Here is a 144,179-nt window from a genome sequence, read left to right on the forward strand (position 1 = left end):
TATCACACAACCCCGATTCTCTCCACGGAATAATTTCATTGCATGTGAATGTAAGCCTACTTGTGACTAATAAATAAACTTTTACTTTTTAAGTTTTATTAGCTCAGTTTCTCACACTGTTAAGGGGAATTCAATTCCCATGGAAGCAGTTATCAGGGTTTATGGCCGTCAATTTAACTCATTTCCAGAGGTTTTATTGTGCAACAGGGAAGCAAATACCCAAGGTGGTCCGAATATAACTTGTAACTTGCTATTCATTATTGTCTCTCTGAATACACTAATGCTGCCATTTAGTTCCATGTCAACCGTGCTCTGTTATGCTAGCACCCAACTTATTATCCCAAATAATTAGTGTCTTTTTTCAATTCATTGCTACTTTGGGAGTTGACCGCAGGTTGCCTGTGTAACGAGAGATATGCTTACAAGCAATACACGTGCCAAGGGCAAAACCCTGTGTGTGGCCTGTTGTCTGGAAGTCGAGTGCTGAGTTTGTGCATCTGTAATCCATTAGGCAAAGTATGAGATGCAGGGTGGCTTGGGAGAAGTGTTTGTAGAGTGCTTGGTGGGGAACATTTGTGCTGTTCATACTGCTGTGGTTGCTGCATTATCCAAACTAGACAGTATAATAAATACGAACAGTAACACTCTGCGTACAACATATCCATTTAGGTCACTTGAATAACAATCAACTGTACAAACAATGAATCACTCAGAATTTCTATACAAATAGGAGTAGTAACAGCTGCTTTATATTACCTGAATTGACTGACTATGGTGTTTTTCGAACAATAACATTTTCTGAGCTTTTGCTTAGTGCAAAAATCCTAAAGCCTTTCTGGTATGTTTTTATTTTTGGAATTTTACTCACGCTGTGAGTCACCCCCATCTTAGCAGATATCTGAATTTGCTGTCAGTTAAAATGTATTTGAATTCCATGCAGCTTTTGATTTTAAAATGGTTAATCATTTTAGCTGCTCTGTATTCGAAACATAGAAACTTGAAGAAGGAGTAGACCATTCGGCCCTTCAAGCTGCTCCACCATTCATTGCGATCGTGGCTGATCATCAAATTCAATATCCTGATCCACCTTTCTCCCCCCCCGCCCATTCCTTGATCCCTTTAGCCACAAGAGATATACACAAGGTTTTGACCTCAACTACTTTCTGTGGTAGTGAATTCCACACATTCACCAGTTTCTGGGTGAAGACATTTCTCCTCACCTCAGTTCCAAAAGGTTTACCCTTATCCTGAAACTATGACCCCCCACCCCACCATTGGGAACATTGTCAATCTACCCTGCCTAATCCTGTTAGAACTTTATAAGTTTCTATGACATCCCCTCTCACTCTTCTAAACTCGAGTGGATATAATCCTAACTGACTTAATGTCTTCTCATTTGACAGATCTGCCATTCCAGGAATCAGCCTGATAAACCTTTGCTACACTCTTTCGATAGCAAGGACATCCTTCCTCAGATAAGGACTCCAAAACAGTTCACAACACTCCAGATGTGGCCTCACCAACTTCCTATACAACTGCAGTAAAACATCCTGATCCCTATACTTAAATCCTCAACATCTCTTTTTGGCCACAAGCTATCTAAAAACAAGGTGCAGACATGGGATTTTGTGGCATTTTACTTATTTCTCCCCTAACGTTTTCCATTCATTTTCACTGCACTCCTGGAAGAATTGACTCCTTGTTGGTTAAGAGTTCTGTACATGCCAGGCAATCATCAGTACTTTGGGTAAAGTAATAATTCCTAATGAGTGAGTGACTGAGCTAGAGTTTTCTTTTGACTACCTGAGGAACTGTGACCAAACCCCATCTTGTCATTTACTAAGATCCATACTTTGGCAGTGAGCATGGGAGGGAATGGACTGCATGGGGCCTCACAGTTCCAGGGACTTGGGTTCAACTCTACCCTTGGGTGATTGTCTGTGTGGAATTTGTACATTTTCCCCTCATCTACAAAGGCTTCCTTCAGGTGCTCTGGTTACCTCCACTGTCCAAAGATATGGAGGTTAGGTAGATTAACCGTGGTAGATGTGTGGGGTTACTGGGAAGGGGCGGGGGAGAGGGCCTGGGCATTATACTCTGCTAGAGAGTCGGTGCAGACTCGAGGGGCCAAATGGCCTCTTATGCATTGCGGAGATGCTATGATTCTATGTGATTCAGGACGGCAGCAGTTCAAGAAAGTGGTACACCAAAACCTTTTTAAAGATAATTTGAGTTGGGTGATAAATGTTGGCTATGCCAATGATACCGATTTCCTAAAGGTGAATCGAAGAAATAGAAACAGGCTAGCTAAATCCTGCATCTCCACCTGCCAACCCAACAAAGCCAATGCTGGTTGTAACATCCTCCACTGGGACTCTCAACGCAGACTGCCAATTAAACCCAGGATCTTTGTGTTAGCAAGGCCACTTATAGCCTTTACTATCTGAACCATCGAAGGGATGATTTCCTCTGGTTTCTACATGTTAGTAACATAGTAAACCGAGTAAGAATACTTCCACTGGTTACCATTTCTACTGAAATCCTAAAGATGTTCATTGATAATTTCAAGTGTAAGCATAAGAAAGCTTCCTACTTCGTTTAATTGGTCTGTAACACTCTCAGACTAGAGGGAATATTTCTAGGGGAAGGAGATTTAAGATACTGGACTATTTTGGAGGTTGTTATTCGTCAAGTTCATCAAAGGTTTGAAAATCATGACAAGTTTTGACCAGATGAGGAGAGATAGACACTCTTAGTGCCTTTCTCAGTCTTTATTGCCACTATTTACATTCTCTTTGTTCAACGACAGCCTCCGTCCCCACCCCCGCAACACCCTCATTGTATAAATCATATCCTATTTCCTTTGTCTTTAGCTCTGATGAAGGCTCATCCTGACTTGAAATGTCAGTTCTATTCTCTGATTCTGTCAGATGCTGTCAGACTTGTTGGGGGGAATTTTGCCATCTCGCCCGCAACCGGAATCAGAGAGGGTGGAGGGTGAGGGCAGACATGCAAAGATCCATGAAACTCGGATGGGACTTTCCAGTTTTGGGGTGAGCACGACCAGCATTTTCTGTTTGCAGTATTTTGCCTTTAGGAGTAGACCATCCCCTGGTTAAGGAATAGGTGACGTGGTCAATCTAATCTCATCGCTAAGATGGGGAGAAGAGAATTTATCAGAAATGGTTTGCACATTGACTTGGAACCTGGAATGTTTTGTCACATATGGAACAGCAAGGCAGGAATCAATGTATATTTTTTTCCAAAAACAAGTAAATATGCATTGAAAGCAAAGGACTATAAAAAAAGAATGAGGAAGGTAGGTTCATCTTGAATTGCTGTAGCAAACAGTCAGCATAGAATCAATGAGCCAAATGACTTCCTATTGTGTTATAGGAACTTAAGCATTAGATGTCATAAAAGTAGAAATAATACAGTCATACTGTTTCAAATTTTAGGGTTATAATCTCCTTCATAATGGATTAGTGGCAGGAAGTGACCCTATCATTTACCCACTCAAGATTTATGGACCTAGGGCAGGATGGTACCAGTAAGACAATGCTACTTGGTATACTATGCCTGAGAGAGGGGAATTCTGTTCCCCTGTAGCATTTAAACTGCAGCTAATTGGAGAATAGTGCAGTGAATGTGAAGGAAGAATCAATACTGGATGACAGCAAAGGTGACACGGTAGCACAGCAGTTAACACTGCTGCCTCATGGCACCAGGGACCCAGGTTTGATTCCCAGCTTGGGTCACTATCTGTGCGGAGTCTGCATGTTCTCCCTGTGTCTGCATGAGATTCCTCCAGGTGCTCCAGTTTCCTCCCAAAGATGTGCTAGTTAGGTTGATTAGCCATGCTAAATTTTCTCTGTATACCTGAACAGGTGCCAGAGTGTGACGACTAGGGGATTTTCACAGTGACTTCATTGCATTGTTAATGTAAGCCTACTTGTGACACTAATAAATAAATGTAAACAGAAGGAAAACTTCCAGATTTTAACTATTACTTTAGTCCTTCCAACAGAGGTACAGTACGGAATAGGAGGCTCAATAAAAACATCCTTTCCAGCCAGAGTTTCTCTCTGGCCTGTTGCTGCAAAGAAACAGGCATAACTGGTACCAAAAAGTTTCTATTGAAGGAGATGCACCAATCTTGTAAACCTGAAGTCTGACTGAGGAAGAAACTCATTGACAGATCCTGGGACGGCAGGACTGATATTGAGGAGAGATTGTATCAGGTAGGATTATATTCGCTGGAGCTCAAAAGAATGAGGGTGGATCTCATAGAGTCCTTCAAAATTCTAAAAGGACCAGACTGGATGGATGCAGGAAGGATGTCCCTGATAGTGAGGGTGTCTCAGAATCAGAGGTTGTTGTCTAAGGATTCAGGGTAAACCATTTAGGACTGAGAAGGCTAAATTTTTTCACCCAGAGAGTGATAAATCTGTGGAATTGGCTACCACAGAAATCAGCTGAGGCCAAAACCTTCTACATTTTCAAGAAGAAGTTAGATATAGATCTTGAGATGAAGGGGCTCAAAAAATATGGTGGGAAAGTGGGATCAGGGTATTGCATTTTATGATTAGCTGTGATCATAATGAATGGCAGAGCTGACTAGAGGGCTGAATGACCTACTTCCACTTTTATTTTCTTTGCAGCCGATCTCGAGCCCACTCTCACTGTCTCCGGGAATGGCAGTGGGCCAACTCCCCTTTACAGTGTGAAACATTGGCAAAAGCCACTGGCTCCTTCAGATCAGTCATCTCATCGAATCAAATCGCAATTTCTCAGCAGCTTCAGGGGAAGATTTCCAGGCCTGAAATTCATTTCCTTGAGCACACACAAAATTTGTTGTGTGAAGTCCTCAAAGAATCTTTAAACGGCACAATTAAACCAGAATTTACAGCATTTCAGGAAACCCAAAATGGCCTCCTCAATGCTATGCTCGTCTAAGGAATCCTGCTGCCCTGCTCATATTATCTTTTGTACGCTGGTGATTGTTTTCATACACCTTGCAGCCTGACATCACGAGAAGGGAAGTGTGTCACATGATTGAGTTTCAGTTTCACTTTTGCCATCACAGTCTTCAAAAGCTTTCTACCTTCGCATAAATGTTCTCATGTGCCTAGTCACAACAAGTGGACCGTCAAAGTCCATTTACCCAATCTCTTAGAACCACCTGTTAAACTAACACAACATCACAACCGGGTATTCAGTAGAGGTCAAATAGCATGACAGCAAGATTAACTACAGGTGCAACATGTTGAATAGTTTAGATCGTGCTACATGGCACAAGCCAACCCTTAGCATTTTAGTCAGACCACAATGAAGCTGCAGAGCATTAAATCCACAGTGTGTATACGCTGCAGAAAAGCTTTGAAGGCACAGGGTTGAGGTAAAGCTGGTAAGCATTTGGATCCCTTCTGATGAGATTGCAGAGCTCAATCTGTGAGTTCATTGAATGGGGCAAAATCATTGGGAGGACTACCACTGGGTTAGCTCAGTCAGAAAAGACTAGGGAAAGACCAGGGTGAGTGATGGATTGATAGTGAGTAAGGAAGAGTCAAAAAAAATAAAAGCAAAGAACTCACAAAAATTGAGGCAGCATAGGGGCACAGTGGTTAGCACTGCTGCTTCACAGCTCCAGAGACCTGGGTTAGATTTTAGCCTTGGGTGACCATCTACGTGGAGTTTGTCCATTCTCTCTGTGTCTGCATGAGTTTCCTCTGAGTTCTCTGGGTTCCTATACAGTCCAAAGGTGTGCAGATTAGGTGGATTGGCCATGGTAAATTGTCCCAAGATGTATAGGTTATATATGTGGGGTAAATACGTGGGGACATGGGGTTAGGGCCTGAGGGAGATGATCTGTTGGAGAGCCAGTGCAGACTCAATGGGCTGAATAGCCTTCTTCTGCATTGGAGGGATTCTACGGATTCGATGAAATTGGACGAGAGAAGGTTGTGATTATAATAGGTGGAGCAACACAGTGACACCCAAACTAGATGCTGTAGAACAAGGGAGGTCAAATGAATATTGTCAGAATGTCCAAAGATTTCCCTGTTGACTTGCTTCCCAAATTCGAAATGTTTAAAAAGCGCACAGAGCTCTGACTGCTTGATTCATGTGTGTCGGAAACAGATAAGCAAACCATAAGAATTCACCTAGTGATTGCAAAAGAAGATCTTCACAAGCTGAACATGTCAGGATTAAAAGCAGAAAAGCTAAAACACCGCAAAAGATGTGGACTACATCCCCAGGAAGACAAACAAGTCAAATTTGGGAAATGCCTTGGCACTGGTCCAAACTGTTCATGTATTCCTTAAAACGGAGCTCCAAGCTCAGTAGCAGCCATTTCACACATTTCATTGTTCTTTTCCTTCAGGGGCAGACTGTTCAGAATCAGGTTAAGCTTTCGTATTCATCGACTCGAGTGCATGCCATTTTGATAATACTCGACAGAACCTACGGACCATTTTAGCAGATATAAATGGGTACATACTGTGATTTTTCAAATGCAGAACCAGCAAACAAAATTGTTGAATCGGTGATTGGATCCCCTCCCACAAAGGATTTCCAAACAGATCAGCAAGTCAAGCCCCAAACATATAGCACTGAAGAGCTATTCAGGGATGCACCTACATACAAATTAATCCATGCAGTTTGATGAAGCTTACATGGTGGCACAGGGATTGGCACTGCTGTTTTACAGCTCCAAAGACCCAGGTTCAATTCAGGCCTGGATGACTGTATGGAGTTTGCACATTCTCCTTGTATCTCCATGGGTTTCCTCTGGGATGCTCCAGTTTCCTCCCACAATCCAGAGATGTGCAGGTTAGGCGCATTGATCATGATAAACTGCCCCTTAGTGTGTGGATGGATGGATTAGCGGGGTAAATGTGTGGTGTTAAAGAGATAGGGTGACAGCGAGGACCTGTTTTAGATGTTTTGTCAGAGACTCAGTGCATTCTCAATTGGCTGAATGGGCCTCTTCTGCACTTTAGGGATTCTATGTTTCTATGGTAAATCCAAATACAATCCACACTTACTAAGCACTCAAACCTAGCAGGATATTTGGAAGGTGTGGCCTTCGACACACCCCAAGAAAATGTCCAACTTTTCAGTAATTCTGCAAGAAAGACATGTAGGCTTGAGCAAAGGCTGATGCAGTTACAAAGAGCTGTGCACTGATCAAAACAGAACAAACATAAAGTGTACATTCAAACCATAAGAATAACCATCTAATATCTCATCAGGAGTACGTAGAAGAGGTAATGAGAAGATTATGATGTATCGCCTATCTCATGGAAAACAGATTGGCCGGAGTGTTAGTGCCCACTCATGCCTGCTGGATTTTCCAATCCCGCTGCAGTGAACGGAGATTTAGTTGAACGCCAAATTCTCCAACCTGGCACAGCAGAAGCATGGAGTGAGTGGGCGGTAAGATCGCATCCATTCTGTCACACCATGTGGATGGTGACAGTAACTTTAAAACTGTCTTACGAGAGAATCTAGAACCAGAGGGTATCATCTCAGAGTAAAGGGTTCATCCATTTAAGACGGAGATGAGGAGAAATTTCTCCAGAGAGTTGCAAATCTGTGGAGTTCTTTATATAGAGGATTGCAGAGGCTGGATCATTAAGTATGTTCAAAGCTGAGACAGACAGATTCTTAAGCAGTGAAAGAATCAAAGGTCATGGGACAATACAGGAAAGTGGAACTGAGGATTATTTCTTATGTTATATTCTTTCTTATATTTCTTATGTTCCTATGTTCTTATTATCATATCAGATCAGTCATGACCTCATTGAATGGCGGAGCCAAATGGTCTACTTCTGCTCCTACATCTTATGGTCTAACATATTTTCCTTATGAATTCTTTGATGGCATGGAGATCAACGTTTGTAGAAGATTGCTCCTAATTATTCTTGGTGAAAAATAAATGAGCAAATGAAGCACTTTGGGGTAATAGGTCTTCAGAGGCAGAAGTCTCTTCACCAAAAGGGGCTTTATTTATAATTCCAACAACAGCACACAGAGTGCGATCAGTCAGCAGTCTACCTTCAGGAGTGCCAGAGGAACTGACACTCCTGGTCAAATACAAGGGAAAGGCTCCTGATTGGCCGATTCAATTGACTTCTTAATCAGGGAATTCATTTTCCAATAGGCCAACCTCAATGGCCTGATTGAAGTCATTACAGGTATATAGCTATATGAGTTCTATGATCTCGGTCACTTTTGAGCTTAATGTCTTGCTTTAAAATGTTTAACTGTTCATTTTAAATTTTAAGAGGCATACCAACCTGGGTTCTGGGTTTGGGCTTTTCCTCATCCTTGTTAACCATGCAAGGATAGATATTTTTGTCTTAGCACTCAAATACTGCCTGAATGCGGGCAGAGAAAAGAAGGAAAATCCAATATGAACGTCCAAAGTATTCAGGCGCCTTGCTGCCTTTTGAAAAATTCGACTCACCCCTCAGAACTTAGTTTACTTAAAAAAAATTCCACCAGCTGATGATACAAACTGTCACTTTCACCAATCAGTTGCATCATAATGAGACACAGAGGAAAAAACAGGTAACACAGAAATGCGTCATCAGAGCTGGAACAGGAATAGCCCTTTCTGCCATGTCTCCAGGGCTTCTGGCAAGCAGTGGAAGATCAACCAGGAACTCTAGACTTTGATGTATAACGTGGCGGTTTATTGAACCTTTCTCCTCCTGACTGCTTCAGGAAGAAAGTTTAACCTTTGCTGTTGTGCTCTCTAACTGGGTTGAAGTATTTCACTAAGATCCCTCATGCCTGCAGCGGGAAGGTGGAGATTTCTACACCAGATGCCACATGAAGAATTGGAAAGGAGTTCCATATGAAAGCCGCAGATCCTGATTTGTCGGCAAGTGCCACTATTCCCTAATGGAATACCAGATTAGAGCTTTATTTAAAACATCAAAACAGTGATGCACATGCTCACTGCAGCACAGAGTGAATATAATATTGAAGTACACAAGTTCCGCTTCAGGGCAAGAGGAATCTTAATTAAATAATTTCCTAATTAACAGCACAGTCAATTAACATTTCTCGATTCAATGCATTAGAAGCAGTCTGACATGCAACCTTTATATTTCTAATGTTAAGACAAGTACTAACGATACTCACAGGCCTTCTCTACTTCACCAGCAACCAGGTATTAATAGATTATCGGTGCCATAAGGAGAACAATAACTTTGCAATGATTCAGGAATGCTGAATAGATTCCTTCTCGAGCCTCCAGCATTCACCATCTCAGGTTGATACTAAGGCTTTGTGAATTCATTATTCAGCTCTGTGGGAACGGATTTGGTGAGGTTTCCCAGCTCCTTTCCTGTGTTTGATCTGCAACCTCACTCAGCAATCACGATGCAGATCCTGCACATGTTATATATCATGTGCATTTTTCACACAGACATGCACAGGGACAGCTTGTATCATTGTTAGAATGTAAAGATGGGTAGAATGGCCAACGTGGATTGCAGTTGGGTCATGAGTGCAGCTGGGCTCCTGTACCTGTGCCCTCTTTCCATTGGTATCTTTTTGAATTGGCACCAACACGTGTCTGAGATGGCAATAAAGTACACTGTTAACAATGGGAAATTGAGATCAGGGTGGGAATCAAATCCAACTCGAAATACCAGCGCTGGAATTCTCCTAAAGAAATCCAAGTGTCAAATTTGCATGAAAACTGGAGTAGATCACATTTTTTTTAGTGGGAGTTTCAAAAACAATCTCCCATACTCTGTATACTGCAGAGTGCACTAGTGTGAATCATGCTGAGATTGAGTGGCCGGGTCCTATTCCCATTGAAGAGACTGCCAGCATAGCGCTGAGTGGGCCACTGTGCATTCACCGATCTGTCGATGCCGAGATCAGCACATGCACAGTGGCCCTGCACTGCCGGCCTCCCAATTGCTGGCCAGCCCAATCACTGGCCAGCTCCCTGGTCCCTGCAACACTGTCCCTCTGAACCCCTCCCCTCCCACTGGCCCCCCATGAATACCCAGGGCCACCCTCAACTCCTTACGCCACAGTCCTGACCCCCACACCGCCCACCCCCGCAGTCCCATCCATTCCCTTAACCCCCCAACACCCTCCACAACCGATCCTGACTGCAGAATGGCAGCGGGACCTCACCCACCCCCTCTGATTGCCCCCGGAGGCCCCACCCAATCAAGCCCCACCTCTTATTAGGCCCCATCACCTTGGCACTGCCTGATGTTCAGTGGGCAGTTCCAAGGTGCCCCCAGGCATTGATACTTTGTCAGTTGGGGAGTGCCACAGGGCACAGGCTGGCACTGCCAAGGAGCAAATGCCCAGGGGGAACCTCTTCAATGCCCAACGCTCTGGGGGGACCCAATTGCCTCCCCCCCAACCCCCCCCCTTCACTCCAGCAGGTTCAGGCTGCCAGCTCCCCGAAAGTGGGGAGCTAGCGTAATCCCCGCTGGAGTGAAATACTCCTGGCAGGGGGAATACTTCGGTCCTGGGGCAACTAATTCTATTTAAATTGTACTTAAATGGTGATTTGCATTATTCATGCAGCTACTCTACCGATTTCTAGTGTGGATACAATGCTGCCGGAAATCCGGTGCGTTAGAGAGGCTATCAAGGTGGGACACGCAATGCAAATCCTGTGCATTGGGTGCCATTTCACTCAGTGGGATGGGAGAATTGTCCCCCAGATTTTCAATGTAAGTTAGAAAGATATAAGTTTATATGTATAATAATGTGGAGATCGATCTGCTCTCCTCAGTTTGAAAATTGGCAGCACTGGCAGCAGGCTGGCACAATAGTTGGCACTGCTGCCTCACAGTGCCAGGGACTCAGGTTCAATTGTGGCCTCGGGTACCTGTCTGTATGGAGTTGCACATTCTCCCCGTGTCTGCATGGGTTTCCTCTGAGTGCTCCGGTTTCCTCCCACAGTCCAAGATGTGCGGGTTAAGTTGATTGGCCAAACTATATTACCCCTTAGTGTCATGGGGCAAGGTAAATACATGGGATTCTGGGGATAGGGCCTGGATGGGATTGCTATTGATGCAGCCTTGATGGGCTGAGTGGCCTCCTTCTGCACTGTAGGGATTATATAATTCCATAATTTTTAAAAAAATTATTCATGGGACATGGGCATTGCTGGCTGGCCAGCATTTATTGTCCATCCCTAGTTGTCCAACGGCAGTTGAGAGTCAACTGCGTTGCTGTGACTCTATAATCAACCGTAGGCCAGACAAGGTAAGGACAGCAGATTTCCTTCCCTAAAGGACATTAGTGACCCAGATGGCTTTATGGAACATAGAACCTTACAGTGCAGAAACAGGCCCTTCGGCCCATCGAGTCTGCATCGACCACAATCCCACCCAGGCCCTATCTCCATACATTTACCTGCTAATCCCTCTAACCTACACATCCCAGGACACTAAGGGGCAATTTTTAGCATGGCCAATCAACCTAACCCACACACCTTTGGACTGTGAGAGGAAACCGGTGCACCCAGAGGAAACCCACACAGACACAAGGAGAATGTGCAAACTCCACACAGACAGTGACCCGAGCCGGGAATCGAACCCAGGTCCCTGGAGCTGTGAAGCAGCAGTGCTCACCACGGTACTACCGTGCCGCCCATAATTTTCTAACAATTGACAATGGTTTCATCAGTAGATTCTTAATTCCAGATATCATTTATTGAATTCAAATTCTACATATTGCTGTGGTGGGATTTGAACACAGGTCCGCAGAACAGTAGCTACATTTCTGGATTAATAGTCTAGAGATAATACCATTAGGCCATTCCCTCCTTTTATTAATAGCTTTAATGAAATATGTTACTTGTTTCTATATAAATTTAAATATATATATCACATAGTTTTCACTATTATTCAGAGTTGAATAAGTCACAATAGTCCTGATTCTGGGCACTTCTGGCTTTGTATGGCGAAATAATAATAATTACTTCCTTTTCATTATGCATTAATAATATCGTTGAGCAAAATTGTCTTCATTGTGCTTCAGCAGTCGTGTTATAATTGGCAGCAGTGATAAAAGTCGCTTAGGTGGGGGTTGTGACAATATAAAATACCAAGTTATCACTAAACGCCCATACCAGCGGAACAAATGCAATGGAAAAAACACATGCTGGACTCCTGGCACTGTAGTTATTAACATTGACATTTATCCCTGTAAGGAGTAAGAATGATGAGGAGATGCTGGTGTTGGATTGGGGTAAACACAGTAAGAAGTCTCACAACACCAAGTTAAAGCACAACAGGTTTATTTGGTAGCACAAGCCACAAGCTTTCAGAGTGCTGTCGTTCATCAGGTGAGTGGGAGTTGTATTCACAAACAGGGCATATATAGACACAAACTCAATTTACAAATTGTAAATTGAGTTTGCGTCTTTATATGCCCTGTTTGTGAATAGAACGCCCACTCACCTGATGAAGGAGTAGTGCTCTGAAAGCTTGCGGCTTGTGCTACCAAACAAACCTGTTGGACTTTAACCTGCTGGAATAAGAACTCAGGATATGTGCCATTCAGATCAACTTGAGCGAATTGCCAAAAATACCTCTCGCCACCTTAGGCTAATTGGTGTTTACAGGTATGACATTTAAAATGTATTTTAACAATATTCTCTGCAGTTTTTTTTTCAGACAGATCTCACAGCACCAGGAGTCCAGTTTCAATTCAGCCTTAGTCACTGTCTGTGTGGAGTTTGCGCTTTCTCTCCCTGTCTTCGTGGGTTTTCTCTGGGTGCTCTGATTTTCTCCCACGGTCTAAAGATGTGCGGGTTACGTTGATTGGTCATGTTCAATTGTCCTTTAGTATCAGGGGTATTGGTCGGTAAATGTGGGCGGTATGGGAATAGAGCCTGGGTGGGATGGTGGTCGGTACACACTCAATGGGCTGAATGGCCTCTTTCTGTACTGTAGGGAATGTATAATTCCTTGATGTTATAGTTGTGTTTTTGTAATTTGGTAAAAATTGTTGCTGATTTTTTAACTGTGTATTTTTGGTTTTGATGCTGTGCTGTTTGGGTCGGTATCTTTTATTGTTGCTGAAGCAGGATAATTGAAGCACTGTTTATTTTTAATTGGACTAATGCAGCGTCCTAGAGTTTTATGACCCTCATTTGAAGTGTTGGGTGGAGCCTGACTGACAGGTCAGGTGGTACCTTGGGCCATTTTATATTCCAGTTTGTTAAAATCGATTTTGGCTGCAGACTGGAAGCAATCTTTCTTGCCTTTCTCGCTGGAGTGAAAATTCTGCTGTCAGTGGTTTGCTAACTAGAAACTAGAGGCAAGCAGTGGCTCTTTCTATACCTTGCGATCTGCTGGAAGCTGGGGAGGCAAAGTTTCAATTCTCCATCCAAAGGATTGATTCACAGAAATGTTGTGAAGCTGCAAAATTCAGCATCACGTGAGCATACATGCCTTTTGTGCTGAGCTTACTACAGGTGTATGTTTGTAGGGATGTTTGGTTGGAACAGTATATCTAGCTGTTAAGCTTTGTACAATTAGGTGTGGCACGGTGGCATAGGGTGACATGGTGGCACAGTGGTTACTAGTGCTGCTTCACAATTTCAGCCTCAGTCCATGTCTGTATGGGTTTCCTCTGGGTGCTCTGGTTTCCTCCCTCAGTCTAAAGATATGTGGGTTAGATTGATTGGTCATACTAACTTGACTCTAGTGCCAGTGGAATTAGCAGGGTAAATGTATGGGGTACAGGAATAGAGCCTGGGTGGGATTGAGGTTGATACTGACTCAATAGGCTGAAAGGTCTCCTTCTGTATTGTATGGATTGTATGATTCCATGATATTATAATTGTGTTTTTGTAATTTGGTAGAAGTTGATGCTGATTTTTCTTGTTACAGTTCAACTAGATTCTTAAATAAACTTTGTTTGATAAAAGCTCTCCAGTGGGTTATTTGAATCATACCTGGATTGAATAATTGTATGCTCACTCTTGCCTAATTCAAAACTTATGGCCTGGACTGACTTCATGAAATGCCTTTGAGTTTCTGACCTGGACCATTTTGAGTGGCATAGTGACACAGTGGTTAGCACTGCTGCCTCACAGTGCCAGAAAACATAAGAACATAAGAAATAGGAGAAGAAGTAGACCATCTAGCCCTTCGAGCCTGCCCCGCCGTTCAATAAGATCATGGCTGACCTGAAGTGGATCAGTTCCATTTTCCCGCTTTTTCCCCATAACCCTTAATTCCCTTGTCTGTCAAAAACCTATCTACCCGTGACTTAAATATATTTAGCGAGGTAGCCTCCACCACTTCGACGGGCAGAGAATTCCAGAGATTCACCACCCTTTGAGTGAAGAAGTTCCTCCGATCTAAACTGCACCCCCCCTTATCTTGAGGCTGTGCCCTCTAGTCCTGCTGTCCTTTCTAAGTGGGAAGAATCTGTCTACCTCTACCCTATTCATCCCTTTCATTATCTTATACGTCTCTATAAGATTCCCCCCTCATCCTTCTAAACTCCTGGGAACTGGGTTCAATTCTGGCCTCAGTTTGTGTGCAGTTTGCATGTTCTCCCTGTGTCTACATGGGTTTCCTCTGGGTGTTCTGGTTTCCTCCCACAGTCCTGAGAAGTGGGGGTTAGATTGATTGGTCATGCTACATTGATGATTAGTGTTGGGGTATTAGCAGGGTAAATTCATGGAGTTACGAGGATAGGGCCTGGGTGGGATTATTGTTGCTGCAGGCTAGATGGGCTGAATGACCTCTTCTGCACTGCAGAGATGTTATGAATTGATGATAAAACAGGTGGGTCCTTCATTCCTGCCTTTTGATTATCAGAATTCCAAACATTTTATATGATTTAGGCAAGGGAAATGTGTTCATCTTGGGAGTTCAGCTGCAAGGATTTTTGGGGTAGATGGTCACATCTGACACCAGAATGGGCAATCATAGTCCCTTCAACAAGAATATTAGATATGTCATTCACTGCTTCTCAAGAACGGCAACTCTCCAGCCGTATCATGAACATTAAGGTCATCTGTGAAGAGCAAATGGAATAGAAATGCGTGGTCTGGAAAAAGAAAAGGTTCCAGCAATGTGAAGTTCTTCGAATCAAAATGTGACAAATGCTAATTTTGCAGCTTCATCACTTTTCTGTTAGACAATCCGCAATGACTGGACGGGGCACAGAGCTGTCACTGGGCGGCAGAGCAAAGGCATGTACAAGGTATTTCGGAAGTGCAGAGGTGGACATCAGTGTGTTTTAAATCAATCCTTAATGAATGGAAACGGTTTACACTCAATTAGTCTCCAGTCGGATCAGAACACGGAAACACCTTTCTGCATATAGAAACTAATATCTATGATGCCTTCATTGTACACTGTTACGGAAACGTGCTGGGGAAATGACTCCCCGATTAAATGAATCTGTAAACTGCCGATATGCAGCACTGTCTAGGAATCCAGCTGTGACTAATGAATTAACTGAATGAAACTATGTTTGGTTTATAGCTTTTTTTTGACTGCTTGCTTTCCTTTGGAGTCAGAATTTACACCATTTTTGCAAAGATTTCCCAGAGGTTTAATTGCATTATGTTGTTCACAAAAAACCTTTACTGAATAGAAAAAGCTGCTCATAGTTTACAGTTCAAAATTGTGTCTTGTGCTTAACTTTAATGTGTTTTTGAAAGTCGGTGTGAATTATATATAAAGTGAAAACATGCTACTTAATTACAAAGTTTTTGAGCCATTCTGGCCATTAATCTTCCTTTTCATGTTAATAGTTTAGACCAGGTATACCAAGGTTTTATTTTATAAGAATCCTTATAATACAGAAGGGAACCATTCAGCCCATCGAGTCTGCACTAACCATAATCCCACCCAGGCCCCATCCCTGTAAACTCACATGTTTACCCTTCTAATCCCCTGACACTAAGGGGCAATTCAGCATGGCCAATCCATCCAGCCTGCACATCTGTGCATATAGGAAGAAACCAAAGCACCTGAAGGAAACTCACGCAGACACGGGAAAACGTACAAACTCCATACAGTCTCCCAAGGCCGGAATTGGACTCAGGTCCCTGGTGATGTGAGGCAATAATGCTAACCGCTCTGCCACTATGCTGCCACCATGCTTCTAATGTTTGCCTTATGAAGCATCATCAGCACTACTGATTAAATAGAAATAACTGCTGCCCCAGAGAGCTGCCATCTTGGAATTGTTCTAAGCAGAAATTGAGTAAAACATTTATTGTAGAGATTTCTCATCAGTGTGTCAATAATTGCTTTAGTTAGTGAGGCAGACTTGTAGCTGTGGCTGTTTAGTTCAGTCGAGAAACCATTCCGAAAGCAGAATTATCAGCAAAAATAATTACTGCATTATTACAAGTGGTATCAGGTGTAGTGTATACGGTAAAGTTTATTTATTAGTGTCACAAGTAGGCTTACATTAACACTGCAATGAAGTTACTGTGAAAATCCCTGAGTTGCCACACTCTGGCGCTAGTTCAGGTACATTGAGGGAGAATTTAGCACGGCTAAAGTAATGAACCGGCACATTTTTCGGACTGTGGGAGGAAACTGGAACACCCGGAGGAACATGCAAACTCCATGCAGTGGCCCAAGCTGGGAATCGAACCTGGGTCCCTGGTTCTGTGAGGCAGCAGTGCTAACCACTGGGTCACCGTGATGGGCTAAACAATTCAGGTCAGAGATCCGACAAATTCAGAAAAGGGCAAAGGCCACGTTGTCAATGGCTGTGAAGGAATGCCCTTCTGGAGTGGAGCTCGAGATATTTGCAACATCTCACAATTTGCCTCCACAGCTGTATATCCAGCAGACTCAAAATAAATTTAACTATAATTCCTCTCTGACCAGAGACAACATGTAACCATACAAGTGTTTCTGGCTCCCTTGTGGGGACAGTGTGCTATTGACGGCGCACACCGCTTTGTTGGCACCACACATCAACACTACCCTAGTCCAAAACCAATGTGATCCACTTATTCAACATGTAGTGTGGTCATTGGCAGTGCATCATGCAGATCATTGGTGATGATCTGATTAACTCCTGCTACGTCTGGTTCTTCACCACCTTGACCTGCAAGACAGAGGGAAGTGTGTCAGTGAGTGGCGTACAATCACACTGATCCTCCTCCTCTCAGCCATAATGACCTAATTAATTGGATTATTTCCCTCAGTCGCAGGATCATGTTGTGTGTATATAACTTTGTGAGAGCATGGACGCAATTGTACACATCTTTTTTTTTTCATTTGTTCACGGGATGTGGGCATCGCTGGCTGGGCCAGCATTTATTGCCCATCCCTGAAGGCATATGAGACTCAACCACATTGCAGTGGGTTTGGAGTCACATGTAGGCCAGGACAGGTAAGGACAGTAGATTTCTTTCCCTGAAGGGCATTAGTAAACCAGTTATGTTTTTATAACAATCAGCAATGGTTATCAATATACCTTTAATCTTTATGAATTCAAATTTCATAATCTGCCACAATGGGATTCGAACACAGTACCCCAGGGTCTCTGGATTACCATCCATTGTCAATACCACTACGCCACCCTCTGCCCTCTTTATATATGTGCAGGGTAACCTAACTGTTGGCACTTACTTTTCTGAATCAAACTGTGAAACTGTTTTTTCCTCACATAAAACTGTTTTTTTTTCTCTTTGAGTATAATGCAAAATATTGTAATTACCTTCCAAATAATCAGGTTCTTAACAAATACTGACTAAAATTGTGACAGTTCTCACTGATGTTCTTGTAACCTTTATGTTCCTTCCTTTGCAAAATCCAGATACTTCAAAGAAAATCTTCACATCACTAATCCGTATTTCCTGATTTGAGCTGTTATTTTATATTTTGACATTTGGCAATAATCCGAATGGTGAGGTGCTCTTTGACCTTTGTTTCTGATTTTCTTTTAAAGTGACAAATTTTGTTTATTATGATATTCTTTATTCTGTTTATTAGATAATTTGGGGTGGTACAGTGGTTAGCGCTGCTGTCTCACAGCACCATGGACCTGGGTTTGAATCTTGACTCAGGACACTATGCAGGCTCTCCCCGTGTCTGCGTGGGTTTCCTCTGGGTGCTTCAGTTTCCTCCCACAATCTGAAAGACATGCTGGTTAGGTCATGCTAATTTCTCCCTCAGTGTACCCGAACAGACGCCAGAATGTGGCAACTCAGATTTTCACAGTAACTTCATTGCAGTGTGAATGTAAGCCTACATGTGACACTAATAAATAAACTTTAAGAGACAGAGCAGGACAATGCCTGACTGTATAAAAGCATCAATCTTTGACTAGCTATTCAAAGGAAATTGAAATACCAGATGTTTTTATGCTCTTTGAATAATGCCACAACAAAACACAATTCATAGAATCCCTACAGTGCAGAAAGAGGCCATTTAATTCATCAAACCTGAAGTGGCATCAATCTTATCCAATCTCAATCTTCATAATCTCACGTATTTATCCTGCGAATCTTGACACTAAGGGGCAATTCAGCACAGCCAATCAATCTAACACGCACAGCTTTGAACTGTGCAATGAAACTGGAGCAGCTAGAGAAAACCCATGCAGACATGGGGAGAATGTGCAAACTCCACACAGACAGTGACCCAAGGCCGGAATTGAACCCAGATTCCTGGCGCTGTGAGGCAGCAGTGCTAACCGCTGCGCTACCGTGCCTCCTCTGACTTTACATTAGAATCTTTGCCGTAGTGTTTATTTAATATAACTACTGTAATCAATGATGTATTTACTGAAGTATAACATCTTACAGAATGACTATCTTGAAATAACTCCTCAGAGGTCAATGTCCCTTCATCAGATTCTCTTGGAGTGCTTCTGGTGCACAGTCAAAATCCAGAGTGTCAGTGGACCTGACAGTCACGTAGTTATGTACAGGTAAGGCTTCCTGATTGGGCAGACAATTATGACCTCAGGGAGCTCATACTCCAAGAAGCCAACCTCCTGGTTAAAATTAGAGTCTCTGCACATCTTCAAGCTATGGAACTAAATTCAGAGTAAGGTTGGGTCTTGTTTGTCTCTCTTATGGAACCTTGAATCGGATTTTGAATTAAGTTTTTGGAGCAAGCAAGTAATGGATTTGGGGTTTGCCTGGCCCAATCTGAGCATTAGCTTTGTAACTTTAAAGATGGAGTTTAAAAAATTAAAGAAAAACAAGTGATATGAGTGTAATTCATATCTTTAATTTGCTGGATGTGGTTTTGCTTTTATCTTTGGAATCAATTTTGTCAATCTGCAACAGCACTCTAAACAACAGTGAAAACTCCTTCAAGGATAATTGCTGCATTTAGTTAAAAGCATTAACATTTCAGTTCAAATTTATTCTGATTACTCTTTAAACCTAGAAATATTGATAATGATGTTAGTACTTATTATTGTTTGTATGAGATTGCTCAAACTGCTGTTTTAAAGGTAGTGTTAACTCCTTTATTATAAATGAGTTAACAACACCTTTCATCAATGTAGCAGGAAGAATATTTTTATTAGTTCATGGGAAATTGGCATTGCCAGAAATGCTGGAATACTTGCTCATCCATTGGGAAGGAGGAGGTGAACTATTGCGGCTGTGTATTGAAGGTAATCCTACAGTGGAATTAGGGGAGCTGCAGTGACAACGATGATATATTCCCAAGGCAGGATGGTGTGTGACTTGGAGAGGCATTAGCAGGTGAAGCTGTAACCATGTTCCTGCTACCCTTGTCCTTCCAGGCCAGAGAGATTAATGGTTCAGGAGGCATTATCAAAGGAATCTTTAACAGAGCAATGGAAAATAATGGCTTGAATGGAGACCATTTAGCTCATCATGCCTATTATCCAACCCACTCCCACATTTTAATATAATTTAAAACTACTTAATGGTATCCCCTACATTTAAGTCTAAATTCATGAATATATACCCCAAAAACTAAGCGACCCAATACTGAGACTGCAGAATTCTACTGGAAAAATGCTCTCTGACACAAGTTTCCTGTGATGATAATGTTCTATTGCTATGGATATATTATATCTCTTGTGTTTTATGTTTATAAGGACTATTTAAAAAAACAACAAAATGCTACAGATAGTCAGCATGACTGGTAGGAATACAGCTCAGATGCTGGGAAAGCAGGATAATTACTCATGCGAGCCGTGCACTGTTTACTAAGGTAGAGCTAATGGCCATTAAACTGTGTTATTAAATAAAGTTTGATTTACTATAATTCGTTTGTAGAATTGCTCCGAGAATGAAACATCCTATTCTTACATTTATGCCAAAATAGAAAACTTGTGGGGCCTAATCTGGCGTCCTCATATAATTTGGTCTGTTGCATAACAATGATATCAGTTGAATATTTTTGACTGCTTTGAAGACAAGTAAATGTTCACAATTAATGAGGTTTGAGTGCTATGTTATTTCATTTCAGGTCAGTAATATCACTTGATCAGTATTAAATGTGAAATGATGACTGCTTCAGAATGCAGATCACCCTACACAAGTGCAAACCAACACTGTTGTACGCAGTATTGTGTTAAAACTCTTTGCTAAAGGACATACCTATTGATTTATTTAGCATATATTTCAAAATAAAGTGTAAGGTATCTATCTGCTACTGGTCAAAGGTTAAGTTGCAGTAATAATTGAAACAAAATTAACATTACCATGAAAATATCATTGTTTTCCAGAACATAATATTATAGAGTGAGGATTTAAGTTCTCTAAAGCATCAATCCAGCCCCTTTTAGTAAAGTAAAAGTAAAGTAAAAGCTGATGAAATTACTGTGAAAACCACGTGGTCACCACACTCCAACGCCTATTCGGGTACACTGAGGGAAAACATAGGACGGCCAATCCACCTAACCTGCATACCTTTGGACTGCAGGAGGAAACTGGAGCACCAAGAAGAAACCCACACAGACACAGGGAGAATGTGCAAACTCCACACAGACAGCAACCCAAGCTGGGATTCGAGCCCAAGTCCTTGGCGCTGTGAGGCAGCAGTGCTAACCACTGTGCCACTGCTGAAAGTTGTAAGATTTTTATTAAATGATGAACACCAATGTCTTTAAATTAAAATCAATGAAATTGTTTCTAAGCCATTGCAGACACACACACATTTCGACTTTACTGCCAGGGAAGGCTGCAGCCAAGCTTAGCGATATATATTTACTGCTTGTTTATTATAGCTCAGCTGTGCTCAGACTTATAACAAGAAAGGTCGTGGAAAGAAAACTGTATAAAAGCATTCTTAATGTTTTATACTTCTGCTCTGCGAAGGAAACAGACAAGGTTTTTGCGTAGCTTAGCATATTTTAATTTATGGCATATTTTCTGCTGAAATTTGATTCTTTCCTCCTTCAAATAATACCAACCATAGCTGTAAAATCTCCTGTCTCAGTAAGCAATAAATTACACATAAAGGAACTGTCTTCCCCTGCGATACCTTTATTGTTTTTGTTCACCTGCTCTCTCTCTCTCTCTCTTTCTCATTTAGTTAATTACCAAAACCCTCACAATTTCCTTCCTCTTGTTGAGGGACCCTGTACTTGTTCATTTCAGTCACCAAAACTGACATCTTGGGTGGGATTCTCTGGCCCTTCGTGCCAGCGGGATTCTCCAGTTTCACTGCAGTGAAGGATGATTTGGCTGAGCGCCACATTCTCCATCCTTGCCGGAAGGGGCAGTGGTGTGTGAACGGCTGGGGAATTCCAGCCCTTATCTTATCTCCACACGCTGGCATCATTCATTCAGGGACAAGCTGGAAGTTGACCTTAACTCCACAGAACCACTGAGGGACTAATCTGCCACGTGCTGCACTGGTAATTTGTAAGATAGTTACTAAGCAGAAAATGAATTGTTAAAGTATAACTGTATTATTAGAAACTAATATCTGACTTTATAATTGGTGAAAGGGGAGTTAATTTAAACAGCATTAATTTCTCCTCTCACCACCTACCAATAAAAGCAACCCTAATCCATGACAGTATATTACTGGCTATCCAATGTGCTTTAATTTTGCTAACCAACCTTCTGTGGGGGATGTTATCAAAAGCCTTCTGCAAATCCATGTATACTACATCCACTGACTTCCTTTTATCAACTCTGTTAGCAACATCCTCAAAAATCCACAAAGAGAAAGGTATTTTGATTTGCTTCCTTTTTATAAGTGGTGACATATTTCTTAAGCTTTCTGTTCTATGTGATCTAGTTTTGTATTAGTAAGCTCACAGCAAAGCTGAGATAGGATGAACTCAAAGGGTTAGTTTATTTGTACACATTCGAAAGGCAAAGAGGGTTTGCAATGTCCCCCTCACCTTCAGATAATAACGAGAGGGATTGAGACTAAAAATCTATAAAGTGTAAAGGCTATGGGCAAAAATGATATTGTTTTACATGGTCTTGAGTCCAGGATCAAAGGTCAATCAGGTATTCCTTCATTGAAGTTGGATGCTGTGCAGTTCACTTTCCTGCTCGTGTTGACTTCACATGATGAGAGAAGCATGCAGAGATGAATCAGTCTTGTAGTCCATGGTACAGAATTTCCAACAGAAGTAGTGTAGATGGGGCCAGGTGTCCAACCCAGGTCAGAATGTGTGGTGGTCTGCTAGTCCCATGTTAAACAGCAGACTGAGCTCTTTGGTTCCACAAATCTGAAGTCCATGTCACATGACTTCCACCTTTCCTACATCTTTGACAAAGGATGTGTATCCGAGTCCAGGAATTTAGGTCTGCTACGAAGGGTTAAAAGGAATGTTTGCGAGGCCATTGTCTTTAGTAGCAGTTCTGTCTCTTCTGGCAAGCCTGGTTATCAAATACAACAGGCCTTTGATGTATCTACCTTTGAAGTTGGACTGTACAATCCCCACACGATTGTTAGTAGATCCTCAGAGATAACGAGGTGTGAGATTTCTGATACTGAAAAGTGCTTTCTCTAATTCTGGGGTCACAGGCAGACACGGTTAGTCATTTTAAGGATCTTCATTCTGTTCTTTTTTAAAAAATAGCAATAGCTATGAACACATCTATAAATATTCTATAGAAATATACAATCTGGGGTCTTATCCCCTCAAATTTATTAAAACTTGCCTTGGTCATAAAGTAAAGTGGGAATATTTAAAAGTAGGATTCAGTATTGAAAAGATGCCAAGTTAATGGGATAATGGGAAAATTATGATTTAGAAAGAACTTAATCAAAGCAAAACGATGATACCTTCAGAGTGTTTGTGTATTGTTCGGGTTTATGGAAACATGATACTGGAATATCTAGGCTGCCCAAGGAGCCTTGAGATAAAAGATGGTTAAACATAGGTGAATGTGACAAACCATTATGTAATGGTGTGATGCTCACATGAAAGATACTTGATTGGTCGAGGGAAGTATTCTGAAGCATGGGACTGAAGGTTATTGGGAAGGGAGATGGGTTCATTGGATAAGGGCAGGGGAGGAGATGTTGGGAGGTATGAACTTCCCGTCCCAGGGCAGGTGTGACCAGAAAATCCCATGCTTTTTTTTCCTGTATGGCAGGGGGAATAGAAATCTAGAAACAAGGTAATAGGTCGGGAAAGAGAGGGACCAAATGACCAGAATTGTAAGAGAAACCATTTAAAGTTTATTTATTAGTGCCACAGATAGGCTTACATTAACACTGCAATGAAGTTATTGTGAAAATCCCCTAGATGCCACACCCCATCATCTGTTCGGGTACACTGAGGTAGAATTTAGCATGGCCAATGCACCTAACCAGCACATCTTTCAGACTGTGAGAGGAAACAGGAGCACCCGGAGCAAACCCACGCAGAGACGGGGAGAATATACAGACTCCACACAGTCAGTGACCCAAGCGGGGAATCGAACCCAGGTCCCTGGCACAGTGAGGCAGCAGTGCTAAGCACAGTGCCACCATGTCGCCCACTGTACCACTGTGCCCCTCCAACCACTCCCTCTCATTCATTTCTCAGCACGGGTAGCATAATCCATGTTAAACTGCAAATTACTGCCTGGGTTTATTGCACTTGTTTGCCTGAACACTTAATAAACTTTGTCTCAACAAAGTCGATTCACGGCTAAGCTTTTCTTCTAAGCCTGCTTCAGAGGGAAGCAAAACACTTTCTTTCTGACATAATCGATAACTAAATGGCAGGTTGTCAATGCACTCCTTTGATACATCAGCAGGGATAGGTATTGCTTAAGCTGCCTAGATAGGGACACAACTCCCCAGCAGGTGATGAGCCTTCAATCTGGCTGCGGTTTATTTAAAATGAGCTCTTACAGGTCTCTGAGAAAGCCTTGTGTTTGGATTTTCTGTCTCCTAGCCCCTCCCCCCACCCCACTCCCTTCCAACCTAGTTGTTACAATCGGTGTCAATATCTAGAGTAATTACTGCTCTCAAAAAGTGGGTAAGTAAAAAAAAAGTCAAGCCTCTGCACCTTATTAATCTTGCACCAGACAAAATTAACTAGCATGTAAGAGACCCTTTGACACCACCGACGCAAAAAGTCATCTCATGCAGTAATTAGCATCTCTTAAAAGATTAGGTGCACAAAAGAAACTGCACAAAATGGAATGATAATAAAACTCTTCCTTTTAACTGTTACATTTACAAAATTAAAGACATTTGTAGTTCTTAGTAAAATAACGATAGTTCTTTCCCCTGGATCACTGCAGGCTTGCACTTGGAACAACTTAAATCAGTGTACTTCAAAATAAACCTTTGTGCATAGTTTTTAGGATCCAGGCATCCTCATTATTTTTAACTTTTCTTGCAGTGTCTCGTGTTTCCGTGTCCTATTACCAAGAGGCCTGTTCTACCTATTGGTTGGCCGCCATGTTTAAACAAAGACAAGCCATCACACTTCAAGAAATAATTAATTGGCTACAGAGCATTTTGATGTCTTGAGAATATTGAAAATTGCAACACAAATGCGATTTTTTTTTGTCATTCTTTCGATGTATTTTTAGTTTTATGTACTATTAAAACCAGTCTGCAAACTAGGCTGCTGTGTATATATAGGGTGGAATTTTCCAGAACCCACCCCGCCCCCCGCCATGGGAATCGTAGTGGGCAAGGGCATTCCATGCAAAATTCCGTTGCAGGAATTTACAGCCTTGGGGCAAGAGAGGCCAGAAAATTCCTCCCATAGCTTCATCCTGTTTAACAGTTGAATCCTGTGCTACATCCAATGGAGGAACTTAGCACATGAGTGTGACTTGGGGCCGCTGGCCAGGAGACGTAAGTGGAGGCCGTTAGCAGGCTCTCCGCTGGGCGCCATGGTCTCCGCGCGTCACCAGCTGCTGAATTCTGGCATTGCCAGGACCACGTGGAACTGATTAAAATATTTAAATAAAAATGTAATAATTGTACGGCACTGTGGCACAGTGATTAGCTCTGCTACCAGGAACCCAGGTTCATTTCTGGCCTTGGGTGATTGTCTGTGCGGAGATTGCACATTTTCCTCGTGTCTGTGTGGGTTTCCTCCAGATCCTCCAGTTTCCTCCCACAGTCCAATGACGTGTGCATTAGTTTGATTGGCTATGACAAGTTGCCGCTTAGGGCCGGGGAGATTAGAACTATAAATACGTGGGTTTATGGGGAAGGGAGCTGGGTGGGATTGTTCTCAGTGCAGGCTCAAAGAATAAAGAACAGAGAAAATTACAGTACAGGAAGAGGCCCTTCAGCTCTCTAAGCCTGCACTGACCATGTTGCCCGACTTAACTAAAACCCCTGCCCTTCTGGGGACCGTACCCCTCTATTCCCATCCAATGCATGTATTTGTCAAGATGCCCCTTAAAAGTCCCTATCGTATCTGCTTCCACTACCTCCCCAGGCAGCGAGTTCCGGGCACCCACCACCCTCTGTATAAAAAAACTTGCTTCGTACACCTCCTTTAAATGTTGCCCCTCCACCTTAAACTTATGCCCCCCTAGTAATTGACTCTTCCACCCTGGGAAAAGGTGACTTCTGACTATCCACTCTGTCCATGCCCCTCATAACCTTGTAGACATCTGTCAGGTCGCCCTCCCCCCAGTCTCCTTCATTCCAGTGTAAACAAACTAAGTTTCTCCAAACTCGCCACGTAAGTAATGCCCTTCATACTCGGCAACATGGTCCTTTGGTCCTCACCGCAATCTCCAAATCCACCAACCTTTGTGTTGCCCGCAAACGTACTAATCAAACCAGTCACATTTTCCTCCAAATCATTTATATATATAACAAACAGGTGGCTCGATGGGCCAATGGCCTCCTTCTGCACTGTAGATTTTATGTTTAAAAAAAAGCATTTCCCGATCATCAGCAAACCCAGGACTGAAGTCTCCAAGCCTGCTAGTGTCTCCCATCCCACCACCACCACCCCCCACCCCACCTCCTGCCAGGAGTGGTTCACTCCAGCAAGGTTACAACAGCTCCCCATTTGCAGGGAGCTGGTGGCCCAACCATACTGGAGAGAAGGGAAGCCATGGGGTTGGGGGAAAAAGGGGTGCGCCCTGGGCATGGCCAGCTCGGTAGTGCCAGCCTGGCCCCGGCACTGCTCAAAGGGCAAAATGGCAATGCCCAGAGGGCACTTTGACACTGCCCATCAGCCATTGGGCAGTGCCAAGGGGGTGGAGCCAGAGAGGGGTGGGGTCTATTGAGGCCAGATCCTATGAGGGTTGATCGGTGTGAGTGGGGTTCCTGCTGCTACTCTGCATGTGGGATCAGTGGCAGAGGCAGCGAAGGCGTCAATCAGGGCTGGCCATCATGATGCGGGGGGGCAATGGGCGTTGGCCTGTCGGTGCAGGGGGCGGTTCGGGACTACGGTGCGGGGGGTGGGGGGCACTGTCGGGGCTGCTGGTCGGGGGGAAATCAAGGGGGAATAGGTGGTGTTTCAGAACTTGCTCGGAGACATTCGGGAAGCTGGCGATCAGAGGGTAGGGGTTCACAGGGGCATGTTGCGAGGTCGCTGTGCTGGTCAGTGATTTAGTTGGCCAGCGATTGGGAGGCCAGCAGTGCGGGGCTACTGCGCATTCGCCAATCTCTGCTATGACAGATTGGCGCCTGCGCGGTGGCCAGCTCAGGGCAATGGTGCCGGCCTCTCCAGCAGGGATAGGTCCAATCCATTGATTTGCATCATGATTCATGCTGAGGCATTCTGCAGTGCACAGAGTGTGGGAAATTCATTTTAAAAATCCTGCTGAAAAAAAAACTGTGGGGTTTACTCCAGTTTTTATGCAAATTGGGCACTTCAAAATATTTTGGGAGAATCCTGGTCAAAGATTTGCCGTCAGGTTCAGCTGGAAGTGGATAATCCATTTCGTCCTCATCCTGAAGTCCCCAGTACATAGATAACTGTGTTCAACCAGTTTCATTCAGCCTATCAGCTATCAAGGAATGGCTGAAGGCACCAGGTATTGGGAAAGTCTGTGGGTCCTGACAACGTTCCAGCAATAGGACTGAAAATATTTGCTCTAGAATTTGCTGCACTCCTAGCCAAGCTGTCCCAGTACAGCTGCAACACAGGGGATCTGGAAAACTCCTGTTAACCGAAACCCTTGCTCCAAATAATTGATCGATACAAAAAATTTTAATCAAATCACATTTTTATGAGGAAAATGTAAACAAAAATTAAATACTTACGACTAATACAAAACTGATTCTCTTACACTGTTTCACAATTAAGTGGTTCTAGTCACCTTTAAATCTATGATAATAAATTTACAAACTTAGATGTTAACTACTTATACTTAGCTGATAAACCTGTAACGGTGTCTTTATCCACTCATGCCGGACAGGCATGGGGAGGATCAGAGTTCATCAAGCTGAAAGCTTTTGGTTCCTTTCATCTTCTCCGGTTCTTCTCTTCTTTTCTGATTCTGTTCTTCGAAGGTCCAGTATTTATTCTGGCTGGAATACATGCAGTTCTACAAATACATAGTGAACATAGGTAAATCATCCAAATTGGCTTATTGCAGGCTGCCTGACCTTAAGAAAGTGTCCTAAGTTATCATTGCACTTAAACTCAGCCTTCTGGCTCCACTTGATTGATTACATAGAACATAGAACCCTACAGTGCAGAAACAGGCCCTTCAGCCCATCGAGCCTGCACCGACCACAATCCCATCTAGGCCCTATCCCCATATCCCTACACATTTACCTGCCAATCCCTCTAACCTACACATCCCAGGACACTAAGCGGCAATTTTAGCATCGCCAATCAACCTAACCCGCACATCTCTGGACTGACTGATTAGGCTGACTTTATTTTCAAGGATGTGTTTTATAGCTTCTCCCTTGGAAACAACCATTGTCCAGTATCCTGCTGACCTTATCACTCATCGTAAAACCAAAATCATTTGTTGCAAGTAAATAGAGCAGTCCACATACCCAGCCTGGAGTTAAAACCTTCTGTACTGAAGTTAGCCATATTTCCCATCAGGCCATAGTAGTGGAGTAAGCTCATAGTAGTGGCTTAGTCTGTTAATGTAAGGGTGCTGGGGGGAGTTACAGAGCAAAGAGATCTAGGGGTACAGGTTCACAGCTGCTTGCAATTGGAGTCACAGGCGGACAGAGTAGTGACGAAGGCATTCAGCATTTCTTTGCTTGTCCATTTTGAATTAAGCAATAGCTCACTGGCTAGGTTGCCCAGATTTGTCCTGTCCATTAAAAGCAGGAAAAATCCAACCCTGGCAGTCACCAACCCATCAGTTCAATCAGAAGCAGGGCAATGGAAAGTTATTGACAAGAAGTGGCATTTACTCAGCAATTGCCTGTTCCCTGATGCTCTCTTTAAGTTCCAGCAGGGCTGTCTGCTTCCAGGTCTTCCAGTCTTGGTCCAAACGTGGGCAGAAGAGCTGATTTTCAGAGGTAAGGTGAGAGTGACTGCCCTTCACACCAAAACAGCATTTGACAAAAGTGTGACATCAAGGAACCCTGGCAAAACTGGAGTCTTAGGGAACCAGGGAGAGTGCGGGTGGGGTAGGGAAAACTCTCAACTGACCAAAGTTATAAATGATCTTCCTCCAACAGAAGATGAGAAAACGGGGTATTTGTTGCTGATTGTGTAGTGCTCAACACCATTCATGGTTTCTCAATTGCTGAATCAGCCCCTGTCTACATGTAGCAAGAGCTGGACAACATTCAGGCTTGGTGTAATAAGTGGCAAGTAACATTGATGCCACGCAGGTTTGGGTCAATGTCTATCTTCTACAGATGAGAATCTAACCATCTGCCTTTAGTCAACCTCATTATGTTAATACCTCCGCCATCAAGTACCCCCTGTGGCTACCACTGACCTGAAATTTAATTAAACCAGCCAGATGAATACTGTGGCTACAAAACCAAATCAGATGCTGGGAATTCTGAGGCAAAGAAACTCACGTTCTGACTTACCAAACCTGTCCACCATCCATGAGACACAAAACTAGGAATGTAATAGCACACACTTCCCTTGCCTGAATGAGTGCTACTCCAACAACACTTACAGGACAAAACACTCCACTTAATTGGCACCCCATCCATCACCTTAAACAGTCACACACTCCACCATCAATATACCCTGGCACCAACGTTTGCCATCAACAAAGATGTGCAGGTAAGACCTTGTTTAATTGCTCCTTTTGTCCCAGGTTGCGTGGGTTGTGTGGATTAGGCGATATGGGGATCAGGCAGGCAGTGGAAAGATGCTGAGTCAGAGCAGGCTCAAGGGGCTGTGTAGTCTCCTCCTGCACTGTTGGTGTCCCATGATTCTATTCTGACTCACCAAGACTCCTTTCTAAACCTGTGACCTTTACAGTGCAGAAGGAAAAGGGAGCTTACCAGTAGGAAAACTATCACCACCATCATCAGACACCGCCATGATTTGGAATAATGTTGCCATTCCTTCACTGTCAGTGTGGGTCAAAATCAAGGAACTCCCTCCCCAAACAGCATTGTGAGTGCACCTACAACACATGGATTGCAGTTGTTCATCAAAGTGGTTCACCCCCACGTTCTCAGGGGCGAAAACGAATGGACAACAAATGCTGGACTTGCCAGTGATGCCCACGTTCTATGACTGAATAAAGAAACAATTCCTAGAATTAAAGAGCATTTCATGAAAAACCTGAGCAGATGGAGGTCGCAGTTACATTGTTCCCACTCTTTTCAGTGCAGTCCCTGCCTTAGTGATCATGAATTTCTATCAGAATGGAGAAAAATATCATGGAGATCAAAATTATTCCTGCAGTGCAAAACCAGAAAAAATACTTTTTTTCCCTGTAATTAACAGCTCCTAATGAGATTGTGGAACTGTGTAGGTTTGAAACATGTAATTTTTGAGAATGTAATTATGGTTTAAAAGAAGCATTCGATAAGAGAGAAATTTCAACCCTGAATATAAAACATCATTCCCATTGCTTGAGATAAACTCGCTGGAGAATTCTGTGGGCATCGGCACAGCTGGTAACAAATGGAGTGCTCAGCTTGTCTAAGACTCCTCACTAATACATTTTGAAAGAAGATCTCAAGCAGACATTAGGCTCTTATTTACCAAAGACTTAAAGCCTGTTTCAGCCAGAAGCCAGGAACCAAGCTTCATTAGGATGGTTGGCAGTATACTTCAACACATCAGTTCCTTAATATATGTGCACTTGCCTCTAGCCCAGTTGGATACTTATGTGATAATCTTATGTCTGTAAAATGGTGCTCTTAAAGGACCCTGAGTGTAATAATGCAGAAAGAATTTTTACTCAGAGTGCTCTTTCTATACTGGGTGGCACGCTGACACATTGGTTAGCACTGCTGCCTCACAGCGCCAGGGACCCAAGTTCAATTCCAGCCTCAGGTGACCATCTGTGTGGAGTCTGCATGTTCTCTCCATGTCTGTATGGGTTTCTTCTGGGTGCTCCGGTTTCCTCCCACACTCCAAAGATGTGAAGGGAAGTTGGATTGGCCATGCTAAATTGTCCCTTAGTGTCAGGGGGACTAACAAGGTAAATAAGTGGGGATAGGTCTTGAGTGGGGTTGTTGTTGATACAGGCTCAATGAGCCAAATGGCATCCTTCTGCATTGTAAGGGTTCTACAGATGTGAGGGTCCAAAGTACGATTTCTGAGAGGGCTTTCTTTTTTCAAGTTGTTATTTTTTTTCTCAGAGCTGTGAAATCAATGCGCAGAGTGGATCAGGCAAACCCTTAATCCGTCTCCTTGCTTGCTCCAAAGACCAATTCAAATCCAATCCAATCCAATTCATGGTCCCCACAAAAGGGACATACAAGATCCAACCTTAGAAGAATGTGCATTGCACCTCATCACATACTTTACACTTGATCTTAGCCAAAAGGTGAGAAGTGATGGGAGGAGGCTTTCTTGCTGGGGTAATACCCCTGTTGGTTTGAATAGAGTCACTCTGAAGTTCAATCATGGATAAGCCATCAGCATCCGATATTTCTTAGAGATATGAAAATTGACTTCCACAGAAACAAAAGGTCCAATGTGATTTTTTTCACCAATGCTCAGTCCAATGTGGTTTCCTTGAATGAACTCTTTACTTTTCCCCCAGTGTCTACATCCATACTAATATCTGGGGTTGGTTTTGTACAGTTTGATTACATTATCTAGACAAGGGTTAGAGATTAGGGAAGCATGGTGGCACAGTGGCTAGCACTGCTGTCTCACGGTGCCAGGAACCCGGGTTCGACACTGGCCTCGGGTCACTGCCTGTGTGGAGTCTGCACATTCTCTGTGTCTATGTGGATTTCCTCTGGGTGCTCCAGTTTTCCCCCACGACCCAAAAAGATGTGCTGGTTAGGTGGATTGGCCATGCTAAATTGCCCCTTAGTGTCAGGGGGATTAGCAGAGTAAATACGTGGGGTTACAGGGATAGGTCCAGCTGGGATTGTGGTCAGTGCAGACCAGCTGGGCCGAATGGCCTCCTTCTGCACTGTAGGGGTTCTAAGAACGGTTGAGCATTTTTAATCTGAGGACAACTTTCAACCACTCAGCAGCATATTGCCTGAACCAACAATCAGATGAGCTCTGATTCCAACTTCCATTCTGGAAACTACCATTCTCCAAAATGTACATTTGCAGAGTAAAGTGTGCATTAAAAACATTCTCCCCCACGCAATCATTTAGCAAAACATAAAGTAATAGCAAAAATGTCTAGGGAGATAGTGACAATTGTGAAAATTAATTAGTAGTGGGTGTCACTTTGTAGCCCAGAAGGAGTTTAACTACAGAACAAAATACCCTTGAAAAACATTATTAAAAACCCAGATGATTTCTTCCAGGTTTTGAAAACAGACCTTCAAGATACCGATAGTGTCTCCTGAGAACAGTACTTATGGTAAAAAATCAAGCAAAATGTATGATTTGAGAGAAATTGCACTTTTTTATAAAATTGTTGATTGATGGTGTAATTTTGTCTGTGTGATCTTGTAATAAACAATCGCAAGGGACACTAAACTGCCTTCCGACTCGCTATGATCTGTTTACCTTTTAGCTACATGCAAAAGTAAACAGGTCTTGGCGAGTCAGCCATCAGTCTAATGTCTCTCTCGATTGTTAAGTTCTCATTTTACAAGACCATACAGTCAAAATTGCCCCTAATTGAATTTTTAAAATTGTCAATATTATCCTGCAAATGTATTCAAAACTGTTATTAGATACAGATGCTGTAATTCATGCGAAGTGTCAAGCAGCTTATGATTCCTTTTGCAAACATTGGCAATAAAAATTGTTTAAGCATCAGAATTCTCTGTTAACAGCAATAGAAAATGCTGGAAAATCTCAGCAGGTCCGACAGCATCTGTGGGGAGAGAATAGAGCCAATGTTTCGAGTCTAGATGACTCTTTGCAAGAGTAAGAAGAAGTAAAGTTTATTTATTACTCACAAGAAAGGCTTACATTAACACTGCAGTGAAGTTACTGTGAAATTCCCTGAGTTGCCGGTTCGAGTCAATGGCTTTCAGATTGTGGGAGGAATCTGGAGGAAACCCATGCAGACATGGGGAGAACATGCAAACGTGCAAATGGTCATCTAGACTCGAAATGGTGGCTCTATTCTCTCCCCACCAATGCTGTCAGGCTTGTTCAGATTTTCTAGCATGTTCTGTTTTTGTTTCAGTTTCCAGCATCCGCAGTATTTTGCTTTTATCATCGAATTCTGCATTTTTTGTACTGGGGGGCGTGGCGGTCAGGACAAAGCGTGACACAGTGGATTCTTACACAGGAGCATTTTGGTATAATTTCTCCATATGCTACTCTGCAAACACTGTCCTGCAATCGAGCAATAGACACTAACCCAGGTGTCCGAATCATCAGAAATCTGCAGCAACAGCTGCACCGTACAATTAACCAGTGACCCGCAGGTCCAAATCTGCTTGGATCAGATCCGTGCTGGGAGAAACAAACACACAATTTGCCCCCGGAGCTTGTTTTCGGAAAGATGCAGCTTGCCATCTCCTGACAGTGCAGATTTCATCATACAGCTGTTGGAAGGTCTGACCAGGGTGCAAAAGGAATGTCTCAAACAGGCCTCCAACAACATGAGTTGCTAAGCAAGAAGTGAAAGAGAGATCAGGGGTATTGTACAGGGGGGGAAAATAGAACATATATTCTTGTAAGCTGGACTGAAATGGCAACGAAAGCATTTAACACCATCTGTGTTATTTTTCCTGCAGTTTGCAGGAATCTGTTATTTTCAGACAGGGAAAAGGCTCTTGGTTTGCTGTGGAATATGCAAAGAAATGATTTTACTTTGATTGTTTCTAATCCACCCAATTAATTATAATTGGTGTTTATCTGTGCCCTGTTGCATGTAATCAGATGTACCTGTCACCTCATGAATAACACTCAAAATATCTTTCTACCACCAAGCCCAAAGACTCAGAGTTTATTTATGAACTGATATTAATAATGGCTGGCAGGTGTTAGACCAGGGCTGTTACCTTAACTGAACTGATCGAAGGTGGAATTTCTGTGATCAGAACACCGGAGCAGAAGTACGCCATCAGCCTTTTAACCCCATTTGCCATTCTGTGAAATTGTGGCTGATCTGTATCATAACTCCATTTGCCTAAGTTCACTGCATATCCTTTGATAGCCCTATCCCACAAAAATCTATTGATCTCAGTCCTGAAAGCTTCAATTGGCCCCGAACAACCACGGTGTCTTGGGAGAGAGAACCAGCTTTGTGTGAATCAATGCCTCTTGACTTCAAGAGTTTAACTCAGATTTTAAGATTGTGCCCTTTGTTCTGCAGTCCCCAACCAGACATAATAATGTCAACCACACTGAACTGCCTCGATTGGATCATCCCTCAATCTTATAAATTCAAGCGATACAATTATCTTCTGCAACTTGCCCTCACAATATATCTTTCCTCAGGCAATCTGTCTTAAACTGATTACAAATTCTCCAAGTGGGATCTGACCTAGGCTCTGTACGATTGAAGAATCCCTTCCTCGATTGCTATTTCAGGTCCGAAAGACATGCTGGTTATGTGTATTGACCATGCTAAATTCTCTCTTGTGTACCCAAACAGGAGCCAGAATGTGACAACTAGGGAATTTTCACAGTAATTTCATTGCAGTATTAATGTCAGCCTACTTGTGACACTAATAAACTTTACACTTAAAATAAATCCCCTTGTGGTGAAGGTTAACAATTCATTTGTCTCCATGATTGCTCTTTGTATTTGCGGACTAGGTTTTTTCTATTTACTTGCAGCACAGTGGCAGAGTGGTTTGCACTGCTGCCTCACAGTGCCAGGAACCCAGGTTTGATTCCTGGTTTGGGTCACTGTCTATGTGGAGTTTGCACTTTCTCCCCATGGCTGCGTGGGTTTTGTCCAGGTGTTCCAGTTTCCTCCCGCAGTCCAAAGATGTGCAGATTAGGTGAATTGGCCATGCTAAATTGCCCCTTAGTGTCAGGAGGACTAGCTAGGGTAATGCATTTGGTTATGTGGATAGGGCCTGGATAGCATTGTGGTTGATGCAGACTCGATGGGCCAAATGGCCTCCTTCTGCAATGTAGGACTCTCTGGGTGGCATGGTGGCACAGTGACTGGCACTGCTGACTCACAGCATCAGGGTCCAGGATTCGTATTCCAGCTTGGGTCACTGTCTGTGTGGTGTTTGCACATTCTTCCTGTGTCTGCATGCGTTTCGTCCAGGAGCTCGGGTTTCCTCCCTCAGTCCACATTTACGCAGGTTAGGTGGATTGGCCATGCTAATTTGCCCTTAGTGTCAGGGGGGCTAGCTAGGATAAATGGATGGGGTTATGGGGATAGGGCCTTGGTGGGATTGCAGTTAGTGCAGACTTGATGGCTGAATGGCCTCCTTCTACACTGTATGGATACTATGATTTTATTCTTTCACAGGGTATGGGCATTGCTGGCTAGGCCAACATTTATTGCCCATTGCTAATTGCCCTTCTGATGCTGGTTATGAGCTGCCTTTTTGAACAGCTGCAACTCACGTGGTGCAGATACACCCAAAGTGTTCCAAGTCAGGATGGTGCTGTACTTGAAGGGGAACTTGCAAATCATCCCCATGTATCACTGTCCCTTGTCCTCTTGGTGGTAGAGATAATGGGTTTGTGATGAATCGTGCATAAGGAGATTTAAATGCCATTGCTCCTCTATAACTCCTCAGCTCTCCATCATTGAGATACTTCTATGTAAGTGAAGTGAAGGACATATAACAAATCACATCCATTGGAGATAGGATAGCTTCATGTGGTCCATGTCTGCTGGTGGCTGAACAGATAAGTGTGTGAGAGACAGGTCTGCCACAAGTGCTGCCTGTGAAATGGCCATTAAACCTTACTGTGTGCTGCTGTTTTCAGGAGTTAGTGTTTCACAGTTGTGAAAATTAATTGTTTTGGGTGTTCATTTCATTCTTTTAAGTATCCTTAAAGCAGAACATCAGCTGTCCTCCTGGTTGTCTGGCTCCAGTTACCTTGACATACGGAAAACCCTAACATATGTGACCATCTTCCATCCTGTGAACTGGAACTGGAGAACTTGTCTGCTTGATGTGCACTCACATGCTTGGTAGCTTTGCCATTGGGTAAGCTGCCATATTTATGATTTTTATCCTTCCATGAGGTGCCCAGAATGTGCTGCAAACAGCATAGATGGGAATTGTTGACCTTTCTTCCTTGAGAGCTATAATTTGTCCATGTTTTGTAGCCAAACAGAAAGGTGCTAAATATACAGGCCTCACAAACCACCATCTTCATTTTAAGAGTCAGCGTGATGCAATCCCATGCATGTTTTGTGAATTGGATAGAGATGTTAGCTGCTTCCCCTATACATGCATCAAGATGCACTGTTGGTCTACAATAACAGATTTCATTAACCTTTCCAACAAAAGGATATTTAGTGAGATCAAATGCAGAGATGCAGCACCTTATCCAATGACCATAGTTTTCTTGATGCTTACCATCAGGGAAAATAAATTACAAGCATGGGAGAGAGAAGTCATTGGCATTAATAGAATCCCTACAGTGCAAAAGGAGGCCATTCAGGCCCTTAGGTCTGGACCGACCACAATCCCACCCAGGCCCTATTCCCATAACCCCGCATATTTCCCCCAGCTAATCTCCCTGACACAAAGGGTCAATTTAGCTAACCCGCACATCTTTATGATGTGGGAGGAAACTGGAGCACCCGGAGGAAACCCACTCAGACACGGGGAGAACGTGTAAACTCCACATTGACAGTGACCAGAGGGCGGAATTGAACCCAAGTCCTTGGCGCTGTGAGGTAGCAATGCTAACCACTGTGCCACCATGACACCCTGAGGGTTTCTTCCTGGCCATTCTCTAGCCATTGAAAATGCTTTGAGGTTGGCTCGTTGCTGCAAACTCGCAGGGAGATGACAATAAGGGTCCAGATCAGAAACTCCAGAGTATATTATGCAATTAGACCAGAACCTAACTCTTTCTTTTGATTTTGGCGTTAGGGTGAGCATAAATTGTTTCGCTTCAAGTATGATTCGTTTGACCCACGAGGAAGATTTTAGCGAAATAAAATCTATTTAAGAACACAGTTATAATATAACAAAAAGAATTAGCTTCACTTCTACCAATTGAAATCCTTAAACATGACAAAGTATAATTCTTAACAGCTAGGTACCTCTATAATTATAATTATAGGCAGCATTCCACAGACATAAATTCCTTCTTCAGAATCAATTACCACCAAAACAAATATACTTAATGTGGATACTAGATTTCCAACCTTTTAACGCTTCTGGACTGAGATCCAGACTGACACTTGTCTTCTGATTCTCACACAGCAGAATCTCGGTGAAAGATTCACTCCCAAAAAGCAGAATCACAGAGAAAGACGCCTATTTCCTTGCAGATTCCAGTCTCCAACTTCAAAGAGGGGGAAAAGAGAGCAACAACCTACTAACAAATCCAAGCAGCGTCTGACTTGGTTTTTCTGTATAAGCCGAGCTCCAATCAGTCATACGGCGTTACCTGTCAATCAACCTAATCAAGTCCTACTCTGTAAAACCCCAGGGAAAAACACTGAAATCAACTGCTCAGCATTAATCCAGATCAAATGAAACATTCTAGCAATTGTGAGCAGTGATGCTGCTGCAATATCAATGCAGGGCTGCAGGATATAGACCCAGCTGTACCGGTAATAAAAAAAAACTGCTCGAACAGATCTGCACAAGAAACATGACAAATAGATCCCTTAAAGGCACAATATCGTGACATGTCATACAGCTCACCTTGAATCCAGACTCTGATCCTGTTAAAAATCTAGCTCCTAGTTTCTTAATCCTTCCTGAAGTAATAGAGTAACATATAAATTTACGGGGATAATTCTTGAATACAGAGAGATTTGAAAAATGATCACTCACACATTGACAATTTTATCCCTTATTTCCTTTTATATCCTCAGCTGCAAACCATCAGTTTTACCTTAGGTCCCATTATTTTCTCTATTACCTTGTTGCTCTCTACTTCTATTAAATCAGCTAGGTTACTCTCTTTTTAAAATTTCTTTGCACTGCTGGTATTTTATCTTGTTCCTGCTTTGTGAAAATACATCAAAAATAATAAATCCGTCATTTCCTTCTGGTCCATTATAGTCTTGTTTGTATCTGCATGTAATGAGGATAAAGGACACTCTTTCTTTTAACATAATGATTAAAAAAACATTGATACGAGTTGCAAGTTTTCCTTTTATATTACCTTTTTGCAACTCATTATTTTTCTTTGTATCTCTTTTTTGAGTATTATTGGCTTTCTCAGCCCATTGAATTTCCAACTTTCCAAAAATGAAGTCTGTTAAATCGGGAATCATAGTGGGAGGAGCGATAGACTTACACGGAAGTGGACATGTTGGAATCCGTACAGCGGAAGCGTTTGTCTCTCCTGTAGGTGTTGTGGTTTTCAGAGCCTGGCACTTAGCTCCGAAACCCAATGAAAAGCCCCAGAGTTGCTAGTCTGCCAAGGGACGTGCAGCACCAAACACTCATTCCAAATTACAGGAATTGGACCATATTTCAACAAGGGCAGATAACCCACTCTATCGCCCCTGGAGAATCTGGTACAGAACATGGCCTTCCAATCCAGGAGACTCCAAGGCATTTGAAAGGTCAAGCAAGGTATGGCTGCAACTTTTACATTGCTCTGAAAGAAGCAGAACAGAATGTTTCAAATGATAATCAACCTGGCCTGAGGCTAATTATCTTTCACACTTGCATTCCTTCAGCCCTTTGCTGAGTTCACAATGGAACTCTTGCCAGTTCCAAGCAGCCTGAAGACAGTTATATTGGGTGGAATTCCCAGTGTCATTCAGAAACGAAAGACTGCAAAATGGAGAAGGAAGTGATTGGATTTTGGATTGGATTGGAAGTGATTGGATTTTGTGCATTTTGATGAGGCTTACCTGCTTGGAAGCTAAAAATCTCACCATCCGTTTTTGCTGGGAACTTTGATGTTAAGTGCAAGATAGCTTGTGATAAAAGCAAAACACAACAGGTTCTGGAAACCTGAAATAAAATCAGATAATGGTGGAACTTCTCAGCATGCTGTATCTGGTGAGAGCAAACTCTAACGTTTCAGATCGGTAATCTGATAGGGTGGGACCTCTTCGTAGAATCATAGGCCGGGATATTATCATCGCCTGTTTTTGAGCACGACATGGTTGTACAGTGGGGTGTAAAACGATTTGTGCAATTGGCGCCGGTTTTCACGATCAGCGCCATGAATGGGGAACAGTTGACTAGGCCTTGCCGGTGGAACTGGGGGCCATTGAGGCCTCTTGGGAAAACCAAGGGCAAAGGGCGGTGCCCCTTGAGCAGTGTCAGGCTGGCAGTGCCACACTGGCACCTTGTCAATGCCAGTCTGACACCTGGGCAATGACCATGGGGCAGTGTCAGTGGGTGGGGCTAATGGGAAGGGGCCAGTGGGGGCAGGGCTAATGGGAGAGGGGCCAGTGGGGGGAAGGGCAAGTTGTGGATAGGACTAATGGGGGGAGGTGGTCTGCTGCCACTCTGCAGTGAGTGGAGGGAGAGGGCAACAGGGCTGTGATTGGTCTGGGCAGTGGGGAGTCAGCAAGGGCTACATCTAAGGCCGTGGGCCCCTGCGATTGAATGCTTCAGGCTGCCTGCAGTAGCAGGGGCCTGACAGCTCTCTATTTGTCTGTCAGACCCCTGTTACGCTAATGCACATGTGCAGCATCAGAGTTCTGCACATGTGCACTACTTCCCTCAGCAGGCTTTCGGGCATGTTAAACGCCACCCACAAGTTTATGCAGTGAACAACAAGCTCGCTCAGAATTTTGTAACCAGAGTACGTATGGAGGACAGGACCTAAAAACATACCCAAAAGATGGTTCTGGAACTTCTCCAGTTCCATTGCCACCAGGCACTGAGACTAAAATGGAAAAATACTGCCCATAGAGTCATATAGCACAGAAAAGGCCCTTTGATCCTGTAACTGAAAGGGGTGATAATCACATCAGTTTAAAATCACACAAGCTGCTATGAAAAACAAAGGTCTTCTTATAACAGCCTTCACAGGCACCAAGGCCATTTATCTGGGCAAAGCTCATTAAATCAAATATCTGTATTTAGAAAAAGGGAGTAATGTACAGACACTGGAATGAGCTGGAGTATGATAAAAACAATCAGGCTGACTAGATATTATGACAAAGCAAGCATAAGGTTATTGTGATTGGTTCTTGCTAATTACTTGCAACCAAATTTGTAAACTATCATTGCTTATTTATGTCAAAATAAGGCACTCTACTTAGCTACAGAACATGAGCTATAGTTTTCCAGCATCCATGCTACAATCTGCAATTAAAACAACTGTTTAAGAGAATTCTGTGACTTGGTCTGGTTACTTGAAGAGTAAAATTGTGATCAATTAAGAGGTTGACATCAAAGCCCACAACAGGCCCATTGATTCTGCACCAATGATAACTACCGCTAAAGGTGCACTAATCCCATTTTCCTGCTCTTAGCCCATATCTTTGAAAGTTATGATATTTCAAGTGCCTATCCAAATATATTTTAAAGGCTGTAAGATTTATGGCCTCCACTACCTTCTCACCACCCTCTGAGTGAAGGTGTTCTTTTCTCAAATCCCCCCTGAATCTTCCGCCCCATACCCTAAAACTATGCTCACCTTATGATTGACTCCTCAACCAAGAGAAACACATCACTGATTCCTACTCCTTACTCTTCAATGCTGCTCCAGATAACTTTGGGAACTAAAGCAGTCGCGTGCGATTTCCCTGAAAATGCACACAGCTGAGAAAAAGAAAACCGGCAACAGGCAGACGCTCAAGAAAAGAAATCAAGCTTTTTTTAATGTTTCTTACAGAATTTAAAACAAAAATAATAACAGTATTGTTCACTGAAACAACTATGCCACTATTGAAGTCTGGAGGGTGATTTTGGTTAAAAAGAAAACTTCTGCAATTTAAATAGGTTTATTTGAGCAGAACAGTTTATTTATATTAACCTTCTATAAAAGCCAAAACCCTAAACAAAAGCACACTCAGCCATCTTTCATCGGAGGTCTCTCGCTGTTAGCAATTAATATTTTGCTGTGTTTATCATTACCCAAGTTCATGTTCTTTCAACCTCATCTCCTTTTTCAACCATTTAGACCAAATTCCTATCCTCTATTGGAGGATAAAATGGAGCAGGAATAAAAATGGGAAAGCTAAAACGAAAATACAACCACTGACTGGAATATTTCTGACTGGAAAATACAACCACTGACTGCGAACCTGGTGTTATCTGGCACCGTAGAATGAAATTTAATAAAATAGAATATATTTACACAAAAATATATATTAAAACAACTTTGGTTTTGCAGTCTGCACAACAATATTCAAATAAGGTTCTTGCACAAATTACATTGCGATTTTTTCATACTGAGGGAACATAAAAAGTAGGTGAGGAGAAATTTCTTCAACCAGAGGGCGGTGAATGTGTGGAATTCTTGACCACAGAAAGTAGTAGAGGCCAAAAGAAGAAATTAGATATAGCTCTCGGAGCTAAAGGGATCAAGGGATGTGGGAGGGAAGGGGGGAATTAGGATATTGAATTCAATGATGAACCATGATCAAAATGAATGGCGGAGCAGGTTCGAAGGGTGGAATGGCCTACTCCTGCTTCCAGTTTCTATGGTGCCAAAGTTTCTTGGCTTGCATTTGTCAGGAAAAATGCAAAAATGCCAAATTTAACATGATCAGAATTTATGCTGCAAAAGAAAAGGCTGTTGCAATCATTTGAGGGTTCCTGCAGGATCCAGGCCATAGCAATACCCATGAAAAATGGAGAAGTATTTTAACACCAAAGCAAATTGTAGCAGATGCTGGAATCAGAAACAAATATGGAAAATATTGCAACATCTGAGCAGGTCTGACAGCCTCCGTGAGAACAAAGTTGACAGATGGAGATAATCCAGACTCAAAACATTGGCTCTATTCTCTCTCCACGGAGGCTGTCAGACCTGCTGAGATTTTCCAGCATTTTCTTTCTTCATTTAAGAACTTTAGCACTTTATTTTCTGGTCCATCCCCATACGCAGGCCAAGCCTAGGTTACCACACAAGAGTCTGAGAATATCAGCACTGAATGTTCCAGCAGTGCTGGGAATTTGAACTATAAAGGATGTGCTTGTGGTGGTGCAGGTATCCTATTGCAGCAGAAAGAACATTCTCCATCACTGTCTCCATCCCTTTGGCAGAATCAAGTTGCCAAAAGTGGAATTATCATGAAGAAGAATTCGCAATGCATTTTGCCAGAATCTGACACCACACAAATCTATAATATTGACCCTCCCTGAAGTTTCAGCATGGTAAGCCTATGTCTATGTTAGGCCTCTGATTTCAGACTCCCATCTTGATGACCGTTTCTGGTTGTTTAGTCCTTGTTTTGAGACTAGCTTTTCTGAAACATTTGGTCAGTTTTTGTGATTTTCCTCAGCTGTCATTATGGAATCATAGAATCCCTACGGTGCAGAAGAGGCCATTCATCCCATCAAATCTGCATTGACTCTCTGGCAGAGTATTTTACCTAGGCCCTCTTCCCTGCCCTGTCCCATAACCCCACACGTTACTCATGGTTAATCCATCTAATCTGCACATTTTGAGAGACTAAGGGGCAATTTAGTATGGCTAATCCACGTAGCCTGCACATCTTTGGAGTGTGGGAGAAAATTGGAGCACCAGTTGAGCTCTGCATGAGGAAACCCATGCAGAGAATGTGCAAACTCCACACAGTCGCCCAAAGCCGGAATTGAACAAGGTCCCTGGAGCTTTGAGGCATCAGTGTTAACCACTGTGCCACTGTGCCTCCCAATGTCCAGGAAATTCACCTCAGGCACATAGTCTCTTTGCCATCATCTAGCTAGGAGGAAGGGTCAGCTCCTGGATCCATATTGATTGGTGGAAGAAGCTAAACTTACACAACACCTTTTCCTCTTCTAATGTTCTGGCACCCAGTGACAATTCTGGACACATGCTCCTGATTATTGTCAACTCCGTCTTAATCTAATCATCTGTCCGTCATTCAAGAGAACGGAATCAACCTCTATTGACCAACCCAAAGCCAAAGTGAAAATCTATGGAAATAATTTTAAACATTGACTATATGCCTTTGGGCTCTGAGACATTACCATCCAAACTGCCCCACGAAGCATGAAATGATTTGTTGCATTACTTCACACAATACTGTAACAATGGGTAGCAAATATTATACTCTGATTTTAAACACGGGATTCCCTGCCTCAGTACACATCATCAATGTTTCTCCTCCAAATCAATAGGAGAAAGCTTAGAATCTGAAGAGTTGGGAAGATAGCACCTTGGCTGAGGACATGCCTATATCTACCTGGGGGTATCTCAGGAAAACAGCTTCCAGGAGTCGAGCAGTGAGTGTTGTGTCATATGATTGAAAATGGATAGGGATCTTATGATAAGGTGCTTCCACCTATGTCAGTAACCAATCCTTCACTTTTCTATGGTGGTGCTCTTTTGCCAAACACTTCCTGTTTCCATTCCTGCTATTGGAGTGTTTTCTTCAGTGGAATATTCACTGTCAGATTACATTGTTGTATCGGTAGCCTTATCTAAAAACCTCTTTGTGTCAGAAAGCAGCACAGTGATTGTTAACATTGCTAAGTGAGATGAACTGTGCCTTCGAGAACTGTACATGTGATGTTCCTTGTGTGAGATCTGTTTTAGCAGTTGTTTTATTACCGGTGCAATTTTGCCTGAATCCAGCAGCCCTGTGTTGTTACTGCAGCAGCTTAATTACTGGAATTTTTTTTTAACTCTGGACTGATGCTATTCTGTTGTTCTCAGTGTTCCACTGAGGTTTTGCAGAGTACAGCCTGATTAGGATAATTGATAGGGAGCCAATCATTTGACTGGGTGGAGCTAGGCTTACAAGAATTCAAATTTAGTTTAGGCACTTAATTGAGCTGAGAGAGAGCAGTGCCTCCTTCCCCTCAACATCCACCCCCACTGCCCCTTTCTCTCTCTGACATTCTGTTGTTAAGAGTGGATTTTTCTTTGGGATTTGCTATTTGGAAGCTGCAAAGAGAGTTATTCCTCTCTGTCTCTGAAGTCTGGAGACTGGGAGTTATCAGAGATTAGGTTTACTTCTCTGAAGTTCTGCTGTTTGAGGATATATCCTTCTCTGGAAACTGCGATCTGGAGCTCTTTTAAGGAACCAAACAAGTAAACAAACTCAAATTAACTTAAAGACAAATTAAAAGGAGGAGGACACCCCCCCCCCCCCCAAAAGGAAGGCGGGATGGCCTGAACAAAACCAAAGTCGAAAGGAAACTTAAAACATTAAATCAAAATGTGATTGTCGGGGTCTATAATGCACCCCAGAAACTGCTGTCTAGCTCTCTGTCCAGATTTGTTAAAAGACTGGAAATCTGCATCACGTGAGCATTTTTTTTGTGCTAACTAATTCTGAAGAAGACCATATATCTATGGAGAGAGATTGCTAGCTGTTAAGAATTATACATTGTCATGTTTAAGTATTTTAATTGGTAAAAATTATACTAATTCTTTTTGTTATATTCTAACTGTGATCTTAAATAAAGATTGTTTTGATAAAACCTTCATAGTGGGTCACTTGAATTATACTTGGAATGAAAGACCCTGATGACAAAATCAAAAATATCAAAAAGAGTTCGGGTCGAGGCTAACTTCATAATATACCTTGGAGTTTCTGATCTGGCCCTAAATACAAAGGGCCAAACTGATGACGATTGAGAATTTCAACACCAAAACAGAAAGGTGACAGCACACACACACAGAAAACGCTTCCCATGGTCTAGAAAATGTGAAGGTGTAACACTAGGGGAGGTGATGGCCTAATGATACTATCGCTAGACTATGTTCTGGGGACCCAGGTTCAAATCCTGCCACAGCAGATGGTGGAATTTGAATACAATAAATAATATCTGGAATTATTAATCTACTGATTGTTAAAATGTAACTGGTGACAGCTTTGTATTGGATGTAATTATGACCAATGGTAACAATCTGTAAGGATCAGCTGACCCAGTAAACCATGGAACTAATTACAGAGTGATGTGGTAGTCAGCTGACTTGCTATAATTAAGAACCTGTTGGGAATTGTGGGGAGATTGGATTGGCCCAGGGCAAGGCCCTAGTTGTGGAGTAATGAAATTTCTTTATTAAACTCTTTCTTTGATTTACAAGTTAGAGTAAGTTTTGTTACATTTTTTATTGTCTGCATTTGAAGAGTTCCTTCCAAAGAAACACTGATGAGCATGAAACCATTGCTGATTGTTGGAAAAACCTATTTGATTCATTAATGTCCTTTAAGGAAGGAAATCTGCTGTCCTTACCAAGTCTGGCCTACATGTGACTCCAGGGACACAACAAAGTGGTTGACTTTCAACTGCTCTCTGAACAAGGGCAACTATGGACGGGCTATAAATGCTGGCCAGCCTGCGATGTTCATGTCCTATGAATGAATTAAAAAAACACTCCAGGTATTTAAATTATATAATTTGCTACACTGTTGCTGCAATGAACATGGACAAAAGAAAGAGAATGTTAAATGATGGCCACCTCTGTTGGCAGTTGGATAAGAAGAAAAGTTTAAAGAATGTGAATCATAAGTGAGTGTAAAATTAGAACTTGGACAGATCCAGGCACTATTTTACAACTGTATAAGACATTAATAGGTCACATTTGGAATACAGTGTACAATTCTGGTTACCCTGTTATAGGCAGGATGTTATTAAACTGGAAAGGGTGCAAAGAAAAATTCACAAGGATGTTACTGTAACTATTTTAAGGTTTGAATGATGAGGAAAGGCTGGAGAGGCTAGGACTCTTTCCCCTGGAGCACAGGAGGATGTGGGATGACCTGATAGAGGTTTATAAAACCATGAGGGAGGGGCATAGATAAGGTGAATAGCCAAGGTCTTTTACCCAGGGTAGAGGAGTCCAAAACTAGAGAGCATAGTTTTAAGGTGAGGTGGGAAAGATATTAAGGGAACATCAGGGGCAACTTGGTACATATATGGAATCAGCTGCCAGAGGAGGGTACAATTATAACATTTAAAAGACACTTGGACAGGTACGTGGATAGGAAATGTTTAGGGCCAAACACAGGCAAATGGGACTAGTTCAGTTTTGGAAACATGGTCGGCATGGTTGAGTAGGATCCAATGGCCTGTTTCCGTGCTGCATATCTCTATGACTCTGTATATTATCAGTTCACTTGAAGTTACACTGTGTAAGTATTAACATACAAATCATTAATGCATTGGTGTGGGATTGATGTACGACTTCAGTAGAAGCATTAATCCATTTAATAGACTTCATGTAAGGGGAGAGAATTGCCGTCCATCTGCATTATACATGTTGCATTTAGTTTTGCTGTTTAGCAAAGTCTAGCACAGCTGTGAATGTCTCTTCTCCAAAAGACTTTGATATTTGGTGAAAATCTATATGTATATCCATGAAGAACAGAATGATTACTCACAGGCTGTTCATTAATGAGAAGATTAGATGCTGGGATGTAAACAAACACAGCACACGATGATTTATGAAACAGTAGCGAAGAAGAAGAATAGCAGCATCCTCAATATGTGCTACCTCATGCTCGATTTCTATACTTTGTTATCCTATTTGAGGACAGGCTGATCCTGCAGGCTATTGATCACAACGTATAAAGAATTACTATGGATGGTTGAGAATGCATTAGCTGTGCTATAATTTATTCCAAAGTTTTCAGATGATACCAGGCACAAAATCAAAGCATGAAGCATCTATGCATGTCACGTAATCAGGGCAATAAGTCTGGATAAAGGCTGCAGTTCTTGCCTGTTTACCAGAAATGAGAATTCTGGACGCAGGAGTCGAACACTTACAAATGTAATAAGCATTACATGAACATAGTCACATCCAACACCTGGGAACACACCCTGCAGTGGATGATCACGTGTTATAATTACTGAGTTCAATTTTCAAGTTCTCTCCTTTCTGTTTCATCTTCCATCTTTACATTACAATCCTTGCTTGTTTCATATCTTTGAATTGTATTACTTAATATACATTCCAGGACTTGATTGACCCCTGCGCCAGCTTGTACTGGTCAATGTAGAGAAGTTCCATTGGACCTAGAGGAACTGCAGGTGTTTAGATTAAATAAAATATAGGCCGTCGCTGTGTATATTTAAGTTAGTGCCCAAGCATGCATGAATTGGTAAGAAATGGCAAACCTAAAACTGTTTTCTAACCTTGAGATCAAGCCCATTGTAAGCTCTGCAAATATTGCCATTGTCAACAAATTTTTACTTGTTCTTACCCTTAGCGCTTAATACATCGTGGATCTCAATCATTTAAATGCACTGTGGTTATCGTGATTTTCTTTTTTGTATTTGTCAATAAAACTGTCTGGAATTAGTAATCTATTGATGACCATTGTCAATTGTTGTAAAAACCCATCTAGTTCACTAATGAAGGAAATCTGCCATCCTTACCTGGTCTGGCCCACATGTGACTCCAAAGCCACAGCAACGTGGTTGACCCACTATTGTCCTCTGGAATGGACAACAGTTAGGGATGGGCTATAAATGCTGGCCCAGCCAGTGACGTCCAAGTCCCACAAATGAGTAAAATAATGCAGGGCTTTAGAGATCGAGAGTTTCTGTTTACAGCCCCAGTGACAGAATTATTAACTTTTGGTTTAAGTACAGCCAGCTGCACGGAAAAACAGCCCGGTGTGAACCAGTAACGTAGTATTTTCTGCAGCAGTCAGTTTTATGGTCTCAATCTCTCTCTTTAGTAAGATTAGCAAATTAGTGCTAATCATTGCTAGTTTTTTTTATCGAAGATCGGTAGACGTTAGTTAATCTAATTTTGCATAAACTTCTGACCACCAGTAGAGAAAGGAAACTTGAAGTCTGTCCAGGATGAAGAATCAATGTGCTTAACCATTGAGGAGAATTTTATTGATGCGTCTGAGGCAGGAATAAGATTGACGGGGAGGGGTTCATGGAGGGGTAGGGATGGTGAAGTCCATGGCAAACTGTGGAGCTGTAGCAGATTGAATCCACAAGCATATCCCACTGTCAGGCTATTTTACGGATTGTAATAGTAGGTTCGGACAGGCCTCCCTCCACAGGAGATGGGAAGCTGATTGGAATACTGCAAAGGTCACATTAAGAGCCATTTTACCAGACCCTTGGCATCTTGCTGACAGCTAGCTGGTCAACTCCCCACCAGTTGGCGAAGGTGCCAGCTGAATGGAGTTGGGCAGCACTCAGGTGGTGGAGCGAGGGGAAGTGATGGGATAAGGCAGGGTGTGTTAGTGATGGTAGCAGGGGTGGGATTACTTTTAAATCAACTCGAGGGTTGTGGGTGGGGAAAACTGCAGCAGGCGACGGTGCAGAGGGACCTCGGGGTCCTTGTGCATGAGTCGCAAAAACCCAGCTTGCAGGTGCAGCAGGTGGTCAGGAAGGCAAATGGGATGCTGGCCTTCATAGCGAGGGGGATTGAATATAAAAGTAGGGAGGTCTTGCTGCAGCTGTATAGGGCATTGGTGAGGCCGCAGCTGGAGTACTGTGTGCAGTTTTGGGCGCCGCACCTGCGCAAGGATATTTTGGCCCTGGAGGGAGTGCAGAGGAGGTTTACTAGGCTGATACCGGAGTTGAGGGGATTGAGCTATGAGGAGAGGCTGAATAAACTAGGCTTGTACTCGTTAGAGTTTAGAAGAATGAGGGGAGATCTCATTGAGACGTATAAGATGATGAATGGGATGGATAGGATAGAGGTGGAGAGACTCTTCCCGCTCAAAAAAGACAGTAGGACTAGGGGGCACAGCCTCAAGATAAAGGGGAGGCGGTTTAGAACGGAGTTGAGGAGGAACTTCTTCACTCAAAGGGTGGTGAATCTCTGGAATTCTCTGCCCGTTGAAGTGGTGGAGGCTGCCTCGCTAAATATTTTTAAGAAGCGGGTTGATGGGTTCTTGATAAGAGAGGGGATTAAGGGTTATGGGGAGAGGGCGGGAAAGTGGAACTGAGCCACAACAGATCAGCCATGATCTTATTGAATGGCGGGGCAGGCTCGAAGGGCTAGATGGCCTACTCCTGCTCCTATTTCTTATGTTCTTATGTTCTTATGTTCTTAAGATGGCCCTGCAGCTCCAGTGAATTCCTCAGCGAGGTTTCTCCTCCATCAAAAAGATTTTTATATTTTTTAAATATTTCTTTGGACTGCCTGGTGTAGGCTGCCGAGTCCCTACTCTTCTTTGGCTGTCATTTGATTTTTATTTGATTTATTATTGTCACATGTATTGGGATACAGTGAAAAGTATTGTTTCTTGTGCACTATACAGACAAAGCATACCGTTCACAGAGTACATAGGGGAGAAGGAAAGAAGAGGATGCAGATTATAGTGTTACAACCATAGCTAGGGTGTAGAGATAGATCAGCTTAATATAAGGCAGATTCATTCAAAGACCTGATGGCAGCTGTTTTTGAGTTGGCTAGTGCGTGATCTCAGACTTCTGTGTCTTTTTCCTGATGGGAGAAGGTGGAAGAGAGAATGTCCGGGGTACATGGGTTCCTTGATTATGCTGGCTGCTTTTCCGAAGCAGCTGGAAGTGTAGACAGAGTCAATGGATGGGAGACCGGTTTGCATGACGGATTGGGCTACATTCACAACCCTTTGTAGTTTCTTGCAGTCTGGATCAGAGCAGGATGTGGAGATGCTGGCGTTGGACTGGGGTAAACACAGTAAGAAGTCTCACAACACCAGGTTAAAGTCCAACAGGTTTATTTGGTAGCAGAAGCCACTAGCTTTCGGAGAACTGTCCCTTCATCAGGGCTTAGCTACCAAATAAACCTGTTGGACTTTAACCTGGTGTTGTGAGACTTCTTACTCACAGCAGAGCCATACCAATCTGTGATACATCCAGAAAGGATGCTTTCTATCTGTAAAAATTGGTAAGATTCATAGTGCACATGCCGAATTTCCTTTGCCTCCTGAAGAAAAAAGAGGTGTTGGTGAGCATTCTTAACTATGGCATCAGCATGGAGGGACTGATTGTTGGTAATCTGGACACCTAGAAACTTGAAGCCTTCAACCATTTCCACTTCATCAGCTTTGATGAGGATAGGGACATGTCCTCCACTATGCTTCCTGAGACTGATATTGAAGGAGAGATTATTGCCATCACACCAGTTCATCAGATTCTCTATCTCTTTCCTGTACTCTTTCCCAACATTGTTTGAGATGAAGTGTTCACCATTCCGATGTAGGCTGCAGAGTCCCTGCCCTTCCCCGGCAGTGTTGACCATCCCTGGCACTGCCGATCAGCTGATACTCTGACTAGCGGTGTGGCAAGCATTGGAAGCGGTTCCTTGATGAGCTGCTACCCGGAAAATTAAAGGAGAAATCCCGCCTTGTAACCGTGTTTTCTCCAGCCAATATCTGACTTTTGATGGATTTGGCAAAATGCAGCCCGTTGCGTCATTCAGTCTCCGAGTGAGACACTTACACCACCACATCCAGAAGCAACCTGGAGGTGCTCTGGTGTATAACAAAAAGCTAGTTCTGCGAATTCCATTTGCGGTTACTTCATTGTTTTTTCCCATGTCAGCCAATGTGAATAGACAAAGGGTGAAATCCTCATCTATTGAAGTGTTGCACACTTGTCTGAGGTCGTTGATTTATTTGGAAAAAAATCTCTTTATAATTAATATTTGATAGGTTTCGACGCTGTACCTGTATGCCATCGTTTCACTGACAGTGAGCAAAAATAAATGACTGAAAGCAATTTTTTTTTTGATAAAGGCCCTAATTGTTGAGGCCAACTTGGTTTGTATAATATGAGCAGTCGATATGCTCTAGAGAATCAGTTCACAGTTGAAAGCATTTGAATGCTGTTGCTTTGCTATCATCTTCCATTCATTCAAAGCCACTTAATTTAAATGACTGAATGTTTTCAAATTGAAATTATGCTAAAAAGCATTCAGTGCTGTTTTATTCCAACTGTTAATTCAAATTGCTGTATAATTTTATACTTTTTAACTCAAAAATGACTGAATTAATAGATGTTGTCGGTACTTGACTTTCTACAGCAAAATGACCAGCTTTATTCATCACTAGATTCCAGGTAGGTGCTGCTAATTATGTTGCAGATTAGTAATAAAGGCCCAACACACCACCAGATTTTATATTACCTACATGGAGGCAAGGCACCATATTTAATATGTAAATTATTTGAAACAATTACAGGCAGAGTGACACAAACAGATGGATGGTACAGCTTAGTATTCAATCTTCAGTTTCCATAAAAGAACAGACAGGAATAACAGAGATGTAAGTACATCTGGAAGATGTTAACTGGTCCTATCTTGCAGATAACATCTCTATATTTATCATAACTGGCTCAGCCAGGACTCCCTGGAACAAAGTTCTGCCTCAGCTGCCATCTGAGACCTAACACCATCACCCGAACCTTACCACTGTTCACTCCAATGGAATTTCTCCCATCCCGCCACAGTGAATAGAGGTTTGGCTGGATAAATCTCTGACCTTGCTGCAGTGGGATCGTGGCATGAATGACCTTATAGATTTTTTCCAGTCTGAATTTTTCACCCGTTGGACTCATGCTCTTGGCAGGCCTTTGAGTGGGTACAAAACAACCTTCCAGCAGCAATTGGTTTGGAAGGTAATTTCACACTCTATATTGGCAGTGCATAACTATAAATATATGTGGACAAAGTATAATCCAGACAATGAGCTAACTCCATGTCTATTTCTACACAGGTCCCTGCATACTCTTAGACTGGCCCAACTCCTTTTGTGATCTTTTACACCACACTGTGGGCGATAATGTTCTCCAGCCCCACATTAACTCTTGTTGTGCCAAACACCTTTATATTACACCCCCCTCCCCTTAAGTCTTTACCCAACATATTTACAGTATAATCTTTCTTTGTGTGCTACCCCTTCTCCCATCCTCAAGTCTCTGACTTTATAAATTCAGAAATTCTTGAGGTTTTGATATTTCTTTTAGATCTCACTCAGTCACATGCAGAGCAGATGCTTCAGGAAAGCATTATCGATTTGCAGTTTGAATTATAATATTTTGTTTTCTGGCAATTGATTGTCCCATCTGATTCCCTTCTTTGCTTGTTGGAGTTGAGCTTTTCTTCTATTAACCGTGCGTCTGCTTTGTTTGGACAGGATAGGCTTGTTCTGTTCTTTCTGGAAGGAATGTTCACTCCCTTCATTCATGGAGAGAGGACTCAGGTTTCCTTTTCCTGCAGGACCTGCCATGACCTTAATGGAAGTTGATGTTTCAAAAGTGGTTTCCACTTGCTTCGTAGCTGAAATATTTGTTTACTCGTTTAACAACTATTCTGGCGTGTTTGGTTATCTTTGTTTCAGAGTTATCTGCAGAGTCCTTATGAAAGCTGAATAACTTTGATTTGATTTATTATTGTCACATGTATAACTATACAGTGAAAGTATTGTTTTTTGCATGTGATACAGACAAAGCTATACAGACCATTCATAAGGAAGGAAACGAGAGAGTGCAGAATGTTGTGTTACAATCGTAGCTAGAGTGCCGAGAAAGATCAACTTAATGCAAGGTAGGCCCATTCAAAAGTCTGATTTCAGTAGGGAAGAAGCTGTTCTTGAGACAGTAGGTCTGTGATCTCAGACTTTTGTATCTTTTTCCCGATGGAAGAAAGTGGAAGGGAGAATGTCCAGGGTGTGTGGAGTCTTTAATTATGCTGGTTGCTTTGCCCAGGCAGTGAGAAATGTAGACAGAATCAATAGATGGGAGACTGATTTCTTCATGTGGGCATTAAGTTTCTTCCTAAATCTTTCTTCCGTGGCCACCGACTGCTCCTTAGATTTATTCGATTCACACATTAGATCCTAAATTTGTTTCTTAGAGTCTTGCTTTCCTGATTTGAAAGTCTGCATGTTGTCTTTCAAATCTCAGTTTGTGTTCTTTGGAATTGTTCTAAGTTCAAGAATTTCATCACTTTTGTTGTTAATTCTGTATTCAGCCAACTGCTCTGATTCCTCAGCACTTCATTCCCCTGCTGCAGTCATTTTTCTTGATAACAAATAAAGTCTTCTGATCCTTGAGGTTCATCAAGATCTAATTGAGGATCTATCTATGTTGAATTTGCTTCTGCAAGTTTACCAAGTCCTTCAAGTTTCAAGTCCTCTTTCAAGTGTTCTGATTCCTGGAAGTGACACCTCAGTGTTTCCAACAAGTCTTCAATAAACTCATCCTTCGTACATGAAAGTTGGTTCTCTATATCAATGGCTTTCAACTGATACATATCGCAGGGCGTGCAAGTGCGCTGCAACCATGGCTGTGGGGCAAACACTGAGTCCTGACTTTATTTTTTTCTCTCTCTTCCAGTTCCAAAAGGCTCCACTCCAATGGCACAACAGCTGCCATATCTGTTGACATGAACTAATTGACACAACGTGCAATGTTTAATCAGGGGGAAAAGGACAGAACTTAAGAATGTTGTATTACTCCACAAACTCCAGAGCTTCAGACTGTATGACATATGTTGGTAATTTGAGAATGGGGAGCTGCCAAAGGAGAACTGGAACCAGCTTTCAGCTACTGTGATCTTTTGAGGAATGTGTAGCAGCAAAGAATCCACTGGTCTTTCCTTTGTGGTGTTTGAAGAGTGCAGAGATGCAGAGCATTCTGTGCTTGGGATGGATGTCAAGATTGAAAAAGGGGGAGGTGCGGATGATATTTTCGATATCAGTGGCATTCAATTTTTTTAATTACCCTTTTCTGTTGAGGGGTAATTTCTTTTTTTATTTTTAAAGAAAGGGCAGCATGGTGGCACAATGGTTAGCACTGCTACCTCATGGTGTCAGGGACCTGGGTTCGACTCCCTACTTGGGTCACTGTCTGTGCAGAGTCTGCACGTTCCTCCCGTGTCCGTGTGGGTTTCTTTCCACGTTTTGAAAGACATGTTGATTAGGTGCATTGGTCATGCCCAGCAGTGCACCTGAACAGGCGCTGCAGTGTTAATGTAAGCCTACTTGTGAAAATAAATAAACTTCATTTATGTTAAAAATAGTGTGGAAATAAGCAGCAGCCAAGGATAATGAGAGGCTGGTGATTTGGGTACGACTCTTGGTCTTGAAAAATTTTGGAATGATTGTGGAGATTCTTTTTGCCTCCAAATTGTCTGCCTTTTTCTGGCATTGCGAATGACACACATTTCACATCTTTTAAAACATTTACTTCTAACTTCCCTGAGTGCTTCAAGAGTTCCAACCCCAAATATGAAAACAGGAGCTATATATCTCATGGATGTTTATGGAAGAAATTTGTCACCTTAAAGGTGCCAGAATCAGGGGATAAAAAAGTCTTTAAGGGGACTGAGAGCACTCAAGGGGCCCAATTTAATATCATCTTTTAAAGAACAAAGAAAATTACAGCATAGAAACAGGCCCTTCGGCCCTCCAAGCCTGCGCCAACTATGCTGCCCGACTGAACTAAAACCTCCTACCCTTCCAGGGACCATATCCCTCTATTCCTATCATATTTATGTATTTGTCCAGACTCTGCTTAAAATTCACTATCATATCTGCTTCCACTACCTCCCTCAGCAGCGAGTTCCAGGCACCCATCACCCTCTGAGTAAAAAGCTTGCCTCGTATATCTCCTTTAAACCTTGCCCCTCGCACTCTAAACCAATGCCCCCTTTTGTGCCAGTTCATTTTTGTTGTGGTGTGCCCAACCTTTTGTTTGCACGTACAAAATATCAAGTGGTAGCTTGTTGCAGACATAGTAAGAAGTCTCACAACCGCAGGTGAAAGTCCAATAGGTTTATTTGTATCATGAGTTTTCAGAGTCCTGCTCCTTCATCAGATGAGTGACAGCGTTGCAGACAAATTCTGCACAATGACATTCACAGAACACATCCAGAACCTGAATATCTTCATAACACATCCCCGAACCCCTCAGCCGCATTTTTCGAGCCTCCACTTTGTAAATCTTTCAGGAGAGCTTGATAGAATTATCAAATCAACAGCCTCCCCACCCCCCTGTCATCTCCCAACATCATTAATAATAACCTGCCGTTCAGCTTTCTTGCTCTGAATAACATGTGGCAATCTGACATTTTAACAATGGAAGAAAAAGTAAATGTGATTTATTTTTTGTTCCAGAAATAAAATACTGCAGATGCTGCACATCAGAGGGGAAAAAAAACCCAAGAAAATTCTAGAAGTACTGAGCAGGCCAGACAGCATCCGTGACATTTCAGATTAATGGCATTTTATCGGAACACAATGAGAAGCCACTGAACTGATATCCTGTTTCTACCCTTGCTGACATTTCCAGCATACTCCATTGTTACTTTTGCTCCAGTTTTTCAATTAAAACTAATGATTGATTAAGTTGGTTTGGGGGCGTGGGGATTGGGTTGTTTGATCACACTGTTCCTCCTTGAATTGAGACAGACAGGATACAAGCTTCACACTGCCTGCTCATATCAATGATTGTAACATGTAGCCTCGGGGAAACATGTTGCTGAGGGTAGTACACTCAGCAGAGGGGCGAAGTTTGTGTGTGGCTAGCACCCAGGAAGGTCTCATTCCCGTTCGAAATCCGGATCAAGGGAACGCCATTACACCAGATCCCATAGGCGCAACTGTGATCACTGATCCTGGTCCCTTTTCCCTTCATATTCTAAGAAGATTAGTTGGTCCTTCACTCCAATGGTCCAAGTCCATATATCCAATTCAAAGAAGTCCTTCAAAATCAAGGTCTTGATCCATTTCCCATTAAACGGGTAAGATATTTCACTCAGAAAGTTCTGGGAAGAGCCCAAGTCCTTGAGAAGAAGATCGAAATGGAAAGACTATGCGAATAGCGTAGCAACTGGGCCACATCATCTGACCACCTCTTAACCAACTTAGATATTTTAGTGCCTTTGTGCAAGCATCCATTCCATAGAAAAGTGTTACTACTGTTCACTTATTACAATTAAATGTTATTAATTTAATGTTGTGAAACAAACTGTACAGCTTGTTCGTGGAGCTTTTTGAGGAGGACACAAATGATTGACGAGGGAAGGGCTGTGGATGTTGCCTACATGGACTTTAGTAAAGCATTTGACAAGGTCCCTCATAGCAGGCTGGTGCAAAAGATTAAATCACACTAAATCTGAGGTAAACAGGCTAGATGGATACAGAACTAGTTTGGCCATAGAAGACAGAGGATAGCAGTGGAAGGGTGTTTTTCTGAATGGAAGTCTGTAACAAATGGTATTCCGCAGGGATCAGTGCCGGGACCTCTGCTATATATATATATATGTAAATGACTTAGAAGAAAACATAGCTGATCTGATTAGCAAGTTTGCAGATGACGCTAAGATTGGTGGAGTTGTGGATAGTGATGAAGATTGTCAGAGAACATAAGAACATAAGGGTTCCACATCTCAGTGGAGATGTGCGGGTAATGCATCTTACACAGAGGGTGGTGGTGGCCTGGAATGCACTGCCAAGTGAGGTGGTTGAGGCATATAAGTTAGCGGCATTTAAGACTTATCTGGATAGACACATGAACAGATGTGGAATAGAGTGACACAAGCAATTGGCCTAGATAGGATAACGTGATCAGCACAGGTTGGAGGGCCGAAGGGCCTGTTCCTGTGCTGTATTATTCTTTGATCTCTGTTAACTGACAGGGTTCAGTAAAAATGCTTGTGTTTCTTTGTATTAAACTTTAGATGTTTATTAAAGCGCAGAGATTTTGCTTCAGTGAACGTGTTGCAGACTGTGCCAGGTAATGTCATGAAGATTATACTGTTGTGAATTTCTAAAGTTTCCAAACCGGTTAACAATTTTATCTCTACAATTTTCCCTCCCAATTCCCAATAATGGAAAAAAAAGACTGTCTTAAGCCACAAAAAAGCGTAAACAGGGTCAGAAAAATTGCACACGCTGAAACAAGTTTCATGGAGTACTGCAAACTATGAATAGATTAGTATTCATGGAGACAGTGGGGCAAAAAAAACAGGTGTGCTGTGGAATTGTTTGTCTCATTGAAGTGTGTCACGTTACTGAAGAGGTTGGGAAACACTGCTCTACATTGATTGCTATGAAGTCTCACAACACCAGGTTAAAGTCCAACAGGTTTATTTGGAATCGCAAGCTTTCAGAGTGCCACTCCTTCATCAGGTGTGTGGACACTCACTGGTGAGTCCACCTACCTGGTGTAGGAACAATGTTCCAAAAGCTTGTGATTCCAAATAAACCTGTTGGACTTTAACCTGGTGTGAGGCTTCTCACCGTGCCCACCCCAGCACAATGCTGACATCTCCACATCATGGCTATGTGGATATGTTTTTCCTCAGCAGAGCCTAATTCCTTTGTGCTATCCTTCAACCTCAAGCTCCTTCAAGTCATTGCACTTGCACTGATTGTATCTGAGATTCTTCATGTTCCTTTGTGAGAACCTTTACTCACTTGTCATTCCATGTTGTTTCCTGGTATGGACAAAATTAGTTATGAGGAGAGATTGAACAAATTGGGATTGTTCTCCCTGGAAAGACGGAGGCTGAGGGGCAACTTAATAGAAATTTATAAAATTACGAGGGGTATAGATAAGGTGAACAATTGGAAAGTGTTTTTTCTAGGGCAGAAATGACAATTACAAGGGAGCACAAGTTCAAGGTAAGGGGGGGGGAAAGGTTCAATGGAGATTGTCAGCTATTTCATTTTTCAACAACTCAATGGTTCTCGGTAAGCGAGAGGCATCCATTGTTTTTTCTTCCAGTTCCTTGCTCCTCAGCTTCTGCTTTACATTTTCTTAACCTATTTGTGTCTTTCCTTTCTGTGCCTGCAGCAGAGCTTAGTTCTTGTCGTTCATTTTCGTTTCACAGTTAAGAAGTCTGTCTCCAGCGAAGCCTTAACTTGTGTCATTTCTGTAATCATGCTACTAATGGTTTCATTATCCACTCACAGCTTGGAACTCCACTACTTTACCTTGAATCAGAGCCAGATGCTCAGCCCTGGCAGCTGCTGTTGCAGTTTGGGCAATGTGTCAACATTTTCAAAAGTATCTATTTTGAATCCTTCTAGCTGGCTCTTTGCCCCCTCTTTCCTCTGAACTAAACTCTTCAACTTATGTACCTCATGGCACAGGCATGACCTGTCGTTAAAGTGTGGGCATTGTCTTCCTTTCACTGGGGTTGTTCTACCCCTCTTTTTTATGTTCTATGCTTCACCACTTGAAGATTAAAATACTTGTCAAAGGCTTTTAATATTTCATCAAAGCTGGCTGACGACTCAAAATGTCTCACATTAGGATTATTTCATAGCAAGTTCACCAATTAGGCATAAAAGCATGTTTGGTGGAATCTTCCGGCCGTTCACACTTGCAGGACTTTTTCATCCTGCTGCAGTGAATGGAGATTTGGCTGGGTGTCAAATTTTCCATTCTGACTTGCAGTGACAGTGGGGCGTGAATGGCCAGTAAGATTGCGCCCATTAAGTTGGGCTTCCATTGATTTCCTATCTCATCCTGATGTACTCCGGTAATTTAAAAATGTTCTTCTCCACAATGTCCAATTTTGTTTTAGGTTTGGCTCTTCAGCCCAAATTGATCTGATAGGGTTGATTTATTATCCATAGTTGCTCTTCAGCTCAGAGGGAGTACAGCTTTAAATCTTGATTCCACAGTTATTGTTTCAAAGCCTCTACCTACGTTTGTCGGATTTAGGTAGGCTCTCGAGACATTCACAGACCTGACCTCAGAGTAAGCGATTTCATGCAGCGACTGTTTTAATCAAAGATTCGGATCCATTGGGATATTTTTGAAGTATATTAGGGTATAAAAGGCAATGCTTGACATTTGGCTGAATTTGTTTTTGTCTCAGGGCTTGATTGCCCTGAGACTTGGGATTGATACTGTACCCAGGATCATACAGTGCAGAAGGAGGCCATTCGGCCCATCAGAGCTGCATCGACCACAGTCCCACTCCGGCATAATGCATGCATGTGCCCTAGCTAGTCCCCCTGACACTAAGGGGCAATTTAGCAAGGCCAATCCACCTAAACCGCACATCTTTGGACTGTGGGAGGAATCCAGAGCACCTGAAGGAAACCCAGGGAGAATGTGCAAACTCCACACAGACAGGGACCCAAGCTGGGAATCGAACTCGGGTCCCTGATGTTGTGAGGCAGCAGTGTTAACTACTGTGCCAGCATGCTGCCCTTTTGTGAAGATGGCTTCATTGATTATCAAAGCAAACTGCTCTTACTGATTAATAGCCTGAAAAGCTAATTCAGCTTTAGAACTTTTTTTTTGCATACTCATGCTTCGTCCTCTGACTTTGCAATTGTTGTGTATTCACGATGGACCTCCACGTAGTCTTGCTGTGTCATTGTTTCAGGTGCAATCCAGTCAGGGCAGGATGCTGTATCTTTAATTTTCCAAAGTTTGTGTCATTAGTGAGCTGCCACCATATTGGATGGGTTTTTCCAGTCAGTCTCACAAAGAGGTTCAGAGGCCTGTAATGTTGAACAGTAGTGTTTTATGCTAACACATAGCTATTTACTTAAGTACACGGTATAGCACACACTATGAGCTAACTCCATTCTTATTTCTATATGGGCCTCCTTAGGCTGGGATTTTCCACACCATTTGTGGAATGTTTTGTGGTGATGGAGGCAGCCCACCATTGGTCAGCTGTGGCATCTTTGAGTCCTGCTTCTGTCAACAGGTTTTCCCATAGTTCATGCTCTCCACCACTGGGGAACCCGCAGCTTGGGGGTGAGGTTGGTTGCAATTGACGTGATTGGAAGATTCCAGCGGCGGGAGCACCTGGAAAATTTTGGCCTTACACTGACCCCTGTTCTCTTGTCATTTGAACCTTTACTTCACATTGTGGGCAGTATTGTTCTCCTGTCTTACAATAACCCTAACAATGCCACAAACGCCTTTAAACTTCCACACGTAGGTTCCCTTCCCTCTTACTGTATATGGGAAGAAAGAGCACTGGCTGATAATTCCACTAAAACATTGAGAACTTCAGTGAAGTTGATGTAAGGCCTCATTTATGGAATGTGAGAGACAGAGTTGTTTGGGCTTATTGTCTGAACAGAAAATTACAGAGTGGTTGGCCACACTTCCTTGTTTCCAAAACAAAAACACGTACGTGCCAACAATCTGTGTTTTACGAAGAAAAAAGCAAAGTACAACACAGGTACAGGCCCTTCGGCCCTTCAAGCCTAGGTAGATCATGACACCCTAACAAAAAACAAGTTTTAAAAAGTTAGCCAAAGTCAAGCATTGCCTTTTATCACAGAACCATAGACTCATAGAATCCCTACAGTGTAGAAGGAGGCTATTCAGCCCATTGTGTCTGCACTGACCACAATCCCACCCAGGTACTATTCCCATAACCCCTCATTTTCCCTGCTAATCCCCCAGCCACTGAGGGTCAATTTACCATGACCAATCAACCTAACCCGCACATCTTTGGACTGAGGGAGGAAACTGGAGCACCCGGAGGAAACCCACGCAGACACAGGGAGAACGTGCAAACTCCACACAGTCAGTGCGGATTTTTAATCACCCTAGCATATTCACAAAAATTCCAAGTCCAAAGCTTTGATTAGTCTTGTTGTAGTTACCAGTTGACATAAAGGGCTCACTTAAATCCAACTTGCCCAGTCGGAAACCCAGGATAGCATGTGTACATTACACCTCACTCTATAATTCTGCATTTACTTCAATGCAGAATAAAATCAAATGGGCCGCAAAACCAGCATTTCATCCAACTCTGTCAGCCCACCGACAGGAGGAAATAGCCCTCAAAATACTGGAAGACAGAAGAACAATACATGAGAATATTCAAAAGCAGCCTGGGAGTTCTGTGATGGAATAACCTCTGAATTCTGTGAGAGGAATGAAATGTTTTGGTGCAACCCTAATGTCTGCAACACTTTGAGGAGAAACTAAAGGAAAACAGTAACCATGGAGACTTATTCCTTTGCTCAATCTTTTTTCCGACTGTTTTGTCACATTTTCATTAGTGGGAAGCTGCGGATTCACTGTTCTAAATCAGGCTAATAATTATGTTTGTGTGTGCGTATACATATCTCTATGACTCTCCATGTGGCACCTTTATCACAGAGTGTGCACAATGATGAAGCAGGATAATTAAAATAGGTTACAGAAACATCAAACACTGTAAGGCAAGAATATCAGAGATATTAATAAAGAGTACTGGAAAAATTCACCAAAAGCAACTTCAGAAAATAGACACCATGCGTTCTCGTCAGCGCAGTAGAGTTGAGTTCCTGGGATTAAAGAAAAGCATTTGTCCAATTTGGGACTTGATTGAATCAGATTTGTTTTCAAACGCAGCATCGATTGATTTGACTCTTTGGATACTCCAATGTCATCTGCATTCGGCTTTCAGAGAGAGAAGGGCAGTGATGTTTCTCCAAATGCGCGTTGCGACAATAAATGCCCATCCTTTTCATTTGCAACAAGTTATTTTTGGACCATTATCATTCACAAATACAGAGAGGAAATCAGAGGGTGGCACAGAGGTTAGCGCTGCTGCCTCACAGCACCAAGGACCTGAGTTCAATTCCATCCTCGGGTGACTGTCTGTGTGCTGTTTGCACATTCTCCCTGTATCTGTGTGGGTTTCCTCTGAGTGTTCCAGTTTCCTTCCACAGTCCAAATATGTGTGGGTTATGTTGATTAGCCATGCTAAATTGACCTCAGTGTCAGGGGAATAAGCAGGGTAAATGTTTGGGGTTATGAGAATAAGGATCTGGGTGGGACTGTGGTCGGTGCAGGCTTAATGGACCGAATGCCTTCATTCTGCACTGTCGGGATTTTATAATTCTATGAAATCAGTTTAACATCTCACGTGAGGATTGGTGCCAGAAACAGTGATGACCCCTCGTAATATTCCATTTGGCAGCCAATGTTCATGTGTGTGTTTAATATATAGCAAGTAGTCTCACAACACCAGGTTAAGGTCCAACAGGTTTATTAGTAGCACAAGCTTTTGGAGCATTTCCCCTTCATCAGGTGAGACTAATTACTATACCTACTCCAATCCAACGCCAGCAACTCCACATCATGTTCAATATATATAGGGAAGGCAATGGCCTAGTGGTATTATCTATAGGCAATTAATTCGGAAATTCAGCAATTGTTCTGTGGACCCGGGTTCAAAACCCACCACGGTGGAATTTGAATTCAATAAAAAAAATCTGGATCTACTGATGACCATGAAACCATATTCAATTGTCAGAAAAATACAATCTGATTCACTCATGTCCTGAGGGAAGGAAATCTGCCATTCTTAATTGGTCTGGCCTACACGTGACTCCAGAGCCACAGCAACGTGGTTGACTCTCAACTCTCCTCGGGCAACTAGGGACGGGTGATAAGTACAGGCCAGCCAGTGACACCCATGTCCCATGAATGAATTAAAAAATATATAATCAATCCATGCTACAGACAGGAGACCGGTTACTTCAACAACAGTCATATCAACTATTCAAAGTTGCAATCCTCTGAACCTTTTCGTGAGACCATAAACTGGGTGCATTTATTGAATTATACGTCAGTTAGGCTGCAGCTGGAGTACTGTGTGCAGTTCTATTCACCTCACTATAGAAAGGATGTGATTACATGAGAGGGGGTTACAGAAGAGATTCACCAGGTCATTGCCTGGGGTGGAGCGTTTGAGTTATAAGGAGAGACTAGATAGACTTGGTTTATTCTCTTTAGAACAAAGAAGGGTAAAGGTTGAGGTGCATAAGATTATAACGGGTATGAACAGGGTGAGTAGAGAAAAGCTGCTCCCCTTGATTGGGGGATCAATCATGAAGGTGCACAGCTTTAGGGTGAGGGCCAGGGGATGCAGGTGGGGATTTGAGAAATAAATTTTGCATTCAAAGGGTGGTGGGAATCTGGAATGCAGTGCCTGGGAAGATAGTCGAAGCCAGAAACCTTACAATCTTTAAAAAAAAATTTGAACGAGCATTTGAAATATCCTAACATTCAAGCTAATGCATTTATTGAAATGTTATTGCTTCTGGGGATTTGAAACTTGTTTGTTTACCTTGTTTTTTTGATACCAATGGACTTCACCTTTCAGATCAGAATGTGAAAGAAATGTTTATATTCTGGACGAGGAACTAAATTTCTGGTCAATATGTGAGGTTGGAGCTGAACAAGTTCTGGGTTCTTCTGAGGTAGTGTAATCCAAATTTCCCTACTGTCCTTCTCACTGGTAGCCTGACTGACAGGCTGGAGGCCAGCTGAGTGAAGAAGCCCTCTCTGCAAGGCTGTAATAAAAGAGTTATAGAATCCTACAATGCAAAAGGAGGCTATTCGTCCGATCAAGTCTGTACCAACTACAATCCCACCCAGGCCCTATTCCCATAGCCCCATGTACTTACCCTAACCCCTGACACTAAGGGGTAATTTAGGCATAGCCAATTCACCTAACCCCTACATCTTGAGCGGTGGGATGAAACCAGAGCACACAGACACGGGGAGAACGTGCAAACTCCACACGTATGGTGATTCAAGCTGGGAATTGAACCTGGGTCACTGGTGCTGTGAGGCAGCGGTGCCAACCACTGTGCCACCATGCCGCCCACCATTCAAGTAGGTCAAGTGACGGGCTTCTAATTTTAAAGGGAGAAGTCATGATCTCAGGTGCCTGATCGTGGTGGAGTGTCAAAATAGAGATGGGGACCATGGTTAGGGAAAGCAGATGGTGTGGGGCTGAGGAGGAAATGCTTTAATATTAGTCACATAAGAACATAAGAACATAAGAACATAAGAAATAGGAGCAGGAGTAGGCCATCTGGCCCTTCGAGCCTGCCCCGCCATTCAATAAGATCATGGCTGATCTGTCGTGGCTCAGTTCCACTTTCCCGCCCTCTCCCCATAACCCTTAATCCCCTCTCTTATCAAAAACCCATCAACCCGCTTCTTAAAAATATTTAGCGAGGCAGCCTCCACCACTTCAACGGGCAGAGAATTCCAGAGATTCACCACCCTTTGAGTGAAGAAGTTCCTCCTCAACTCCGTTCTGAACCGCCCCCCCTTTATCTTGAGGCTGTGCCCCCTAGTCCTACTGTCTTTTTTGAGCGGGAAGAGTCTTTCCACCTCTATCCTATCCATCCCATTCATCATCTTATACGTCTCAATGAGATCTCCCCTCATTCTTCTAAACTCTAACGAGTACAAGCCTAGTTTATTCAGCCTCTCCTCATAGCTCAACCCCCTCAACTCCGGTATCAGCCTAGTAAACCTCCTCTGCACTCCCTCCAAGGCCAAAATATCCTTGCGCAGGTGCGGCGCCCAAAACTGCAAACAGGTGGTGGTTAGGAATGCCCAGTGGTAACTGGGAATTATATGGCCCTAGACAGTGGATTTGATGGAGAGGGAAGAGCAGGAAAACTATGAGGGAACATTTACTAGCGAGGGCTTTGGATTAGAGGAAACAGTCTTGTTCCTCTGGCCCACAAGCCATGCTGTAATGGCACTTTGTAATTGGATTCAGCCCTTCATATCTCCTCAGGTCTGGGGAACTCAGCTGACACAAGTCAAAAGTATAATGATTGTGACATTGAAGGCAGGCACTCACTATAATACTTAAATGAGCAGCTCACTTCTAACTAATACATTGATCAGCTATTCTTGTTCCACCTTTGATAAAACCAGGAATGGATGACTTTGATTTGGATTGGGTTCCTGTTTCAGAATTCCTGTATTTTACCCTCCGACCTGCCAAATAACCTGCCCAGTTTTGGGAATTAAGGTTCAGATCACTCTTTCCGAATTCAAAGAAAGCAACAGCAAGGAAATGATTCCTAGTTGTGTAGAACTTGGAAGCATAGATTCCCAAATGGATTTGAATGTGAGTGGAAATTGGACGTTCGTATGATGTTAACCTACAACATTCGTTTGGCATTAAGGCAGCAAGTTAAGGATCTATGCATGGTTAATCCTTACAGAAGACGGAGCACTATTCAGCGCAACTCAGGAAGTGCTGGGCATCTCACCAAGCATGAGGAAGGGCTTTCAGTTTCAATTCTCATCTGATAGGGCTCCCAATGATGCAGCACTGCCTCAAGATTGCACTAGATACTACACTTATGCCTTGAGTCGGAGTTGATTTGACAAAGGTGTGCTTCAGATCCACAAGGCATGCCGACAGAATGGTTAGCACTGCTGCCTCACAGTGTTAGCGATCTGAGTTCAATCCCAACCTTAGGTCACTGTCTGTATGGAGGTTGCACATTCTCTCGTGTCTGTGTGGGTTTCCTTCCATGCTCCGGTTTCCTCCCACAGTACAAAGATGTGCAGGTTATGTTTGTCCATGCTAAATTGACCCTATTTTTTGGGGGATAAGCAGGGTAAATATGTGAAGCTATGGGAATAGGGCCTGGGTGGGATTGTGATTGGTGCAGACTCGATGGGCCAAATGGCCTCCTTCTGCACTGTAGAGATTTGTATGATTCTAAGGTAATATCATGAAGTTGATGTTTAAGTCATAATCAGATTAATTTTTCCCATCCAGATGCTGAAATGAACTTTAGCATTATTACTGGCACCATGCTGAGATCAACAAATTTAGCACAGACCAGAGTTCTGTTCAATCTTAAGCATCAAGCTGCTATTTGTTAAGTCCACTGAGCCAGCAAGGCAGCGGTTGTTCCAGGCATTCACATGTTTGTATTATTTCCTACATAACCAGGAAAACTGGAATTAACTTGCAAAAATATCAAACTTACAAATGTTGTACAGCGGGCCACTGTGCCAATTTAGAGTATTGTTGATTGGAACTCAATTTGCTAATAATCCATGATGTCCATTCATTTAATGCAGAGACTGAAATGATAGAATCACAGAAGTTTATAGCACAAAGGAGGCCATTGAACCACCATATTTGTGCGAGCTGAACTAATGAAATACCCAGCAAGATTCCCCTTTCTCCATAGCCCTGCAGGTCATTGTACTTCAGGTGCACATCCAATTTTATTTCTTGCCCTCACTTTGCTTTCTTAATTTCCTTTTTGACTTCACCCCATCACTTTATATGTTCCACGCAGCTATCTGTAGCATGTGTTCTTGGGGTCTGATATAAGCTTTTCTTTACTGCCTTATCTAACCTGCATGCTCCGCAACATCTCGGGTGCTCTATATTTGGCTGTTCCACTCTTTTTCTTTGTGGGAACATATTTACCTTGAACTCCTTGAATTTCATCTTTGAAAGGCTTCCACAGCCTTAATACTGATCTACCTTCAAGTACCTCTTCCCAAACAACTTTTGCTAAATCACTTCTCAGCGTTTAAAATTGATGTTATCTCAATTTAGAGCTTAGCCCATTCGTAGTTGCCCCTTGGAGGACAGGTAATGTGTCAACCGCATTTCTGTGGCTCTGGAGTTTGCACATTCTCCCCTGTGTCTGCCTGGGTTTCCTCCAGGTGCTCTGGTTTCCTCCCACACTCCAAGGATGGACTGGCCATGATAGAATTGCCCCTTGGTGTCCCAAGGTGTGTAGGTTAGATGGATAAGCCACAGTGAATGTATGAGGCTACAGGGATAGAGTGGGGAAAGGGCCAGGGTAAGGTACTCTGCCAGACCGAGTCATGCTGACTTGATGGGCTGAATAGTCTTTTCTTGTACTGTAGGAATTCTATGATCCAAGATGGATTTGAGGAAGAATTCTTTACCCCCAGGAAGCTGTGGAGGTCAAGTCCTTGAACATTCTCGGGACTGAGATCAATAGGTTTTTAATTAATAGGGAATTAAGGGATACGGAGGTAAGGCAGGAAAGTGGACTTAGTGAGCGTTAGATCAGCCATGACCTTATGAAATGGTGGTGCAGGCTCAAAGAGCTGAATGGCCTACTCCTGTTCCTATTTCTTGTGGCCTTATGGCTTACACAAGTGCGCAACACAACACTGAATCGATATGCTTACAAATGAAACTCAGAAAATCAGCCTCAAAAAGAAAGCAATCAGAACAGATTCTGAATGCCAACCGAACTGGAAAAGATAGATGGGTTCAAATTTGATGATCTCATTGCTGCCTGAAATCCCTAAAGCGTCTGTGTGATAGTCTCAGATAACATCAAAACTGAAGCAGAATTATTGTGGATGCTGAAAATCTCAAATTAAAATAGAAAATGCTTGAAATTCTCAGTGGGTCAGGGTCTCTGTGGAAAGAAAGATATTGGCCGGAACTCTACACCTCGCCCACTATGTCAGCAGTGTGGGTGGAGTTCTGACAATTGAAACCTCCATTAACCTTGGATGGGAGTTTCCAGTTTTACCCGAGTGAGGCCGTAGAATAGTTGGAAATGAAATAGGTTTTAAGCAAATGAAAAGAGGATGGGAGGAATATGAACAAATAAGAAGATTTGTGATCTGATTTGGTTTGATTTGATTGATTATTGTCACATGTATTGGGATACAGTGAAAAATATTGTTTCTTGCGCACTATACAGAGAAAACATACCGTTCATAGAATACAAAGGGGAGAAGGAAAGGAGAGGGTGCAGAATATAGTGTTGCAGTTACAGGCAGGGTGAAGAGAAAAATCAACTGAATATAAGGCAGATCCATTCAAAGGTCTGATGGCAGCTGTTCTTGAGTTAGTTGGTATGTGACCTCAGACATTCGCATCTTTTTCCTGATGGAAGAAGGTGGAAGAGAGTATGTCCGGGGTGCGTGCAGTCCTTGATTGTGCTGGCTGCTTTTCAGAGGCAACAGGAAGTGTAGAAGGAGTCAATGGATGGGAGGCTGGTTTTCCTGATGGACTGGGCTACGTTCATGACTCTTTGCAGTGTCTTGCAGTCTTGGTCAGAGCAGGATTCATACCAAGCCATGATGCATTGGGAAAGATGCTTTCTATGGTGCATCTGATGGATTGAAAGGGAGGAGAGTTTAAATAACAAAAAGATTTTGTGATACAAAAGCACAGGAGGTGTTGATGGGACAGGAAATTAAACAATGGGTGTGCCTAGATGAGGTGTGAATGGCAGGATGACACCCATCCATAAAGAATTAAGAAAGACACTGCCAAAAAAAATGCAGAACAAAATGTGGGAAGTGTTGTGATCTGAAATTGTTGAACTTAATGTTGAATCCAGAAAGATGCAGTGAGCCAAATATTTGATATTTTCATATGTTTCTCAAATGACTCAGTTATTATTGAAACACAGTTGAATGCTGTGTAGTGTAACATTAATGTAAATAACTTGACTAGAGTTGGATTTACTCCTTCAAGAAATGAAAGGAACCCAAGGAGAGACTTCACACCCGAGCATTCTACTTATCCAATTCAGCGCTGCTGCACTGTTTTCATTGAACTGATATTCCCAATGCACTGCCGGCCTCGAGACAGAGTTTGAAACAATGGATATTGGAAAAGGCCAATGTCGGATGGGAAAAGTGATGTTGAAGCTGTCAACAGCATTGGCAGCTTTTTCCCCATAGAGTACAGAACATTTTAAAAAAAACCTGAGAGCCACGGACTCTAGGATGTATTGCTGATGGGGCAGCTTCTGATTTGCCCACCCTGCCAGCAACCTATGACCTGGGGCACCATTATTAAAGGCTGCCCCAGTGCACAGCAAGCAAGCAAGTTCACCAAGGTGGGCCTCCCAGCATTTCCGCTGCCAATACCCAGGCAATAAACTGGCACTGCTGGCATTGCCCAGGGCATCAAGCTGGCACTACCCAGACACTAGTCGGGCACTACCCAAGCATGCTGTGTTCCCGTGGGAGTACTTCCCACCAGGTGTATGCCTTGGGGACAGATCTCGCTTCACATCGGTCTGCCTTTATGCTGCCATGGATGGATTTTTTGATGTGGTGGGATATTTCTGGTGCATGGGCCTGACAGTGATGTGTAAATTTATTGTAATAATCCATGTCTGGAAACACAGCCTGTCACTGATGGGGGGGGGATATGGGTGGTGGGAGAGGAGGAGACAATCAATTTGTGCTTCCGTCTTGTCGCAAAACGCAACTTTGGACTTCTTGTGAAATTTTCCCCTCCTGCCACTGAACCTGCCCAGCGTGAAAGGAAGCAGAAAATCCCAGCCAAATGGGTGGAACTTGATGCCCTCCAAAATGAGTTTAGAACTCATGGCAGATTTGGTGGAGAGGGTCATGTGATAGGGTAACAAGTGCAACCCTGCTGTCTCCCTGCCTCTACCCTGAATATGTTTGAGGGGGGAATGCTTCTGGGCTCCTTCGCCAGCCCTTGGCAAACTCATGATCTCTACCATCTCAAAGTGGGGGACATACTCTCTTCCAAGTTCTTCCATCATTAAAAAGACGTAAAAGTCTGAGGACAAGTACCAACTGAAAAAAAAATCTTCTTACCTGCTGCCATCAGACTTTTGAATGGACCTACATGTACTAAGCTGATCTTTCCCTACACCCTAGCTATGACTGTAACATGACATCCTACACTCTGTCCTTTCCTACTCTAGGTACGGTCTGCTTTGTCTGTTTTGCGTGCAAGAGACTTTTCACTGTATACTAAAACATATGACAATAAATCAAATCTTCAAGTTACCTTCCTGGTCATACGGATTTGCACTATACTTTGTTATTGGGTTAAAGTTCTGGAATTCCTTCCTGAACAAGCTTGGTGGGTGCATTACACCAGATGAACCATATTGGTTCACAAAGTTGGCTCAGCATTACTCTCTCAAGGGCAAATTAGGGATGAGCAATAAGGATTGGCTTTGCCAGCAATGCTATATCCCAAGAATGAATGGAAAAATTATACATAACTCTAGCATTACACTATGACATGAATAATATTGTTAGTGCTTGTTTTCTTCTCATTCTATTGACTTTTTCTGGTCTATCCATTTGCGAAGGTTTCAGATTGTCTCACAAGGTTGAACAAGGTGGACTGATAAATATTTTCTAAAACTGACTGCAACTGAACAAAATTATGTAACTGTACTTCAACTTCAAAACAATTGTAGCTCAAACATACACAATACTTCAACTAGTTTCACAAGATGCTTGAAGTTGAAGTGAATAGTATGGTCTATTTCAATGCTTGATGCAGTGAAGACTAACTTCTACCATGCCAGCAAGTTGAGACATGATAGCCTATGGCCCTTGTCTGAAGTTTATAGCTTACCTATTACTGTCAAAAATAGGCTTACATTAACACTGCAATGAAGTTACTACGAAAATTCCTGAGTCAACATATTCCAATGCCCGTTCGGGTACACTGAGGGAGAAGCTAGCATGGCCAAAGCATCTAACCAGCCCATCTTTCGGGCCATGGGAGGAAACCCACGCAGAGACATGGAGAATGTGCAGCCTCCACACAGACACTGACCCAATTTGCGAATCAAACTCGAGTTGCTGGTGCTGTGAGGTAGCAGTGCTAACCACTGTGCCACCCATAAAACAGAAGCCAGTATTATACAAGCACAACTAACCAGCACAGGGATTGAACCCACAACCTCAGCATTATTGGCATCACACTCCAACCAATTAAGCTAACCCACCAACAGTTTTTTAGCAGCTTGCCAATTTAGTGCTAAATATCAAGCAAAAACATTCAACTTGTGTTACTCAAAGCACTCATTCTGCCATCAAACTATTCCTGCCACAATTACAAGAGATGTTAAAACTACGGTTCAAAAAAATGTCAAAAATATTTGAAGTATAAACCCTCAGAATCACTGAGATTTTGAGGTGGATTGTGAGTGTAGTTGTGAATTATGGAGCTAAAAAAATGACATTCAATTAAACAGTCTCTTTTAACAGACCACACTTGGTAAACTATTCTATCAAACCGGCTAAGTGGATAAGCCATGACAGCTTTTATATTTTTACAAACTTTCAGCTAAAGGTTTATAAACATAATTGTTCAGAACAGTGGTAATTATTTCAATGCTTTGGCTAATGGTTGAAGATTGTCCCATATAAAGGTATTTAAATAGGACTAAATAAATCCTGCAGTTACTGAACTGTGAAGTAGTTCTCCAGAGTGGTTACCATAGTTAAAATTTATCCCTAATTAGCAGTTTGAACCAGTCATTGTTTTGAAACACTTTAATAAGTAGTAGTCTGAATTTTGCCTCCTGCTGGCTCACGCCGTTCTCTTCGGTTCGCGTTAGAAACTCTGCTCCATTGTTACTGGTGTTACAACTGTCTGAGGCTGAACAAGACCGTTCCTAACACCAACACAAAAAATGCTGGAAAGTCTCAGCAGGTCTGACAGCATCTGCAGAGCCAGAATAGAGCCAACATTTTAAGTCTGGATGACCCTTCATCAGAGCTGGCAGTTCCTAACCTTGGTAAGATTGTTGGGATGAACTTTTGACCACACATTTGCACTATCATGGTTAGGTGCTGAGAGGATGTTTTTCATTGTGGAGAAATCTAGGTTTGGGAGACACAAGATAAAAATGAAGGATTTCTCATTTATGGATGGCACGGTGGCACCGTGATTAGCACTGCTGCCTCACAGTACAAGGGACCCAGGTTCAGTTCTGGCCTCAGGTGGCTGTGTGGAGTTTGCCTATTCTCCCCATACCTGTATGGGTTTCCTCTGAGTGTTCTGGTTTCCTCCCACAGTCCAAAGATGTGCAGGTTAGGTGGATGGCCGTGATTAAATTGCTCCTTGATGCTCCAAGCTGCTCAATTTAGATGCATTAGCCATGGTTGGAGTTTGGGGGAGAGGGCCTGTGTGAAATACTCTGTCACAGAATTGGTGCAGACTCAATGGGTCGAATGGCATCCTTCTGCACTGTAGGGATTCAATGGGATTTAGAGATTGAGATGACATCATTTCTCTCTAAGGGCCATTACTTTGTAGAACTCTTTCCCAGACCGCAATGAAGGCTGTGTCATTGCTGAGTTTGATAGATTTTCGAGTGACAAAGAAATCAAGGATAATGGGGACAATCATGAACATAGAACTGAGATCACAATTAGATCAGCCATGATCTTATTGAATGGTGGAGCAGGCTCGAGGGGCCAATGGCCTCTTTCTACTACAACTTGCGTTCTTGTGTTCCTTAAGACAAAACAAACGAGTGGTTTAACCTTTCTTATTTAAAACCGATGGAGGAATGAAAAAAGGTATTTGTAAGAACAGGGCTGGCTATTGCCTGAGCTGCTTAAATTTCAATTTCAAGAAAATTATTAAGAAGGACCCCATTGATCTCCATGATGTTTGTTTTATATTTTTGGCTTTGTGAAGAACTATTTTGCAATAGGTCTCAACAGTAACTAGTTCATGGCAACACCAATAAATGATGTGGAGATACCAGCATTGGACTGGAGTAAACACAGTCAGATGTTTCACAACACCAGGTTAAAGTCCAACGTGTTTATTTGGTAGCACAAATCACTAGTTTTTGGAGTGGTGCTCCTTCATCAGGTGAGTGGGATTTCAGTTCACAAACAGGACATATAAAGACACAAACACAATTTACAAAATAATGGTTGGAATGCAAGTCTTTACAGTTAATCAAACCTTAAAGATACAAGCAGTGTGAGTGGAGAGAGGGTTAAGCACAAGTTAAGGAGATGTCACAATGCTCCACTTCTGCAACTTCTACCCTAAACATGTTAAAGAAGCCATCCCCTTCGGACGAGCCCTCCGTATACACAGGATCTGCTCAGATGAGGAGGTTCGCAACAGACACCTCCAGGCGCTGAAAGATGGCCTCATAGGAACAGAATATGGTGCTCGACTCATTGATTGACAGTTCCTACACACCACAGCGAAAAACCCTGCACTGACCTCTTCAGTACCCAAACAAGGGACACAGCGGACAGAGTACCCTTCATCGTCCAGTACTTCCCCGGAACGGAGAAGCTACGACATCTTCTCCAGAGCCTTCAACGTGTCATTGATAAAGACGAACATCTCACCAAGGCCATCCCCACACCCCCACTTCTTACCTTTAAACAACTTCAAACAACTTTTGCTCATCTGCAGCAAACTACTCAGCCTTCAAGAGAACAGTGACCACAGCAACCTCTGCAAGATGTGCCGGATCATCGGCACAGATGCCATCATCTCAAAAGAGAACACCGTGCACCAGGTACACGGTGCGTACACTTGCAACTCAGCCAATATTGTCTACCCTGATACGTTGCAGGAAAGGATGTCCCGATGCATGGTACATTGGGGAGACCATGCAGATGCTACAACAACGGATGAATGAGCACCGCTTGACGATCACCAGGCAAGACTGTACTCAGATCCTTCCATGCCCACCACAACAAAGGTGTTCCCAATGTGGGGAAGGCCAGATTCTGGAGTCACAGTCTGAAGATACAGGGTAGACCATTTCACACAGAGATTAAGAGAAATTTCTTCACCCAGAGAGTGGTCAGCCTGTAGAATTCATTACCACAGAAGATAGCTGAGGCCAAAATATTGAATGTTTTCAAGAAACAGTTAGATATAGCACTTGGGGTGAAGGGGATGGGAGGAAGGTTGGATCAGGCTATAGAGTTGGATAATTAGCGCATCTCTGTAAATTCTTTGACTCCATAACCCTCCGAAATATCTGTGTTCCTCTAATTCTGGCTTCCTGAGTATTCCTGATTAAAGTCACTCCATCACTGATGCCGATGCCTTCAATCATGTAGGACTTAATCTAATTCCAATCCTACTTCATCACATTCTAATGAAGTGCCTTTTGGATGTTTTATTGCGTTAAGAAAAATTACACCCAAGTTATTGTTGTTAGTTTATTGGAATGGTTTTCACAAACCTGAAAACAAATGTAATAATCTATTGATTGCTGTAAAGGTAAGATCGCAGCAATAGTCTTTATAATTGGGTTTATAGCACACTGTTGCCATGAACCAGTCGAAGCAGATTGTGAAACAGTTCTTCAGAAAGCCAAAAATATAAACAAATGTCCTGGGGATCAATGAAATTCTTTTTAATGAATTTCTTGAAAAATGGATAGCAACAACTCCGATAACCGTCAGTACAGCTCTTACAAATTTGTTTATTGATCACTCCACAGGTTTTAAATCTGAAAGGTTAAACCACTTGTTTGGTGTTTCTTATCACATGGTTAGGTATGACTAAAAGGACATTTAATTTATGATATGTACACAGTTTTCACCAAGATATTGAAAGCCAGCAACCTGGGTATATTGGAGACAGAGAGACAGGTTCCAGGCGTACTGATTTTTAAGACAGAGATTATTCATTGGTAAACAACTCAAAGGTTATGGGAAAAAGCAGGAGAATGGGGTTGAGAAACTTATCAGCCATGATTGAATGGCAGAGCAGACTCTATCGACCAAATGGCCTCATTCTGCCCCTATGGCTGGAATTTTACTGGCATGCCAGCCCCGATTCCGGGGGCGAGATCAGCTCAGAGAACAGCATTCTCCATTGGCCTCGAGTGGGATCGTGCGAAACTTGGGCAGACGAACCAGTAAAATTCCGCCCTATATTTTGTTATCAGTCCGGGCTATCCAAAGCATGAACAACATTTGAATGAACAGTGACTTCAGACTCACCACTGGCAAATTATTTTGAAAAGAGACAAGACTGGATGCAGGTTAGGTAGATCAGCCAAGCTAAATTGTCAGGATAGATATGTAGGGTTTACAAGGATAGGTCCTGGGTGGGATTGTTGTCAGTGCAGGTTTGATGGACTGAATGGCCTCATTCTGCAGTGTCGGGGATCCTATGATGGAATGCCTTCAGAAGAGCGTGGCATGAAATGTGAGGCAGAATTTTGGATCCGAACATGAGCAAAAAATGAAATGCAGATACCCCACTTGAAAAGCAAGGTTAAGCCTGAAGCAGCTGGAGGTAAAAAAATCCTCTTTGCTTCAAAGGCTTTTTTTGTGCTCCAGTGGCACGTGGCTTTATCCAGTGATGCCCTCCAAGTCATTTTTTAAAAATTTCTTTACAAGAAATTCAGCACTGTTTACTTGTTTAATCGATATCGTCTTACATTTGGGGTGTCTAATTACATCAATAAAGTCATTTGTGAATTGAAGACTCTCTCTCCCCATGGAGGTGGTTTCAGCCCCTTGCCCGCCGTCTGCTTTATAAGTAAGCATGTTATCAGACGGAATGGCACCGGCAGTGCGGCATGGATTTATATTACCATTTGTGAAGAATTAACAGCACCTGGAGGCTCCTGTAATTTGATTCCCTGCTAAGTGGGAATTTGTGAATAGCATACAAATGGTTTGGTGAGTGGCATACTAATTTCCAATGGCACATATCCAGGTGATTGTGTAACTTAGCACGCAAGAAGTACTCCACTGACGTGGACATTGTTTTATATTCATTCGTGGGACATGGGCATCACTGGCTGGCCAGAGTTTATTGCCCATCCCTAGTTGTCCTTGTTCAGAGGACAGCTGAGCACCAACCACATTGCTGTGGCTCTGGATCACTGTCCAGTAATCCCTCAGTTATAGAGAGAAAGAGAGGCGAAATCAGCCAGGGTTCCTGCTCCTGATCATTGTCCAGTGATACCTGGGTTAGAGAGGGGAAATCAGCCAGGGTTCCTACTCCTGATCACTGCCCAGTGATCCCTGGGTTAGAGAGGGAGAGAGGGGAAATCAGCCAGGGTTCCTACTCCTGATCACTGCCCAGTGATCCCTGGGTTAGAGTAAGGGGAAATCAGCCATGGTTCCTGTTCCTGATCACATGAAGGCCAGACTGGTGAGGGCGACAGATTTCCTTCCCTAAAGGACATTAATGAATCAGATGGGTTTTTTTGACAATCGGCAATGGTTTTATGGTCATCAGCAGATTCTTAGTTCCAGATGTTTGTTCTTGAATTCAAATTCCACCAGCTGCCATGGTGGGATTCGAACCCAGGTCCCCAGAACATTAGTTGAACTCCTTGATCAATTATCTAGCAATAAAACCACGAGGCCACTGCCTCACCACTTTTTACAGAAGCCCTCATTTTCCAAATATCCTGCTTCTGTCAAAGTGTCCTAAACTAAATCCAGGAAAAGTTGAAGACGTTTCAAATTTTCCATAATTATTTGTAGAAAAAATGCCTTTGAACAGATTCTCCAAAACTTTTTTTGTGTTTATTGATAGCATCACTGGTCAGGATTGAGTGCCCATCCCTAATTGCCCTTGGGAAGATAGTGGTGAGCTGTTTTCCTGAACTGCTGCGTTCATACATAGTGCTGTTAGGGAGGAAGATTTTTGACTCAGTGACAAGGCAGGAACAGTGATCTGGTTCCAAGGCAGGAACAGTGATCTGGTTCCAAGTCAGGAAGGAGTGTGACTGGGGAGCTTGAGAATGGTGGTGTTCACATATATCCACCACCCTTATTCTTCTTGGTGGCGAGTTGCTGTGTATCTTGTAGATTATATGCACTGCTGCCACTGTGCATCACTGAAGGAAGGAATAAAGGGGATGGATTGGATGACAGTCAAGTGAGTGTTTTGTCCTAAATATTGGGGCCCTTGAATGTTGTTGGAGCCGCACTCATCCAGCCAACTGGGGAGTATTCGCTTACATTCCTTATTTCTGCCTTGTAGTTGGTGAACAGCCACCGGGTAGTCAGGAGACAAGTTATTAATCCTGGAGTTCACAGCCTCTCTTCTGCACCTGTAGCCACAGTTTCTAAATGGTTGGTCCAGTTCAGTTTCTGGTCAATGGCATCCCTTATGATGTTGATGGAGCTGCATTCAACATGAACAATTCTATTGACTGTAAAGGGGTGATGGTTAAATTCTCTTTTGTTGGAGGCGGTCCTTGCCAGGCACCTTATTTGCCACATATCAATTAGACCTGAATGTTGCCTAAGTCCTTCTGCATGCATACATGAATTGGTTCAGTATCTGAAGAGTTGCACGTGGGAAAGATCCAAGTCTCAACCCTGCACAGACACGGGGAGAACGTGCAGACCCTTCACAGAAAGTGATCTAAACAGAGAATTGAACCTGGGTTTCTTGCACTTTGAGGCAGCAGTGCTAACAACTGCACCATCATGTCTCTCTCATCTTTAAAACAATGCCAAAGTGCTGCTCAAACATCCTGTGGGTGCACCAGAGTGGGTTCCTGGCCAAAAAACTGTCCAGGCAGAGGGAGACTCACCTCCAACTTGTATATTAGGTTGGTAGACCTCCCCTGTCTACACCCACCCTCCCTCCAACTTTCCTATTCTGTGCAGCTCTCCATGGCTGACCTAGACTGCCTTGATGATAATCTGGGATCAACAGCAATAATTTCTCTGTCATTAGCACCCGACATTGTAAAAACAAAGATGCAAAAGAAATCTCATTTCAGTTGACCATTGACACAGGAATTCAAAATGTGCCAAGAAGTGTACTAAGTCAAAACAAACCCCATAACTGCATGATGATACAACCAAAGCTACCAATTTCAAGTCAACTTGAAATAAAAATTATTATAGAATTATAGAAATATTATAGAAAGGCTATTATCAAACTAGAAAGAGTGCAGAGGAGATTTACTAGGGGGCTACTGCGACTCGATGGTTTGAGTTATAAAGAAAGACTGGATAGACTGGGGCTTTTTTTCTCTGGAGCTTAGAAAGCTGAGGAGTGATCTTTTCGAGGTCTATAAAATAATGAGGACATAGATCAGCTAGATATCTTTTTCCAAAGGTAGGGGTGTCTAAAACTAGAGGGGAAAGGTTTAAGGTGAGAGGGGAGAGATATAAAAGGTTTCACAGAGTGGTAAGTATCTGGAACAAGCTGCCAGAGGTAGTAATAGAGGCAGGTATAATTTTGTCTTCTAAAAAGTGTTTGGACAGTTACATAGGTAAGATGGGTATTGAGGGATACGGGCCAAATGTGGGCAATTGGGACTAGCTTATGGGTTTTAAAAAAAAGGCGGCATGGACAAGTTGGGCCGAAGGCCTTGTTTTCATGCTGTAAACCTCTACAACTCTTTGACTCTATAACTTCAACCAGAATAGCTGCAAAAACAACAATAGCTTGTATTTATACAACATTTGTATTTATACACGGCCTTTAATGGAGTAAAATGTCTCCTATCCTAAGATGGGCAGTACGGTGGTGCAGCGGTTACTACTGCTGCCGCCTCACAGCGCTAGGGACCTGGATTCAATTCCAGCCTTTGGGTGACTGTCTGTGTAGAGTTTGCACGCTCTTCCCGTGTCTGCATGTGTTCCCTCAGGTGCCCCGGATTCTTCCCACACTCCTAAAATATATGGGTTAGGCTAATTGGCCGTGCTATATTGCCCCCTAGTGTCAGGGGGGATTAGCAGGGTAAATATGTTGAGATTGGGCTTGGGTGGGATTATTATTGATGCAAGCTCGATGGGCTGAATGGCCCCCTTCTGGACTTCTATTTGCAATAGGTGTTCCACATAGGCAAAGTGAGACATTACACATACGTCAGGGAAATGCCATTCTTAAAATGTAAGACAAATACCTGGAAATATCGTCAAATGCCTTTGACTCCACCTTATTATGTACTACTCAGTAATGTCTTTCTAAATGTCCTAAAGGATTAGCTGAAAGCTAAACATAGTGCCTGATTGAGAAGTAGTGATTGCACCAGTCAGGATTGTCTGAGGCTAAATGATGTCTGCTGCAATACCTGTCCTACTTTGCTGCCACTTAATGCGTCTAACTTTCAGACATGAAGGTAGATTAATGACACTGAGAAGTGGCAAGTACTTAGCTGAGCTAATGCACTGTTTGTGAGCGCTGAAAGGGGCTGCAATTCTGTACACTCCAACAGACCTATTTATAAGAAAATCTTTCAATCTTGTTTGACTTGGGCTTGTTTAAAGTAGAATTAGCTTTGTCTCTTTACAGGATATACAGTGGACTGCAATGGCCTACAGAGAATTAAGCTAGTGAGTGGCATCGGATATAATAGAGGCTAAACACTCAGACCTCGGCTGCAATCAGCAATTCAGGAGAAAAGCAAACCCAAAACTGCACGAGTTTCGAGAAATTTTTCTCTTACGTTCTCACTCAAACTCATGTGAATATCACTCACAAAAAGTCTGCCATAAACCAGCAGAATTGGTCAGTGTATTAAAAACAATTAAAAACATGCATTAAAAATATTTTCTCGATATTCTATTAATAATGTATGGGGAGGCAATGGCCTAGTGGTATAATCGCTAGACCATTAATACAGGAACTTAGCTAATGTTCTGGGGACCTGGGTTTGAATCCCGCCATGGCAGCTAAAGGAATGTGAATTCCATAAAAATTATCTGGAATTACAAGTCTACTGATGACCATGAAGCCATTGTTGTAGAAACCCACCTAGTTCACTAATGTCCTTTAGGGAAGGGGAAATCTGCCGCCCTTACCTGCTCTGGCCTACATGTGACTCCAGAGCCACAGCAATGTGGTTGACTCCCAACTGCCCTTGAGTGACTAGGGGTGGGCGATAAATTCTGGCTGGCCAGCGACACCAAGATCTCAGGAATGAATAAAAAAAAATTAAAGTTTTTTTTAATTGGTTTTACTAATAGCTATTCAAAGTTGGTTTTGAGTAAATTGCACAATTAAAGCAAAAACCAGGCAGAAACACAACCCCACAGCTATTGTTCCATAGAATCCTACATAATGGCAGTGAGTCATTTGTTTAATAATTGGATGCACAAATATGTGTGCTCATTTAACAACAGGGCAAGAATTCTCTGGCTGTTCACACCGGTGGGATTCTCTGGTCCTGCTGTGGTGAATGGGGATTTGGCTGAGTGCCGAATTCTCCATCCTCACTTGTTAACAGTGGTGAGGCGCGAGCGATCGGAAAGTTCCGGCCATCATTCTCAATCCACCCCACGAAGGTATGATTTTTCACACTGATGAAAATTTTCCAGTTTGATCCTGGAACTCCGAATTAGATTGTGGGAGAGATGACATGGTGGCGGATTGGTTAGCACTGCTGCCTCACACTGCCAGGGACCCGAGTTCAATTCCGGCCTCGGGTCACTGTCTGTGTGGAGTTTGCACATCCTCCCCGTGTCTGCATGGGTTTCCTCCGGGTGCTCTGGTTTCCTCCCACAGTTCAAAGATGTGCAGGATAAGTTGATTGTCCATGTTAAATTGACCCTAGTATCAGGGGGATTAGCCAGGTAAATATATGGGGTTACAGGAGTAGGATCTGGGATTGTGGCCAGTGCAGACTCATTGGGCCAAATGGCCTCCTTCTGCATTGTGGGGATTCTATGATTCTATGACACAAAATAAGATTGCATTCCCTAGAAATTATAAGGTTAAAGAGAGATCTGAGCAAAGTTTATAAATAATTGAGGGGAATCAAAAGGATAGATGGAGAGAAATGATTTGCACTGGTTAGGGAGCCAGGGAATAGGGGGACATCATCTACAAATTAAAACCAGACCCTTTGGGAGTGAAAGTAGGAAACACTTGATGTAGAAGGGAGATGGAAGCTTGGAGTTCTGTTCTGCAATCAGCAATTGATGCTAGATCAGCTGATCATTTGAAGTTGGAGATCGACAAAATTTTGTTAAGCATTAAGGAATATGAGGCAAACAAAGCATGTAAAGTTATATCACAGATCAGCCATGATCTCATTGAGCCACAGGGCAGACTAAAGCGGTGATGTTAAGTGGTCTACTCTGTTTCCATGTTCCTAAGTTTGTGATGTGGCTTCTAACTGTTATTGCCTACACACTGAAGGATTGAAATGGATGATTGTCCTGGATGGAGTCTTTTGGCAGATGCTGCCAAAAAGTGATCAAACTGGTCAAAAATTCAGATTTCTTGAAGTATACAAATTTGCATCTTTGCAGTTTCACAATGATGTTAGTTACCTCTGTCAGGCGCTCCTTGCTTTCTGTTAGATTTCCCCTAGTAAATATCCAGATAGAGCTTTACAGTAATAAGGGCTGTCATTTCATTCTGCTTCATGAATTATTTAATCTTGAATAATTTTAAGCAGGACAAAGCTCTGTCAGAAGTCGGCCGACTTTGAAAAGTTGGATCAGTCAATTGGAAATGATAGATTAGTTTTTTTTTAAAGAACAACATCAACATATATATATTTTTTAAGTATCTAGTTTTTCAGTATTTCCTTCTCACAATTTTTTCTCCTCCCTCTCTTCCCTACTGATTTAATTCTAAACCGCAATGTTCTATGTTCTGACACCCTCCAGTATCTCATTCATTCATGCATTTGACAGATGTGTTCTGCAGACAGTCTAATCAAAGGGAGCATCGTAACTGAGACCAATTAGATTTTTGTCTGATGCCCACATGTATCTCCAGTTGGCATCACTGGATCACGAGCTGAAACCGTTACCCATTTTCTCTGTCTCGATGCTGTCCTGGCTGAGATCGGTTAACTAAGGCGACAAAGGTCAGAAAAATCTTTGTTGTGACATAGTTAAACTGAGAACCTTTCAGATTTTTATGGCCTAGTTAATCACCAGATAACATGACAAGAGCCTTTCGGGACTATCCAATGCATGCAGCAATGACAAATATTTAACAGTAAATTAGTGATCAAGACAGAAAAGATAAATAATGGTAATAACTGACAAACTGTCAAGCATGCAGAGAATTGAAAGTGAGAGGACAGTGAGTGGCATGGCCACCTAAGAATGTATTATACTCAATGCTGTATTAATGAACTTTCATTCCTTTGAATATGGAAAAAAAAACTATTTAAGGCAAGACTATAAGAATCATAGAATTCCTACAGTGAAGAAGGAGGCCATTTGGCCATAAGACAGGACTACTCTGCATTATTCCCGTAACCCCACACATTTACCTACTAATCTCCCTAATTTATATATCTTGGGTTACTAAAGGGCAATTTAGCACCACTGATCCCCTTAACTACACATCTTGGGACATAAATGGGCAATTTAGCACAACTAATCCATATCATCGACCTGTAGAAGGAAACTGGAGCACCTGGAGGAAACCCACGCAGTCATAGTGAGAACGTGCAAACTCCACACAAACAACTCAAGCCGGGAATCAAACCCGGGTCCCTGGCACTGTGAGGCAGCAGTGCTAACTACTGTGCATCCGTGGCTTACTAAGGTATCATCGCGGATTCTTTAAAATTATTTTTCTCCAACAACTGTTCAGAAGCGTTGAGCTTTACAGCAGTGATCTATTTATTGATAGTTTCTGCTCTGAAAGTAAAAGAAAATAAATGCAACTTTTGGGTTGATTCAAAATGGGATAATCTACACTCAAACAATGCTGTGTCGAAAGGCTATACTGTACGTATTGCAGCAAAAATTACAAATATCAATAATAATCATTTGAAATGTCGAAAGCCATTATTATTATTATGTAATCCTAAATTATTTTGTAAAACAACCATTTGGATGCTAATTTCTTCAGGATATGAATTAACCATTTTCCTGTAGCTGGCTCTTAACTTCAGAATTAATTTTAAAATTGCTATAGCCCCAGAAGCTGCTTTTGAGGGGGAGAGCTGACTGGTGGCAACTTAACCTGAGGATCACTTCAGGCAAGGGGTAAGGTTGAAAACGCAGGGCCTTCACGAGTAACCTCAGCCGGTACAAGAATTGAGCCTGTGTCGTTACTGTTCCTCTGTATTACAAACCAGGCATTCAGCCGACTGAGCTATATCGACCTCCAACTTCTGAATAATCCAGTTCTCTCACATACATAAGGCGTACGATGTAAGCTTTGAAAATAACATGCTGCAACAATGAATCTGTGCTTTGGTTGGATTGGTGAAAGAGAACACAGGGCTAAAGGTTCGATAAGGCTCATAGGTGGGTACAGTAAAGTAATGCATCCAACATGCAAAACCAGCTAAAGCTGTCTCACTGCATCAAGGGCGTGGATTCGATTCTGGCCTTGGGTGGCCATGTCTCCCACGTCTGCGTGGGTTTCCTCCTGGTGCTCGGGTTTCCTTCCACATTCTAAAGATGTGCAGGTTAGGCGGATTGGCCTTGTTAAATTGCCTCTCAGTGCTCAAAGATATATATATATGTTAGAGGACTTAGTTGGATAAAATGCATGTGATTATGGGATCAAGCCTGGGTAAGAGTTGGTGCAGATTCAATGGGCCAAATGACCTCCTTCTGCACTGTAGGGATTCTATAATTGCCATGGATAAAGTGGTCATTGCAATTAGTGTCATTGAAGCTAACTGTGCAGTCAGTGTGTTCCTGCATTACGCAGCTTTTCAAAACCCGTTCACTCTTACAACAAAATCCGGTAAATAATACAAGTTACAGATAATGGCCTGAAATATTTGTCTGTCGGACACATGCACTTGACTGGCCGTATCTAAGGAAGGATGTGCTGGCCTTGGAAAGAGTCCAGAGGAGGTTCACAAGAATGATCCCTGGAATGAAGAGGTTGTCATATAGGAACAGTTGAGGACTCTGGGGTCTGTACTCTTGGGAGTTTAGAAGAATAAGGGAAGATCTTATTGAAACTTGCAGGATACTGCGAGGCCTGGATAGAGTGAATGTGGAGAGGATGTTTCCACTTGTTGGAAAAACCAGAACCAGAAGGCACAATCTCAGGTTAAAAGGAGGACCCTTTAAAACAGAGATATGGAGGAATTTCTTCAGACAGTGAGCAGAGAATCTGTGGAACTCTTTGCCGCAGAAGGCTACGGAGGCCAGGTCACTGAGTATCTTTAAGTCATAGATAGGTTCTTGATTAATAAGAGGATCAAGGGTTGTAAGGAAAAGGTAGTAGAATGGGCATGAATGGTATATTTTGCCTGTATAGCATGCAAGAAACAATACTTTTCACTATATGTTAATACATGTGACAATAATAAATCAAATCAAATTGAACCCAGGTCCCTGGTGCTGTGAGGCAGCGGTGCTAACCACTGTGTCACCATGCCGTCCCTAATACCACAGCACCCAAATAAAGCCAGCAGTGCTACAGTGCTGATTTTTGCCGTCAAAGCTGCTTTAATTAAAAGGGCAGGGGGAGGGGGGAGCACTTATTGGAAGACAATTCGAGGTTGACATTCAGCAAAGAATTTTACGAATCAGCAAAAGATAGCCCTTGACAGTTGCCCGATTAAATCTCTCGAAATTTTCCCATTACAACACATTTGTCCTCCTCTCTGCCTGCCAGGCAAATCTGACCAAATCAATCTCCATTATGTGGACTGGTGAAAAGCATACCTCAAGTAACTAGACTGCTGTGTTTGAAACAAAGCAGACATGGATTCATGAAACAATGCACAGCTTTGAGGGAATAAACAATGAGATGGTTTTTATCAATCACTTACAGAGTGAATGGAAATAAGACACATCTGATAAACAGCATCATCTCACGGAGCTGTAACAACGTGACTGAGCTTTTTCATGTTTTAAGTTGCATTTTTGAAAATCCAACAACAAATACAATATTTCATTAAAATATAACCTACAATATGATGCACCTTCCACCGTAACCAATAGAGAGGCTGCATAGCCTGGAGCTATACTCATTAGAAGAATGAGGGGAGATCTTATAGAAACACATAAAATTATGAAGGGAATAGATAAGCAAGGAAGTTGTTTTCACTGGTGGGTGAAACCAGAAAAAGGGGTGGGGGGGACATAACCTCAAAATAAGGGGGAGCAGATTTAGGTCTGAGTTGAGGAGGAACTTCTTCACCCAAAAGGTTGTGTATCTGTGGAATTCCCTGCCCAGTTGAGATTACCTCATTGAACATCTTTAAGGCAAACATAAATAAATTTTTGAAAGTTAAGGAATTAAGGGTTATGATGAGGGGATGGCTATGTGGGATAGAGTCCAAGAAAAGATCAGTCATGATCTTATTGAATGGCAGAGCAGGCTCAAATAGCCCACTCCTGCTCCTAGTTCTAATATTCTTACGTTCTCTTGTTACTGAAATTGGGAACTGAATCCCGCTTAATTAGACATTTGTGCAGTGTACCAGTGCAATGCTAATGGCAATATGCATTGTGAAATAGAATGATCCACAGCTGAAAGCATTTTTCATGTAATTGGTACAGTACATAAAGCTGGTTCATTGTCACCAATTGTGATGTGTGCCATGCAGCTTTGTTCTAAGTTTGGCTTACATGAGTGGAAGGTGTTCAGGCAGCAACACGAAATGGAGAAGCCAAGCCTAAACATTCATTCTTCGGACAAGCAAGAAAAACAATGATGTATGAGGATGCAAATGTCAAGGTCTTAAAAAACCTCATGCGAATTTGCTAATCACAAACCCACAATAGACAACACAATCAACATTAGATAGGCGTCCACACTCAATACTTCTTTGATATTAGTCTTGCAAGCTATAATAACTCTAGGAATCCGCCGTGAAGAAACCATGCTTTTATTGCACAAAGTGAAAATAAACAATAGCCATAAGCCTGTAGTGAACTCAACAGGTCCAAACCAGGACTATAAAGTTAATGGACTCCCTCAGGGTCTTGCTTTATACAGGGCTCTGTATATAAGTTCCACTTGGTTGGCTAATTACCAATCCCCAGGGAGCTCATATTCAATGAGCCCAACTGAGAGGTCAATTAGTGATTGCCCATGCAGATCATAGGGATGATGACATAAACAGAACTGTACACAGTGGAGCTTTACAAGTATAAGTATGTTGCAACTTCAAGGAAACCTGAAACTATAAGACTATATGTTGTAGGAGCAGAAGTAGACCATTTGGCTCATTGGGTCTGATCTACCATTCAATCAGACCATGGCTCATCTGATAATGCACAACTCCATCTTCCCTTCTTTTCCACATAACTCTTCATTCCCTTATTGATTTGCCCCTCATTAAAGATCTCACAAATAAAATGCAAATAATGGAGGCTATCTGACCCATCTAGCTCACAACTCCACACAAACCTAGGGTCCTTTCAATGAAGCAGCCACTGTCATGTCAATGATTCTACAAAGACATTTTGATTTGATTTATTATTGTCACATATATTAACATACAGTAAAAAGTACTGTTTCTTGCGTTCTATACGAAGCATACCATTCAGAGAGAAGGAAACAAGAGAGTGCAGAGTGTTATAGTCATAGCTAGGGTGTAGAGAAAGAGCAACTTAATGCAAGATAAATCCATTCAAAAGTCTGATAGCAGGTAAGAAGCTATTCTTAAGTTGGTTGGTACATGACCTCAGACTTTTGTATCTTTTTCCTGATGGAAGAAAGTAGAAGGGAGAATGTCTGGGGTGTGTGGCATCCTTAATTATGCTGGCTGCTTTTCCCGAGACAGTGGAAAGTGTAGATGGAGGCTGGTTTGTATGATGGATTGGGCTACATACACGACTTTTCTGTAATTCCTTGAGGCCTCGAACAGAGCAGGAGCCATACCAAGCTGTGATACAACCAGAAAAAGTACTTTCTATGGGGCATCTGTAAAAGACGCCTTGAACATACCAATTTTACAAACCAATTTCTCAACGTAGGAAGCTGTGGAAAATGATGGCTGTCCAGTGAAAATCTTTAAAGTGCAGAAGGAGGCCATTCGGCCCATTGAGGCTGCACCAACAACAGTCCCACCCAGGCCATATCCCCGTAACTCCTGCCAATGGCCATGACATTAAATGGCAATTTAGCATGGCCAATCCACCTAACCCACACATCTTTGGAGCATGGGAGGAAACTGGAGCAAACCCATACTGATATGGGGAGAATGTGTAAACTCCACCAGACGGTGATCCAAGGCTGGAATTGAAACTGGGTCCCTGACACTGTGAGGCAGTAGTGCTAACCGCTATATTACTATTGCAGAATATGTGGTGATAAGGAGCAAAGATGAGGTAGAAATGAAGGGAAAACTGAAGATAAAGTGAATGGGCCCTACAACTCTCAAATCTGGAAGCTTTTGACTTTTATAATCTAGTATTACAATTATCAGAAAGTACTGCTTCAGACCTATGATAGGAATGGTACATGGTGGTGATGTTACAAGGCTATCATGCAGAGGCTTGGCCGGGAATTGTAGCAGGTGGGACAGAAAACTTGGCGGACCATTTATAGGTCCATTGAGCTTGGATGGGAATTTCTGGTCCTGGGGCACGTGGCCAGAAAATCCCATCCATGACTTCAAATCCCACTGTGAGAGATGGGAATTTAAATAGATTAAGTTTGGAGAAACAAAACTAGGATCAGTAATGGTGACCTCAAATGTTGCTGTAAAAAAAAATCAATCGATTCAGATTTAAGGTGCAGGGAAGCAAGTACAGAGGAAATGTTAGGGGTAAGTTTTTCACTCAGAGGGTGGTGAGTGAATGGAATCGGCTGCCGTCGGTGGTGGTGGAGGCGAACTCGCTGGGGTCTTTTAAAAGACTTCTGCATGAGTATATGGGATCTAATGGGATTGGGGGTTATAGATAGGTCTATGGCTTAGTAGGTATAGAAGTGATCAGCGCAACTAGTGGGCTGAAGGGCCTGTTTGTGCTGTAGCGTTCTCTGTTCTATGTTCTATGATTCAGAAATGTGGCCCAATCCAACATACAAATCTAACAGTTGGCCGCCTTCTGGGTGCACAGGCTCCATGCATCTCCTGAAGTCTCTGGACCTGCAAGCATATTCCTCCCCACCAGGAGTGTTCACTCCAATGGGGTTTACCACAGCTCCCTATTAGCAGGGAGCTGGTAGCCTGACCCTGTTGGAGTGAAAGGGAGGGGAGCCATGGAGGCCACTCAGGAGGTTGAGGGTAAGGGGCGTGCCCCCTGAGCATTTCCAACTTGGTAGTGCCAGCCTGGCTCCCTGGCACTGCCCAAGGGGCAAAATGGCAATGTCCCTGGGAGCCTGATGGCACTGCCCACCAGTCATCAGGCAGTGCCAAGGGGCTGAGACCAGAGATGGGCTGACAGGGGCTCCACTGCCACTCTGCACTCAGGCTTGGAGTCAGAAGGAGGGAGGCCGGTGATCGGGGCTGGACATTGGGGTGGAGTGGGGAAAGGTCAACCCATTTGGGTGGTCGGGTCTGCTGGTGGGGCGGGGGGTATCTGGACATGTCCAAGAGGTTAGCAAATGGGTGTGGAGGTGTTGGAGAGGCTTGCCAGTGACCAGGAGGCTGGCAGTGTGAGAATAATGCGCAAGTGCTGACCTCTGCTCTGTCAGATTGGCATATGTTCAGGGGCCCGCTCAGCACTATGCTGCCAACCTCTCCAGTGGGAATATGCCCTTTCCACAGCTTTTTAATGAGATTCATACTAGTGCATTCTATGATTCACAGAGTACGGGAGATTCATTTTGAAAATCCAGCTGGGAAAATCAGCAGGATTTATGCGAATTCAGCACTTAAAATTTTTTGCGAGAATCACACCCATACTCCTTAGGAAAGAAAATCTGCTGTTTTTACTCATTCTGGTCTCTGTGTAACTCCCAGCAATGTGGTGAACTATTAACAGCCCTTTGAAATTATCTTGCAAGCCATTCAGTTACCAAGAAGATGGCTCACTGAGACCTTGTCAAAGGTTAAGTAAGGGTGACCAATAAAAGTTGGCTTGAATACTGATGTCCACATCCTGTGAATGAATAAAAGGAAAGGGGTGGCACGGTGACACAGTGGTTAGCACTGCTGCCTCACAGTGCCAGGGACCCGGGTTCGATTCCAACTTCGGGTACCGATCTGTGTGGAGCCTACACGTTCTGCGTGGGTTTCCTCCGGGTGCTCCAGTTTTCTCCCACAGTCCAAAGATGTGCGGGTTAGGTTGATTGGTCATGCTAAATTGCCCCTTAGTGTCAGGGGATTAGCTGGGTAAATGTGGGTTGATTGTGATAGGGCCTGAGTGGGATTGTTGTCAGTGTAGACTTGATGGACTGAATGGCTTTGTTCTGCACTGTAAGGATTCTAAGAAAAAAATCTATTTTCCATTACATATGTTATGCAATTTTTTTTCCCCTTCTTTTAACATTCCTTCATGTAATTTGCAAGCAGTGGTGAAAGCACTATGAATTTATTCCCTGGAGATTTATATATGTAGTCTGCTACAGGTTGTTGCATTGTTAGATTCTCTTGTGGTCAGCGAAGAGATCGAGTGCTTTGGTAACAAAAATGCAACCGAAATCCTGGAGGTTCTAAAATGCATATTAAGTACAGGAATTGATTTGAGTGTGGAGCAGAAGATTTTTTTTTAATTGCAGTCAAACCTGCGGAAGTGAAGAAACATTTAACAAAAAAAAGGGGGTTGTAATGTCAATTCTGAAATTATAAGCTGAATACCTGCTTAATTAATATTCCTTCAAAGTTAACAAACTATTGCAACAAATGTAATATTCGCTGAAGAGTGCTTGACTGGAGAGAATTGGGTCATGAATGTGGGAACTGTAATTTAATGAGATGTGACAACTTGTACAGAAAATGGTTGTTCTATTCTATTAAATGGGAGTGGAATCCAGAAAATGGCAGTTGCCTGGTAATGACAGACTACAGAATTCAATTATTCTTCCTTGTCAGCACAAATTATTTTTATTCACTGTGATTCTTTTGTACCTTTTTAAACAGTCCATTCAATATATTTTGCTTGATAAATATTCTAATTTCTCAAGTGAACACACACACCTTTTCGTGGTTTCACACAGAATAAAAGCCTACGTAAAGTGAGTATTCTCAGTCCACAGACTCTGATGGATATTTACAAATTGCATTTGCTGTACAATCAAATTGGATTTGCGATGGATTGAAGCAATCTTTCACATCTTTTCAAGGCTATTTTCCTTCAGAAAGAAATGACCAAACACTTAACTCGGTGTGGCATTATTTGAGCTAATATTTATCGGCCCAGAATTTGTAGCTGTCATGAGGGAGATATGGCCAGCGTCTCAGCCAGAGACTTTAGAGCAACCTCTGGCATCCACGTTAAACATGGAGGTCCAGACATAATCGACAGTTGTGGCATAGACAAGTAGGGCCAAAGGCCCTGATTCCGTGCTGTAAATCTCTGAGTCTATGGTTCTAATCCTCTCCACTGGCTGCACTGTTGAAATTCTTCCAGCTGGAAATTGCTGATATGACATGGGATGACAATTTCCAAGTTGTTGGCCTTCCATAAGGACTGTTGAAAAAGTTGTTGAATGAAATCTAACTGGATTTTCAAGAAAGTGCCAAGTTAGAATTACTTCTGAACAGCCTCTCTGGCCCTGAGAACTAATTTTATAGTTGTAGAATGTCAGATTCTGCATTATGATCGTAATACATAGAGTGCAATCTCACTGGCCGTTCACGCTACGCTCCTGCTGCAGCGAGGTCGGAGAATTTGGCACTCAGCCAAATCTCGGCTTTCTGTGGCAGGATGGGAAAATCCCACTGGCGTAAATGGTCATAACATTCCAGGTGTAGTTTTTAATTTAAAAATCAAAGTTTATGATATTTCAGTTTCCACCTTAATCCCAATATTTTGCTTTCTGTAAAATTATTAAATAAGTGACAGGTAAACTGTACTTTTTTGACTTTCCAATTTGCTATCTGTGATTACAAGGATAGTAGAAAGAAACTTAAGCAAAGAGTAAGAAGGGCTAAAGAGTTCATGAAAAAGCATTGGCCAGCAGGATTAAGAAAAATCCCAAGGCTTTTTATACCTATATAAAGAGCAAGAGGATAGCCAGGGAGAGGGTTAGCCCACACGGCCAAGGGAGGGAATCTATGATTGGAGCCAGAGGAAATGGGTGAGGTATTAAATGAGTACTTTGTGTCAGTTTTCACCAAAGAGGAGGACTTTGTGGATGATGAGTCTGGGAAAGGATGTGTAGACAGTTTGAGTCATGTTGAGATCAAGAAGGGGGAGTGTTTAGGGTTCTTGAGAAACATTAAAACAGACAAGTCCCCAGGGCATGATGGGATATGCCCAAGAATACTAAGAGAGGCAAGGGAGGAAATTGCTGGGGCCTTGAGAGAAATCTCACTGGCTACAGGGGAGGTCCCAGAGGATTGGAGAATAGCCAGTGCTGTTCCTTTGTTTAATAAGGGTAGCAAAAATAATCCAGGTAATTACAGGCCGGTGAGCCTTTCATAAGTGGCAGGGAAATTATTGGAGAGGTTTCTTCGAGACAGGATTTATTCCCACTTGGAAATAAGTGGACATATTAGTGAGAGGTAATATGGTTGTGTGAAGGGGAGATTGTGTCTCATGAACTTGATCAAGTTTTTCAAGGAAGTGACAAAGATGTTTGATGAGGGTAAGGCAGTGGATGTTGTCTATATGGGCTCCTGTAAGACATTTGACAAGATCCCTCTTGGCAGGTTGGTGCAGAAGGTGAAGTTGTATGGGATCAGAGGTGAGCTAGCAAGGTGGATATAAAACTGGCTCAGTCAAAGAAGACAGAGGGTCGCAGTGGAAGGGTGCGTTTCTGAATGGAGTGGTGTTCCTCAGGGATCAGTGCTGTGACTTTTGCTGTTTGTAATATGTATATAAATGATTTGGAGGAAAATGTAATTGGATTGATTAGTAAGTTTGCGGATGACACATAGGTTGTGGATTTGCGGATAGTGATCAGGACCATCAGAAGATACAGCAGGATATAGATCAGTTGGAGATTTGGGTGGAGAGATGGCAGATGGAGTTTAATCTGGACAAATGTGAGGTAATGCATTTGGAAGGTCTAATACAGATAGGAAATATACAGTAAATGGCAGAACCCTTAACAGTATTGATAGTCAAAGGGATTTGTTCAGGACACTAAAAGTGGCAATGCAGGTGGAGAAGGTAGTCAAGAGGGCATACGGCACGCTTGTCTTCATCGACTGGGATATTGAGTTTAAAAATTGGCAAGTCATGCTGCAGCTTTATAGAACCTTAATTAGGCCGCACTTGGAATATAGTGTTCAATTCTGGTCGCCACACTACCAGAAGGATTTGGAGGCTTTGGAGAGGTACAGAAAAGATTTACCCGGATGTTGCCCAGTAAGGAGGGCATTCGCAATAAGGAGCGATTGGAGAAGCTTGGTTTGTTCACACTGGAGCGACGGAGGCTGAGGGGAGATCTGGTAGAAGTCTACAAGATTATGAGAGGCATGGACAGAGTGGATAGTCAGAAGCTTTTCCTCAGGGTAGAAGAATCAATTACCAGGGAGCACAGGTTTAAGGTGCGAGAGGCAAGGTTTATAGGAAATGTACGAGGCAGATTTTTTACACAGAGTAATGGGTGCCTGGAACTCCTTGCCGGGGAAGGTAGTGGAAGCGAGTATGGTAGTGACTTTTAAGGGCCATCTTGACAATTACTGAATAGGATGGGAATAGAGGGGTATGGTCCCCAGAAGGGTAAGGGTTTTAGTTCAGTTGGGCAGCATGGTCAGTGCAGGGCAGAAGGGCCTGTTCCTGTGCTGTAACTTTCTTTGTTCTTTGATTGGCTGCTTAGCCTGCTTGATGTTGCTGTTGCTGGACATTAGGGGCAGAACTTTCCTGTCTCTCCTGCCATGGGAATTGTAGCAGGTGGGACAGGACCATGTCAATGTCTGTTTGACCTCGGGGGAGATTTTCCGGTCTTGGTCAAGCACAGCTGGGAAACTCTGCTTTGGGAATCCCCTTGAGTGAATGCCAGAATGATGTGAATTAAAATTCATTTTTAATTGTGAATGGTGAACCAAACAAAATCTCAGAGATTGCCAGATCTTTGTGGCCAACTTCCTTCGAGGGAAAAGCGAATGCTGTCATTTGGCGACAGACTAGAAAATCCAAATGTTTTTGACAGTATAATTATCATATTCTAGTTGTCACATCATAATAATGTGATAAGTATTAGCTTAAATAATAAATTACTCAATGGAAGAAAATGATTTATCTGCTTCTGAGACCATTAATGAAACGTAAATCCCAGGCTTCAATAATTGGAGCGAGAGAGTATGTCGATGTCGAGATTTGTTTGATTATCTCTGATATTCTTGGGAGAATTCCCACAACTTTTATCTTTGGTGGAATGTGAGGTACAATTTGCAAAAGAGGCAACTGTGCAAGAAGGGAATGGGGTGTTATGTCAAATAGACATTCCTTGCTCTATGCTTTCTTAATCCTAACCTCAGTTCATTTGGGTTCTTTGCTACAGCTGCTATTCAGTTCTTTGTTTCTGCCACAGATCCACACAATGGACCCTACTTTACCATCAAGTTGCGCCCGTATTCGGCTGCAAAAACTTGGTAAAGTCGGGCATGGGGCGAGTAGTGTGATCTGCACCTGTTCCCCCTTTACCAAAGGCCTAAGATGGCCACGGTCGGGACTGTGCCCGAAATGCGACGGCAACTTAAATGCATTTCCATGCATTTAAATTGACTTAATGGGTTGGATGCCCAAACTTACAGGCATTTCCCCCTTTACCACTGCGTTCGCTTGTCCAGAATCGGAACGAAGCAGACATGGTCCATAAAGATCCGATTTGGGTGCTCCAGGTTCTGAGGAGGTAAGTTCAGAGCTTCTGACAGCTCTCTAACTCAGATTGGTAGTGGGATGGGTGGGAGGGAGGCGGGTCAGACGGCTCTGGTTGAGGGGGGGTGGGGGGGGCGTCCGCTGCCACTCTGCAGATGATCAGTGGGGAGAACGGGGGGCAGGGGGCCGCGATCGGTCTGGGTAGCAGGGGTTGGGGGGATAAGGGAGTCAGTTGAATTGTGATTGACTCGACGACGCCCATGTTCCAAAAATGAATATATATTTTGAAAAAACTGCTGAATTATCAAAGCTATTCATGAATTTTGAAAACATTGTGAGCTTACATTTTACTCACAACATGGTGAACAGTATTATCCCGACAATCTGATGTTGTGCTTGAAATTCTTTTTGTGGAGGAGAGTGATGTCTTAGAGTGATGTCTTTGCCCAGAGAAGTGAGAATCCTATTGAGTATAGGTCACTGTTTTCAATATTAAAGACATGTAGCTGCATCCCCAGGTATTCTGTTGCTCTGTAGTGTTGCTATAACGCTATGGTATCAGTTTGTGAGCTGTGTCACACTGTCAATTGCTTCTGTTCTTTGCCTATATTTATCTGATTCCAAATAATACACAATTACTTGGACTTTGAAGGTTAAGCGAAGATCGACTTAACAATAAAGAATAATACAGGGCTTTTGTATCTTCAAGGTACTATGGTAATTTGGAATCTGCTATCTTAGAATGCAATACCAGTTCCTATCTGAGATGTTTGACTACGAACTTGTAAATGCCATCCTCGTAAAACTGGTGCACAGAATCACAGAATCATTATAGTGTAGAAAGAGGCCATTCAGCCTAATGCGTCTGCACCAGCTCTCCAAGTGAGCATTATGACTCAGTACCATTCTCCTGCCATTTTTATGTACCCTTGTACATTGTTTTTATTCAAATAATCATTTAATTTCCCCTTTGAATGCCCTGATTGGACCAATTTCCACCGCACTTCCAAGCAGTGTGTCCCAGACCCAAAAAACTCTGTGTGAAAATGCTTTTTTGCTTCTTTTGCAAGTTACTTTAAACCTTTGACTTCAGCCAAAACCAACTTTCATAGAGATTAAAATGGATAGGTTATTGATAGCCAGCACAGAAACAATAGGCTGAATGGCCCCTTTCTGTGCTGTAAAACTCTATGACAATGGGTCTCAAGGCTAAATTTGTCAGGGTTATTTATCTTTAGATGGACACCTGAAACAAGGGGCCAGGTCTCTTCATATAATTATTGGGCATCAGCTGTTCAGGATTCTTCAACAATCCTTTTGGCTGCCAACTAAATGAATGTTTTAAAAAAAATCATTTTTAATGTTTAATTTCCTTTACTGAACCAAAAGGAACAAAAGTGCCACTAGGCCTCCCCAGTCCTTTTGATGACTCACCTACGCCTGCCATTGTCTGTTCTAACACCCTTCCTCCCCAGCCCAATGTCTCTGTTCATTTTGAATTATGATGTGGGAGTGCCGGCGTTGGACTGGTGTAAACACAGTAAAAAGTCTGACAACACCAGGTTTTAGTCCAACCGATTTATTTGATAATACTCACAAGCTTTCGAGGGGACTGCCTCTTCGTCAGGTGAATGGAGAGTTCTGGCCTCAGACAGAGCATATAAAGCACAGACAGTTTAGAGATTACTGATTAAAATGCGAATCCTTACACCTAACCTGCTGTTCAAGACCTGAAGTGGCTGACAATGTGAGTGGAAGGAGCACTGATCACAGGTTACAGAGATGTGTATTGTCTCCAGACAGTACAGTAAGTGAGGTTTTGCCACCTCACTTACCTCACTTACTGTACTGTCTGGAGACAATACACATCTCTGTAACCTGTGATCAGTGCTCCTTCCACTCACATTGTCAGCCATTTCAGGTCTTGAACAGCAGGTTAGGTGTAAGGATTCGCATTTTAATCAGTAATCTCTAAACTGTCTGTGCTTTATATGCTCTGTCTGAGGCCAGAACTCTCCATTCACCTGACGAAGAGGCAGTCACCTCGAAAGCTTGTGAGTATTATCAAATAAATCGGTTGGACTAAAACCTGGTGTTGTCAGACTTCCCATTTTGAATTAATCATTGGGACTTTTTTACGATACAGAAAAAGCCCTTTGGCTCATCAAACCTACACAAATTAAACAACAAATTTACACCAACAAACCTATGCTAATCCCTCTTTCCAGCACTTAGCCCTTAGCTTTGAATGTTACCATATTTCAACTGAAAGGTTGTAGGCTTTAGGTCTCTACTGTGCTCCCAGGCAGTGCATTCTCGACTCCCACCACTCTCTGGACGAAAAGAGATTTCCTCAGATCCCCTCTAAGCCTCTTGCCCCTCACATTAAAATTATGCCCCCCTCATTACTGACCCTTCAACTAAGAGGAACAGCGACTTCCTATCCACTGTGCCCCTAACCCTCATAATCCTATACACCTCAATCATGTTCCCCTTCAGTCTTTTCCGCTCCCAAGAAAACAATCCAAGCCTATCCAGCCTCTCTTTATAGCTCAAATGACCCATCCCAGGCAAAATCTGAGTGAACCTCTTTTGCAACCTCTCCAGTGCAATCACATCCTTCCTATTAGTAAGAAGTCTCTCAACACCAGGTTAAAGTCCAACAGGTTTATTTGGAATCACAAGCTTTTGGAGGCCATTCATTAGGTGAAGGAGCAGCGCTCTGAAAGCTCATGGTTCCAAATAAACCTGCTGCACTTTAACCTGGTGTTGTGAGACTTCGTACTGTGCTCACTGCAATGCAACGCCGGCATCTCCACCTCATACTTCCTATAGTGAGGTGACCAGCACTGCTCACAGTACTCCAGCTGTGGCCTAAAAAATTACACATTTCTTTTGCCGAAGCAACAAGAGATTGTAGTTCATACCAACAACATAAATGAGGTCTGAGGCTCAATTTTGAGATGGCCTCAGTTCTCTCTGTTCAGACCCAGTCTTCCAGTCTCACATTTGCTTATATCTAATGTGGCGTGTGTTGCTGATTCAACATCACAGAGGTTTCTCTGGAAATTTCTGCATTTACCTTGTTGGCAGGCTGACAGATGATGAAAGCAACCATCTAAAGGAAAGCAAGATGGATAGCAATTGGAAAAATATCTGAAGAATTGGCCTAGCTGGAACAGGAGAGAGGGATCATGACAAATGCTTTATGCTGCTATTACCCACTTTATAACAAGCAGAAAACAAAATGTCCCTGCAGCATTCTCTTGCGGATAAAAGATGAAAGACAAAGCAATGGTCTGGAAAAAGTGACATCAGAAGGCGAGTCAATCACAGAGCACAGTGAAAGCACAGAAAAAAATGACATGTAAGAACTGCAATGTTAACAGTATCTTATTTATTACTTTTGAACGTTTGTTGCAAGTGTAATGTTGGAGTCTAATTACATGGGTAAACTGATGTTTCAATTCTGGGATCAAGCAACAGGGGTGAAACTGTAACTATATAGACTGGAGTGAGTTAGGTTGAGGATAATTGTTATGACTTTAACAATGGGTAGAACAAGTCACGGATTAGAGAGACGCCTGACAGGAAGGTACATTTCAAATGGAGAAATTGGTATTTTTAGCTAATCCTCACATGTAAAAAGCATTTTTGTGGCATGATTAAATGTTTTAAATAATCAATTCACAAATGAGTATAAGCCTTTCTTAAGACTGCTAATGAAACTCAGCTCCCGTAAAACTAACCTCCCAGTTCTATTAATACCCATAAATTCACACATCATGTTGTGTTTATATTGTGTTATATAGCCAGTGAAGCATTTTACTCAGCTCAGCTTTTATCCAGACACCAGGCTGGTTAAATGACTGTTCCTGCCGCTGGAAGTCTACAGCAGTTTCCATTAGCATTGTACAGCAATGCTAATCAATGACACAACTTTCAGTTAGAAGCCCCCAGGATGTACAAGTGCACCTTTTATTGCAGCTGTACCATCAATGAGAAGCAGTGAGCAGGAGATAGAAACACCCTCACAGATGGGAGAAAACTCACCCAACGAGGAAACTGGGGCCATTCTTTAAGTTTATTTATTCGTGGCACAGGTAGTCTTACATTAACACTGCAATGAAGTTACTGTGAAAATCCCCAGATTACCACACTCTGGCGCCTGTTTGGGTACACCGAGGGAGAATTTAGCATGGCCAATGCACTGAACCAGTATGTCTTTCGGACTGAGAGGAAACCGGAGCGCCTGGAGGAAACCCACGGGGAAGAACATGCAAACTCCACTCAGACAGTGAACTCAGCCAAGAATTAAACCAGGGTCTCTGGCACTGTGAAATAGCAGTGCTAATCACTGTGCCACTGTGCCTCCCTTCTGGTAAATCTCCCAGGCATTTAGTTATAAAAAACATTCAACTGTAATCTGAAATAGCTCAGTTGGGAAAGCATTCAACTGAAGATCTAAAAGTCCATGGTTCAATCCCGGGTTTCAGCATGAGGCCATTTGCTTTCTGTGGGTGGTGCTGTGACATAGTGGTTTGCACTGCCGCCCCACAACACCAGGGTCCTGAGTTCAATTCCGGCCTTGGGTGATTGTTGGTGTGGAGTTTGTATGTTCTCCCCATATTGGCGTGGGTTTCCTTGGGTGTTTCGGTTTCCTCCTACACTCCAAAGATGTGCAGGTTAGATGGTTGGCCAAGCTAAATTGTCCCTTAGGGCAGGATTTTCCATTCCTGCTTGCCCCAAGACCAGAAAATCCCATCCGAGATCAATGGACCTTTACATGGTCTGTGACCTGCCTGCCATGGGAAATGGACACTAGGGGGCGGACAAAGGTGCGGAGGTTAGATGGATTAGCCATGGTACATAGGTGGGATTATGAGATAGGATGGAGGGAAGTGCCTGGATAAGGTACTCTGCCAGACAGAGTCAGTGCAGACTCAATGGGCCGAATAGCCCCTTTCTGCACTGTAGGGATTTGATGATCCATGCCAAAACACAGGCGTCCTTTCTGCATTATTATCTTTGAGAAAATGATTAATTACCAAGATCTGTCACACTATGTCAACATGAATCATGCTTCTTAAAATTCTTTCCCATAAAAGCATCATTTTATTTTGCAGCCACGACTATAAAATGTCGTTCTCATAGCCGATGAATTTTATCTCAGCATAACAGACAGAAAAGTGCAGAAAAAGAAATGCACTTCAATTTTTAGGGTGCAATTCGATTCGGATATCAACAGAAACTGTTTCAGAAAATTTGCACTAACTCTGCTAAAACCTTTGAACTGGTCCACTTCTCACACGTGCCACCCTTCCTCCTAATCAGATTCACACACACTGCTGAAACTCTGATTCATATCCAAAGGAAATAGAACAAGTTTCTTCCAAAAACCCAACACAGTAAGTCTTAACTATCACGCAGCTTGGCTGAAGGAAAATGGAAATCGGTAGAATCACCAGAAGAGGTAAAGGGGATTATTCTGCAGGTGGCAGCAAATTTCTCATTTGATACCTGCTCAGCAGAAAATTGGATTTTTTTGGCAGAAAACATTTTTTTTTGACAACTTTACTTCAGTTTGAATCTTTCATCCTAGATTCATTTGGGTGTTGAATATTTTTGCACAGTGCCCCACCAGCACCCCACACACAAAAAAAAATCAACTTTAACCAATGATAAGGCGATGGATCTGATGTATTTTCAACCCAATTTGTCTGTTTACTGTGGCTTCAGATGTCCGGAACTCAGAGGTTCTGCATAATCCTTAAAGCAAACAAGAGTGTTTTCACTGTGACTTTAGACTGCTGACAGGCTCAGGAAGCTTCCGATCTTCATGGGAATCTCCGATTTAGTTCACTTCGTTGCAAATTGAGAAGCTGGGAGTAATACTAACTTTACAATGCAAATTTGATATTAACTTTCCTTAATAATAGTGGTACGATTACAGAATGTTTTTCAGTGGATACTTTCAAAAATGTTCCATGGGGTTTTCCCGCCTGATCACAAATTCCCGCCTGAGGTCAACGTTCCACCAAATTTCTCATCTGCAGCGATTCCCATTCTGGGGGGACTGGAAATTTTACCCCATTGTTTGCGATATTCTCTATGTATTTTTCTTCTTTATTCTTTCATGGGATGTGGTCATCGCTGACTGGCCAGCATTTGTTGCCCATCTCTAATTGCCCTTGAACTGAATGGCTTGCTAAGGTCATTTCAGAGGGTCGTTAAGGGCAGAATTTTATTGGCTTGTCCAAGGTTTGTACGATCCCGCCTGAAGCCAATGGAGAATACCGTTCTCTTCCACCCCAGTAATCGGGAGTGGGCGTGCTGGTAAAATACCGGCCTAAGAATCCACATTGCTGTGGATCTGGAATCACATGTAGGCCAGTCCAGCAGATTTGAAGTTTGTAGTTTATTTATTAGTCACAAGTAAGCTTACATTAACACTGCAGTGAAGTTACTGTGAAAATCCCCTAGTTGCCACACTCCAGCACCTGTTCAGGTACGCTGAGGGAGAATTTTGATTGGCCAATGCACCTAACCAGCATGCCTTTCAGACTGTGGGAGGAAAGGGAGCACCTGGAGGAAACCCACGCAAACACAGGGGGAAGGTACAGGCTCCACACAGATTGTGACCCAAGCTGGGAATTGAACCCGGGTCCCTGGCACTGTGTGGCAGCAGTGCTAACCATTGTGCCATTGTGTGCCTGATGGGGTTTTATAACTTTCAACAATGGCTTCATGGTCATTGGTAGATTTGTAATTCCAGATTTACATGGAATCTGCCATGATGGGTTTAGAACCTGGGCACCTGAGCATTACCCTGGGTCTCTGAATTTCTAGTCTAACGACAATACCACTATGCCACTGTTTCCCCACCTACTATTCTTTGTTAGACTTATAGGGTCCAATGTGACCATCAAGTTGCGCCCGTTTTTGGATGCGAAAACTTGGTAAAGTTGGGCGTGAGGCGAGTGGCGCAATCCGTGCTCACCTCTGTGCTGCTCTCCCTTTACCAAGGACCAAAAATGGCATAATTTGCATGCATTTAAATTAACTTAATGGGCAGCGCACCCAACCTTACAGGCACTTCCCTCTTTACCACCACGTTCACCCATCCAGAATCAGCGCAAAACAGACATACTCTACAAAAGTCTGATTCAGACCCTCCAGTTAGATGGCTCTGCTTGAGATCAGTGGGGGTGGGGGGGTGGGAACGGTGGGTCCAATGGCTCTCTGCTTGAGATCAGTGAGGGGGGTGGGGGGTAGGTGAAAGGGGGGGGTCCACTGCCACTCTGCCTGTAATCAGTGAGGGGGAAGGTGGGGAGTGGCCTGTGATCAGTCTGGGTGGCGCGGTGCGGGGGTGGGGGGGATAAGGGGGTCAGTAATGTTGTGGGGGTGGGACAATGTCTGTGGGAGCCAGAGGAAAGCATTATCTGGCCCGGGAGGGATGTGGCAGGGGAGCAACATTCTATCATTTTTTTGTCTGTGCATGCACAGTTGGAGGTGCTGATCGGAGCTGCAGGATTTCAGGCACGTTAAGCCCCACCCACAGGCTTCTGCAGCGCAATTCAGAATTGCTGATATTTTTTTCAGGCAGAGTGTGTGCACCTGAGAACGGGTCTAACAGTCGGATCTGAAACACTCCCAGTTTCAAGTTTGCCCAGCACTTAGAATCAAAATGGTAAATCAGGGCCCATGATGGTAAATTTAACTCAGGCTACCTAATCCAACCTGTTCTTTAATCTATTTTTCCACAGAAGAGGTGTGTTTAATGTCTTTTGCCTTCTTTCATTCTTTCTCCTAGGTTCCATTTTGGATATACTTTGCAAAAGTATTCACTAAAAATTGCTTCTAAGGGCCATGTTTTATTTGACTAATCGAAAGTCTGGACTTGGAAGTTCAGCAAGTTTCCTCAATTAACCAGAATAAAGTGAATATTCCCATCAGTAGAACATGGGGTCTGGCACTTTATCTACCAAGGACAAAGAGCTACATTTAAAATCCATCACAATATTAACTGAAGCTATTTACATCCTTATATGTTATAAATAGCTGTGTTGATGAGCCAATGTACATTGCTGAAGGCTGAAATTTTTTATTGTAAATCACATCAATGGAAACATACAATTTAATTAATTATAACAAACAACTTTAATATTTTTTGATTTGATTTTGATTTGATTTATTATTGTGACATGTATTAGTGTGCAGTGATAAGTATTGTTCTTGCACGCAATTCATACAAAGCATACCGTTCATAGAGAAGGAAAGGAGGGAGTGCAGAATGTAGTGTTACAGTCATAGTAGGGTGTAGAGAAAGATCAACTTCATATAAGGTAGGTCTATTCAAAAGTCCGATACAGCAGGGAAGAAGCTGTTCTTAAGTCGGTTGGTGCGTGACCTCAGACTTTTGTATCTTTCTCCCGACGGGAGAAGATGGAAGAGAGAATGTCCGGATTGTGTGGGTTCCTTGATTATGCTGGCTGCTTTTCCAAGGCAGTGGGAAGTACAGACCGAGTCAATGGATGGGAAACTGGTTTGTGTAATGGACTGGGCTTCGTTCGTGACACTTTATGGTTTCTTGCCTTCTTGGACACAGCAGGAGCCATACCAAGGCTGTGATACATCCGGAAAGAATGCTGTCTACGGTGCATCTGTAAAAGTTGGTAAGAGTCTTGAGGATAATTCTAATAGTCCCGTTAATATGTAAATGAAGGCCAGATTCTGAAGTCCTCTCTTGCTGTGCTCAATCTCTGGAGAATGCATCTATATGGAAATTGTTTTATTCCTGAATTCTCCTGCCGCCTCGACACAGTTCTTAGGATCCAGCGCCTTCTTGAAGCATCACAATTTCTTTGTTATTGTTCCATTGCATTGAACCCCCTCCCCCTCACCTCCAACCCCCAAGGAGCTAAGTATGAAATAATCAATTGTGTAGGAGTACAACCAGAAGGTTTTACTTGATTCGTGATGGAGTGTGCAGAAACTGAGAAATCCATTGTAGGAAGGCAGCAACTGTTCTTTGTATTAAGATGAATATGGAACTTCACAAAGAATAGTTCGGACCGGGGACATCCAAGACTTTATGCAGATTTTGGCCCAGATTTTCTAGTGAGCAGCAATGCCAGGCTATTCTCAGACTGAGTTGAAGGGTTAGTGGGGAGTGGTAATCAGATCATAACATGATCAGCGGGGAGGGAGTCAGGTCAAGGGAAGACGTGGTTGGGTCAGGACAGGAGGTGGAGTCGGGTCGGGTCCCATTAGATGGGTATTTAGGTCGATCGGGGCTTGTTAAGCCAGAGGGTAGTCAGATCGGAAGAGTAGTGTGTCAACTTAGCAGTGCCAACCTGTGCCGGGGCAGTGCCAGGGTACTGCCCAAAAATATACCTCTCCCCTTTGGGGGCTTCTCTTACCTTTCTATCCCCGTGGGATTTCCTTGACTGAATCTTGTTTTTAAAAAGCTGTTGTATGTCACATCAGCAAGGTTTGACCATTCAGTGAATGGGGAACATGGGGATGCGGCGGGGGCAGAGGGGAGCTGAGAAATGATATTGAACTTGATTTAAGTCCATCAAGATGAAGTTCTCACCCTTTGTGGTCGTGAACCTTGTGATGTCAGCAACAGCGTTTCCCGGATTTTCCGTCCGCATCGCCATTCTCTCTGACGGCGAACGTGGGCTGAAATTTGCCCTGCTTGAGTCATAGAGTTTGACAGCACAGAAAGAGGCCATTTGGTCCATCACATGTGTACTTGCTATCAAGCACCCATACATTCTAATCCCATGTTCCAGCACTTGGTCTGTAGCCTTGCATGCTATGGTGTATCAAGTGTTCCCCTTAACGTTGTGATGATTCCCACCTCTACCATCCTTTCAGACAGTGAGTTCCAGAATCCCAAAGTTTCCTCTAAAATCCACTCTAATTCTCCTGCATTTTACCATAAATGTCTCCTGGCATTGACACCTCTACTAAGGGGGAAGGTTTCTTCCCATCTACCCCATCTATGTTCCTGATCATTTTGTACATCTTCATCAAGTCCACCCCTCATCTTTCTCTGCTCTAAGGGAAACAAGCCCAGCCTAATCAGCTTCTCTTCATAACTGAAATATTTTAGCCTAGACAACAACTGGGATTTTCACTAAAGGAAAATGAAGTGCCCAATGGGCGCGATAAAAAAGGACCTGGGAGACTTGCGATTAGCCAGATGTCAGTTGCGAGTTCTGCTGGAGGCCGAATGCTGATGTTTCCTGGACCATTGCACTGTTCAACAGCACGGCAGGCTGGGAGAATCTTGGCCAACATTCCGGTGAATCTCCTCTGTACCTTTTCTAATCCAATCACATCCTTCTTATAGTGTGATGACCAGAACTGCACATAGTACTCTAGCTGTAGCCTAATGAGCATTTTACACAACTTCATCATAACCTCCATGCTCTTATATTCTATACCTCAGCTAATAAAGGCAAGTATCCTATATTCCTGCTTAAACATTTTTTCTACTTGTCCTGCTGCCTTCAGGGATTTTTCAACATGAATCGCAAGATTCCTCTGGCGCTCTGTACTTCCTAGCATCCTACCAGTCATTGTGTATCCCCTTGCCTTATTAGATCGCCAGAATACACCACCTCACACTTTTCAGGGTTAAATTCCATTTGCCACAGTTCTGCCCAACTGATCAGCCCATCTATATTCTTCTGTAATCTAAGATTTTCCTCCTCGTTATTTAACATACCACCAATTTTCGTGTCATCTGCGAACTTATTGATCAAACATTCGCATTCACGCCCAGGTCATTAATGTACATTACAAACAGCAAGGAGCCCAGCACCAATCCCTGTAGCACACCACTGGACAATCACAAAAACAATGTTCGACACTCTGCCTCCTGCTATAAAGCCAATTTTGGATTCAATTTGCCAAATTGCTCTGAATCCCATAGACTCTTACTCTTCCAGATCAGTCTACCATACAGGACCTTGTCAAGTCCATAAAGACTGCATTGACTACACTACCCTCATCTACACACCTAGTCACCTCCTCGAAAAATCCCATCAACTTTGTTAGACATGATCTCCCCCTGACAAAACCATGCTGACTACCCTCGATTAATTTTTGCTTCTCCAAGTGGAAATTATTTCTGTCCCTCAGAATTTTTACAATAATTTCTCTACCACGGATATTAGTCTGGATCTTGATGCACTGGACATTGGAAGATTCTGGTCATTATTTCACTGGAGATCAATTAGTGTGTAATGATACAAAGCAGAAAATGTTGGTTTTGCTCAAGAGGTCTGGCAGCATGTTTAGAGAGAGAAATAGAGTTAATGTTTCAATTCCATGTCTTTTTCAGAACTGAAGAGGGACAGAAATGTGATGAATTATGTGGTTGGAGGGGGATTGGAGGAGATGGGGCAGGGTCAAAGGCTAAGGATGGATCAGAGCTATCCCCCCGCAATCTCCTCCAACTATATAATTCATTCCAGCTGGAATTGTCCGACTTTGCAATTGGGATTCTCCAGTCCCACTACAATGGATGAAGTTTTGGCTGAACACCAAATTGTCTATTCTTGTTGGCGGCGGGGCAGGGTGTAAGCACTCTGAGAATCCTGGCCTACATTTCTATCCCTTTTCAGTTCAAAGGGTCATTTGGACTCCATTCCTCTCTGCACAGACACTGCCAGACCTGTTGAGTTTATCCAGAGTTTCCTGTTTTTATTTCTGATTTCCAACATCTGCAGTATTTTATTTTTATTTATCACGTGTGATGATAATGCTTGTTATGATTACGCCTGAAAAAAGTTTTCACAGTTCATATAGCATGGATAGGTTCAACATTGCTGTGCTTCCAAATGAGGAGTTTTCTCTACTAATACTCCTGACACTAAGCGGATATTTACCATGGCCAATCAACCTAACCATATACCTTCAAGGCATGCCATGAAGGCCTCTCCAGATGTGCTGGGAATAAAAATTCAAGCATCATAGAATCCCTACAGTCCAGAAGGAGCCATTTGGCCCATTGAGCCTGCACTGACAACAATCCAACACAGGCCCTATCTCTGTAACCCCATTTATTTACCCTACTCATCCCCTGACACTAAGGGAAAATTTAGCATGGCCAATCAACCTAACCTGCACATTTTTGGAGTGTGGGATGAAACTGGAGCACCCGGAAGAAACACATGCAGATACAGGGAGAAAGTGCAGCCTCTGCACAGATAGTGACCCGAGGCTGGATTGGAACCAAGTCCCTGGCACTCATTTAAAGGCAGGGGTGTTGGATAGCATTCATTCTCGAATGTTTTTTTCTCTTTCAAGGCCATCATTTTCTTCAGATCAGAGGAGCATTTTTCCCCATGGAGATCCATGCCTGGCCTTGTTACTCTCCATCACTAAGTCATTCTTTTTATAGCTGCACCTGGAAAATTGCGGATGTGCTTACAATAATCCCCAACCACATTTTAGAAACTTTTCACTTTTTGTTAAGGGTTTCTAGTGATGTCTTTGGCTCTGCACACAATTTAAACCATGGTGAGAAGAATTAAATGTTTTTTTCAAGTTGTGATGTGCTGGGGGGAGCGGGGGACAATGGTGTGAATGGATACTTGGTATCAAATAGCATGAACTTCACTTATTTAGTTAGTACTTTCAGGAAATATGAATAATGCTGTGAATCAAGCTTAGTAGCAAAACTACTTAATGTATCTTTCAGTGCAGCCTACACCAGTGATCTACAGGATAGCACATTGTTCCCAGTAAGAGATTTAGACCAGAAGTTAAAATTGGCGAGATTATTTGCTTTGTTCTCGGAATCCGATATAGGCAGGAATTGTGATTTCCAATATTGGCAGAAGCATTTCCCATGGACATAGAGAGGAAAATAATGAGCTTCAATCAGACAAGAATATTTTGATATCAAAAGAGAAAATGTTGGAAAATCTCAGCAGGTCTGGCAACATCTGCAAGGAGAGAAAAGAGCTGATATTTCAAGTCCAGATGACCCTTTGTCTGAGCTTTGACAAAGGGTCATCCAGACTCAAAATGTCAACTATTTTCTCTCCTTACAGATGCTGCCAGACCTGCTGAGATTTTCCAGCAGTTTCTCTTTTGGCTTCACATTCCAGCATCTGCAGTAATTTGCTTTTGTTAAGAATATTTTGGTACTCATCAGAATTTGTAATGTACAAAAATAAAATTAAGATTCATGTTGATGACTATTCCAAAATGTTAAATCTTGTAAGAACTGGAGAAATTATTTGCGAACCATGACTTTAATGAAGCCAAGATTCTGTTCATACACTAAGTCTCACAACATCAGATTAAAGTCCAACAGTCTTATTTGGAATCACGAGCCTTTGGAGCGCTGTTCCTTCTCTGATTCACTTCTTATTGTGTCCATCCCAGTCCAACGCCAGCATCTTCATATCATGGCTACCTTTCATACCGTTTACATTGATGTAGTGATGTTTATATTTTGGCTAGTCAATGGCACAGGTTTTGCGATAACTGGAAATGAAGGCTCAGCATAATTATGATGGAAATCAGATTATCGTCATCCACACACGCACAATAAAGCATGGAAAAGCACGTTTCCCGGTTCTCTCCAGATCTTCTGCCTGCGATATCATTTGTCTAACGGAAATTTTGGGCTGAAAATTGCCCCCAAAAAATATTTCGCTAGAGGGCAGTTCAGGGGAAATAGAAGGTTAGCGTCAAAATGTTTTTGTAGCATAGATCTGTGCCTTGACATGGAAAAGATTGGGAGCTATTGCCACAGCTGATACCTTATAGTACTAAGCTCAGGTCTCTGTTAAATCTGCCATTGTTTGTTTTTTCTTTTGTCCATTAATTGCTAAGACTTGTATTTCACCTCCTTAGGAGAAAAGTAATTTCTTCCTATTGATTTATTTCACAACTCTCTACACCTTATTGTTAAGTGAAAGAAGGGATGCAGTGGCACAAATGTCCTAGAGTGCGTCTCGCTATAGTGTAAAGATAATGGTACGAGGATGTTCTTTTTCAAAGATCCAATTTCTAATTTTATTTTTGCTGGCTGAATTGTTAGCAACTGACATTGTCTTTCCAGACATTGACAAAATTCCCAGACTGCTACAGCACCATAACTCCCAGTGGGGTGCACGAAGATCCCAGTCCCTGTTGATTCGCACTATCCTGAAAGATTTCAATTGTTTCTGAATCGTAGAATCCCTACAGTGCAGGAAGAGGCCATTCAGCCCATTGAGTTTGCATCGTCTGTCCAAAAGAGCATCTTACCTAGGTCCACTGCGCCCTCCCTCCCTCCCCCTGCCTCCCAAACCTGACCTATCCCTATAACTCTGCACATTTACCGTTGCTACTTCACCTAATCTACGCATCTTTGGAGTCTAAGGGGTAATTCAGCAAGGTCAAGCCACCTAACCTGCGCATCTTTGGAGCAAGCTGGAACATCAGAGGAAACCCACGTAGACAAAGGGAGAACATGCAGACTTCATACAAAACGTTACCCAGCACCGGAATTGAAACCAGGCAGTGCTAACCATTGTGCTGCCGTGAGGCCAGGTGAGGAATTCACTTACCTGTTCCGAAATGACAGCTGCAGAAAACACAAGCTAACAGAATTTTACTGGAACAGGCACCCAGCAAAGTACTGCACGAATGAATGCCTTCCATGCAGGAGGCAGAGGGCAGAAGTCACTGCTATACTGAATATAAGCTGTTGAAGTTGTGTATCCTCTCTCTGTTCTGCAGTTTGAAATTAACTGCAGACCAAGATCATTTTGGGAGAAAATGTGGTAACTATGCAACTATACTGAGGAGAATAGCTGGACAAAATGATTATAACGTTACACTCAGACCAACCAGGAAACAACTAACCGCACACTCCTTTGTTATATCTTTTGTAAAGTGTAGAAAAACTGAAAAAAAACTATCCTCTTACTCTGCTATCCATGCAGGTGTGGGAGTGGCCCAGACAAATGTGTGTGATATGTGGACAGTAGTTGCAATTTTACCTCATTTTGTTTTAGTTTGGGAAGGAGTTTCAATGAACATATCTTGCTTTTTGACTCATCTGACTAGACATGTCTGACTAATTCTTTACAGCGACAAAGCTTAAAACTGTGGAACTTTTTTCAAATTGGTGAAACACAAAAGGCCAGGAGTTTACAAAGCTCACTCATAAAATCCCACCTGGGGCCGACTGAGAATTCTGTTCTATGAGCCTTAGCCCGCCCTGGTAAAGTTCCGGCCATAGGGTGGGATTTTCTGGCCGAGCTCACTCCAAGACTGGAAAATTCCGGCTGAGGTCAACTGATCTTTGCATGGTCTTGTCTACCCGCTACAATTCCCGTGGCCGGTGGGACAGGAAAATTCTTCCCAATTGCCCTAAATTCACAAAAACACTGTTATAATTGAACCCAGAGAAAGGAAGTCATTTGATCTCTCCTCCCATGCTCATAACAATATAAACTAGTTAAATTATAAGAATAAGACCAGTGAAAGGGTGACTAATTATCCTAGCACCTGGGTTTGCTTTATCCACAGTTTGAAAAAGAATTGTATTAAAACAATTACTTTTTAATTACTATTTATCATTCACCAACAAATTCACAGAATTATATGAAACTTGAGTGTTTGTTGAAGATCAGGCTGATGCTAATTAAAAACTTGCATTCAATCATGATGCACCTGCAATTAGAATCTATTAATGCTTTTCAGGCAGCTAATGAGCCAGTTAACCAGTATTAATGCTGAAGCATTGAGTCATCCATTAGGTGGGTCTTCCTTACCCACTTTACAGATCATGGATGGCTATAAGTAGTGCCTGGAAAGCAGTGGTCACCAAAACAACATGAGTCACTGTTTCTCCAGCATTGAGTACCAGCTGTTATGATCCAGACTTGACTCAGGTGCAAGGAAGACCGAGAGACTTGGGAATTAAATCCATGTGAAATTCATGCCTGGTGGCATGTAGAGTATTGATTAAGAGACAGCTGACTAGATTGAGGTGTACAAAATTATGAGCAGAGATAGAATGGACAGGATAAAATCATTTCCCTCGGTGGAGAATTCTAGAACCAGGGGACAAAGATTCAAGATAAGTGGCAAGAGGCGTATAGGGAACATGAGGAAGAACATTTTTACACACACAGGGGGTAGGGGGAATTCACTGCCTAAGATGGTGGTGGAGGCAGAGACCCTAAACTCTTTTAAAAGGTACCTGGATCTGCATCTTAAGTGCTACAAGCTACAGGACTATGGACCAGGTGCAAGAAGGTGGGATTAGAAAGGGCACCTCAGTGGCATGGACAAGATGGGCCAAATGGTCTCCTCTGTGCTGTAGTTTTTCTATGGTTCTAAGAAGCAACTTTTTGTGTGACTGGGCGAAGGGACAAACATGTGCAAGCCAAAGGATCAGCACATTGACTGACAGCCCTCTGTGGGTCTTTGTTCAATGAAGGGTGTCAGATATTTGGTGCTCAGCAGTCTATGATATGCAATGTTGAAGATGGTCTTATTCGATTGGACAATTCATGGCCAGTCTAGCAATCTGCCACCGAGAGTGTGGCAACACTTATGGTATTTACAGGCAGTTAACCGACTCTCATGAGTAGGGGAAATGCTAGAATCTATTATAAGGAATATGTAAAAGGATATTTCAAAAATCATAATTAAGTATAATGAAAATGGTTTATGAAAGGACAGTTGTGTTTCCCTCTATAAATACTGCCTAATATTAAATATCATCAGCATTTTCTCTTTCCATTTCCGACTCCAACATCCACAGTATTTTGCTTTTCCTTTGACCTTGCTCTTTTATCTTTTTCATTTGACCATTATCCATCTTTCAGAGCTGAACTTCTTTATTAAAATGATTAGTATTTGAACGGGAAAAGAAAGACACATAATGCTCCACATACCAAAATAACAGAATGATTTGTATATTGCCTGGAGCTGAGCATTCAATTTTGAAATAAAATAAGCTACAGGATTGCCTGGTGTCAGAAGACATGACTGTAATGCATAGAGACCAAGGGAGTCTTGGCGAGAGTTAGCTTAGCTGGATACCTAAGGATTTTCAAGGGCAGAAGCATTATGCTGCTTGTGAAATTAAATACCCTATTGAGAATACTGTTAGACTACAGCAAAGTACGTCACAGAATGCTGCTCAAAATAATTTTGCATGTCACTTGTTAATGTTGTACCTGTGTCCTCTAGTCTATTACTTGTGGCACAAGATAAATGTCATGTCAGTGTCTAAACTCCCTATGCCGATTAGTATTTTAAAGGCTAAGGTTATGTTCTACTTTCATTTTCTTTCTTTGCTAGCCCTTTTTATCCCAATGAAAACTGCTTCTGACCTTTTGTTCCTCTTAGAATTACTCTTCCTGCTATTATACATACAATTTCTCTCCAACAAATTGACATCTTTTTGAATATACAATACCCAAAACTACATAATGGGGCAGTATGGTGGCACAGCGGTTAGCACTGCTGCCTCACAACTCCAGGGACGTGAGTTCGATTCTGGCTTGGGTCACTGTCTGTGCAGAGTCTGCACATTGTCTGCGTGGGTTTTCTCTGGGTGTTCTGGTTCCCGACCAAAGTAATAAAGATGTGCTGGTTAGATGCATCAGACATGCTAAATTCTCCCTCAGCATTCCTGAACAGGTGCTGGAGTGTGCTGGTCGGGGGATTTTCACAATAACTTAGCTGCAGTGTTAATGTGAGCCTACTTGTAACACTAATAAATAAACTTCAAACTTTGATATAAACAGGCTTAATCGCTGATTATTGAATGATTTAAAAGGAACTTGTCTTGATTTATTATGAAATTGTCTCAAGTTGTTAATATTTTATTTAGTTTTGACAATGCTCTACACTGATTGGATAATTACCCAAATTATTAATGATTGAGTGGAAATTATTTTCCTTTTCCATCAATGTTAATGGATGTCACTGTTGTTAGGGTCCTGGACCTGAACCCCAAGATATGTTTTGAAGTCAGACTAGTCCCCAACAATTTTTCTATTGTGGCATAAATGCAAGGATAAGATGCTTCACTCTAAGAATAATTCCACCAGCAAATTAGAGAAATTTTATAAAACAAGTGCTGTTTAATAATATAGTTTAACAGTAATGATAACAAATGAAGCAGTGTAACTATTACCCATTTCAACATATTTAAACATGAAAAGAAACAACTCTAATTTTTAACTTATCACTGTTTCAGTTCCAAAGAAGCAACAATTTTCTTATCACTCAAAAATAACTTTAAATACAGTTAGCAAATATACTTGTTGTAAGAGGCGTAATGAGTCTTGAAGTTTGCAGACCCTTTGTCTTTAAACAAACTCCAGCCGGAATTCTGAAGCTGTTTTTTTCTCTCTGCTACATTCCTCTCCTTCCATTAACCACATTATCACTTTACCCTGTCAATCTTAACCTGCCTTCCATTCCTTTAATCAAAAACTCCAGAGTACCTTTTCTTTTTGTAAATTAAAGTCCATTAGCTCCTATGGAAGCACTACATGGCAAAGATGTGTAATTATCCTGCTTTCCCAGCATCTGAGTTGCAGCCCCTCCAGACAGACCAACTGCTTATAGAAAAACAATCCCCTTAAACATAAAAAAAAATCTATAGCAATCCAACACACTATAATCCCTGTCTTGTGATATATTTTGACCCAATTTGTGCAGTCAGCAATGAAGAGATGATACTCGCAGCAGATCTAAAAAAAATGGCCAAGGGTTTAGCAGACTCTTTTTTTATTCATCCATGGGACATGGGCATCACTCACTGGGCCAGCATTTATTGCCCATCCCTAGTTGCCCTTGGAAGGCAGTTGAGAGTCAACCACATTGCTGTGGCTCTGAAGTCACATGTAGGCCAGACCAGGTAGGAACAGTAGATTTCTTCCCCCAAAAGAACATCAGTGAATAAGATGGGTTTTTCCAACAATCGACGATGATTTCATGGTCATCAGTAGATTCTTAATTCCAGGTTTTTTTTATTGAATTCAAATTCCACCATCTGACAGGATTTGAACCCAGATACCCCAGAACATTTGCTGAGTTTCTGGATTAATAGTCTAGTGATAATACCATTAGGCCATCGCCTCCCCTGTTCACTATTCCCCAAGTCACTATTCTGGCTGGCAGCATCTGTACGAAATCTGTGATATGTAGCAACATTGACGTGAATATCCAATTATGTTGAAGAATTCTCACTGGCAGCAAGGCCAGAGTTAAAAAGTTCCAGAGTCAAAAAGTCAAAATCAATACTCCAGATTGTAGTTTGCATTTCAATCCTTCTGTAGAAGGTAGAATAAAACTTAGGGCACACACGTCTGTGAGCAAATTTATATTTCCAATTTTAATTTGAATATTTTGAGGCAGATTTCAAAACGGGAACCGAACTGAACATGAAATTGAAAGGGAGGAAAGGTTAAAGTTAGAAAGGAAGTTGAACTTCGCAGTCTCTAAAGAAATCAGAAGTAAATCAAAACTGAATCCGCGTTACAGATGTAAAAGGATACTCAGCAGTCAAAGCTGTTGTTGAGTCCACTGGCGTAGTTTTAAAGTTTGTTTTATCAGTGTCACAAGTAGGCATATATTAGCACTGCAATGAAATTACTGTGAAAATCCCCTAGAACAGGCAGGCTGAAGAAGACGCAAGAAGAGGAGGCTAAATCCAGAGAATAAGGAAAAGGAATGAGTTGCGGCAACTGTTACATTGGTGAATCTGTGCTGCACAGATCGCATCAAGGATGTTCTGCAGACACGGGACAGTTGTGGTAACAATTGTACCCGTGGAACCTGAGTTGGTTACAGAGAATACCTACAGTACAGAAGGAGGCCATTCAGCCCATCAAGCCTGTACCAACCACAATCCCACCCCAAGCTCTCTTCCTGTGACCCTATGCATTTACCCTGCTAATCCCCCGACACTACAGTCAATTTAGCATGGCCAATCAAACTAACCTGCACATCTTTGGGACTGTGGGAGGAAACTGGAGCACTCAGAGGAAACTCATGCAGACATGGGGAAGAAGTGCAAACTCCACACACACACACACACACACACACACAAACACACAAACACACAAACACACACACTCTTCTTCACTCAAAGGGTGGTAAATCTCCGGAATTCTCTGCCCGCTGAAGTGGTGGAGGCTACCTCGCTGAATATAATTAAGTCACGGGTAGATAGGTTTCTGATAGACAAGGGAATTAAGGGTTATAGGCAGAAAGCGGGAAAGTGGAACTGATCCACTTCAGATCAGCCATGATCTTACTGAATGGCGGGGCAGGCTTGAAGGGCTAAATGGCCTATTCCTGCTCCTATTTCTTATGTTCTTATGTTTGCCGGTGCGGCAGGTGATCAAGAAGACAAATGGAATGTTGGCCTTTATCGTGAGAGGGATGGACTATAAGAGCAAGGAGGTCTTGCTGCGATTGTACAAGGTGCTAGTGAGGCCGCGCAACTAGAGTACTGTGTGCAATTTTGGTCTCCTTATTTGCGAAAGGATATATTGGCCTTGGAGGGAGTACAGAGAAGGTTCACCAGGTTGATTCTGGAGATGAGGGGGTTAGCGTATGAGGAGAGATTGAATAGACTGGGCCTGTACTCGTTGGAGTTTAGAAGACTGAGGGGAGATCTTGTAGAGACATATAAGATAATGAAGGGGCTAGACAGGATAGAAACAGAGAGATTATTTCCACTTAGAATGGAAATAAGAACTTGAGGGCACAGCCTCAAAATAAGGGGGAGTCAATTTAGAACAGAGTTGAGGAGGAACTTCTTCTTCCAAAGGGTGGTGAATCTTTGGAATTCTCTGCCCATTGAAGCAATGGAGACAACCTCATTAAATGTGTTTAAGTCACAGGTAGATAGATTGTTGACCAATAAGGGAATTAAGGGTTATGGAGAGCAGGCGGGTAAGTGGAACTGAACCATTATCAGATCAGCCAGGGTCTTAATGAATTGTGGGGCAGGCTCGAAGGGCTACATGGCCTACTCCTGCACCTATTTCTTATGTTCTAGGACCTGGACAATATTCAGGCTTGAGCTGTTAAGTTGAAAGTAACTTTCATACCACACAAGTACCAGACCATCTTCAACAAGAAAGAATCTAACATTTCCCCTTGCATTCTGTGGCATTCCCATTATTGAATCACTCATTATCAACAGTCTGAGTGTTACTGTTGACCAGAAACTGAACTGGATTAGCCATATAAATACTGTAGCTAAAAGAGCAGGTCAAAGACCGGGAATTCTATGGTGAGTAACTCACCTCCTGACTGCTTAAATCCTATCCTTCATCTACAAGCACCAAGTCAAGAGTGCGATGGAATTCTCCCCACTTGCCTGGATGAGTGCAGCCCCAACAATACTTAAGAAGCTCAACACCATCCATGACAAAGCAGTAGGCTTGATTGGTACCCTATCTACCATCTTCAATGTTCACTCCCTCCACCAGGCAAAGTAGCCGCAGTGTGTACCATTTACAAAATGCACGGCAGCGTGGCAGCAACTCATTGGCTGAAGTTTTACTGGCATGCCCACCCCGATTCTGGGGGGTGGGCAAGGCTTGGAGAATGGCTTTTTCCGTTGGCTTTGGGCGGGATCGTATGAACCTCAAGTGGATGTGCCGGTAAAATTCTGCCCATTGTGTCTCTTTTCAAACCTGTGACCTCTACCATCTAGAAGGTCCAGAACAACAGATGAACAGGAACACCATAGAGCCATCGGGTTTTACAGCATGGAAACAGGCTCTTCAGCCCAACTTGTCCATGCCGTCCTTTTTTTAACCACAAAACTAATCCCGATTGCCTGTGTTAGGCTCATATTCCTCTATACCCATCTTATCCATGTAACTGTCTAAGTGTTTTTTAAAAGACAAAACTGTACCCGCCTCCATTACTACCCCTGGCAGCTTGTTCCAGATACTCACCACCTGCCGTGTGAAAAAAATCGCCCTTCTGGACCTTTTTGTATCTCTCCCCTCTCACCTTAAACCTATGCCCTCTAATTTTAGACTCCCTACCTTTGAGAAAAGATGTTGATTATCTAGCTAACCTGTGCCCCTCATTATTTAATAGACCTTTATAAGATCACTCTTAAGTCTCCTACGCTCCAGGGAAAAAAATTCCCAGTCTATCTAGTCTCTCATTATAACTCAAAACATCAAATCCCTATAGCATGACAGTAAATCTTTCTGCAATCTTTCTAGTTTAATAAAGTCCTTTCTATAAACCACCAGCTGCAATTTCTCCTCCAACTCAAACTCCATCCTGACTTGGAAATGAACTGCCGTTCCTTCACCGTTGCCGGATCAAAATCCTTGAATTCCCTCTATAGCATCACTGTAGATGCTCTTGCAATGTAGAGACCATAGTTCAACAAGGCAGCACACCACTACCTTCTCGGATGCAATTAGGGATAGACAATAAATGCTGACCTTGCTAGTGACACCCACATTAAAAAATATTAATTTTCCACATTGCAAATAGAAGCATTTATAATATTATTGCTACAAAATATCAACAACTAGATTTTGTAAATTAATATAATTATGATCTATTTGGACTCTAGGCAGAGATCACATTTTTATTTTCATTGGAATATGCTGATTCACATTCTGGAATTTCTGGTACGCTGAATTTGGTGGCTCCACAAATGTAGATGGCACATTTTCGCTCTCATTGTTACAATAACTGTGACATCAAAACCTGTGATTTCCCAGACAGCTGTCTACATCAAAGATGTTGCAGTTCTAACAAAGACATGAGGAGAAGAGAACACACCGTTGGGTTAGAGAGCGAGATGCCAAGTCTCTGTGGGGGGCTGTGTCTGTATTCATCTCTTATTTGGACTTGAGAAGAAACAATGAATATAGTTATCTCTGCATTAAATGTTCTGTTTTGCAATTTGATGATTGAGTCAAAATGGGAACAAAATCAAACCTTGAACTGGAAATTGGAAATGCTCCTGTGTCCTTTCCTTTCAAAAACACATTTGTCTTCTTTCATAAAAATGGTAATTTTTTCAGCAGATTGAGTATCAGATAATCAATGCCTGAGATGGATAGATCCTGAGTGAACTTTTGGAACAAACCCTTCCAAGACGTGACTGCAATGCTGCAGAAAGCAATACTTTTCTGATGTGATGGGAGATGGCAAGGCATTTTGACAACTTGTAGCTAATGAGCGATGTAAGTGAAGGAGAGGGGAGGCGAGGACTTGGAGAAGAAACATGGGAACCTAGCAATTAGAAGCAGAAGTAGGCAAATTCAGCCCTTCGAGCCTGCATCACCATTCAATCAGATCACAGCAAGTCATGTTGCAGCTTTATAGAACTTTAGTTAGGCTGCACTTGGAGTATAGCGTCCAATTCTGTTCGAGGGGCAAGGTTTAAAGGAGACGTACAAAGCAAGTTTTTTGACACAGAGGGTGGTGGGTGCCTGGAAATTGCTGCCGAGGAAGGTAGTGGAAGCAGATATGATAGTGACTTTTAAGGGGTGTCTGGACAAATACATGAATATTTCAGATTTTTTAAAATTGAATTCAAATTCCACCATCTTCTGGAGCCTGATTCAAACCCACATCCCCAAAACATCTGGATTCATAGTCTAGTGATAATACCACTAGGCTATTGCTTCCCCAGACTCTTTGGTCATTATCACACTGCTGTTTGTGGAAGTTTGCTGTGTATCAATTGGCTGGGTAATAGAGGGATATAGTCCCTGAAAGGGTAGGGTGTTTTTAGTTTAGTCAGGACACATGGTCGGTGCAGTTTTGGAGGGTTGAAGGTCCTGTAACTGTGCTGTAATTGTCTTTGTTCTTTGTTCTTTTCCTGGTCTCAAATCTACCTCCCCACCTATTCCCCATCTCCCTATTTCCCTTTTTTTTTTATTAGAAACATGTCTGTCTCCCTCCTGAAACCATTTAATGATTCAGACTCCACCACTCTATGGGGAAGTCAGTTCCACAAATTCACCACCCTCTGCAAGAAGTAGTTCCTCCCCATCTCAGTTTTAAATCTACCACCTCTCAACCTATAGGTGTGACCTCTTGTTTTAGATTGCCCCATAAGAAGAAACATTTGGTCTGCAGTTACTTTATCATTCAATGGCAGTTTGGCAGCGAGGTCAAGTGAGAGGTGATGAAGGAAGCAAGCTTACAGTCCACTTGAAGCTTTTACATTTTGTTTTTATATTGTCCAGTTTTGGCATGTAAAGTCTGCATCAAACAATATGGCCGGAGCTCTACCACCTCGCCCGCTGCGGAATGGGTGTGGGTGAGGGCCCAACTATAGAAATCTCCGTTGATCTCGGGCGAGAATTTCCAGCCTTGCCAGATGAGGTGGTGAAATCCTGCCTTATATTTCTAGAAACATTATTATCTTTTGGGTGGGCCACTAAGTTAAGGCCATGTCTGCCCTTCAGATGATAAAATGTCCCACTGGACGATTTTAGAGTACAGAGGAGTAATCTGCAATGGCCTGGCCAATATCTTATCCTTCAGCCAAAATCACAAATTTTTTCTATTCATTCGTAGGAAATGGGCGTCATTGGCTGACCAACATTTTTTGCCCATCCCTAGATGCCCGAGGGCAGTTGAGAGTCAACCACATTGCTGTGGCTTAGAGTCACATGTAGGCAGACCAGGTAAGGATGGCAGATTTCCTTCCCCAAATGACATGAGTGAACCAGATGGTATTTTCCGAGAATGGTTTTATGGTCAACTGTGGATTCTTAATTCCAGATTTTTTGAAAATTGAATTCAAATTCCACCATCTACTGGAGCAAGATTGGAACCCAGGTCCCCAAAACATCTGGATTCATAGTCCAGAGATACCACTAGGCTATTACTTCCCCAGATTATCTGGTCATTATCACATTGCTGTTTGTGGGAGCTTGCCGTGTTTCCTATAGACAAAAATTCTACATCACACTATTGACTACACTTTAGAAGTACTTCATTGGCTGTAAACTTCTTTGGGGTATTATCATGAAAGGCCCTGTAGTCCTATTCTCAACATTTTTAAAACCTGGATCATACGTCCTTTTATTCTTCATTCTTGTGTTGGAAACTTTACTTTTCTTTTGTAATTCATTGTCCTGGGGGCTCCTTAATTACTCTTGTTGCTCTTCACTCGTGTTGTTCATGTTTAATTGGATGTTCACTGCTGCATTATTAGCGTCAAATCCTTATTTTAAATTCTTTGATCATCTCCATACCTTTGAGAAGGTCCACTGCCCTCCTAATTGGTAAGAGCTCCCTCCCCTGACAAGCAGAAGATGTCTCATCAGCAGCGGAAATTCCTATGTGACAAATTCTGTGCATAATAATGTAAAATCCTTGTCATCCAACTGCCAACATGAGATTACACTTAAAGACTCCACTCAATGCTGTACACCATTAACCAGTCATTTTAGAAAGCATTCATAGATCACAAGTGTGGGGATCAGTCTGATTGGTACAAAAACTTGTTCTAATCCTTTAAAAGCAGGCTGTACAGTTTTCACAAACTATAGTCTGCACGATGAATTCTAGTTCATGAAAAATACAAACATATATAGTGCATTGAAGTGACTTGTTTAAATGTGACCATTTAACATTTTAGTCTGTTCGTTCGTTCGTTCATTCATTCATTCAGGGATTTGGGCATCGCTGGCTGGGCCAGCATTTATTACCCATCCCTAATTGCCCTTAAGCTGAATTGCTAATTTAGAGGGCATCTAAGACTCAGCCACATTATTGTGGATCTGGAGTCACATGTAGGCCAGACTAGTTTGGGTATGGGGGGGTGGGGGGGGGGGGGGGGGTGGTGGTGGTGGTGGTGGTGGTGGGGGGGGGGGGGGGGTGGTTCAGCGGAGTGGTTGGTTGGGTATGGAGGCATAGGTGGAGGTCAGTGATTCAGGAGGGCAGTTGGTGGTTGGGTGGATACCTGGTGTGGTTGGGGGTGTAGCCTGGGAGTGGTGGGGGGGGGGGAGGCGGTTAGGGTGGGAGATACTCGGGGGGGGGAGGGGGTGGGATGTGGGGGAGTAGTCATGTGGGTGGATGGTCTAGTTGGGAGGGGGGGACAGTTTCGCTCTTGGCTGGGAGGTGCAGTGGGTGATTAGCATGGGGATAGGTTCTGTACTACAGTTGTCATAATCCATGTCAGACATCCAAGGTATTTTTTGGAGTCTGCCTGGATCATATGTTTTGCATTTTGAATTTGGTTAAGATAAGCATGAGATGCTTCACTTCAGGTGTGATTCAAATGACTCACTAGGGAGCCTTTATCAAAGAAAATTTATTTAAGAATTCAGTTAACTTATAGAAAGAAAATTAGCGATATTTTTTGCCAATTACAAACAAACAAAAAACATCCAAGATATTGTATAAACCTTAATAACTAAATGCAATGTTCCAACCAAACAAACCTGTGTCACAGGTTTAGCACAGAAAATAGAGTACTCACGTGTTGCTGGAACTTAGTCCTTTGGCTGGATTCTGCAACTTTCTTGACACACAAAAGCACCCATACTTGAAGTCCGAACTGCTTCCCAAAACACCAGGGAAAGAGAGACAGACAGAACACTGAATCCAGCCTGAAGTATACTACCTTCTAACTTAAAAGAGCAACCAGCAGCCAAATTGATAGTAAAACTTAAGAACTGTCCAAAGATCTGTCCATCATTCTTTCTCCAACAATTCAGGGCCATAAAAATCCCAGTCACTGCATCAGGTCCAGAGTAAAAAAAAAACACCCCATGTAAACCATTTAAGCAGCAATAAAAGGACTTCTAAGCAAACAGCTTGGGTCTGCTTATAACTGCAGAGAACATGGTTAAAAATACCTTTCTTAAAGCTATAGCAACATCACACCCAGGGGTTAGAAATGGTTTTAATTCTTCCAACTTTTCCTGGATAACTATTCCTGTGAGACTATCTGAAGTTAAAATTAGAGTATTGGCTGATTCCCAGGACACGGTAATTGCCAACAGAAGTTTTAACTTTCTAGGCAATTGCCATTCAATTCTTACAGAGGGATTTCCATCGGGGGAGGGGTGGCCAGTAAATCAGTGGTACATCCCCTCTCTTCCCCATGCCCAGGGGAACCAAAGACTTGGGCCGACATTACACAACATATCTAATATGCGGTTGGGTCTGTTTCTGGGTCTGTCCTCATTGGAGTTTAGAAGGATGAGGGGGGATCTTATTGAAAGTTACATGATATTGAGAGGCCTGGATAGAGTGGACATGGAGAGTTGTTTACACTAGAAGGAAAAACTAGAACCAGAGGGCACAACCTCAGGCTAAAGGGACAATCCTTTAAAACAGAGATGAGGAGGAATTTCTTCAGCCAGAGAATGGTGAATCTGTGGAACTCTTTGCCGCAGAAGGCTGTGAAAGCCAGGTCATTGAGTGTCTTTAAGACAGAGATAGGTTCTTGATTAATAAGGGGATCAGGAGTTATGGGGAAAAGGCAGGAGCAATGAGGATAAGAAAAATATCAGCCATGATTGAATGGTGGAGCAGACTCAATGGGCCGAGTGTCCTAATTCTGCTCCAATGTCTTATGGTCCCATGTCACCCCCACGCAAATGGTGATGACAGACCATGGTCTCACTTGCAAGCCGTGCTCACCCTGTGCTGATGTGACTAGCACACTGCTATGGCAACTTTCGTGCTGATATGAAACCAATATGAAATCAAGAGTATTAATGGAGGCTCATATATCAGAGAAACTATTAATAGCGTGGCTTTTAATGCTTGCAATGTTTAGCCATGAATCTAAATGTTTATTTGATCCGGTAGTACAACTTCTAAAATAGAAAACCCTACTCCTGGTAACATTTGTATTCATTGTAAACAATTATTTTCATACTCACAAAGTCATTATTTGTGCTTAAAAACCAATTATCTCTTCGTTCCTTCCAGCAATGTAAATGAAACCACAAAGGGTGCATGCAGTTTAAGAATGCAAAATAAAAGCTAATTTGAATTGTAACTTTGAATTAGGAGGATTGAATACATATGTGAGTCTGGAAATGAATGTTCCCAATATCAGGAAGCTCATTTTCACATGGCATTTATCTACCTACTACCATTAACCTTTACTATTAATCTACCTACTAGTATTAACCTACTACTATTAACCTAAATGACTCCACTATTAAAATGCCAGAGTAAATAAAGGGTGTCTCAGAAAGAAATTAAGCTTTCATAATCCCAAACACACATTTCTGGCTCCAAGCAAAGTATCTGTCAGTATTTTAAAGGCAGGCTTGGATTTAGCAATTGTTTGTGTTGTCGCTAAAGATTGTCAGTACTATAATGTGCAATTTAATGCGAGTGTTGTTGTCTAAGCAAACAGCATATTTTAATGCAGGCCTTGGTGTTATTATATCCTCATGTGGGGATGTAGCAAATCCATGGATAATGTGGAGATAACTGAATCAAATTGTGTACAAGGAGCAAAGCCAACGGCTTGGATTTTGCAGTAAAATTAACAGTGATGCTAACAGCATTAAGGAGTAAATCAAACAGCAATACCGACATCTGAACCGATGCTGTTAATCCCGAAGTTGCAGTCAGAGTTGCCTTGCTCGTCCGCAATCCCGATCTCAGATAGGGACTCAGCATTTACACATGTGGAAGAACATGAAGGTATGATACTTATCGTACCCAGTAAACGCATCATTAAAAGTTAATTGTCCATTCAAGTACAGCTGAATTTTTAACAGCATGATAAGTCTTAATTACAACCTCCTTGACATCGGAGGATCACTGGGATAAGAATTTCAAGCTTCATCTACTCAGTTCCATTTCATGGTTGATGCAAAGACACAAGACAAATCTTGTGCTCAACTGTCAAATGTGGAGAGACAAAAATCTTTGCTGGAATTTTACCAGCACACCTGCCCTGGAATCGGGGCAGGTGAAGCTCGCAGAACGGCATTCTCCGTTGGCCTTGTGTGGGATCTTCCAAGTCATAGGCAGGCAAGGCTATAAAACCCCAGCCCTTGTCTTAGACGTGAAATGATTAAAATCTTTCTAGAAAGGCTTTGAAATTCAAAGATTGCAATAGTACTCAGGTAACCTCCAGGATTGTTACAGAAATATTGATTTTTTTTTTATATATGAGCTTGGATAAAATCTTAAAATGTGGAAGTCTAGTTTAAACCAAGCCAGACCCTGCAATTTGCAAATTGCGGAGCTGGGTGAGGCAGCATCAATACAGCCAAGCCTCGGACAATCAACTTTGCATCAAAACCAGACAAGTTTGGAACTGCCTGGCCAGGTGCTAATAGCCACGTTGTCTCAGAATGACCAACACCTCCTGCTTTGTTAGAAGAATGTTACACTGACTTGGTGGCACCCAACTCAGTAGGAGGCCAGAGGCAGAGCATGACAGTTAAAGGTTCAAAACTATATTCTGTGACCTCTATCTATGGAAAGTAGTCACCTCATTTGATCTTCCTGCTCCTGCTCGATGCTAGTATTACACACAGACCATAGAATCTTTGAGAAGGACATGAGGACCAAGATAAAAGTGGCAACTTGGAGACCCAGCTCTCCTTGCTTTTGCACCTTCTTCAATAGTCACTCCCTTGACTGACAGCCAAACAGCACAGCATCTCCAGCTCCTTGTACCTCAAGGGAAACATTATCAGACTGACCAGGCCCAGAAAACCACCCGGGTGAGATGGCCCAAACATCAGAAACAAGCCTAGATGAGGGGAGACCTAAATGGATGACTGTTGATCCTGAAACATAAGCCAACCTTGCTGAATGGATATTACCAGTCTTTCCAGCTGAACAATTCAAATACATTGATAGGGACCTGTCGATAAGGTATGACCTGTCGATAAGGTATAACCTATCTTGGAAACACGTGTTAAAAATAGATAACTAGTGTTGATTTGAGACTGTTTACTTAGAGATTTAAGACTATTTACTGATGAGCTCTGCGAAGAGATCAATAGTGTTTGATAGAGCTTAAGTAAAGAAGAATAGTAGAGCCTGACAAATACTGTTTTCCCTCGATAAAGTATTCAATGAATGTTGTGCTGGACCTTCACCTGACTCTTGTCCCCTTTGTCTATCCCACTGTGTAACGCACCTGAGTTAAAGAGGGTCACTGTAAAATGATCAGGTTTAGTCAGGGTGAATTTATCCACCTTTCACGATACAACAGTACCTTTTGAGGGAATTTAAAAATGAAGCAACATGTGGATTTAGTGGGCACGGAGGGTAAAAGTCATGGAAACTGTCAGCACATCCAGAAACTGACTCTAATATGTCAATTTGCTGATTTAATTTGATTGCTTACACATAACCCCCTTGGGAAAGTTGATTAAAGCAAAGTGAATATTGAAATTAGTGAATTGCTACCCATATTTTATCCATCAAACAAATTTATTGGTGATGGCACAGGTTTCCCCAGCTTCCTGAAACTCATCATCCAACAAAAGGAAACAATAAGAAGCCACTGGGCTTAATGGAAACCAACCAGTGTTTACATTCATTCCTTTATCTACCAGCAGGAAAAGGTTTGTTCAGGCAGTTTGTTGCAAGAAGTTAGATTCTGCTCTTATGGAGGTTTTGACACTCAGATTACAATGGGTGGAACCATGGCTGCCTTTGATTGGACTTTTGACTAGGAGCAAGATGACCAACAGTGCAGCAATAGCACCAACCTGTTTCAAACATATGAGCAGCACAGAGGGGAAAGACAGAAGGGTTAAGCTCACAGCACGCACTACCCACATAACAGGGTTCAAAGGCTTCACTTTTGAAAGGGTTAATAGTCACACAAATTTAGAAATCATATACACTACAAGTTGCCTCTCAGTCACACAGGGAAAGCTACGTGAAAACCACAGATTAAAACAGTCCCAGATCAGAGTCAAAGACCATTCAATTGAACAATGCTCAGCTACAGTTCATGTTTGCCCATTAGAACAAAGAAGAATGGAAAGGGAGATTGATATACCATAGGTCAGAGATAAAGCCATCATTGCTTGAAGACATAACATGCACAAGTTATAACTGAACAGTAATGTATGCATGATGTAACCTTAATCAATAACTGTGAGTGGTAAGGATAACTCCTATACTTTAATTGGTTCATGCTAATTAATTGCAATCAAATTTGAAACTATAATTGCCTGTGTATTTCTGAATCCTGCACTCAGGCTGTTCTTAAAGATTTAGTCAGGGTCCTGTTGTAATAAATCATCTTAAAGCACTCCATGACTTTGTCTGGCTACTTGAGGGATTGATAGTTTTAACCACAACAAGATAAATATTCGGGACAGCCCAATAGCAGCTTCTTTAACCTTGCAGAAGAGCAGCATTTCTGGAATTTGAAGTTATCCATCTGTGGCATCAGGGAAGAAGACCAGCTCCCAGCAGAAACTTGAGGCCTCACTTTATCAGTCAGTGGCTGAGCAACACAGAGGGGAAAGACAGAGGGTTAAGCTCACAGTATGCACTACCCACGTAACAATGTTCAAGATTGTTGGCCTGAACTGTTTTGCCTTTGGATCTTTCCAGGTTCCTGGCAGAGACATATCTAGAACCTCCCAGGCAGCTGCATAAAATTGCATATAACAGGTGATTAGTTGATTATTTGCCTGAAATAGTAAACTTTATCTGGAATGGGAACACATTGGGGCTTGCAGCTCTGACAGGCTTCCTCCAGGAATAGGGACTGCACACGCATGGTAATCAGCAGATCCCCAGATATCCAGGTTAAACTAGCAAGGGGTTCTTTTCCATGGACGTACAGCCAGTGTGTAACCACAAGAAAAGGGTTACACAGGTGTGTGTTAAATTCTTGGGGAGTTGCCAAACAACAACGATCCAAGATCTTTGGACTTGCAAACACAATTCAGGGATGGCTACTGGGGGCTGATGACACCAGTCAGAAATGAAGCCCAAGAGCCATCAACGATAGCCTTGGTGCAATTGGATAAGTCATTAAGTAAATGATAAGCAGAAGGTGTTTTTCAGATGCATTGGACTGATCTTGAAGTATCCTTCAGGATACACCAGCCAGTACAACAGTGTGGGTGGGAAATGCGGGAAGGACATTAAATACATATTCTTTTACTGACCTCATCCATTAGAATGACACGATTAAAAGAATATTGTAATCAAATGGTAAGTCAATTCTGTCAATATTCATCACATTGCTTCCGATTAAATGTGTAGATATTCATTGTGTTACAGAATGCTGGCAATTAATCGTAATCTACAAAGGACCACAGGTCACAATGTTTGAAGCAAACAATTAGTTATGAAACTTGACGGGCACAAGTTTCAGCTAGATCGTCAACAACTTTCCCCAAAGGTAGGGGCGTCTAAAACTAGAGGGTGTTGGCTTAAGGTGAGAGGGAACACATACAAAAGGGCCCAAAGGGGCTCAGAGGGTGGTGAGTATCTGGAACAGGCTGCCAGAGGTAGTAGTAGGGTACAATTTTTTCTTTTAAAAAGCATCTAGACAGTTACATAAATAAGATGGGTGTAGAGAGATATGGGACAATGCTGGCTATTGGGACTAAGTTAGTGGTAAATAAAAAGGGTGGGATGGACAAATTGGGCTGCAGGGCCTGTTTTCATGCTGTAAACCTCTAGGCACTGTGACCATGACCAACAATCCACATCGAGCATGAGACAAGCTCACACGGGGGGCCCCAATGGACTACAGATTGAATTTGTGCTGTTGGGTGTTGGGTTGGCTACTGTTGGTTAGCCAAGTGAGCTAACCAACACCCACAATATTGAATACTGTCGCCCACAAGCTAGGAAAAAAAGAATGCTTCCAGAACTGGAGTGGGAGCCGAAATGACTGATTTTTTTCATCTCATTGTTTTACTTTTCCACAGATAGTGTCAAATATACCAGAAATTGTTCTTGCTGCTCAAGTAGTTGGGGCCAAAACATTGTGTGATTTCAAGAAGAAATTAGATAATGCTCTTGGGGCTAAAGTGATCAAGGGATATGGGGCAAGCGTGGGATCAGGATATGGAATTTAATGATCAGCCATGATTATAACGGATGGTGGAGTAGCCTCAAAGGGCTGAATAGGCTACTCCTGCTTCCAGTTTCTAAGTGTTCCTTGGTGAAGTCACGCAGCTGATGTTCTATTTTACCTTCCTGGCTCAATCCACTTGCTACAAAATTAAACCTGTTTTGAAATTGCCCATTGACTGCTGACCTTGTGCTTAATTATTCAGCTCCACATTGCAGATTGTACACACAGCCTCGCTGCTGTAAAATGGAAAAATAATAGTAATGGGCACCGAATGTCTAACCTGATGTATGGAATGAAGTGATAAGCACAGGCTAATGGAAAGTAAAATAATTACAGTGGATTTTTTTTAAAATGCATACATTGGTTCGAAATTAATATTGATAGATATGGGGTAATGACTCACAGCCTATGTGAAATGTGAAATCATGATAAACACCCATTTATCTACCAGCCATTTGCAAATAATGTGCTTGGGTCGGGGTAACGCTTGGTCAGGATTCCTATTGATTTAAGATAACGCTGGGAATATATGACTCTTTGAAGCCAGTCCATTTATGAAATCATTCATAGCGTAATTATAACCAGACATAAATGAAAACAAAAAAACATCTTTTACTTTAAATTAATGAGAGCTGTAAAATGCGATGTCGCATCCAGTTACATTGACTGGCTGGAGTGGCACGCTGCATTTAAAATGAGATAATTGGGAAAACCTCAAACATGGATCTGGATTTTAAAAACCTGGATTAGTAGTACAATGAAACAATGTTAATTGGGTTAGAGAGATAGAATTCTGAGTTACTGTTGGCAATAGGAACAGATGGCTGCTAAATGGACCACAGTTTTTTTTTCAATTAATTCATGGAACATGGGCATTGCTGGCTGGCCAGCATTTATTGATGTGGAGATGCCAGCGTTAGACTGGGGTAGACACAGTAAGAAGTCTCACTACATCGGGTTAAAATGCAACAGGTTTATTTGGTAGTAAATGCCACTAGCTTTTGGAGTGCTACTTCTTTGTCAGGTGAGTTCAGAACTCCCCACTCACTTGACGAAGGAGCAGTGCTCCGAAAGCTAGTGGTGTTTACTACCAAATAAACTTATTGGACTTTAACCTGGTGTTGTGAGACTTCTTACAGCATTTATTGCCCAATCCAATTGTCTGATAGCAGTTCAGGGTCAACCACATTGCTGTAGCTCTGGAATCACATGTCAGCCGGACCAGGTAAGGATGGCAGATTTCCTCCCCTAAAGGACATGAGTGAACCAGATGGGTTTCATGACAATTAACAACAAAGAACAAAGAAAATTACAGCCAGGATCAGGCCCTTCAGCCCCCCCATGCCTGCACCGACCATGCTGCCCGACTGAACTAAAACCCCCTATCCTTCTGGGGATCATATCCCTCTATTCCCATTCTATTCACGTATTTGTCAACATGCCCCTTAAAAGTCACTTTCGTATCTGCTTCCACTACCTCCCCTGGCAACGAGTTCCAGGCACCCACCACCCTCTGTGTAAAAAATCTGCCTCTCGCACCTTAAACCCATGCCAGTGTTTAGCTTTCTTGTGAGGCCACTCTGGAAGGAATTCCATAGGATAGCTTTATCCAATTATCTCAGTATATTCTCCAAAGTTAGATGGGAAAATGCCCAATTCCTTCATTCCCCCATCCCAGAGAAGTTGAAATAGGCTGACGATGTGCTGTAGATGGACCTTGTCCCTGTATCCATCGTACTGGCATTCAACTATTGTATTAAAGTATCTCTAGATCCAAACAAAAAACCCAACAATTCAGCAGCGTAATCATTCAATATTCTCTGCAACTGAACCTACCATTCACCCTTTCTAATGGAATTTGTTGTGTTTTCCTTGGAATAAGGCCCACGATGAATTCATTCCAGGAGTGACTTTGCTCTATTGATGAGGATAAAGAGAAGCAATAGCTTGTTCACAGAGACTTTGGTGGATTAAGTCTGTTATTGCAGTACAAACAGTGCCACCGGAACTGAACAGATTTGGAAAGCTGCTGAACAGACTCCAGAATGGGTTAAGAGTTCCTGAAAATGAACTATATCCTTCTCTGGCACTTTCTGTGCCAGTTATGAAGCTAGGTTCTGAGCACACAATGGGATCCTTATTTGTCCCATTACTGAACTGCATATTTTCGCTGTGCTCCTTGTTAATCATAGAATCCCTTCAGCACAGAAACAGGTTATTTGGTCCATCGAGTCGACACCGGCCACAGCCCCACCCAGGCCCTATCCCCGTGACCCCACATATTTAGCTTGCTAATCCGCCTGACACTAGGGTCAATTTAGCATGGCCAATCAACCTAACCTACACATTTTTGGACTGTGGGAGGAAACTGGTCCACCCGGGGTAAACCCACACAGACACGGGGAGAATGTGCAAACTCCATACAGACAGTGACTCGAGGCTGGAATTGAACCCGGATCCTTGGCGCTGTGAGGCAGCAATGCTAACCACTGTGCCATATATTTACTGTCTGATTAAGAGAAGGCACTCTGCACCAAATGGTCCAGATCCTATAGTGTTGCAACCTGTCTTGGGAGATGATGGTTTGTGTTCTGGTGGTCAACTCAGTGTTTCCACCTGGTACAGCTTAGGAGACCCTCACTGGCACAGCTTTATAAAACTTTGGTTAGGCCACACTTCAGAGTTTTGTGTTCAGTTTTGGTCACCACATTATAAGAAGGATGTGGGGTCCTTGGAGAGGGCGCAGAAGAGGTTTACCGGGATGTTGTCTGGATGAGAAAGAATGAGCTATAAGGAGAGGTTAGACAAGCAAGGACTATTTTCTCAGGAACAGCAGAGGCTGAGGGGGAACTGATAGAAATCTATAAAATTATGACAGACATAGATAGTGTTGACAGTGAGACTCTTTTTCCCAGAGTTGAAATGTCAAACACTAAGAGGAATGCACTTAAGGTAAGATGGGGAAGTTTCGAAGGAGATGAAAGGGACAAAAATTTTAAACAGAGAGTGGTAAGTGTCTGGAATGTGCTGCCAGGGGTTGAGGTGAAGGCAGATACAGTAGGGGTGTTTAAGGGGCTTTTAGATAAGCATATGAATAGGCGAGGAATAGAGGGATATGGGCGAAGGGCAGGAAGAAGGGACTTGTTTAATTTAGAATCATGTTCGGCACAACATAGTCAAGGGCCAGTTCCTGTGCTGTACTGTTCCGTGTTCTATGCTTTACATTCCATTCTCTACTGCAGCGGAACACAGAAGAATGAGAAGTTGCATGATTCTTCTCTGGGCTCCCATTTTTGGACAGCTGAGCTTTTTGTTTCTTCCAACACCCTTCCAAACAGCCAACCTCTAGTCATCACAACTGAGCAAATGGCTCCCGTCTTCGCTTGGCCACATTCATCGGATAGATGACTGCTGTATAACCAACGACCTTCTGTACAGTGAATTGGCCGTGGGGTCATGACCTTCTTGACGTCCTTACCTCCCCTCACAGGAAAGAATGATGCAGCATGAAGGTAGAATTCAAGAAGCAAGTCAAACTCTGTAGGCTAAATCTACTTTCTAGATATTGTGAGGCAAAAAGATCACATATCAAAGAACAAAGAGCAACTGTATATTAGTATTCTTACCTGGAAAAAAGATAATCAAGAGAAGATTAATCAATTTGATTGAGAAATGAAAAATGATGTTGAGCAGATCTTAAATAATCTACTGAATTATAGCATGTCTTTGATGTTTGAAGAAAGTGCAGACCTTGAGTGTTTACGATTCACTGATTAGAAGGTTATCAAGCGCTGAGAGACAGGCCAACACTGATATGAGAGCCACAGCGTGCCCTAGAGAAAGTGTACTGAAGAGACAATCTGATTCACATTCAGGAAGAACACAATGGTAAATTCCATCCCTTTTGCATAGTCAAAGATACTTAGCTATGCAGGGCTCCTGTAAAGCTATCTTCACAAGTTCCTTTCTTATCCATTTCCGTTGGGCATGTATTATTTTCTGAAACTCTAAGCTTGTTGCACAAATAAAAAGAAAGCTCTTGAGTATGAATAATGGCTCTGTTGCAGCACGGAACAAGTGAAAGTAATTTTATTCCCTCCGAGGAACTAACCTCTACACAAATGAACAAAAGAGCAGTCAGCCATCGAGGTTTAAGCCAGAATCTAAAGCTTCAGACTCAAGACCATTTTCTTTGCTCACAGTCTCAGCTTTGTTAATGGTGCTTAATGTTTGAAAGGAAATCTGTAACTACATTTCTTTGCCAAGCCATTGACTGCAGCTGGTTATGAGGTGGCTCATATATTAGCTGTTCATCTCATCCACATGGTGTGATAGCCAGGCATATGGGAGTTATAACAGTTTGCAGTGCAGACTGGGCTATCCTGAGATAAAGTGGCTGTGGGTAGTGTGGTCACCCATTGCTGCCTCACAGTGCCAGGGACCCAGCTCGATTCCTGGCTTGAATCACTGTCTGTGTGGAGTTTGCATGTTCTCCCCATGTCTGTGTGGGTTTCCTCCGGGTACTCCAGTTCCCTCCCGCAGTCAAAAGATGCGCAAGTTAGGTGGATTTGCCATGCTAAATTGCTCCTTAATGTCCAAAGATGTGTGGGTGAGGTAGATTAGCCATGGTAAATTCGTGGGGTTATGAGGACAAGGTGGGGGGGGAGGGAAGGGGTGAGTTTGGGTAAGATGCATTTTCAGAGAATTGGTGCAGACTTGATGGGCCAAATGGCCTCCTTCTGCACTTGTAGAGTGAATCTGGGTAAGATGCATTTTTGGAGAGTTGCTGCAACTGGATGGGCCAAATAGCCTCCTTCTGCACTTATCGGTTTCAATAGTTTCTTCTCTGGGTCTATGGAGTGTGGACTGAAATCTCCTGTGTCCATGAAGTGATCAATGCAGGTTGAGCTGTTCTGTGCCTGGACATTGTTCCTAAAGCTCCAAGAAGGAGGAACAACGCATGATTTATGAATCTTGTACCTTCAGAGCTATGGGTACAACAACTGATAAATAGTCTTCACTGGCCCTGGCTTTCCCATTGCAAAATCTTGTTTGGTGCATGCACCATAGCATTTGTTCCAGACATCGATGTGCTCCCCATGGACAGTTGAAAAAGAGACTTCAGAAAAATATTTTTTCTTGTGATTGTTTAAGTTTATTTTCTCAATGTCACAAGCACGCTTACTTTAACACAACAATGAAGTTACCGTGAGAATACACTAGTCACCATACTGCAGTGCCTGTCCAGGTACACTGAGGGAGAACTTAGCATGGCCAACGCACCTAACCAGTTTGTCTTCAGACTGTGGGAGGAAACCGGAGCACCCGGAGGGAACCTATGCAGACACGAGGAGAATGTGCCAACTCCGCGCAAGCAGTGACCCAAGCCAGGCATCAAACCCAGGTCCCTGGGGCTATGAGGCAGCAGTGCTAACCACTCTGCCACCATGCAACGTAGCAACAAATGGTGGAAAATCTGGGTGATAAGGCCCACCTCACCATAGCAACAACAATCTCCCTTATGTTGTCTGCTGCTGACCACTGCTTCCTCCCCTCCTGCATGCAAGTGGAGATAGAAGGCTAAGAACAAGGTCCCTGCTGGACTTCTCTTTCATCTGCTCCACTTATTGCTGGTTATGAGGTGGGTCATATATTGGCTGTTCATCCCATCCGCATGGTGTGATAGCCCGGAATGTGTGAGTTACAGCAGCTTGCAGTGCAGACTGTTGTGTTCATGATGAGCTGCTTGTCAAGGCCCTGAAGTTACCTCAAATGAGTAAACTGGTATCATTCAATCTGAATCCAAACATCTGGATATTAGCTGCAGCCCTCAATGGTTAATGGATTCCAACTTACAGAGCTCTTTTGTTCTTTTCACATCCCTTGCTGCTGCTCTGGCACCCTTCATCCATGCTTGAGGTTGGGATGGATCTACAGGGGCTAGTAGGAGTCTGCTTTGTCTCAACTCAACTCCAAGGGGTAGAAGCTTAATGCGTGTGTTAGCTCAGTTCCGAAATTCGGAGCTAGGTTCAACTCCACTTTAGATTGAAGTGTTTAGAATAAGATCCCATCAATATGTGGGGTCTTGGAAATTTTTGCCTGTTTGTGCACTGTTCCTGCTGTGCTGGAAGAGATACATTTCAGATAATACAAACCTTGAAGTTGACAAATAAACAATACAAGCTGCACATCTTGCGAAGATTTCTCTTTGCAATATGTGTGTGTGAATGGGCATTCTGTTCCAATGGGCACACTTATTACTACAGCTACCAGGTTCCACTCTTAATATGGTGGTTCCCTGATGGTAAGTATGCGTCAGAGATAAGACCATTAAAACTATTAAGTCCCAATTCTCCAATCCATGCTTGACACAGTGATGCTTAATGCTGACAGCTGAGTTTCACAAAGTAACTCCATATAGAGTCATATACAGATTGATGTTAGTGTTAGGAATATTGTGTTGGGACTGTGCCATACTTTAGACTACGGCATAGTATAAGGAAGAGAAAAACGCTTATTGTGTGTGTGATTCACATGATATGTATCAGCAACATGTCTAAATAAATATATACATTCGGTACCAGTCTGGAGACAATGGGACACAGAGTAATGGCTGACCCCTATCACAGGCTCCATGACTTTGAGGGATAGAAATTCGGAGCTTTCTTTAGAATGCCAAATGCAAAGTCCTGCCAACCGAAGCTTTACCCTGCAGCTCTTTGCTTGTACAAGATGTCACAAATCAGTGACCTGTAAATACACTCCAGTGATTCCTAAATGCGTGGGTGGATGTTATGTGCAACCTTAATTTCCTCTCAGCTCTACGCTTCCAGTACCCTTGCTTGCACTGCAACAAGCCGCTGATTGCAATACAACTCATTGTGATTTTCCGCTGAAACAGTCAAACTAACTGCCATTGTTTTGTAAGGCTTTATTGAGAAAAAGGCAGACTCGTGCTGCTTTCTGGAACAGTACAAGTGGTGGCTTGCTCCTCGATACTTTCATGTGCACTTAAGCTACGAAAGATAAAAACACATTAAATACGTTACTGCTCATTTTCTGGCAATGAAAGCCGTGACAGAAAAAACTGTGATCTCTCTGTTTCTTTCTTGCTGCTGTTTTTCAGACCTATAGGCCGGAATTTTAATGCCCCACCTGACATGGGAATTGGGGCTGGCGTGGGGCAGATAATGGAAAGGTCCGTTGATCTTAGGCGGGATTTTACGATTTCAGGACGAGCGAGGTTGTAAAATCCCATCCACAGTTCTCAGCCAGATTCAAAGCGGAGAATGGGATCTTTGTATTTTAATTCAGAGCAATGATCCTAGGAGGCGATTGTCTTGTGGTATTATCTCTAGACTATTAATCCAGAAACTCAACTGAAGTTCTGGGGACCTGAGTTCAAATCCCACCACGGCAGATGGTGAAATTTGAATTCATTAAAAATCTGGAATTAAGAATCTACTGATGACCATGAAACCACTGTCAATTGTTGGAAAAACCCATTTGGTTCACTAATGTTCTTTAAGGAAGGAAATCTGCCGTCCTTACCTGGTCTGCCCTACACGTGACTCCAGAGCCACAGCAATGTAGTTGACTCTCGACTGTCCTCTGAAATGGTCTGGCAAGTCACTCAGTTCAAGGGCAATTAGAATTATAGAATCCGACAGTGCAGAAGGAGACCATTTGGCCCATCGAGTCTGCAACGACCACAATCCCACCCAGGCCCTATCCCCATAGCCCTATGCATTTACCTTACCTAGTCTCCCTGATATTAAGGGGTCAAATTAACATGGCCAATCTATCTAATCTGCACATCTTTGGGCTGTGGGAGGAAACCAGAGCACCCAGAGGAAACCCATGCAGACACGGGAAGAATGTGCAAACTCCACACAGACAGTGACCCGAGCCAGACATCGAACCTGGGATTGTGGCAGCGTGAAGCAGCAGTGCTAAGCACTATGCCACTATGTCCACAGAAGGGATGGGCAAAAAATGTTGGCCCAACCTGTGACACCCATGTCCCAGGAATGAATAAATAAGAAGAATGCTGTCATGAAATCAAATGCCAAGTATGATTTTGTGTTTTAAACCTCAACAGTTAACAAAAAAATTGGGCTTCATTTTCAAATTGCTGTCTTTCCGCTTGTAGATTTTCATCCATAATTCCTCACATTGCTGAAACTGATTAAAAATCTTACAGAATACCTGCCAGGTTTGGCAACAGGAAGATTTTTTTATTATGTCTTATTAAAATAAATGAGGTTTTTAAAGGGCATTGTCAAAATGATGAAGAGAGAACTTATCTACAATGATGCAGACAAACTCATTCGGAATCAACTGGAATGTGACCGGTTCCAGTTAGCTACACGCTGCCATTTGTATTTGTTGATGAATCTAATCAAAAAACAGTGAAGTTCAAAAGGATTTGAAAAAGAACTTTGTCCTCCGTTTTTATATGAACTGGTTATATGAATAAATGTAAGAAGGCACCATCTCTATAATCTCCTCCAGCCCATGGGCAGCACGGTGGCACAATGGTTAGCACCGCTGCCTTGCAGCACCAGGGATGCTGGTTTGATTCCCAGTTTGGGTCACTGTCAGTGTGGAGTTTGCATGTTCTCTCCATGCCTGCATAGGTTTCCTCCGGGTGCTCCAGTTTCCTCCCAAAGATGTGCAAGTTAGTTGGATTGGCTAAGTTAAATTCTTGCTCAGTGTAACTGAACAGGCTCCAGAGTCTGGTAACCAGGGGATTTTCACAGTTATTTCACTGGAATGTTAATGTAAACCTCCTTGTGACTCATAAATAAATTTTGTTTTAACTAGAGTCATAGAGGTTTACAGCACGGAAACAGGCCCTTCAGCCCAAATTGTCCATGCTGCCCTTTTTTTTAAACCTCAAAGCTAATCCCAATTACCCGCATTTGGCCCATTTTCATGTATATCCATCTTACTCATGTAACTATCTAAATGCTTTTCAAAAGGCAAAATTGTACTCGCCTCTACTACTACCTCTAGCAGTTTGTTCCAGAACTTACCATCCTCTGTGCGAAAAAAATTGCCGCTCTGGACACTTTTGGATCTCTCCCTTCTCACTTTAAACGTATGCCATCTAGTTTTAGACTCCCCTACCTTTGGAAAAAGATGTTGACTACCATGCTGATCTGTGCCCCTCATTATTTTACAGACCTCTATAAGTTCACCCCTTAGCCTTCTACCTTCCAGAGAAAGAAGTCCCAATCTATCCAGCCTTTCCTTATAACTCAAATCATCAAGTCTGGATATTATCCTAGTAAATCTTTTTTGCACTCTTTCTAGTTTAACAATATTCTTTCAATATTAGGGTGACCAGAACTGTACACAATATTCCAAGTGTGGCCTTGCCAATGTCTTGTACAACTTCAACAAGACGTCCTAACTCCTGTATTTCAATGTTCTGATCTATGAAACCAAGCATGCTGAATGCCTTCTTCACCACTGTCCATCTGTGACTCCACTTTCAAGGAGCGATGAACATGTACCCCGAGATCTCTGTTCTATAACTGTCCCTAACGCTCTATCATTAACAGAGCAAGTCCTGCCCTGATTCAGTCTACCAAAATGCATCACCTTGCGTTTATTTAAATTAAATGCCATCTATCATACTTCAGCCCACTGGCCCAATTGATGAAGATCCTATTGCAATCGGAGATAACTTTCTTCACTGTCCACTATGCCACCAATCTTGGTGCCATCTGCAAACTTACTAACCATGCCTCCTATATTCTCATCCAAATCATTAATAAAAATGACAAATATTAGTGGACACAGCACTGATCTTTGAAGCACACCGCTGGTAACAGACCTTCAGTTTGAAAAACAACTTCTACGACCACCCTCTGGCTTCTGTCAAGGAGCCAATTTTGTATCCATTTAGATACCTCACCCCGGATCCCATGAGATTTAACCTTATGCAACAACTTACGATGCGGTACCTTGTCAAAGGTCTTGCTAAAGTCCATGTAGACAACTCTTTGAGATTTTTGCATTTCTTCAGTTCTGACCATTTGTGCATTCCCAATTTTCTTTGTCTCATCACTGGGAGCTATGGCTTCAGCTGACATCACTCTACGCTCTGAGATTCCCTCCCTAAACATCTCCACATTTCTATATCATTCTCCTCCTTTAGAATGCTCTTGAAACCAACATTTTTGACCAAGATTTTTGCTCAGGTATCAGCAAAGAGTCTTCCAGATTCTTACTTACTTTTTGGTTTTCTTTCTAATCAAGAGTTGAAAGGAAAGGACATTCATGTTTTTTTAAAGGCATTTCATGCACCATCACCATCAGTTCTCAGAACTCCATTTACAATCCTGGATGGAGGAAGCTGGTACTGGCCTGTTGCCCAGAAGCTATTGCTATGGTGATCATTTCAGAGTTAAATTGAGAGACTGAAATGAAACACTGGTGGTGTATTTGATAAAGTAGAGAATTAGATCAGCTCTTCCGAAAAGTCCAGCACAGACAGAATGGGCCAAATGGCCTCTGTGGTAAGATTCAATGATTCCATCTGTGAACGTTCGTACTCTGCGAGGGGGGCAGGGTTGAGGGGGAGGATTCACTTCTCTCTGCAAACATCCAGCAGGAACCTGATGCCCCACTGACTGAGGCATCAACCTAAGATTGGGATCCCTGCCCGGTATGAGGGCTATCGGGATTAATACAGTTCGTGGGTTTGACAGTCCATTCACTTCTCTCCCAGCCTCCTCCCCCAGCCTCTCTCTCTCTTCTCCCACCCCCACCCCCCAGCATTCATCTACCTCTCCAACAGAAAAAAAGCCATTGGACAAAATTTGGCACTGGTAAATGGTCAGTGTTGTTCTGGAGTGCTGGGCCCCAAGGGGGTTCAAGGAGCTAAACCCGGTGACTATTTGCCTGCTGCCACTGCCTGGCTGCAGAGAAAGGTAGCCCATGGAGAAAGAACATTTCATTCAGTGCATAACAACGGACGTACATCCATTCAGCACTGAAGGAGTAGACTGACCGTAATGCTGAAATGGTGACGAAGATTAACAAACTCAGATGAACTTATAAAACGCTGAACTTAAGGCTCCCCCCAATATGGTGCCTCCCCTACCTCCCCCACTCCCTCCTGATGACCTGAGGAACACCACCAACCCCTCAGCAAAGAGAGGAGTGCTGTACTGTTGGCACTGCCAAGGCGCTTGGCCTGAAGGTGGGCCTGAGGGCACGTGGGGGAATTGAGTGGGGGTTTGAGGGTGGGGAGGAGGTTGAGAGGGAGCCTTGTGGGAGGGGGCGCTGTTGGATCAGGTCACCTTCATGCTGAGGGGTTTGTGATGCTCCCCAGGTCACTGATGAAGGGGGCAGAGGGGGCGGGGTAGCACCGCTTCCATTTTGGTGGGGAGGAGGATGTGTCTGCGAATGCAGAGATTGAGCACCATTTTTAACAGTGGGGCTGGCCAGCATGAATCTCCGGATGCATAAATTTTCATCCCATGTAGTGGGTGAATCCCACCTGACAGATGTTCCTCGAATCACTTCGTAGAAGCATTTAGCCTGAAAGCTGGAGAATTGTGCCCCATATTTTCATTTATTCATCCATTGGACATGGCCGTCACTGGCTGAGCCAGCATTTATTGCCCGTCCTTAATTGCCCGATGGCAGTTGAGAGTCACATGTAGGCCAGACCAGGGAAGGATGGCAGAGTTCCTTCCCTAAAGGACATGAGTGAACCAGATGGGTTTTTACGACAATCGGCAATGGTTTCATGGTCATCAGTAAATTCTTAATCCCAGATATTGTTTTTATTGAATTCAAATTCCACCATCTGCTGTGGCGCAATTCAAACTCATAACATTAGCTGAGTTTCTGGATTAATAGCCTAGCGATAATACGACTGGGCCATCACCTGCCCTCTTTATATCTTCAGCGATTTTCAGAATTTTTTATTGAGTTTATAATTCAGCCCAATGTCACCTTGGCCGTGAAATAATGCTGCAAAAATATATGTTAAAATGTCTCAATTTTAGCACTTTTAGCTCTCATAATATATCAGGGAAGTTGCTGAGCACGATATTCATGATTCATAGAATCATCGGAATTTACAGCACGGCAGGAGGTCACTTGGCTCATTATGTTTGTACTGGTTTAAGAAGAGTTATCCAGCCTATTCACACTTGCCAGCTCTTTATCCATAGCACTGCAGGCTATGGCATTTCCAGTTTATATCTTAGTGCTTTCTCAATGTGATTGGAGTTTCTGCCTCTGCCATCCTTTCAAGGCAGGAAATTTCAGACTTTATCACCTCTGGGTGAAAAAAGAAATTTCCCCAATTCCCCATGAATCAGTTTACCATTATCTATGGGCTCTGGTTATTGACATCTGCGCTGAGGAAAATAGGATCCTTCCAGCCCTCATTATTTTATACACCTCAATTTCCCTTCAGCCTCCTCTCTTCCAAAGAAAATAATTCCAGCTTTGTTGCCAGAAATCTCCATGCCTGATAATTTCTTCATCATTCTCCTCTATACCCCATCCAATATGACCCATTCTTCCTGCAATGCATTGGTCAGACTGTGTATAATATTCTAGCTATGGACAAATTAGTTTTTCAGGCACTCTTGGTACAATCTCTCTGCTATCTACGAATAAAGTGTGCATTATTAACTGGGAAGAGTTTGTGTAGTGGTATTGTCACTAGACTTGTAATCCAGAGACCCAGGTATGTTTTGATGATTTATGGCACGTTGCAATAGAGAGGCCGTAATGTGAATCTCACCATTAGGGGGAGGGATGGAGTCTCTAAAGTGCAGAAGGAGGCCATTCAATCCATTGAGTCTGCGCCAACTCTCTGACAGAGCAACTTACCCAGGCCTTCTCCCCGGCCCATCTCCGTAACTCCGCACATTTACATTGGCTAATCCAACTAACCTTGACATCTTGGGACACTAAGGGGCAATCTGGCTTGGCCAATCCATCTAACCTGCACATCTTTCGACTGTGGGAGGAAACTGGAACATCTGGGGAAAACTCACACAGTCACAGGGAGAAGGTGCAAACTCCATACAGTCACCCAAGGCCAAAAGTGAAAGTCACCCACAGGCCTGGCACTGTGAGGCAGCAGTGCTAATCATTGTGCCACCATGCTGTCCCTCAGGAGTCATTTTCTACAGTCGGTAATGTGAATCTCACCGATAGGGGGAGGGGTGAATTCTCAGCTTGCTGGGAAGCTGGCTGTTGAACACGAGGGGCACAATTGCACAGGCGCCCCTATCTCTCCGTGTACTATATACACAGCACACAGGGAGATCTGTCACTTCCCTCACTGTCCACTTCATGGACATTGCACCTACCCACCACCCTCTAACAGAATACCTCCTCCCAATTGCTGCCCTGGCCAACTGCCCCAGCCCCCCCCCCGATCACCGCCCCAAATCCCAATCGCTGCTCCCGCTGATTAGCTCCCACCCCCGAAGCAAAGTTCTACCTTTCCCTCCCCTCCTTAGGACCTGGACACCAACCTCCCTGACCCCTCCCCCCAATCAGGCCATGCCCCAATCAAACCCCACTCCCGTCAGACTCCTCCCCCATCAGACCCTAGCCAAATACCTTGCCACCTCAGTCCCCGCTCTGTCAGACTCTTCCCACATCAGGGCTCCTCCCTTATCAGGCCCCATCCCTTTGGCACTGTCAAGGTACCAGATGGGCACTGCCAGAGTGCCAGGCTGGCAGTGCCATAGTGCGAGGCTAGCAGTGCCCAAAGGGCATCACTCAACCCTGCCCCTGACCACCCCAGGGGCTCCAATGGCTCTGGTCCCACTGGTGATGCAATCATATTCCCAGTGGTGGGGACTATCTGTAAACCTTGCTGGTGAGGACCTTGACTAGCAAGGGAACTAAGGTAAATGAGTCCAGACAATTAAATACCGGGCTCGTTAATGACATGTTAAACATTTCATTAATATTTTACTCAGCCTCGCACCCTTCCTTTGCGCCATGCTGATTTCACCAGCAAAATAGAGCCGGTGAGAGTAGCGAAACCGGAGATGAACTGCTCCTTGTCTCTAAAGGAAACAAAAATAACTTTCCAGACATTTCCTGGAACTAATTCAAAAGGGTAATTTCAAATTAAAACTTCGATTCAGCCACACAGATACAGGTGGGGTGATTCTCTCAGCCTGCTGCACTGCCAGGAGACTCAGTAGTGGATTCCCCACTGCCCAGTGATCGGGAGGCTGGCATTGCGCCACTATTGCACATGTGCTGCTCCTGGTGTTGACAGATCAGCACATGCACAGTGGTCTGCTCAGCAAGATGTTATTGCCATCTCTAGCAGAAATAGGCCCCACCCATTGATTTTTCACCTGATTCCCGCTAGCTCACTCTCAGTGCACAGAGTGTGGGAGATTCATTTTGAAAGCCTCACTTGTTTTTTAAACAGTTACTCCAGTTTTTATGCAAATTTAACACATAAATTTTATGGGAGAATCTTCCCCAAGCTGTCTCAAATACTCATGACATGAAAGTCATGACATTGGATGTATAATCAACCTGGCTACTCACCATATTTGGGAAAGGACTTTGGGCCTGTGACAGGTCACATAGTGAGACAGCATGCTTCCTGCTTGCTTTTAAAACAGCAAAAAGTGATTCCGCAGAGACAGTAATTTCACTGAAAACCATCAACAGTCATCCCACCAACCAACTTAATGAAAAACTATGCCTTACAAATGGGAGAAGGACTTTCCCCAATCTGTTCTAACTTCAGGTTCACCTGAGAATCTGGAACGTTGCCCCAGAAGACACCTTGCAATGTACTGGAAATCCTCTACTTCTACAAGCATCAACACATCTAAGAAACTACAGGCCTGCTGCAAAAGAGCCTGAGATAATCACAAATTGCATTATTTTCCCTTATCTGTGTCAAATGTGATAAAGTGAGTGAATTGAGTGAGTGAGATACTAAGCTCCCAGGGCAAATGTGTAATAGTAAATAACCTCATATATTTTTAACAAACAAAATTTGCTGCTGGAATTATTTAATTTGGGACAATTACTTTGAGGGTAAGACAACACACACACACTTCACATATAAAACACACTGATCACTGACAGTACGAAAGCACACAAATTCAATGTGTGGCAGTATTCTATTATTTTTTGTTTATTTCCTTGTGTTATTTGCCTTTCCCAAAAATATTATCTCATTCTTCTCTGAATTAAATTCCATTTATCACTTTCCTGCCCACTTGACCAAAATATTGACACCTTCCTGCACTCTACAGCTTTCTTCCTCTCATGGCCGATTTTCACATCATCAGCAAATTTCATAATTGTTTCCTGTTCAACTGACTCTCAGGGTGGGATTTTCTGCCACCCTCTAACCCCACCTCAGGGCATGTTATGCAGCAACAGCAGCAGCAGCCTGCCATTAACCAGTGGTAGGGTCATCCAGGCCCGCCACTGTCAACAGGTTTTCCCATTGTTTGCACCCTCCAGGGAACCCACAGCAGGATGAGGTAGGGAGTGGGTCATTCTCGGCGAGACCAAAGATCCCACTGGCGAGAATGGCCAGAACACTTTGTCCTAAATCATTGATACATGCGCAAAAGACAAGGGACCCTGTAGGAAGGCTCTCTGTTCCTTCACAGTTGCTGGATAAAAGATCTGGAGTTCCATTCTGAACAGCACTCTCAGTGTATCTACACCAAATAAACTGCTGTCCTTACCAATGCTGGCCTACATAGAATCACAGAATGTCTACAATGCAGGAGGAGGCCATTTTGGCCCTTTGAGTCCGCACCGACAATAATACCACCCAGGCCCTATCCCCATAACCCCATGCATGTATCCTGCTAGTTCCCTAACACTAAGTGGCCATTTAGCAAGGTCATTCCACCTAATCAGCACATCTTTACAACTTTGGATTGTGGGAGGAAACCAGAGCACCCAAAGGAAACTTGCACTGAAGCAGGGAGAATGTGAAAGCTCCACACAGGCAGTCAGCCTCGACTGGAATTGAACCCAGGTCCCTGGCATTGCAAGATAGTAGTGCCACTGTGCCCCCTTACACATGACACCAGATCCACAGCAATGTGGTTGACCCCTCAATGCCCTCGGAAATGGCCTGGCAAGCCATAATTCAAGGGCAACTTGGGATGGACAACAGATGCTGGCCCAGCCAGCAACACCCACATTCCATGAACGATTAAAAAAAGAAGACGGCTCACCAACCTTCTCACTGAATGGGTAACAAGTGATGTTCACATCTCGTGAAAGAATAAAAAATAATAATTTATGGTTATGCTGTGTAATTTTCGTAAGAGGCATCGACACTGACCTGTCACAGTGATTAAGGGCTACTGCCAGCTTCGTCAATGGGAATTTAATAGAATATAGAAACTTTATCAATTTCCAACGTATTTTTCTGCTTATTTTAAAAACTCATTTTCGGTAAATTTCTAGCAGTAAGTATTGCAGTAACTGTCACTTAACAACATAATGGTGGGCAGGTGATCCCACTGCAACCTACAAGGTTACGCAACTAATTAAAATGAAAAGCTCTTGTTGCTTGGATTATTATTGAGCGTACTTTGATTGTGAGCAGAAAATTTAAAAAAAAAACGCACGTTGTAAATGAATGAAAAATGGGCTTCATTATTTGAAAATGGAAACTGAATCCACGTTTACTGGGAACTTTTACTAATTCATCTCAGCAAGTGACAACCTTTAGCTGATTATCATTGATCTCATCTCAGAACAATGAATGCGGTCTGGTTCATTAAAGTGCGATTTAATCCGGTGACTCCAAACTGGTTTTCATCGCTTGCCAACCTGAAAAGATTATCCCCCTGCCCTCAACTTGGTCCTCACGCTTTCGATACCCAGTGAAACAAAATATAACAAGAGCTACTTTCTCTGTGATGAGTGCGCTGAATGTGATGTTAAATAAGCAGCATCCATGGAATTTTAACCTCGTTCCCACCAAAATAAAATGGCTTCTCAGCAGCAACACAAATCCTGTTGTACAGCTGAAAGCCTGAGTCAATCTCAATTATTCTGTTGCTAGCCCACCCTTTAAACCAGCCTCCTATCCCATGTGAGCTGGTATCGCAGGACAACTCTTTACAAATGTATGCTTTATGCACGTAATCATCATGCAATCAGTAAGGATGGGCAACAACTCCTCCTCCATGATCATTCTTAACATTACTGCCCCATAAGGCTGTGTCCTCAGCCCCCTACTATATTCCTTATATATATTTTATAACTCTTTGTGATCCCCCCTCATTTGTCCAAAGTCCAGCAAAAACAATCCTAACCTAGTCAATCTCCCCTCATATATCAGTCCCACCATCCCCAAAATCTGCCTGGTAAACCTTTGCTGCACTCCCTCGAGAGCAAGAACATCCTTTCTCAGAAAAGGAGACCACAACTGCATACGGTACTCTGGGTGTGGCTTCACCAAAGCCCTGTATAATTGCAACGACACATCCCTGCTCCTGTACTTGAAACCTCTCGTAATGAAAGCCAACATGCCTTTGGCCTTCTTTACCGCCTGCCGCACATGCAATCTTACCTTCAGTGATTGGTGTGCAAGGATGCCTAGGTCCCACTACACACTCCCTTCTCCCAATTTACAGCCATTCAGGCACATCAATGACAGTGTGGTCAAATTACGTCAAACTAGATTTTCAAGTTTGCTGATAACACCACCATAGTGGGTTGGATCTCAAATAGTGTTGAGTCTGAGTACAGGAATGAGATAGAGAGCCTGGTGAACTGGTGAGATG

The sequence above is a fragment of the Carcharhinus amblyrhynchos genome, chromosome 29 (assembly GCF_965287045.1).
Source record: "Carcharhinus amblyrhynchos chromosome 29, sCarAmb.v2.hapA, whole genome shotgun sequence".
NCBI classification, from domain to species: Eukaryota; Metazoa; Chordata; class Chondrichthyes; order Carcharhiniformes; family Carcharhinidae; genus Carcharhinus; species Carcharhinus amblyrhynchos.